The sequence below is a fragment of the Halichoerus grypus genome, chromosome 8 (genome assembly GCF_964656455.1).
Source record: "Halichoerus grypus chromosome 8, mHalGry1.hap1.1, whole genome shotgun sequence".
Lineage (NCBI taxonomy): Eukaryota > Metazoa > Chordata > Mammalia > Carnivora > Phocidae > Halichoerus > Halichoerus grypus.
In genome coordinates, this window is record NC_135719.1 from 94,939,243 (window position 1) to 95,049,905 (window position 110,663).

General features: G+C 37.5%; 2 protein-coding genes across 7 annotated transcripts; one reads left to right on the forward strand and one right to left on the reverse strand.

Annotated features, from left to right (window-relative positions):
• Positions 1 to 13,596: 13,596 nt before the first annotated feature.
• Positions 13,597 to 85,559, reverse strand: SEC23A (SEC23 homolog A, COPII component). Of its 4 annotated transcripts, XM_078053600.1 has the most exons (21): positions 84,383 to 85,559; positions 83,997 to 84,189; positions 67,223 to 67,464; positions 65,500 to 65,557; positions 65,213 to 65,299; positions 63,873 to 64,109; positions 60,707 to 60,786; positions 59,371 to 59,515; positions 57,057 to 57,215; positions 55,833 to 55,948; positions 52,362 to 52,485; positions 49,314 to 49,394; positions 47,448 to 47,537; positions 46,153 to 46,259; positions 40,698 to 40,851; positions 32,480 to 32,557; positions 30,103 to 30,264; positions 28,058 to 28,144; positions 26,080 to 26,235; positions 24,166 to 24,231; positions 13,597 to 14,991 (listed from the first exon to the last, which is right to left on the reverse strand). In XM_078053600.1, exons 3-21 carry the CDS (start codon positions 67,441 to 67,443, stop codon positions 14,902 to 14,904), a joined length of 2,298 nt encoding a protein of 765 aa, XP_077909726.1. In that variant the 5' UTR covers positions 67,444 to 67,464; positions 83,997 to 84,189; positions 84,383 to 85,559; the 3' UTR covers positions 13,597 to 14,901. The 4 variants fall into 4 exon arrangements, with proteins under 4 accessions (XP_077909726.1, XP_077909727.1, XP_077909725.1 ...); XM_078053601.1 differs by lacking the exons at positions 83,997 to 84,189; positions 84,383 to 85,559 and adding an exon at positions 77,217 to 77,361; XM_078053599.1 differs by lacking the exons at positions 83,997 to 84,189; positions 84,383 to 85,559 and adding an exon at positions 73,314 to 73,539.
• A 46-nt stretch (positions 85,560 to 85,605) lies between these two features.
• On the forward strand, positions 85,606 to 106,752 carry GEMIN2 (gem nuclear organelle associated protein 2). 3 transcript variants are annotated; one of them, XM_036109078.2, is made up of 10 exons: positions 85,608 to 85,797; positions 86,181 to 86,265; positions 87,655 to 87,744; positions 88,583 to 88,642; positions 91,579 to 91,692; positions 93,349 to 93,393; positions 94,535 to 94,603; positions 99,279 to 99,389; positions 101,318 to 101,376; positions 106,313 to 106,752. In XM_036109078.2, exons 1-10 carry the CDS (start codon positions 85,628 to 85,630, stop codon positions 106,350 to 106,352), a joined length of 843 nt encoding a protein of 280 aa, XP_035964971.1. In that variant the 5' UTR covers positions 85,608 to 85,627; the 3' UTR covers positions 106,353 to 106,752. The 3 variants fall into 3 exon arrangements, with proteins under 3 accessions (XP_035964975.1, XP_035964973.1, XP_035964971.1); XM_036109082.2 differs by lacking the exon at positions 99,279 to 99,389 and having other exon boundaries at positions 85,606 to 85,797; XM_036109080.2 differs by lacking the exon at positions 88,583 to 88,642 and having other exon boundaries at positions 85,606 to 85,797.
• The last annotated feature ends 3,911 nt before the right edge of the window (positions 106,753 to 110,663 follow it).

Consider the following 110,663-nt stretch of genomic DNA (forward strand, 5'->3'; position numbering starts at 1 on the left):
GAGATACCTCCGGGCACAGGCTGCCTCTCTCCTCTCCCTCCCATGTCCACTACCCTCCTCCAAGCATCACCCGTCTTGCCTACATGACCACAAGTCCTTCCCATGTGCCCCCCTGTTGATTACATCCAGCCTTACCACCCTTCAGACTTTTCTGCTCTGAAGATACATTGCCTTTCAGGATCTGACCCCCGTCTGTCTCACCAGTTTTATCTACTGTATTTTCCCAGGTATTAATTGGGAGCAGAAATTACACAATTGAAATGACCCCCTACACTCTTGCCAGAGAATTTCTTGTTAGAGTTTCTTGCAGGTCCCAACATTCTCTTTGCTACACGTCTGACATAACACCGGGGCCTGGGAATGTGCTGTACACTCTCAGTGGGCGTGACAATGCTGAGGGCAGCGACAGTGGGGGAAACGGACTATATCGCCATTAAAAATAAGGAAATCGGGGCACCTGGGTAGCTCAATCAATTAAGAGTGCTGGCTCAGGTCATGATCCCAGGGTCCTGGGACTGTCCTGCATCGGCTCCCTGCTCAGTGGCAAGCCTGCTTCTCCTTCTGCCCCTTCCCACAACCCCACCCCTGCTCCTGCACGCCGGTGCACTCTCTCTCTCTCTCTCTCTCTCTCTCTCTCTCCCCCTCACGCACGCGCAAAAATTAACAAATAAAATCTTAAAAAAAAAAATGAAATTAGGAGCCTCAGAAGAGAGGGAGAGGAAAGTAGGAGATGGGTAGTAGTAAAAGAGGGAGATTTAGGACATGGGTGTGAAGCCTTGTGTCTCAACCCAGCATCAAAGTGCTCGGCGGAGGGTTAAGTAGTAGAGACCCAGGTAAGTATAAATCCCCAGTCAGAAGAGGCTTGAGTCTGTTGCTGCCTGGAGTTCTATTCTACAGGTGACTATAGTAAAGTAGATAGCGGTGTGGAGAAGGCCTGAGAGAACAGAGCTTCACCCCTGCTCAGGTGTACCTGGGTACAGGCAGTGAGCTGGAAAGAGTCACAGGAGGTTTCAAACCCCTTAATGAAAGGTGTGGAAGGTACCTGAAAATCAGCACACTGAGCAAGAGGTCATCTCAGCTTAGAGCGGCGATGGCCCGCACCCAGTGGCCAGTGTGGACCGGCTGACTTTGGGAAGGCCAGGAGGACCAGTGTGAGCAGGTGTGGGAGCCTGATCAGCAAGGGGTCACAGCCGGACTTTCCCGGAGCATCACCAGGAGAAACAGGCCAGAAGTTACAGAAGTGACGCACAGTGAGGAAAAGGCTGATGGCCAAAGACCAAATGGGACTGCCTTCCAGCCAGAAGTCGGTGAGGACCAAATGACCCTTTGTGGCTTGTAAACTTGCCCCCGTACACAGAGGCCAAGGAGAGACTGAAAAAGGAGGCAGGCCACTCCAGATTGGGAAGTCCAGGGATGGAACCCTGCATCAGGCTCCCTGCTCAGCGGGGAGTCTGTTTTCCCTCTCCCTCTGCCCCTAAGAAGCAAGGGAACTTACGAGGCTCGTCTTCCGTGGCCGCAAGCGGAGTAGATCTCTGCACCCACTCACCAGAATCTTAAGTTTCTACAACTGCCTTAACTGGGTTCAGGTAACACCAATCAAGGCTGTGTTACAGGGCCTAAAGAGGGAATGGCGGGCGGAATCTACATTACAAGGACAAGGAGGGGATGAGGAGCCGTCAATTGCCTGGGGCCAGCTCACAGGTCAACTGGAGGTCATGACCTCTCAATGACCTCCACCAACACACTTCCCTTATCTCAGGACCACTACAAGCTCCACAGGAATTTTAATCACCCTCAGGGAACAGAGCAAAAAAGGAGCTTGGATTCTGGAGAAAACTATCTGGACTTAATCTTTAGTCTACCACTAAATAGCATGTGATCTTGAGTAAGTTGTTTAACCACTCTGTGCCTTAGTTTCCTCATTGGCAAACTGGGAATTATAATAGTGCCTGTCTTAGAGGTTATCCTTAGCACATAGAACACTGCCTGGGGGGGGGCGCCTGGGTGGCTCAGTTGTTAAGCGTCTGCCTTCGGCTCGGGTCATGATCCTAGGGTCCTGGGATCGAGCCCCGCATCGGGCTCCCTGCTCTGCGGGAGGCCTGCTTCTCCCTCTCCCACTCCCCCTGCTTGTGTTCCCTCTCTCGCTGTCTCTCTCTCTGTCAAATAAATAAATAAATAAATCTTTAAAAAAAAAAAAAAAAAAAAAAAAAAAAAAAAAAAAAAAAAAAAACACTGCCTGGGGGGCGTCTGGGGGGCTCAGTCAGTTAAGCCTCTGCCTTAGGATCAGGTCGGGTTCTCAGGGTCCTGGGATCGAGCCCCACAGGGCTCTGCCCTCCTTCTCCCCCTCCCCTGGCTCGTGCACACTCATGCACACTCCCACAGTCTCTCTCTCAAATAAATAAAATCTTTAAAAAAAAAACCCACTGCCTGGCACTTATTAAATGCCCTGCAAGTGTTGGCTGTCATCATTGTCATGGGAGGCCTGACTGCACATTACAAGCACTCAATCGTTTAATCCTCACACAACACTATGAGGTAGGTACTATGATTTTAGAAGGATGTGAAACAAAACTTGTCAGGAGACGGGGCACCTGGGTGGCTCAGTGGTAAGCACCGACTCTTGATTTCCACTCAGGTCATGATCTCAGGGTGGTGACATCGAGCCCTGCATTGCGCTCCGCACTCAGTATGGAGTCTGCTTAAGATTCTCTTTTCCTCTCCCTCTGCGCTCCCCCCGCCCCCAGGCACTCTCTCTAAAAATAAACAAATCTTTAAAAAAAAAAAAAAAGTGGTCACATCTAGAGATGCTAGGATGGTGCGTGACCTCAAAATCCCAACCCAGCCTCTCTTACTGTACCACAATTGCTGCTTTTAAAAGAATTGATTTACAGAACAAATAAAAAATTTCATGTATTTATAATTTTCTTCTGAGAACTCAGATTTTGAAAGCTTGTCTTGCATGATGTGGAATTAAAGTCACACTCTTCAATTTTGTACCCTTTCAACAAACTATGTTTTACTTTTGGGGTCCAATTATTTCAGACAGGTGTCGGGATTAGGTTTCAAAAAACAAATACTAAAGCATGGGTGTTGATAGAAAAAATGTCACATAAAAATTAGAAAAGTTCAGAATTTAAATTGGAGGAGAAAGATATTAAAACAGGATTTGAGTTTCCAGTTATGTAATAGCTACTGACCCCCTGAGGTGAAAAAGTGTTAGGCCTTCAAGTTGTAGTCACCTCCACTGAAATTTATTTTAGCATTTTCTAACCTGTTTCTCTGAAATGCTTTCCTTGCTATTTTTATTATATTATTATTTATTTCTTCCTTTAGTGATTCTCTCCTTTGTTCACTGAAGGCTTAATATAAAAATTCAGAGTGAATTAAAATGTTCACTCAATTCAAGAGCTAGTTCAGCAATTCCACAAATAAGTAGAAAGTGAAAATAATAGAGAAATATAATGACGCATTCCTCAACAGAAAAAAAAGAGCACAGAATAATTTTTGTCTCTTGTCAAGTTTTTTTTTTAAAGATTTTACTTATTTTAGAGAGAAAGAGAGAGTGCAAGCAGGGGGAGGGGGAGGAGCAGAGGGAGAGAATGTCTCAAGCAGACTCCCAGCTGAGTGCGGAGCCCACCACAGGACTTGATCTCACGACCCGAAGATCATGACCTGAGGCGAAACCAAGAGTCAAGATGCTTAACCGACTGAGCCACCCAGGGAACCCTATTTCTTGACAAGTCTTGTTTCACATCCTTCTAAAATTTAATAGTAAAGAATTGGCTAGAAATACAAGTTTATTAATTTTGTGAAATCACCGGATTCAGAAACAAATGACAAATATATTCTACTGTATGAGTCATCTAACACATAGCAAATCTTTCATTGATAGGATGAATGATTAAATATGCCTTCCTCTCTGCAGATTATCTGACTGGTAGGTTAGTTCTATTTCTAACTTTTTAGAATCATCAGCAACTAATATTTTTAGCACAAAGCACTGCTCTATAAATCATTTGTATCTCTAGTCTCTGAACACTTATCTAACCTACATGCTATTGCATATAAAGTGATTGAATGGTAATATCTCTGAGCTATTTTTTTAGCTACAACTGTCAAGAAACACTTACTGATGCTACACAACGTGTCCTCGAGTTGTGAAAAAGTGTCCATTTTTAGTCCTGACTCCAGGCAGGGAGGGACTCTCGTCACCAAACACACTTTCCATGGCTCCAGCCCACAAAGAATCCCCACCCAGCAGGACAGACCCAGCAGGCGGAGAAGAACATAACCACACAACATTCTACAGAAAGCTGGTGCGTTGTGTCCACCATTCTCATTAATAAGAAAAGCAGGCAGATGGCCTTGTCCAGCGTTTTAGAGGCAAGCATAGCCTTTCATAAGAATTGGCTGGTGAAGATTCAGCTCCTAAGGTTTACCTTGAGCAGTTTCTAAGGAAATCCTGTAACTAGGAATAAAGGTTCTACAGTCAGAACTATGTATCACGAAACAGACTGCAGAGGAAGAGTTGAGTGGGTGGGACCCAGGAGAAAATCTGGGCAAAGAATGTGTCAGAAAACATAATTATTTCCAAGACATGCTGATTAAGAGAAGAACCAGAGACTGACCATGGGATTCTGTGTGTGTGTACCGTTCACACTCTTCTGATGGATAAATATACGGCAAGTGGCTTGGACTAAGATGTCAAGATAACATGGACAGCAGGTTCCAGAGTGAGTTGTAAGGCCATCAGGCAGAAATATAAATGAGGTGATGCATATTTCCCACCTAGCATAGGACCTGGTCACTAGTGAGTGGGGCTATGTCTATGACTTGGAGTGATCTTTAAGTTTATTCGGTGAGTCACCCCAAAATGATCACCCTGCTACAGTGTCCGTCGAGTAGCTGAGGGGTGGGAAACTACACACATTGAACACCTTCAAAGGGACAGTCAGAGACAAAATACAATAGCTTTCATAATTATGGCTCACGAGCCTCCTCATTCAATATACTAGTTACAAAGATGTGGAGTGAATCATATGTAACTCCCATTACTCATTGATATTAAGGCTTCTGTTGTCAGAAAGCTGTAAGTTAGTAATCCTGCTGGGTAGTGTTAGAAAGACACCTGAATCCACTGCCTGGACAGATAAAACACTGCATCTCCTGGGACTGTGTCCAAATGTGGCACACTCTGGCTTCGTCTGATCAGTTTCATGAGTACTGAATCCCTATTCTTTGCAATATCAGGTCAAAAGGTAAATCATCATGGCCACTGTGATCTTTATTTCACCAATAAGTTTAGTTCTTCTCAGATAATGGGGATTTGCTGTAAGGGCACATTTGGGAATCAGGGTGAAAGGATTCTAAAAATAGCCATTCTACAGGATTCAAGGCAAAATAGGAACCATTTCCCAGCCAGAGTTCATGAATCTTCACCCTAATGTTCCACCACCAGTGTGCTTCTTCCACTTCTTGTTTCTCCTCTATCATTTTTCCTCTCATTACAGAACGGCTGCTATTCTCTGGAGTTTCCTATTCAACTTTTAGAGGAGAACGTAATTGGTCTAGTTAGTTACCATTATCCTTACAGGGGAAAGTTTTTCACACCAACTCATTTCATAGCTCACAAGCCAGTCTGTGGATTAAGTGCCTTTAGAAAATTTGATCCCATCTCTTTGCTTAGGAAAGAGACTGGGGCTGGTTGCTCAGCTCAGCAGAGGGCTGCAAGTGGGAGCGCATCTTCAATGTAGCACGTGTGATGATTGACATGCCTCATATGCTACAGTAAGGATTTGGTTTTCTTCCTCTGTAGTGGTAACTTTAGGTTTTCTTTATACAAATGGATTTTATCTATGACAGAAACAGAGCCTTATATAACCCATATCACAGCTACATCATTATTAAACATATTTTGTGATTATTATTCTTAATAAATGAAAGTATTCTTTGGACATGGTTAAATGTAACTGTTTGACAATCACAGCCTCATCATCTACTTAATCATAAGAAATCCCATCATTCCACAGAACTATTATTGTGTGGAAGGTCCTGCAGAAAGCTGGAGATTTTTTTTCAATGTAGTTAGCTTCCTTCATTAGATACAGTCAGATTCTTAAGTTTTACAGACAGCTAATGATATCGACTTAAAACTGCAAGGTGCAGATGGAGAAGCAGATGTAGCTGTCACCGGTATAGGCTGAGTAAGCACAGTGGGCGCCGTGAATGTTCCTGCCAGGGGACCGGCAATAATAAAACATTAGTTCCCTGAAACGGTGCTGGACTTTAGACTCCAAATGGAAGCTAATCATTAGAGTCATTTACAACAAGCCATGTCAAGAGTGTGTATGACACTCAGTAAGTAAACATAATTGAAAAGGTTCACTATAAATATATAAGCAGATGAGAAGACACAACACACACAAATCAGTAGTCTGTTGGTCTAAAGTCTGCTCAGTCAAATTTATTTTTCTAACTCCAGGAAGATCCGTGTCTACCCTAATCCATATGGGGATCTAAGCAACTAATAAACATACTTAATGAAGAACATTTCAGAATATGCCTTGGCAGTCTATTTCATGGTCTTAAAAAAATGGGACGTTTCTTCTTAAAATAATTAAAGGCAGCTGTTAATTAAGCCATTTCATAGTTTATTACTCAGGATCTTATTTTTTCAAAACACCTGTTAAAATACAGAACTTAATTCTGGGTATTATCAAAACCCAGGATTCAATGAAAACATTCTCTTTGGTCACATGATATTGTACTACTATTAATATTTCAGTAACTTGATAGCCTTTTTAATAGAAATACTTCCTTGCTGAAAAAGATATATTGGATAAATCAGTTGGCTTAATGTTCTCATTAAAAACAGAATTTTAGAATTAAACACTGCAAGAGACCATACATGATGGCATAATCCGTGCTCAACAGAGGAAGACTGTCTAACTGTGCTCCCTACATACCTTGTTAGCACTTAGTAAATAATTAATAAAAGCACCTTCATCTAATCTCATAGCTTCAGCTATCAATTCTAGGCTTATGGTTCCCAAACCTGAGTCTCCTGATTCCAGAATGCACATTTCCGACTGACTGTTGGACTTCTTTGTGTGGAAGTCCCAACACATGGTGAAAATGTTGCTTTTAGCAGAACTTGCTATTTAAATTGTGGTCCAGAAAGCACCACTGGTATCCTGGGGAACTTTGTTTGAAATGCAAAATCTCAAACTCCGTTTCAGACCTACTTTAAAATCTGCATTTAAGGGGCGCCTGGGTGGCTCAGTCATCAGGGTCCTGGGATCGAGCCCTGCATAGGGCTCCCTGCTCGGCGGAGAGCCTGCTTCTCCCTCTCCCTCTGCCCCTCCCCCTGCTTGTGTTCCCTCTCTCGATGTCTCTCTCTCCATCAAATAAATAAATAAATAAATAAAATCTTAAAAAAAAAAATCTGCATTTAATGATCTTCTGTAGGTGATTCCTATGTATGTTCAAGTTTGAGAAGTACTGCCCTAGGATTCGTCTCTGTTGAATTTTACCTCTTCACCAATGTTTTCCAAACACGCAAAATATTTGACCTCTCACAAGGATTTTATGAAGATTAATTTTTAAACCTTTGCAGATTAAGTTATTTTTAAACTGCCTTGAAGACAGGAACTATCTGCTCTAACGCACTAAATAAAGTGAAATGCGATCCCTCACTTCGGAGGTTCTTTAATCAGTATACTTATCACTTCAAAATGACATCCTTACTGTAACTCAAAAGTAATCTCCAGATTTGTTTCTCTTAGAAAAATCTCTAACCCCTACAAAAATTGTTGATTTTATGGATCTCCCTACTTTGCCAAAACAAACAGAACAGGTTAAACATATACATAAGGATCATTCTGTGGCTGCTTCACCCTGGTAAGGCAGCTGAGCGAGACCTTGACACAGATCAGAAAACAGCCCTTTCCCCAGGAGAGCAAGCCACATTTCCTATAGGAAACAGACTCACGCCACTTGTCTCTGCAATGCACTTTTCTCTACCTAAATACTCTGGTTATTGCTGTTGGAAAACACACAGTGCTCTGTTAGAAAGTGAGTGCACCATGTCCTGCTTAGAAGCGTTTTTCTAAATTGGCAAACACCTTCTGCATTATGGGCTGCCCGCTCTCTTTTAATGACAGTATCAGAGAGCGCCAGATGGCTTTGGAGGTCAATGATTATCATCCCTCAGAATGTGTTGTGTAAAACAGATTTAAATGTTCTCCATCAAATTCCGGTCAAGGCTTATTCCGGTATGTGGCATGTTATTCCTTCCCAATTCACTAACATTATCTTTTCTCTAAGTGTTAAGTCATCTGTAGCATTCAGCAATTTGCAGCTATCTTGTTTTACTTGTCACTGAAAGTGCTCTGTATACAGAGGTCAGATGACCAACCATCTGGGATATTGACAGGGAATTCTTGAATTGGATAAAGAGATAGGGCTTGACCTCAATGGACTCTTTGAACTCCAAGATTCCACAATTTCTCTAGTTTGAAACTACTTCTACATTCCTGAGTAGTAAATGTATGATTGTAACATCTAATCTTCCCTGAAATTCACTGGAGGAAAAATTTTAGATGGCTTGGTGATTAAACAACTAAACAATTATGCTTCTTAATTGGACTGAACAAAAATTTTTAAATGATTATTATGACTTCCATTTAAAAAAACACTATTTTACTATTCAGAAGATGAGTTGATACTCAATTTCCTTCTTAGCTTTAGAAATGGGTTTAAGACTTTTAAGCTCTTCTTGGGGCGCCTGGGTGGCTCAGTCGTTAAAGTGTCTGCCTTCGGTTCGGGTTGTGATCCCAGGGTCCTGGGATCGAGCCCCGCGTTGGGATCCCTGCTCAGCGGGAAGCCTGCTTCTCCCTCTCCCTCTGCTGCTCCCCCTGCTTGTGTTCCCTCTTTCGCTGTGTCTCTGTCAAATAAATAAATAAAATCTTAAAAACAAAAAAAACAAAAAAAAAGACTTTTAAGCTCTTCTCTTTTTTGTTTTATGGAACATCTCCATTGATTTTTGTTTTGTTTTCTATCTCATTAAAAATCTGATTTTATCATTATTTCTTCTTTCTTTAGATTTGTTGTTCTTTTTTATTTTCTTGAGTTGAATGCAAAGTTTATTTCCAATCTTTTTTCTCCAGCTGCATTTAAAATACTACATATCCCTCTAATAACCCTTTTTCTCATACCACAAGTTTTGATACATAGCACTTTTACTGTTCAGTTCTAAATATTTTAAAATCTTCATTGAAATTTCTTATTTAATTCATGAGTAAATCAAACCTTATTGTTTAGTTTCCAAACACAGTGGTATAAAAAGGACAGAGCAGTTTTATCATTCTATGCCAGCAATTACAGATGTCAGTGACAAAATACTCCCACCTGAAAAAAGACTTTTATTGGTCTAAAATCTAAAAACTTGGAAGAAAAAATATAAAAATCTGTACAATTGCTATGGCTACTGCTGAGTTTTAATGTTTGTAACCTTCCGATTAGCACATTCTTATTACTTATCCTTTAATAAACATTATACTGTATGCAACTTAATTCAGAGGACTCCCAGTTAGATATATGAGTCCAGTCCCAACATACATAGACACCCTTCAACTTGGAGGGTAAGTTAGTAACACATTTTAATTCATTTCAGCTCCCTAGGTGGAGGTGGGGAGAGTTTGTTTCTTCAATACCCATGGTACTAAATTTAAACAGTAGGTTCAAGTAAACCACACTAGCCTAGTAATCACAAAGATGAGGAAACAATTCTCTCAATCCAAACTTGGGAGTTTCTGTTTGTGGATAATGTTAAAACAGCAAAAACGAAGTGTGAACTTTGAAGTGTAATTTTTCCAAGTGCACATTTTTAGTGCCTACATGGAATCTTTTACTGAATTTGAATATCTTTACAAGTAAAATTTGTCTTTATTAACTGCTGTTTGTTTTAAAACTAAAAGACTAACCAAGAAAATAAACCATTAAATCAGTGGCAAAATTTAGAGATTTTTCTTGGTGTAAAGATTCAGATGAGGTTAGTCAAAACTCAAAGTAGTTACTAGCAGTCTAAATCAGGCTTGAACAATGTATAGTGAGACACTAAGCTTTAGATCAGCACATAGAAACTACAGAGAAGGCAATTAAATATGCAATAACAAAATGTAAGAAAAAAGACATATACACTGAAGAATCAAAGTCAAATAACACCTGTAAACGTAACAGAAGACGTTTGTCTTGCATGGCCAAAATTAAAACAGCAGTATTCAAATGCCTTGATCTATAACTGAACATTTGTTCGAAACCAATGGATCTAATGCCAATGTGCACCATCATTCAACCATTTGCGCTCATTTTTGCAAAAGAAGAAAAACTTTGGAGGGTTTTACCAAACGTAATAGGAATTTATCTTGAATTTTGTAGCTTATATATTACAGTGGAAATCTTTCTACCAAGAACTTTTTTTTTTTAAGATTTATTTGACAGATAGATAGAGAGTGTAAGTAGGCAGAGAGGCAGGCAGAGGGAGAAGGAGAAGCAGGCTCTCCGCTGAGCAGGGAGCCAGACGTGGGGCTCGATCCCAGGACCCCAGGATCATGACCTGAGCCGAAGGCAGACGCTTAACTGACTGAGCCACCCAGGCACCCCTCTACCAAGAAGCTTTTTGAAAGCTGCTAGCATCAATTCTGAATAAACAGTTTTAAGAATTTAGGAATTTATGAAATTTGTAAAAATGGTTTTTTTATGACTATCAAACTTTGAGAGCTTTCTTATTTGTGTATCTTTTGCTTCAAATGAAAAAAAAACTTGAAATTAATAATGTGTTCTTCACGATCAACTATGAAAAAAGACTGACGAGTCTGACTATACTTAGTAAAGCATGGATACGTGAAAAGATCAATTTTTATGAAGACTTAAGACAAATTTACAGAAGGCTCAAAATACTATATATGATTTTGTTCATTACAGTGAAAGACCATTAAGTAGATATTTTCAATTTTCATAAAATACACTAAAAAGCATTAATCCATTATTTTTTCTTCTTTATATCTCTTATTTACCATGCTCTCCTTTTGCTGCCTTTTTCACCTTTCTTGCCTTTTGACTGATCAGCTTGCTTTTATTGCTTCTTTTCCTCCATTGGTTTGGAAGTTATATATTCGGGTTTGAAAGTTTTATATCCTGGTTTGATCTTTGTTATCCTTAACTTTTAAAAATACATGGCTAGGGACGCCTGCGTGGCTCAGCCGGTTAAGCATCTGCCTTCGGCTCAGGTCATGATCCCAGGGTCCTGGGATCGAGCCCTGCATCAGACTCCCTGCTCAGCGGGAAGCCTGCTTCTCCCTCTCTCACTCCCTTTGCTTGTGTTCCTTCTCTCACTGTGTCTCTGTCAAATAAATAAATAAAATCTTAAAAATCTGAATTTATTTAGTGACTGCATTATTCCATATCTAGTATTGCATACCAATTATTATATTCACCAGATAATACATTAAGCCTAGACAGTTTGTTTCTCTATTAAAAGGAAGAATGAACATAAGGAAAATGTTTTAATTTCATAAGGTAAACTATTAAAAAGCAAACAAGAGAAACATCTGAATTACTTGATAAAATGCTCAAGATGAATATAAATCAAACACAAAAAAGTACAAAAAGTATGCATGTGTGTATATTGGAAAAATGAAAACAAAAATGTAAATATAGGCATTAGAAAGCAAATAATCAGGGCACCTGGGTGGCTCAGTCATTAAGCGTCTGCCTTCGGCTCAGGTCATAATCCCAGGGTCCTGGGATCGAGCCCCGCATTGGGCTCCCTGCTCGGCGGGAAGCCTGCTTCTCCCTCTCCCCTCCCCCTGCTTGTGTTCCCTCTCTCGATGTGTCTCTCTCTGTCAAAAAAATAAATAAATATTTAAAAAAAAAATTTTTTTTAGAAAGCAAATAATCCTAATTTGTTGGTAGTGTTTGAAAAGTAACTGAATAATTATTTTCATTTAAAATAAACCAAGGGCAGTAAGCCACAGCATTTAATTTGTAACAGCCAGTGAAGAATGCATTTGCTTTTGTCACTGTATAAATCCCAAATACCACACCTAAGACTAATGCTTAGGTAGAACTAGAGACCCCTCTCCAATACTGTACCTTTTCAACTGTGTCTTTTGTGCTAATTTTCTAAGAGATACCTGGGATCCAATTGATGTGTAGTATCCAATGTTACCAGGTCAAAGTGTTTGGAGTTTATTATGAGGGCAAAGGGAAGGACATAATCAAATTTGTATTTCAGTGAATTGAAGAGAGGGCTGGAGGAGACTGGGGAAAGCACCAATCACATGAGATATGATGAAGGCAGAAGAGCAGTAAAATGGAAAACAGCAAATAGAATAGGGAGATATGAAAGAGGCCAACCTGGTAGAATTTGGTTACTAAAGATGTTGTGGAGAATAAGAACTGAAAATGATTCATTGGTTTCTGGCCTGGCCTAGACAATAAGCACATTCATCAGGTGCAGTCCATGGGCTAGGGAATATAAGAGGGAAGTTTATCAAGTGGGGCCCTGGATAGAGAAAATGTCAGCTCACTTTTGGAATCAGCCAATAAAAGAGTAAGTTTATCTTGTTACAACAAAATATAAGTGTACAAAGATGACGTCTAAAGTTTGTTTTTAGAGATGAGGCCACTAGGGATAGTAGGTTCAATAGTGAATTACAAAATAGTTGTGGACATACCAAAGCTTCTCAGTGCTGCTAACAATTTAACAAATATTCTTTATCTACTCTAAATTTCATTAAAAGGGTTAAACAGTCTTCTTCAATAATCTATTTTTTTATTTAAAGATTTTATTTATTTGCCAGAGAGAGCACACACAAGCAGGGGGAGCGGCAGGCAGAGGGAGAAGCAGGCTCCCCCACTGAGCAAGGAGCCCGATGTGGGACTCGATCCCAGGACCCTGGGATCATGACCTGAGCCAAAGGCATACACTCAACTGACTGAGCCACCCAGGCGCCCCTCAATAATCTATTTAAATAGATAGCAATTTAATAATAGCTAAATTATACACAAACAGATCCCAGGTGCTTTCTTTCAACCCTAAATGGGGGTATGATGATATTTTTGTTCCTCCTTATCCCTTAAATACAGAGGTACTTTAGCACCTTCAGCTGTAATTGATTTAGAAGTAAAGGACAGTTCTGTGGTAAGTACTCACTTATCACTCAAGAATAACAATGCATTCTTAAAGAGCGTAAATTAAGGGGCCACGCAAATTAAACATGTATCATCATCACAGGGGCTTAATTCAATTCAAAATATGTTAACTCCAAAACACAGTTTCCTTATAGCAAAAACAACTACTTTGGGGAAGATGAAAATGCTCTAAAATTGATTACACAACTCTGAATATTCTAAAAACCACTGAGCTATACACTTTAAATGGGTGAACTGTGTGGTATGTGAATTATATCCCAATAAAGCTGCCATTTTTAAAAAAATGAACACTTTTTCATCTGCTCATAGCAGATTATATAACTGCTCTAATTTTACATTAGGCTTCTCAGGCTTTACTAGACTTCAAAATAAGCAGGAAAACACAGAAAAAGTATATTTTATTGGTATTTAGGCCTAGCACAGTTCAATTCAAATGGAACAGAGCAATTTATTTAACTGAATATAACATATAAACAATTTTTTTTTAAGTTTCTGTTTTATCATATGATTGTGTTCATGCAAGTACAATCATCAAACTGTCCTTCTAAGCATTTATCATAGCACCACCTTTTATTTGCAGTACTTGATATAAATTTCATTGTCAAACATCTGGCTTTAGCAATGTAAACATTTGCTACAAGTAAACTTTAAAAGGTAAAAGTGAATGATACTAATGAATAAATCAAAATAAAACTGAGCATCACCACATGATATCATTCAACAAAATATTATATAATACTGTTTCAATAAGAACTTAATACATTTCACAAAATGGAAGCAAAAATAAAAAGTAATATGTAAACTCCCAAAATAGTGTTAAAATACTGAAGGATATATGTAAAATTTACCTCAAAAAACAAGGGGAAACAGCATAACCATGCAGTAAAAATCAATTTTGGTTTAGTAGTGACAACAGTTATTTTACTGCAGACTTCCTAAAATACATTATGACAAAATGGTTTATTTTCTATCACCCTTTTAAAAAAAAATTATCATGTCTAATCACGTAAGTTGGGTACTTTATGGGAATTTCACATTTTTTGTCTGTTATGGAACTGCTACCTCAGAAACTTTTCATCTCGAAACTATTTTTCCAAATGACCAAAAACATTAAATTATCTTTGTGAAAATTACCTTATATAAAGTCAAAGAATTCCTAAGCAAATCATCATAAAAATAAATCTGCCTTAACAGAATAAGTACAGAAAAAGTATACGCATAAGTGCTTGAAAATCACGGATATATTTCAATGAACAGGCAAAAATGTTCACATTTATCATTACTGTTGATGATTTTGTTCACTTTCTGGTTAAAATCAAGAAACAAGTTTTCAAAAAGTTAGCAAGGACATTCAGTGCCACTTTGGATTTTTCTGCAATATACAAACAAGTTACATCTCTGTAGTACAAGGCCAACTCTATTTTTACTCTTTAACATAATTAAGTTATAAAGACCTCAGATTTCTAAAACCAGTCATAATACTGTGGCAAACTAAATAAATTTGTTCTTATTGCTCTTATATTCCAGCTTAATCTACAAATGTGAACATTTTTCCACATGTTGTCTCAAACCATACTAATACAAAGAGTCTAGAGAGATACCTGTTAGTTTCCACAGATAAACTGAAAAAGGAAAAAAATGAAATTGAAATATTTCATCTTAAGTGTCCTTAATATGTTTAGCACTTCAAGCAGCACTTGACACAGCAAGTTTCTTCAAGTGATCCATAAACACTTGTAAACTAACATCATCTGTGAGAATAGGTGCTCCAGATTCCTAGAGGAAAAGAAAGATATTTGCTATGATTAAAACATAGAGTAATACCTTAAAATGTATAAGCAAATGTTTAAAACAGACAAGGAATCATTGTAAGCAGAATAATGCCTATGCTCCTGTTGTAAAATAAAGAATCCGACTGGCCTTTATCCCTGGTTCCTCAGAGGGAGACTCTACATCCTTGGAATTTCCTAATAATGTCTTTGTTATTCATAAACCCCTCAGATCACAGCTGAGTTCATGCTTTGAGATGAGATGAATCAGGATGGGGGCCAGTCACCAGAAAGATCAACATGTGATTAGAGGACTGGGGACTTAAGACAGCCTGACCTTGGGGCGCCTGGGTGGCTCAGTCGTTAAGTGTCTGCCTTCAGCTCAGGTCATGATCCCAGGGTCCTGGGATCGAGCCCCGCATCAGGCTCTCTGCTCAGCGGGAAGCCTGCTTCTCCCTCTCCCACTCCCCTGCTTGTGTTCCTTCTCTCTCTTTGTCTCTCTCTGTCAAATAAATAAATAAAATCTTTAAAAAAAAAAAAAAAAAGACAGCCTGACCTCTAGGGAGGGGAAGTGAGGTCAAGGGAGGGAAAAGAAGAAGAAGGGAGCTGGAGATTCAATCAATCAGGCGTGGTAGTAAAGAAACAAACTCTGGATACCAAAGCTCAGTGGAGCTTGCTAACAAATTTATCAATATGCTAGGAAGGTGACACATTCTGATTCCACGGGGAAAGAACACAGAAGCTCTCTCTGAAACCCTCCTAGACCTCACTCTGTGGGGTCTCTTTGCTGGTCCTTATTTGCAATCTTTATAATAAAACTGTGATCATAAATACAGTGCTTTCCCGAGTTCTGTGAGTTGTTCTAGGGAGCTGTCAAACCTGAGGTGGGGGTGGGGGGTGGGGGGAATACCCCCCCACACACCCACACAGATTTGTAGCTAGTTGGTCAGAGGTGCAGGATCCTGCTTACAGCCGGCACCTGAAGTTGGGGGCAGGCTTGCTGTGAACCATGTCCTTTAACTGGTGGAGTCTGCACTACCCCAAGTGGTCAGGATCAGATTTGCACTGCAGAATCAGAATAGCTACATACCCAACTTAATCTTTACAGTAGTGAAGTGTTCATTTGTCTTGAATATATTGGCGCTTTATCACTACTAAGGAATAAATAAATGGCTTGGTGAGATTATTGCTGCCTGACTACTAAATAAAACTGAAATTGCACATATTTGGGGGTGCCTAGGTGGCTCAGGAGCATTTGACTCTTGGTTTCTGCTCAGGTCATGGTCTCGGGATCCTGGTATTGAGCCCCATGTCTGGCCCTGTGCTCAGTGAGGAATCTGCTTAAGAGATTCTCTCTCTCTCCCTCTCCCTTCCCTACTGCTGTTTCCCCTGATTGTGCTCTAATAAATAAATGAAATTTAAAAAAAAAGAAATTGCACATATTTTAACAGACATGCCAGCTGGAAAGAAGTACATTTACAGTATTTTTAAAATAAACTATGTTTACTGTTTTCATTCAAGTCATTTTAATTGATCTCCATGGGTTCTAATTAACAAGAGTTAAGGAAAATTCCTAACTTCTATTTTAATAAAAACTGTGTTGACAGAATGACTTTCACTAATCCAAACCACTAAGAGTGAAATTCTATTGCAGCAAGAAAAAGGTTTTCTGAAAGATTTTATATCTGGACTTTTAAATTTTTCACCCGATACTCAAGTTCTCATTTATAAGTAAATATAAAAAACCTGAAACAAAGAAGTAAAGTAATTTTTAGAGATCAGCAAGTGGGTAACAAATAGGAGATGGGAATTTATAGCTCTTGTGAATTCTGGTCTGGCATTACCACAGACAGGCCGCAACCTCTCCTGAATAAAGGAAAATCAATTTTATTATGTGTTTTCATATGTTAATTATAAAAACTTGAAAAACTTGACAATGAAGGGAGACAACAGCACTGGGAATAAGAGCTTGGAGTTCGGAGCCAGACTGCATGGGCTCAATTCCTCGCTCAGCCACTTACAACTTGCATGATTTTGAGGAACATACATTACTTAACCTCTCTGTGTCTTAGTTTCCTCATTTGTAAAATAAGGATAACAACAGGACCTATTTCATATGGTTGTTATAATGATTAAATGAGTTCAACTGTGTAAGGAAACCAGAACAATACCTGACACATAGCAGGAAGACAACATGTTTGAGCTATATTATTACCTCTTTTGAAAAATCTATTATTTTATAACACTGAAGTATTTTTCCTTATTGTACATTCATAGTTAACACAGAGAGAAGCAAAGGCCTCAAAGATATGACTTAGACTAATAATAACCTGGTAACTCTTGCTTTTTTTCTTTCTGTAACTATTCCTGATTTTCTTTCAATTTACACGTTTTCCACCTCAATTCACCCAATCCCAGATCTATTTCTCCCGATCAAGACAAAATACGCATCAATTTTCTAATTTATATACTGTAGAGATCTTATTTGAAATTATATGCTCAACTCAGTCTTATCAAAAATTTGCAGCTGATTGATCTTAATTTTTCAACGGCACCCTTTTTCTCCTTAAAATATATCCACGATTAGGCAGAAAGAGCCAAGCTTTCTATCACTGAGCGTAGGAAGCACGACAGCAGTGGGGAAGCAGTGTTGCAGTGGTGCCCTCTTCAGGCCATCCATGGATAAAACTTACCGCTGGTACTTGATCGCTGACAAAAAGAAAACTAAAATGTAAGATTGTATAATTTTTAGTAAAATGCTTGGCTACCAAGTTAACTCCCTAAACTGCAATCACTGGTTTAGCTTAATGATTAAAAATTCAGATTCTCCAGTCAGGGTGGTCTAGGGTCAAATCCAGACCCTGCCACAGTTTAGCTATGTGATCTTGGATAAGTTACTTAAGCTGTTTAAACCTAATTTCCTCTTCTGAAAAATAGAGTTAATAGTAACCACCTCATAAGAGTGTTTTAATGATTAAATAGGAGTGCATAAGAAGCTCAGCACAGGAACTAAAACAGTATAGATTCAGTTTATCAGTTATTATCTATAAAAATATTAACATAATTTCTCTTACAAAAAGCATAGGTCAGAAAGACCTTAGGGCTCTCGTTTATGCCTCTAATGCCTCTACTTCCAGGTCATAATAATTAAACTTCAAAGTTTAAAACAGGTTTTCTTTCCTATTTAAAATATCTTTGGGGCCCCCAGGTGACTCAGTCAGGCATCCAACTCTTGATTTCAGCTCAGGTCATGATCTCAAGGGTCATGGGATCAAGCATCGGGCTCCACACTCAGCAGGGAGTCTGCTTGAAATTCTCTCTCCCTCTCTCTAAAATAAATAAATCTTTAAAAATAAAATATCTTAAGGAGAGACTTATTTTTCCCCATTGATAACAAGGAAAAATAATAACTAATATTTACTGAGTCTTACTGTGCATATCAAGCACATATTATTAAACTCTGTAACAAAGAAGAAAAGGCAAAGATAAGTAACTTATAGTTTTCAACTACCAGCCCAGAATGATGCCTCTCCATGTTTAACAGCTCAAGTTCTTTATAAGCATACAGACTGTATCTCCATGTTGTAATTTTTTTTTTCTTAAGTAGGCTCCAAACCCAGTATGGGGCTTGAACTCACAACCCTGAGATCAAGAGTCACAAGCTCTACTGACTGAGCCAACCAGGCGCCCCCATGTTGTAATTTAAAGCCAGAAAAGCAAGAAGCAAGTTTTATTTCCATGAACTAAACTACACTTTTTTTTTTTTTTTAAGATTTTATTTATTTGACAGAGAGAGACAGCCAGAGAGGGAACACAAACAGGGGAAGTGGGAGAGGGAGAAGCAGGCTTCCCGCCGAGCAGGGAGCCCGATGCGGGGCTCGATCCCAGGACCCTGGGACCATGACCTGAGCCGAAGGCAGACGCTTAACAACTGAGCCACCCAGGCGCCCCTAAACTACACTTTTTAATGTAGAAATTCAGCCACAAAGATGTATTTTATTTGGTCTGCATTAATGTGAGCTCACAACGTTTTGTTAAATAAATTATGTAAATGGCAACGATCAGCTAGAGGGGAGGAACAGTTACCCCCTTTAGAAAAGGATTTCTGTATTCTTCCCACAAACCCTAGTCCACCAGAGCCCCAGGTATTGCCTCTTCACACAGAGAGCATCAGATTTTCTTAAAAGAGCTTCACTCATTTGTTACTCACCTGGCCCCTAAGGGCATTTGATAGGGGACCCCTGATGAATACTATTTTAAAGCATCCTTTAAGCTCCTCTTCTCCATAATGACTAATCACCATTTCCATGAACTTTATTAATTGGTCCTACTTTCCTATCTTCTTTCAATTTTCTTTTCTTTTTTTTTTTTAAAGATTTTATTTATTTATTTGAGACAGAGAGAATGAGAGAGAGAGAGAGAGCACATGAGATGGGGGAGGGTCAGAGGGAGAAGCAGGCTCCCTGCCGAGCAGGGAGCCCGATGCGGGACTCGATCCCGGGACTCCAGGATCATGACCTGAGCCGAAGGCAGTCGCTTAACCAACTGAGCCACCCAGGCGCCCCAATTTTCTTTTCTTAAGTAAGTTTCTCTTAAGTTGTGAGATCCAGAACTAAATCCAATACTCAGATGACTCAAGCAAAATGGAAAGGCTGATTCATTGTACATTCTTTTTTCCAAACTTCCACGTCACAGTAGTATACTTGACTTTTCGTTTCACAGCAAGTGGAATGGTGAGGGTGATACTGATAATGCATATGTATATGCATTATATGGGCATAAATTTTTTTCTCTCACATGCTATACCCCCTTCCACACTTTCCAAGAGTAAGCTCCTTTCCTTACCATAAAAACCTTACCTTTCAGGAGTTTTAGACCATGGATTCAATTTATTTATCTATATCATAAAGGCTCCTTAACTCTTAAATACCTCCACAAAGCTCCCATACTCTAAACTCTGTTCTCCTGCCCAAATCTATTATACTCAATACATGCTATGTTTAAGGTACTGTGGAAAGTCAAAAATTAAAATGACATAGTCATTCCTCATAAGGGCCATCAGAAATGGATGAAAAAAAGGAATGAAGGGGCAGGGATGTTATACCAAACGAGTCATGCAATCATAAAAAAAGTTTCATGGAAGACACCTGGGTGGCTCAATCAGCTAAGCATCTGCCTTCGGCTCAGGTCATGATCCCAGGGTCCTGGGATCGAGTCCTGCATCGGGCTCCCTGCTCAGCAGGGAGTCTGCTTCTCCCTCTCCCTCTACCCCTCCCACCTGCTCATGCTGTCTCTCTCAAATAAATAAATAAAATCTTAAAAAAAAAAGAAAGAAAAAGAGAAAGTTTCATGGAGTCAGTGAACTTTGAACCCAGCCTTAAGGGATGGCTACCATATGGTGACATGGGGGACTACTAGGGACAAGTCATAAAGATGGTAACGTGCTTACTGTATTCAAAGTGAAATAAGAAATCTAGTAGGCTAAAAAGGCAAAACAGTAGCTAAAAGTGGGAAAACTTTGGATTATGCAACAAAGGACCCTCAAAAGCAATATAAGGAGTTTATATGTAATTCCAAAGGAGGTTATTAAAGATTAAATTTTTTTTTTTAAAGATTTTATTTATTTATCTGAGAGAGAGCATGGGAGCACGTGAGCCAGGGGAGGGGCAGAGGGAGAGAGAGAATCTCTAGCAGATCCTGCGCTGAGCGCAGAGCCTGATACAGGGCCTGATCTCATGACTCTGAGATCATGACCTGAGCCGAAACCAAGAGTTGGACACTTAAACGACTGAGCCACCCAGGTGCCCCAGAAATTAACTTAGAACTGCTTCAGGGAGATGACTCTGGCCATTGCCAAAATGGAAGAAACAGGGCTGAAGCACTGACAATCTATGTGAATAGTAACAAGGGCTTGACCTCAGTTAGTGACAGGGAAAGGAGGGAATGGATAGGGGCAAGAGATCAAATAATTTGTGAATAATTAGGGGCAGAAGGGAGAAAATAAAATGCAAATGACTAAAGTTCCAAGCCTTGGGAATTGAGAGAATGGTGGGGCCCTCTGTAAAAATAGGAAAGTCAAGCAGAACAAGATGGTATAAATGAGAGTAAGTTCAAGTTGGGACATGTTGCTTATGAAATGTCTACAGGAAGCTCCAGTGATGTGTAACAGACAGTTATGGAAATTCCAGGCTATAGCTCAAAGTGAAGTCAAACCAAAGGTGGAGATTTGCAAGTTAGCCTCGGATGAAAGCTGAAGCCACAGGGGTGTAATCACCCAGAAAAACAATATATACAGAGAAATCAGGGCAAAATTTTGAGACACCTCTATATTTAAAGGGAAGGGGCCTTAATCCTAATTACTACATCTGCTACCCAGCCTGGACCTCACAGTCATTTAACATTGCTCTAAATCATTGCACTCCCTTTAATGTGTCCATCTTTCTTATCTCCAGTGCTAAATTACCCCCAAAGTCTTTTTCATCTCTGATGCAATGCCTGAACTACAATGCATGGTTAAAGAACATAATGGAAGCAAGCTCTAGAAATTGTTAGTAAATAAAATGGGCCCTCACTGCTATAAAAGCCTTTTGTTCACCTGCTGTTGCTTTCTTATATTCCTTATAGCTGTTTTTAAATCTTTTCTGTTTTCTATTCCTTTAACCCCAGCATGTCTCACTCTTAGTGAATAATCCACTACTACTGAAAAGTAACAGGTAATTACCCAATATGAGCATTGTTCTCAACATCTTTCTCTGTCATTACCCTTCCTACCATTTGCTTCTGCAGAAGGAAATGTCCTGCCTCCTTAACAATGCTTCAACTCCATACAGTGCTGTGATCACACTGTCTGCTTTTGAGGATCTTAAACATCTATACTCTGTTCTTTTATCAGCATCTTGCACTTGGTCTACAAATAAGTTCTGTATCCTTATCCTAATAAGAATCATCCTTCTATCCTACTACCCGAACTCAGACTAAATTTGCAAAAGAACCATTAACACTTACAACCTCCACTTCTTCACCACCCACTAATTCCTTACAATCTATCTTGTACTCAACGACTATTTAAAACTGCTTACCAGGGCCACAAATGACCTCCTAGTCTTCAAATCCATCTACCTTTTTTAAGTCTTCATCCTCCTTCAAAGGTCTGCAGCATCTCATAATTTGTTAACCCCCTTTCTTCTTTCTATAAAGCCCTCCCTCACCTATTATGACATAGTATGGTATTCTTTTCATTTTCCTTCCACCTCTCTATTACAAAATACTCCTACCACTTGTACTTCCTCAAGGGTTTATCTCATCCTCCTTTTACCTCTCAACTCTCTCCCTGAACAAGTATTCACTGTGATGACTTTAAGTATCACTTGTCCATGATCAACTTTCACATTCTTGCCCTGATCATCAAACCCAAATTTCTAATAGCCTGCTCAATCTGGCCATCTAGATGTTATCTCAAATTCAGTGTGCCTAAAATCAAACATTTTCTCTCTGCCTTCCCACTTACTGGCACATTTCTCCTAGTTACCCAGGCTCAAAATCCTACATTACCTTGTTCTCCCTCAACTATTTATTTTTTAAAAATTCAAACATATAGAAAAGTTGAGAAAAAAGTACAATGAACACCCACATACTCTATACGTAAATTCACTGATTAGTATTTTGCCACATTTGCTTTATGTTTCTATACGTTTCCTTTTCTTTCTTTTGTTGAATCATTTCTATAAGTTGAAGACATCATGATATTTTACCCCCTTTAGGATACATCTCCCAAGGTTACAGACAATCTCCTATATAACCACAACAGTAGTATCACAATCAAGAAATTTAATATTATACTAGTAGCTGATACACAGTCCATACTCAAATTTCACAAATTATCCCAATTATGTTCTTTATTATTGTTTTCTCTAATCCAGAATCCAATCAAAATTCACATTTTGCATTTAGCTGTCTTGCCCTAGAGTAACTTTTACTTTCCTGCAACTTCTAATCAAATCTCACTGGTTCCACATTTAAAATATCACCAAAATCTATTTCTTTTTGCCATCTTGCCTTCATTCCCCCTCACTTGGATTACTTCAAAATACAGTTTCAACTTACAGACTGCTCTCAATTAATCTTAAGAGTCAACTATATTATCTAAGACTCAAATTTGCCCCTGTCCAAAAACCTTCAGTAACATTTTATTACTTACTAAATAAAGACTCAGCTCCTCGGCATTCAACCTAGCATTTAAGATCCTCTACAATTTAGCCACACAATACATTTCCAGTTTATTGTTCTATTCATCCTATGTGTGTACCTTACTTGGTCCACACTGTCCTCTACCTGGAATTCCTCACACAATTTCTACTTCTTGAAATTGTAACCATTCTAAAAGGAAATGTTCCCTTTTCTGAGCTCTCTTCTGATTACACGCTGTCTCCTGCTGCCACCATGCACTCTCTTCCCCTCTTCCTCTTCTAACTCCTGTAATATTTTGTATCTTTCTAAAAAGAACATATCTCATATTGACTTATTACTTAGTTATCTTATCTCTAATGCTAGACTACCAGCTCTTTACAAGCAGAGATAATCAAAGTGATGAATCACTAAATTCTACTTCTGAAACCAATATTACACTATATGTTAACTAACTAGAATTTAAATAAAAACTGAAACAAACAAACAAAAAAGGCAGGGATGATCACTATGTACCCAAAAGTACCAACACAGAGTCCTGTAATTGGATACTTGATAAATGTTGATATACTGTACCAAGAGGTAGGACTTCTAAGAAATCAAAATATATTAACAATGATTTCCAGGCCTCCTGCCTCTCTTGTTCAACTACAATCCCTGACCTCTTCCAACTTATTATGTGTAGCCTTTTATAGTTCACATCCTAGCAGTAAGCTTAAATCATCACTTCCTATCTTATATTATGCACTATATTGCTTTTTGTCTCAAGGGTGTAGTCCTAAACTAGGAATATGAAGGAATTCTACCTATTTGATATGATCACCTTTTATTTTCTATGGTGCCACCAAATGCTAATTCTATTTTCTACTCATTTTTTCATTACTTTTCCAATAGAAATCATTAGCAAATACACAGGGAAAAAATGTAGCTCTCACTAAAATAACAAACTATAAATACACAAAAGAAATAATTTCCAAGATCCACTATTTACACTTACCTGTCCCCAGGCATACATATTATTATGAGTCTGGGAAGGGTTGACTTTTGAAAGCAGGAAACGGGCCTTAAAAGCAAAGAAGAAATAACATTATTCATCAAAAATAGATTTAGTCAATATGAGCTGAACAAACACATTATGCGATCTAAAATCAACTTTATTTAATATGTTCTGATAAAATTAATTTTATTAAGAGGCAACTTTAAAAAAAAATAAATTTTGGAAATATGTGGGCCACTACAATTACAAATAAATGCACCCTCTTCTCTCCAAATCATACATTCATAACAACAAATTAAACTGCTGAATCCAAAACTCAGCATATAAAATTTATGTGTGTAACAAGTACAAGATTAGTGTGAAATTTACTAAACCCTTGGTCTGAAACGTCATCAGAGATCTGAAGTACCAAAAAGTACCCTATACATTCTTTTACTTTAAACAATGACTCTCAAACTTTCTTAACCTGTAGGCTATTCCATAAGACAACTTACCCAACATTTTAACCATCTCTCCACTAAGCTTTATCATCATGAAAACCAGAATAAAAGAGGAAAATAGCACTACACATGATGAGACATCAATGAGAGAACTAGGCATAAATTATTATTTCATACTGAAAAACACAGGCAGTCATATCTTTTGAAATTTAGTATCACACAAAATCTTTTTCTAATCCATGAGTAAGCAGTTTAACACAAGAGCATTGGCTCTAGAGTCAGAACACCTAGATGTGAATGCCCGCTTCTTCATTTACTGTGTTTCCTTGGCCACAAGTAACCTAAGTCTCAGTCTTATTATCTGTAAAATGGAGATAACAATAGGACTGTTATGAGGATCAAATGAGACAAGGTGTTAAAGTACTAACAGCTTTGCAAATTCTCAATACATGGTACCTCTTATAAATATAATAAAACCCTAAAAATAACTACTATCATTTATGAATAATAGTTACTAATATTTACTACCTATTTTATAATACCGTGCTAGGCACTAGGGAAACAACAATAAATGAAGCAAGGTACCTGCCTTTAGTAAGTGAAACAAACTTATGATAACCTATAATTAAATTTATTATAGCTCTAATACAATTACAAGGGAGAAGTAAAAACTATTTTAAGAGTCTATAATAAGGGGCTCAGTCGTTAAGCGTCTGCCTTCAGCTCAGGTCATGATCCCAGGGTCATGGGATCGAGCCCCGCATCAGGCTCCCTGCTCTGCAGGAAGCCTGCTTCTCCCTCTCCCACTCCCCCCTGCTTGTGTTCCCTCTCTCGCTGTGCCTCACTCTGTCAAATAAATAAATAAATAAATAGTCTTTAAAAAAAAAAGAGTCTATGTTAAGGGGTCTTAAACCTAGCCTTCTGAAAGGTCCTGAAGGGCCATGTATATATGTACATGTACTTTATTTAATCTTCATAATTCTAAAATCCACAAGGCCTTTTGTAATATAATGCTTTCCTATTATATGACATTTTCTAGAAAACCGAAATGACAGAATGAGGAAAACAGAAAAAATTATGTTACCGCAAACTTCATATTCCCAGACTTCTTCATTAAATAAACAGATTTAACAAAATTATACTAAAAAAGCTACACTAAAATTTTTTCCAAGTTGTTCTTCTTGCCCCACTAAAGCTGATGTGCCACCATAACATCATCCTGGCTCTGTTATTAAATCTGAGCTGGTGGCAGAAGGTGGGAGAAACTGCTAGCTTTAAGCAACTGGCCAATAATCACTGCTTTGCTCCCAATGCTAAGGTAAAAAGCAAGCATATTGTCCCTTGTGACCTTCTACCCGCATCCTTCCTCTTTCACTTGCCTTGTGAAACAGTCTTTTCAAATTAAAAGTCAGAAGGCAAATAGGAACAACTCATTACAATCAATACTAACAACAAACAAATTAACTATACTTACCTGGCTACCTCCATGTTCAGTGTCAATGTATCTTGGCATTGGAAATCTGGAGTGAAGAATCTCCTGTGCATCATCCACAGGGGCTTGTAGAAGATGGCGGAAATTTTCATATTCTGGCATGTCCTGGTATCCTGACTTGCGCCACTGTGCAATGGTCTAATTTTAAAACAATTAAAGGAATTATTACTTTTAATTTCTTGCCTATCCAAAAACTTTAGGAGGTTTTTTCAAAGGAATTAATCTTCAGAAAATAAGAAAATTATAAATCATTATTTATCAGTTTTTAAATCAAGAACACTAATTTTGAGGCGCCTGGGTGGCTCAGTCGTCAAGTGTCTGCCTTTGGCTCAGGTCATGATCCCAGAGTCCTGGGATCGAGCCCCGCATGAGGCTCCCTGCTCAGCAGGAAGCCTGCTTCTCCCTACCCTGCTCCCCCTGCTTGTGTTCCCTCTCTCATTGTGTCTCTCTCTGTCAAATAAATAAATAAAATCTTTAAAAAAAAAAGAAGAACACTAATTTTGGCATTCTTGAGTAAAGAGATGCAAAATTAGAATATTTCTTCTCCTTTAAAAGTAAAAAGAAATAATAAACCAGAAAAATTTTCAAACACTACATTTATATTATTAGCTAAAATCTATCTACTTAAGTTTATGACAAACAAGAGGGATTTTTGTTAACAGATTTCCCAGAGACGTCAAAATTAACCACCTACTATTATAAGATTTTTATCAATGGAGTTATGTTCTGGCAAGATATATAAACATAAAAACTTTAGTAATGATAGCAATAAAATTATAAAGATAATAAACCTGTAGAAGAGCATTTGAATCAATTCTTTTATTAAGGTAAGTGGCTCCAAAAACCATGTAATTAAATCATCCAAAAATTTAAACTTGGCTTGGTTTCTAACTTAACTGCATCAGTCAGTATATACTCTATATGGCTTTACAGCTCTGTATTTAACAGAGAAACAGTCATGTGCATTTCAGACTTCTCCTTTCAGCACATTAACAAACTAGTTTTTAAAAAATCACACACAAAAAAAGCAGCAAAATACCTCACTCTGTCATGTAATAGGCATTATCCTTAAAAATTAAAGGACATTAGTACTGGTATCAATTAAAAATAATAATCAATAAATCTTTTCAAAGGCCTAGATAATATTACTTAAAAGGATATTTTGAGTACACCTCTACAATTACAGTGCAAATCTAAAATCATTTACAATTAAAACAATTGGAAAAATAAATCTGCACAAGTTACTAGAATCCTAGACTATAAATCTGAGTGTGGGTCTGTGAAAAAAAGAATCTCTGTATCTTTCAAGGCATCCAGAACACAGTGCTTTCTTATACAGAGGAAACATTTAATTACTGGCTGAATGAATAAATGCAGGAATGAACAGAGTTCTGCTAAATACCTGATTAAAGCTTAATAGCTACTAAAATATTCTGCTCTTTTCAATCATGTACCATTCCAATTAAGTAAAGGTATAAATTTTAATTTTAATTCACTTATCCATTAAAATGAGTTTTCAGATCATGTGGAATATTTTTTAAATACTTTAAATGCATTAAATGGAATACTTTTTAAATGATTACCATGAAGTAATGAAAGGGAGAGCCTGCCTACTTGACAAAAGCTTTTCCCTTCTCGATGTCTCTGGTAAAACCCAAAAGTATGGCATGCCTATGTATACATCAATGCTCTTACTTTCACAACATTACGCTTTGTGTAAAATCCATTTATCCAATCGTACATGGACAAATGGACAAAACAAGCACAGGCAGGTCAAGTGCAAATGAAGTCTAAAAACCAGTGGCAAGAAGAATCATATTTTATACCTATTTTATAAAAATGGAAATAAAAGTTTATCAGAGAGGAAAGAGTAGTCATATAGTAAAGAAGGGACAGCTTCCATGAATAAAAACACTCTGTTGCACACACGTGCATAGCGTTAAATGCAATGGAATCTTACCTCACCATGATAAATCAAAATCTGGAAGAATGTGTCCATGAGAAGAATGCGATCCGCAAGAATGCTGCTGCTATCAAGAAGAACCGGCTAACAGAAGAAAACAATGAGAAAGGAGGAAGATGGAAAAAGAAATTACTTAAAGTTACAAAATAGATCTTTCCAGGATATCTTTAAAATTTTAAATTTGTATCTTATAACTTAAAAACATCTTGCTATCATGAATTCTTGCAGTACATTTTAATTTTCTGAGAACTCATATAAACGGAGGTAACAACTGAAAAACAGATTAGGGCCAAGAGGAAATCAGCGTTAACTCCTAAGCCTGATGATGGACCCGTGAGTGAGAGGGGAAAGGCTTGGGAAAGAGCAAATTTGGAGATGGAAAAATAGTTCTGAGTAGGAAATGTAAGGGAGTGGCCAGAACTAATGACATAAATTTGGATATCACATGCATGAAGATGGTAATTAAAGCTATGTGATTGTACTGCATCACAGTACATATCTACACCACAGGGAGGGAAGATAGAGCAAAAGCCAGAGACTGGGCCCCAGAGCATGCCAACACTTCAAAGATCTGAAAAGGAGAAGTCAGCAAAAGGAAACTGAGAAGGAACAGGCAGTGATTAGGAGGAAAACCTAGAGGTTTTGCAGGTGTCAGAGAAGTTTAAACAAAAGGTTTTCGAGGAGAGTCCTCATTAGGTAAATAAATGCTGTCGAGAGTTCTGGCAAGACGTAGGACATTGGTAGCCTGGTAAGAGTTGTTTCAGTGTAATGGTAAGGACAAGAATCTGAATAATGGAGGTTGAGAAGAGAATGTGAGGTGAGATCATCATAGAGACAATAGGTAATTTTCTGAGTTTAGCTGCAACTGAGACCAGAGAAATGAATAGCAATTAGAGAAAATGTGAAGTCAAGGGTGGTTTTGTCTGTTGGTTTTTAACATGAATGTGACTCAGGTTTCTATGTTAATGAGAATGATCCAGAGGAAGAGCAAGTGATGATGGAGGAAAGAGAGTCACTCCAACAGCAGAGCCTTAAGTAAATGAAGCTAATGGGATTCGTGGATTAAATGGAAAGGTTGGAATTTAACAGGAGCAGACAATAGGGATTGTGGGATTCCAAATTTCTTCTAAACACTAATCTACATATTCCAGATATCTACAATTTACATGTATTACTCTGAAATGAGAAAAAAAAATCTCTAAAGCTTTGTTTCCCGATTCAAAGAACTATAAAACCAAATACATAGCTAGACCATCACATTAACAATATGTATTTTCTAGAAAAGTAGACACTATGACAAATTAAAAACAATTATAGTAACAAAATGTTTTATATACTATTTTTTACGAAACAATGAATAAAGGCATCACCAGAGATCATTAATCAGGAGATATTATAAATATTCTCTTTATGCTGACCATTCTTAAATATTACTTTCAAATACAGTCATTCCATACTTGTAAGTGGTAAAACAGACAATTTTAACTACAAAACAGAAAAACTGTTTATTTAACAATTGGTTAAAGTAAGTGGGACAGTTTGCTAAGAAATCTAAATGGATGACTTTATTACCACCTTTCTAAATATACATCTTTATAATTAACTATCTTATGTTCAAAAAAAGCTACAGGAGAATAAGATGATATTTAAGCAAGAGGTTTTCTTTAGACAGAATGTCCTAATTATCAGACAGTATACTCTGGAATAAGCTACAGGTTCTAGAATCATCATTACTTCTGGATACTGTTAAAGACAAAAGGATAATCATAAGCCCTAGAGGATTTGATCAACCAAATAACTACACAAATTCATCTTAAAAGTCTCTTCCACCTCAGTTTTTATATTTTTTTAAATGATTTCCTAGTGCAACCTAGCATATAGTAAGCACTCAAATATTTTTAAGTGAATATATGGATAACATAACTTCTTGAACTAAATTCCTGTATTTAGTAACTATATTCCAAGAAAAACTTAATTGTTTTCACTTTTTAATGACACACATCACAGTAACAAAACCAATTTTTGTTTTCTGCCTCTCTTACCTCTGGGGGTCCACTAAAAGAATACGCATACAGAATAGGCTGAATCATGATTAGGGACTGGGTCAAATCTTGACGCATAAAATGGTGACGATAATATGAACTCTCATCAGGACTATTGTTAAAAACTTGTAAGAAAGGAGATCTTCTTAAATGAAACATAAACTACAAGAAAAAAAATGTGAGATAGCTTTTACTGATTTTACTTCAACAGGAGTTTACTATTACAAAAGCATTTAATTAGAACTATTAAGACAATAAAAACAAGTTATAAGGACCTTCTAAATTGTATTCACGATCTTTATCAGTTACTTGAAAATATAATTTAACAACAATAAAAAAAATTAAAATAAAAGAGATGACTCAAAAGGAAAACAAGAATAGGGAAAAAAAAAGTCCTTGCTCAGATCTAAGTTATTCAGAGGCTGATGCTACATGGTGCATTATCAGCATTCTTTGTTTTTATTCCTCATCTCTCTGGCCACATCTTTGAACTTTTTTACTACTATTCCTTTCCACCACCAAAAGACTCCAAGAGAACATAAAAATAGACTAACAGATTTTCTACTTTTTGAGAGCTCCCAAAAGTTGCACTGGGAAGGATCTGCATTGATTTAAAAAAAAAAAGACTTATATACACCTACTTGTTTTTTAATATTTAAGTTCTTCCTCATCCCTAAGAAACATTCTTTAGACCGTTTCATTCTTTCTTTCTCCTTTCACTTTCCTTCCACCCACTCCTCATATGAAAGAGATCAAAAAGGGGAAGAGTCTGGCCTGAATAAAGGACAGCTACATTGTGCTTTGATACAATCAAAGGGTCTCAGATACAATCAAAAGAATCAGCTCTCCAAAGAGCTCTCATTTGTCTTTCAGTTACTTCTCTCCACTGCCCTCCACCCTCAGGGCTCAAGTGCCTACATGATGCTCCTGCCTGGGACTCATTCCACAGGTCTCTCCCAGCACAGGCTGCTCAGTGACACTCTCATTCCTTCTCTGTTCTCAGTGATCAGAATTCACTAAGAGGCTCTCTCATCCCTTACCACTTCAGCCATTCCTGTTTACTCACAGCAATGTGTAATTGGTAAATTTGGGGGTAGATTTTCCAGAAATAAAAACCTTCCCTAAATTTAGTCTATGTTACCTTTTAGAAGAGCATCAGGCTTTGTAAGCCCAAAGAAAAAAATTATTTCTGGGTCCTCTGTGATTTCCAATAGAGGGGAAAAGATGAGAGGCCCAGATCTCTCGGGAGATCTATCACCTATCAAAAGCCTAAAAAGAAGGCTTGGAGTTGGGAGAGAAGAGAAAGAAAGGAAAGTGTTCGGCATTCAGTCAAATACTGAGGCTAATGCCCACATTCTCTTTCCTATTAGTTTCTGCTAATATGAGGCCTAAGAAAGGGTTTTGCCTGCCTTAAGACAAAGAGACTCTGCCCTTTCCTAGTTCTCCAAAACTGCAACCAGAGGTTTAGGGACATCTCCCTGTATAAACATGAAGTTTCTACACTACAGATCAATAAAAAATAAGAGTAGTTCTCAAAACAAAGTTGAAGCTTTGAGCGAGGTGTTCATGGGCAAAAATTTGAATTTCCACATCTCAATATAATCATCCTTCCAGGCTAAGCTAAAATTGCCACCTCTTCTATAAAGATGTATCACACTATTCACTTGGAATGATTCCTTTAAGTTTTGTTTAAATTTTGTATATCTCACATAGCATTTCTCCCTTTCTGTTCTGTGTTATATATATTTCAGATCTCACCCTTCAGACTGAAAGCTCCTTGAAAGTGAGATCTGTGTCAGTCATCTTTATTCTCCTAAAGTTCCCTGCATAAGGACCTCAGCTGAATAAATGTTCTGTTACTCATCATATAAACAACCTAGACTTTAAAAAATATCTATCAAAATGAGACAGGTAGATTCTACAACCCAAGTGAAAAAAGTTCTGAAAGATAAATCAAATTAGCTTCTTTTCTATTTATCTGGTATATCCCCATAAATTTGTTCTCAGGTAAAACAGTACCATGCTGTAAGACTAGTTGACTGGTCAAGTTACTTCCTTTCGGTACTACTATAATTAGATCCCTTATATCAGATGGAAAGCAAATCTACCTCACACCTAATTCTACTCCAGAGTAGGGTTCCAGTGTAAATTTATTTCACCACAGATGACTGTTTTGAAGGCCATCATAAAAATATTATAATACACTTTTCAATGACTATTCAAGCACAATATTAATTTCTTAGCTATCCCAAAACTTAAAACATTACCAAAAGAATAACCCAATACAACAGGTCCTATATTCTTACACAACAGAAAAAGTGAGACCCAATGCTACTGTCAACAGTAAGAAAAGAACATGGACTTTTATTCTACTCACCTGTGGATAAAGGGAGAAAGTTTCTGAAAATCTGAAGGAACTTGGATCATCTTTGTGATACTCTCCAAATTTCTGACACTAAATAAAATAAAATGTTAGTAATATATTGCCTGGCATACAGCTAAACCTCTTGCCTATACATACCCTATTTTTTTAAAGTTATTACTCTTGGGGTACCTGGGTGGCTCAGTTAGTTAAGCATCTGCCTTCGGCTGAGGAAATGATCCCAAGGGTCCTGGGATTGAGCCCCTAGTCAGGCTCTCTGCTCAGCTGGGAGTCTATTTCTCTCTCTCCTTCTGCCTCTCCCCCTGCTAGTGCTCTCTCTCTCTCTCTCGCAAATAAACTAAAAATCCTAAAAAAAAAAAAAAGCTATTACTCTTTAGAAGGCAGATACTTGATATGGGATAAAATTGGAATTTACTTACAGACTTACCAAGAGAAGGATTATACCCAAAAAAATATATTTGAATTTGAGAAGCAAACAATACATTGCTCCGGCGCAACAACTCATCTTCAATGTTTGGATTTTTTTAAACTAAGCATATCTGATAAAGAATTCTTAGATAATGGCCAAAAGAGCTCAATATGTGCTCCTTAAGACTCTGCCGAAAAAGGACAACAGCGTACTGACAGGAAGATGCAACTTTCAAAATACCATAGGGGTTATAAAAGCAAGTTAATGATATAAAAGTCTACAATAGAAACAATGCCAAAAAAGAAAGAAGAGCCGAAGAAAAGAAAATCTGAGACAAACAGGTAAACTGGTAAACAAAGAAGAAACACAAAGGCAGAAATAAGAAGGAAATAAAGTAAATGGAGGCACATACACTGGCAAGCGAGAAGTAAGCCCTCCATGATGATGTGACAAAAGGCAACTAAATAACTGAGATAATCCATATGAGAAAGTGCTCAGCAAAATGACTAACACTAAGCCCTCAACAAACATTAACTTCCTCTCCTTGTTCTTCCACAGTCTCTGATCTGAAAATTTTTTTATAGTACTAATGTAACTGGTCCATATCCTGGCAATGTTCAGCACAGTTCTCATATATGATCAAGGGCACAAATAACAAGTAAAAACTAGCAAAGATTCACTGCTATAGTTAGTGCAGTTGCTTTTGCTTCCTGGAATGTTCAACTATATGATTTATTTATGCAACTATGTATAGAGCACATAGAAAGGCATAATTGGTTTGATCACATTTTTGGCTTCGAGGAAAAATCATTTCAGAACTACTGTCACGCAAGAAAAGCTATGGTTGTAGAGCTAATCCTCAGAAAATAGATCTTGGTATCTGGAAATAAGAGTATTGTTGTCTTTAATGCCCCTTAATAATACTTCACTGATGACCTTATAGACTAAGAGAGCAATGTTCACTGTACAATATGATAGCCACTAGCTAAATGCAGCAATTTAAATAAATTGAAATTAAATAAAATTCCAGTTCCTCAATTGCACTAGCCATATTTCAAGTACTCAACAGCTGTATGTGGGCAGTAAATACTTCTGTAACGGACAGTGCAGATTATAGAACATTTTCACCATTTGCAGAAAGCTCTCCTGAATTGTTGATCTGTATATCAGATACACTTGAAATCTAAAATGTCAAATACACTGAAAAGATTCTGTGAGCAAAACCAGTAGTCACACATTATTCAGAACTATTGATCACATTACAATATACACATTTTAAATTGTGCCTGGAATTCTGTTAAAGCATTAGGAAAATCTGATGTTATGGTTAATGAGGGTAATAAAAACAGTATTGACTTTTTTTTTTTTCAAGATTTTATTTATTTATTTAACAGAGAGAGACACAGCGAGAGAGCGAACACAAGCAGGGGGAGTGGGAGAGGGAGAAGCAGGCTTCCCGCCGAGGAGGGAGCCCGATGCAGGGCTCTATCCCAGGACCCTGGGATCATGATCTGAGCCGAAGGCAGACACTTAAAGACTGAGCCACCCAGGCGCCCCAACATTATTGACTTTTATGCTTGGGTAACCAGGGATGTCCAAAAGGCTAATTTTTAGAGTGGGACATATTTGATACTTATGTCCAAAATTTTTACTTGTATTATGAACATTTATTTTCATATCACTAAATAATCATTTCATTTTTAATGGCTGAAGAGCTTTCCACTATATTAAAATATATACCATAACAATCTTATCCAATCCTTCATTATTAGCATTTATATTTATCCTGTTATATCTCTAGAATAAATTCTTAGAGGTAGGATTTCTAGGTAAAAGGCAGTTTTTAAGCTTCTGATATGTCATCAACTGCCTTCTATATATAAGGTTATACAGATGTTTATAAAAGTTGTACAGTTCATACTCCAAACCTACAAGCTATGAAGCTGTCCATTTCCCTGAATACTAACCAACTTTTAAGCATTATTGTGTTTTTCTAATTCTTATTAGTTTGACAGATAAAAATTGTTATCTTGTTCTATTTTCTAACTTTGATTATAAATAAGATTGATAATTTTTTCGTATGTTTACTGGTCATTTGCATTCCTTCTTTTGCTAATTCCTCGTTCCTGATCTTTACTCATTTTTTACCCAAATCTTACTGATTTGTAAGAGGATATATATATGAAAATTTCCACATTCTGTTATACGTATAAGAATATGTCATAGATATAAGTCATACATACAAGTTGGCATTAAATTTTGATAATAGTATTTTTACCACACAGATTTTATTTTTTTAAGATTTTATTTATTTGAGAGGAGAGAGGGAGAGGGCACAAGCTGGGAAGAAGGGCAGAGGGAGAAGGAGAAACAGACTCCCTGCTGAGCAGGGAGCCCAACACAGGGCTCCATCCCAGGACCCTGGGATCATGACCCAAGCCAAAGGCAGACGCTTAACTGACAGAGCCACCCAGGCACCCTTACCACACAGATTTTTAATTTCATTTTAATGTAATAAAACCTTTTATTTATTTTTTTTAAGATTTATTTATTTATTTTAGAGAGAGAGAGCAGGAGCAGAGGAAGAGGGAAAGAATCTGAAGCAGACTCCCTGCTGATCTCGGAGCCCAACGTGGGGCTGGATCCCACAACCCTGAGATCATGATCTGAGCCAAAATCAAGAGTTGGATATTTAACCAACTGAGACACCCAGGTGCCCCTGTAATAAGATTTTTTAATATTTTTATTTAACGGTTCCTGCTTTTTATTTTGTGTTAAAAATCCTTCTGCATCAGGGGCACCTGGGTGGCTCAGTCATTTAAGCATCGGCTCAGGTCATGATCTCAGGGTTGTGAGATCGAGCCCTGCATCAGGCCCCATACTGGGTGTGGAGCCTGCTTAAGATTCTCTCTCTCCCTCTGTCCCTCCCGCCTTCCCTCCTAAAAAAAAAAAAAAAAAAAAACCTTCTGCATCCAGATGTTAAATATGTATTAACCTAATTTTTCGATAAATATAGCCAAACTTTATCACAGATAACAATATAAAATTTGCAAAGCTTCTTAAAAACAAACATACATTTCTAATCTTTGAGTTACCTTTTTTTTCAAAGATTTTATTTATTTGTCAGACAGAGAGGGACAGCGCACAAGCAGGGGGAGCAGAGACAGAGGGAGAAGCAGGCTCCCCACTGAGCAAGGAGCCCGATGTGGGACTCCATCCCAGGACCCTGGGATCATGACCTGAGCCAACTGAGCCACCCAAGCATCTCACTTTGAGATACTTCTTAAAATTTTTTTTGAACACTTATCAAGTGCCCTGCATTAATTACTGGAATCATGAGGAATAGTCCTTATTTACAACCTAACCAAAACACTAATACAGATGGAAAAAAAAACCAGATTGAAGAATAAAGAAGGTATATCAAAGATCCATGGTTTGAGTTATTTAGAAGTAATAAGATCGGGCAGATAAGGCAACAATAATTTTCTTGAGGAAAATAACAACACTTAACAAGAAATCTAGTTCTGTCTTTAATTCAGTAACTATTTACACATAAAGGCAGACACATAAAAGGCCCTAATGGTCAAAGCCTAACCTCTCTAAGAAAATGGTAATGACAAACGTGGTCATCTTTAAAAACAGCACAACAGGGGCTCCTGGGTGGCTCAGTCAGTTAAGCTTCCAACTCTTGATTTTGGCTCAGGTCATGATCTCAGGGTTGTGAGATTAAGCCCCCTATCAGGGTCTGTGCTGGACGTGGAGCCTGCTGAAGATTCTCCCTCTGCTCCTCCACCCCTGCTCTCTCTTCAAAAAAACACAAAAAAACAAAAAACAGCACAACTAAAGTGTGTGGTCCCACTGGTATAACAAGAAAAAAGCTGGCTGGGGTAGGATTTGCTAGGAAAGTCCCAAGGGTCTCCTGGGCCAAGTCTAATCAAATGAACTGTTTATCCACCGTAGCTAGCAGCACAGCTAAAGGGAAAATACAATTTGTGGTTAGTGGGTAAACCAATGGTGAAAGAGGAAAAAAAAAAAAATCAAGTATCAAGTTTAAGTTGTAAAAAGGGTATCATTCAACAGAAAAGGTCAGAAGTCAAAAAAGTAAGGAACAAATCCATAAAGGTGGGCACAAGATGGACCCAAACAAGAGGTCTGGATGTAGGTGACAAATCAAATGTTGATACCAGTATCTTAAGTGATTATGACCAAGGGGAGCAAGCGCTTACATTAAAAATGTCAGAAGCAAATGTGGCACAGTACCAATCTGGCCATACAGTGCCCATTATCTACAAAACATTTTTTAAAAAGATGTTTGGGTTTTTTAAAAGATTTCTTTATTTATCTTAGAGAGAGACAGAGACAGAGCATGAGCGGGAGAGGCAGAGGGACAGGGAAAGAGAATTTCAAGCAGACTCCACACCGAGCAGGGAGCCCAATGCGGGGCTCAATCTCACGATCCTGAGATCACAATCTGAGCCAAAACCAAGAGTCGGCCACCTAGGTGCCCCCAAAAGATATTTATTTTTAACGAAAATTAGTCTGAGGCATCAAGAAAAAAGAAAACAATTATATTCACTATGCCATATTGAAGAAGTTTGTTAGTATAATTTCCTAGATTTTTCTTCATTAGGAAAAAACTTAGAAAAGTATAGTACCTAAAAGGTATTATTAACCCCTTCTCTATCTGTGTTGTTATCACTGTTATAGCTGAAACTTCAGCAGTACAGAATCAATACAAAAAATGAATCTTAGAACAGCCTCTGTAACAAAGCCTCATTGGTCGTCACCTTGAGTTTCACTTCAACTGTATGCCAATTTGATTCAATCAATTAAAAGAATGTAAAGATACATTCTCACCACTTTTACCATAGATCAGGGTCTCTTAGTCACTATGGGTTCTGTAAGAGACTGTGTTGTTGTTTTTTTTATTTGTTTTTTGAACTTTGCATACCACATGATGCCAGCCACAGTGATAGACGGTTTCCAAGTTACCTGTTAGCAATTTCTCTTAGCCACCTTTCAGTCCCATGTGTCAGTATGCAGTAGGACTATGCTCATTTGGAGAACTCCATTCTCAGTTTTTGACGTATGATAAGGGAGGCCACCAGAACCGGTGAAAGCTATTTTGCACAGAAAGCAGGGCACTAGTCTGGTAATGTCAACCTCTCCCTCAAATTACCTCCACCAACTTCCTCTTACACACATTTGCCGACTGACTTATAGGAATAGACAAGCTATATTGGTGTGGCAGAAGATAAGAGTAAAATTTTCATCATGCCATGACTCATCTATTCTCTATCCCCAGAAGCCTTGTGCTGCTATTGTAATGCTATAAAATTGCAGAATGTGTAGAAGTAAATTATATTGTAGGTTTTGTAATTTTGTACTTTTTGTAACTGTTTCATTTAGTTCTTTACAAGGCCATTCTGTTTTATGTATTAATAGTGTTTGTGTTTTACAAGCATGTCAAACAATATGGCAAATTTGAAGTTCAGGTGTGAGAGAGAGAGAGAGATTCAAACAGAAGCCCACAGAAAATTCTGAAGAATTACAATCTTCTGAGTCATTTCACTACACTTAGGCAATAAGGGACACAGAAAAGATCAATCTTTACAAATGAAACCTACTTATCAATGGCTTTTATGCAGGCTGATAACCCAAGTTGTACTATTTAGTTTTGTGTCACATGTGACAGTAATGCAGTAATATGCAGTAATAGTTCTAGCAAAACAGCAAAAGCACTTTACTACAAACCACAGCCATTTGGCAAATAAAGGTGCTGATTACTTTAAACACCTTCTTCTCAAAACAACAAAGTGTTTATTAAAACAAAGTCACATTCATTGAAAAGGCTCAGGAAGCAAGCTATTTCAGATTACTAACTTCTCACCCAGAAAAGGAAAAGTCACAGAACTAGTAATAGAACCTAATAATACCAATATATAAAATTATAGTAAGTAAAATGCTAGGATAAGATGCAGTCTGAGCGGTGTCTGGGTGGCTCAGTTGGTTAAGCTTCTGACTCTTGGTTTTGGCTCAAGTCATGATCTCATGGCTCATGAATTCGAGCCCCATGTGGGGCTCCGTGCTCAGTGGGGAGTCTGCTTAAGACTCTCTCTCACTCTGTCCCTCCCCCCACTCACGCACACACTCTCTAAAATAAATAAATCTTAAAAAAAATGCAGTCTGAGAAACTGAAAAGGTTCCATTTTAAAACAATATAATAAGTGAATGCATTGATAACATGTCACATGATGCTAAAGAGGTTTATGCAATCAGCTGAAAAATAACAGCTTCTCTATTCAGGTTGATGAGCCAACAGATTGCACTAATGTCATGTCAAACTGCTAAATGGTAGTGCGATTCAAGAAAATGTTTCTGCTGTCCCAAACTAGAAAAGGTCAAAATATATTTAATAGTTTATCGTCCTATCTAGAAACAATGGTTCATCTTGGAGGAACTGGGCTGGCATTTGTACCGATGGTGTTCAATCAGTGGCTGACTCTATGAGAGGTTTTATGCCTCCTCTTGAAAAAGACATGCTGATGTTATAACACTGCTTTCACCACAGAGAGGTTAGTATAAAAACACCTTTGAAGGTAAAGTGAAAAAAAAAAAAAAAACAAGTCCTGGATGATACTAAAAAAAGACTAGTTCACTCAAGAATGTTTTAAAAACTACATGAAAATCTAAACAAAGTGCAAAATCTGTTACAAACAGAAATCTAATAGCTTAGCAGAGAGAGTTCTCAACAGGGTGTTTGACTAAAATAATAAGCCAGAGTTTGCTGAGTAAAAATGTAGCATTAAGAATAAAATTTAATTGGGGCACTTCATTTTGAGGGGTGTCTGGGTGGCTCAGTCAGTTAAATGTCTGCCTTCCGCTCAGGTCATGATCCCAGAGTCCTGGGATCAAGCCCCGCATCAGGCTCCCTGCTCAGTGGATAGTCTGTTTCTCCCTCTCCCTCTGCCTCTGTGTGCTCGTGCTCTCTCCCCTCTTTCTCAAATAAATAAATAAATCTAAAAAAAAAAAAAAAAGAATAGAACTTAACTAAGCATTGTGGGTCAAAATATAAGTACTGGGTTCCTGCTATATTAAAAACCCAAGTATAGGGCGCCTGGGTGGCTCAGTCGTTAAGCATCTGCCTTCGGCTCAGGTCATGATCCCAGGGTCCTGGGATCGAGCCGCACATCGGGCTCCCTGCTTGGCGGGAAGCCTGCTTCTCCCATTCCCACTCCCCCTGCTTGTGTTCCCTCTCTCGCTATGTCTCTGTCAAATAAATAAATAAAATCTTAAAAAAAAAAAAACCCAAGTATATCAGCATTATCAATAATTTTACTAACACACATTTTGCTAATAGATCCAGATAATCAAGACTTACCTATATTTTTGTATGTTGATGTATATAATTTTTATATCACAATTAACTCCCCTTAAATAATAAAACCATGGCAATGAAGAAAAAATATGCAAAAAAAAAAAAACTAAAAAAATTTACAATTTAGGATTAAATTTGGAACAATGTGATACCAGCCCCCAAAAAAGAAAAGAAAAAAAAAAAAAGAATAGGTTACTTAGGTGTCACTCTTTCTTTTAAGGAAAAAAGGTATTTTAGTTTACTGGAAGAGATAAATGTACTTACTATTCATTACTATGCCTTTCTCAGCAACTTGAATAGGAATCTCTCATACAGTCTTTCAGTTAATTGTCAAGTATGTTGAAAGAGATACTTAACAAAAGCAACAAATACTTACAACGAACAAAAGCATATAGATTGAGAAAAGTGCAATGTTTACTTCTTACCAGTCGAATGAGCTGTCTGTCTAGCCATCTAAGCACATCTGGTCCTTCCTCTGTTTCTGCTCTATAGATTGCCAGCCGGGCCATAAGAATGGCAGCTGCCTCCTGGTCAAAAGACGCAGCAATGTTTTGGATTTGAGTTTGAGCATCTGCCCAGCTAAAGGCAAGAAGAAAGCATAAAGATGCTGCTGAATTACTCAAGTCACAGTATCACAGTTGGCCACCACACAGATTAAAATTAAAGTGATGCAGAAAATTACATCAATATTTGAAAATTCCAACATTATCTAGAAAACCAGCATTTTTAAAATCACTAATAGCAGTTTCAGTATAGCATTATTTTTCAGAAAAATATATCCAAACCTAATAAAGTCCTCTAAAATAATTGTAAAGACAGATCTCCAAACATACTCCTTAAAACATTAAGATTTTTACAAGTAAAAAAACAGCACAGGTATATGTGTATGTATGCATGTGCACACAGATACACAAGTCTCTGCATCAGACTTTCAAATTTTATTTCTTCAATCTTCTAAAGGCAGAAACATGAAAATACAACAAAAATAAAAGTTTTCCCCCCAGCCTAAATAATTCTCATTTACCAACCTGGAAAATGAACAAAATTACCAAAAAATGTTTTCTCATTTGGTCTTTAATTCAATTATTAATGATAAAAATTATATAATTAAAGTCTCTTTGTATTCTTTTCTCTCTATGCTAATATACTGACTACAACTAATCAAAAGTTAGTAAGTGAAAATTTTAGTTTAAGGGACTAATTTGCTATTATGTATAAAACAGCCATCATTTATTAAATTCACATGTTCTATAAATCCAATCAAGTCAAACTGATCCTGGGTAGACACAGCGAGAGTTTTTGTTTGTTAGTTTAATGTTTCACAAAGTTTTGTAATACTTCAGCTGATCCTAATTCTAAAGTACCTCACTTTAAGCAAGTCTGGCAATACTTAAGGACTTTTGAAAAGCTACACCACTTTTGCATGACTCAAAGATGTAAGAAGTAATCCCAAGAAAATTTAGACAGTAACATTTTGAAAAATTCTTCTCCCTTCTTCCTCTATTTTTAATTTTTTTCAAATAGATAATTTTTTAATATTTTCCAGACGACTAACAACCGTTAAGTAGCTCAGTCTAGTGAAATAGACAAGAGGCAGAAAAGAATGAGAATGAGTAGAAGAATAAGAACTAGTAATTTTGAAATTGTTTTTTAATGTAACTTAAACAATGAGTGGTTATACTAATAGTTTAAGTATTAAATTTTAATTTAAAAAACTCAAAGAACTCAAAATAAAATTATCAAAATCAATATTTTCCCAACTTAGATGACCATAATATTCACTTGCTTCAAACTGAAACATAAAGGTGACATTTTAATTACACTGACAAGTAAACACATGCATATTTACTAATTAAAACTTATTTAGTTATAACTTAAAAATTGTGCCCTTAAAATCAAGTTTTAAGAGTTTACTCACATGGTTCAATCTGTCTTCTGCATTTCCAATATCCCCATCTCACTGTAATTCTTACAACTAGTTTCAAATCAAACTTATTTTATTTTTTTAAAGAAATATATGGGTTTTCTTTAAAGATTTATTTATTTATTTGGCAGAGAGAGAGAGCACAAGCACCCAGTACTAAACAAAACAAGTGCCCTCCTTAATGCCCATCACCCATCTAGCCCATTCCCTGCCCACCTCTCCTCCAGCAACCCTATTGTACTTTATAGTTAAGAATGTGTTTTAGGGGTGCCTGGGTGGCTCAGTCAGTTAAACATCAGACTCTTGATTTCAGCTCACGTCTTGATCTCAGGGTCATGAGTTCAAGCCTTGCCATGGAACCTACTTAAAAAAAAAAGAGTCTGGTTTATGGTTTGCCTTTTTTTCATGCTCATCTGTTTCATTTCTTAAATTCCACGTGTGAGTGAAATCATATGGTATTTGTCTTTCTCTGACTTATTTCATTTAGCATAATACATTCTAGCTCTATCCACATCATTGCAAATGGCAATATTTCATTCTTTTGGATGATATTCAACCATCCAAAACAATGAAATATTTATATATATATATATATATATTTTTTTTTTTTTTTTTTTTTTTTTTTTTCACCTCTTCTTTATCCATTCATCAGTCAATGGACATTTGGGCTCTTTCAATAGTTTGGCTATTGTTGATAATGCTGCTATAAACACTGGGATGCATGTGCCCCTTTGAATCAGTACTTTTGTATCCTTTGGGTAAATACCTAGTAGTGCAATTGCTGGGTCATACAGCAGTCTTATTTTTAACTTTTTGAGGAACCTCTATACTGTTTTCCAGAGTGGCTATACCCGTTTGCATTCCCACCAACAGTTTAAGAAGGTTCCCCTTTCTCAACATCCTCGCCAACATTTGTTGTTTCCTGTGTCGTTAATTTTAACCATTCTGGCAGGTGTAAGGTGATAATCTCATTGTGGTTTTGATTTGTATTTCCCTGATGATGAGTGATATTGAGCATCTTTTCATGTGTCTGTTAGTCATCTGTATGTCTTCTTTAGAAAAAATATCTATTCATGTCATGTCTTCTGCCCATTTCTTAACTGGATTATTACCTAACTTTTAAAAACTTTTCACTTTAAGAATATTTTAAACAGGGGAACCTGGGTGGCTCAATCAGTTAAGCAGCCAGCTCTTGATTTCAGCTCAAGTCATGATCTCAGGGTCCTGGCACTGGGCCCTGAGTTGGGCTCTGAGCTAAGTGGGAAGTCTGCTTGAGGATTCTCTCTCTCTCTTCCCCTCCCCCTGCTCATGTACATGCTCACTCTCTCAAATAAATAAATAAAATCTTTAAAAAAAAAAAAAAGTTATTTTTTTTTTTTTTGAAGATTTTATTTATTTATTTGACAGAGAGAGACAGCGAGAGAGGGAACACAAGCAGAGGGACTGGTAGAGGGAGAAGCAGGCTTCCCACGGAGCAGGGAGCCCGATGCGGGGCTCGATCCCAGGACCCTGGGATCACGACCTGAGCCGAAGGCAGACACCCAACAAACGAGCCACCCAGGCGCCCCCCCCCAAAAATGTTATTTTAAACATAAAAGCTATGACTGGAGGGGTGCCTGGGAGGTTGGTTAAGCATCTTAACTCTTGGTTTCGGCTCAGGTCATGATCTCAGGATTGTGAGATGGAGCCCTGCGTCCAGCTCCACACTCAGCACAGAGTCTGCTTGAGAGTCTCCCTCTCCCTCTGCCCCTCCTGCTCATTCTGTCTCTTTCTCTCAAATAAACAAATGAATCTTAAAAAAAAAAAAAAAAAAAAGCTATGACTAGAATAAACTCTTATATATCCATCATCTAGATTTATCAGTTGTTAGCATTTTAACACATTTGCTTTATCATTCTCACTTCTTTCATACACAAACGTACTTTTTCCTTTGCCAAACTTCTTAAGTTAGAGATATTATGACCCTCTCCCTTGAAAACTTCAATGTGTATCTCTTAAGAACAAGAAAATCATCTTATATTCTTATATAGCCTTAATTATCAAATTCATGAAATTAAACATTGATATAACATTATCCTATATATAAACCATATTCAAATTTCTCCAATTGTCTCCATAGCGTCCTCTACAGCAAAATTTCTCCTGACACAGGATTTAACCCAGAATCACATATCGGTTTTAGTCATAACATTTCTTCAGTCTCCTTTAATCTGGACTGGTTACTAATGCTTTGCTTGACTTCCAAGACATTTTTGACAAGTCTAAGTCAGTAGCTTTATAAAATATCCCTCAACTTGGTATGTCCAGTGGTTTCTGTAAGTAAATGTTTTGAATGTCCAATTTAAGTTGCACATGCATGTGCTCACGCATACACGTGTGAATGTATGAGTGTTGAGGGGGCATAAATAAACTGACATGTTTGCCAAGAATCAAAATGTCCAAGTTCCTGATCTGAAATATGAACAAATCCAGGTGAATGCTCAGTTGGTTGGCATTTTTAGTTCAAATGAGTAATGTATTCCCTTGACATTGGTCCAGGATTTTAAGTCAAAGCAAGGTAATAGAGCAGGACAGTAAATCTATGTACAATCCTTTGCTAAGCAATAGACCACCCAACCAATACTCAGTTCAAGCATAAGGCTAATGTCTATCACTCACCAAAACAACCTCATGGTTTTCAGGAATGAAGTTTAAATACAGTTCAATAAAATGAGAGCTCCGATGCCTTCTGTGTCCATTTTCTAGCCCATGCTTAAATCAGGTAAGTTTATACTAATCAACTCTCTCTTTTGCCTTATTCAGGAAATATGTCATATAGATACGAATAAGAAAGGGCATCTGGTATGCCCTAATACTCCCTTGTGGAAACTGTAACTACCTCAAGAAATGTAGGACATGACTTTGTTACATAAAATGATACTTTATAATATTAACTGTTAAGAGACTTTCACCTTTTGTGGTCTCAGCCAGTGCTATGCAAAGTGTGGTATGCAAACCCAGTGCCAGTTCGCCATGAGGTAAGAAGAGAAACTGAGAATAAATGTTTAGAAATTTTTAAGCGATTTAACAAAATAATTTTTTGTCTAATAAATCTAATAATAAAAATAGGGACTTGTATTTTGAATTTTTTAAGTTTCTAGTAATTCATTTTTATCGTATTTAATAAAAGTATTAGTCTCCAAAAAATTGGAAGGAAAAAAACAACTGTCCCTTCACTTCAGAGTTTTGAGGACTGGTCTATTCCACATCATATAGCAGACCAAGTATGTTAAAGTCCTTTGCATTCCATAGCCTGCCCCAAAAGTACTTAATCCACAAATGAGACAATGAATAAAGATTTGGTAAATGAATTAAATGACTAATAAAAACCTGAAAAAAATACATAATAATAAAAGTAGCTAAGAACTTTATCATCAGGAGCGCTTGGGTGGCTCAGTCCGTTAAGCATCTACTTTAGGCTCAGGTCATGATCCCAGGGTCCTGGGATCAAGCCCCGCATCGGGCTCCCTGCTCAGCGGGAAGCCTGCTTCTCCCTCTCCCACCTCCCCTGCTTGTGCTCTCTCTCTATCAAATAAATAAATAAAATCTTTCAAACAAACAACAAAAAAGAACTTTATCATCAATTGAAAAGTAATGCTATTATTATGTTATATGTATATACATATTATATTGCCTATTATAGGATAATGTTTATTAGTTTTTCTCCTCTCAGAGGAATATGGTAAATAAAAGAATATTTTGAAGAATGTGTGTTAGGAGTCATTTTTTAAATTACTTTACAGTTCCTAACAATGAATATTTTAGCCAATAAGCTGGATTAGAAAGAAATAAAATGCTATTAGTCATAAATGTTCACTTTCTAGTTATAGATGTTGCTCAAAACAGAAACCCAGTTTGGAAACATGACCCAGAATAGTTTTAATATGCAAATTAAATCTCTAACAAATACAACTTACTTCCTAGCGATGGTGGTCACTCGGATGCGTCTCTGCCCACTTGAATGCTGATACTGAGTCACAAACTGGATTGCACCACGCCCTCCTTGAGGAATTGGAGCATTATGCTATATAAAAACAAGAGTAAAATCTAAGCAAAACCTATTACAGTGTTATCATACAGTTTCCCTAGCATTAATGAAATTCATTCTAAAATCGATTAGAAGGATGTTTGTTTCCAATGCATACCAAACAATTGTGATTTGCCACATAAAAGAGAAATGTATCTGGGAAAGAGGAAAAATGATGAAGCATAAGAGAAGTGAGTCCAGCTAGGATATCAATTTCAAGTAATATATAATCAGAGGGATGTGAAAGAACAAAACGAAGAGAGAAGTGTAAAGAAATTAACAGATACAGCAAAGGCCTAAGTAAAGCAATTTCGCCAAATAGTAGCTGGATAAAGAGAAACTGAACAAGTCCTTCTCCCCTCAGTATATGAGATGAAAACAGAACTTTTAGGAAGATAATCACATGACGAACAGATGACTAATGGAAAACTATTAATGAGAAGAGCCCAAGAGTAATTTATAATAATGATCCTCAGAAAGAAATAGCAAGTGGTAAATACGAGAAACTTTCTTCATGACCTTTGACAATAAGCGTTCTTGCTTTATTTATTTATTTATTTGGTCAGTAAGAGCCACTATTTTTTCCACAAATTTTGATGGATAAACAAAAAAATTCCTGTACCTGTCTTAGAAAAGCTGACCATTAATATTTTGTGGTTCATTTTATGCCTAATTAACTACTGGTATATAAGTCACTAATTTGTACATTATATCATTCTTTAATATAACTTCCTCCTATACCAGAAAAAAAACTTTTCAAATATTAGAATCTTTACCTTCCAATCATTTTCTATAAATTTTGATATATTAAACTTTCTTGTAGGGGTTTCATATATTGTTATATACCTTGTCGCAACTAGGAGGAGCTCGATGCCTAATTACAAAAATGCATAGCTAGTACAGAATTTAAGATCTTATTTATGCTTCAATTTTATATTAAGACAGAAAAAATAAAAAGAAAACTGAGACAAAAAGCTGGGTTGCCCAATGTTAGGCATTTGCAGGTTTCCCTAACATCTCTTTCTATTATAGTTTATCCTCTCACCAAGGAGTTTAGTCTTGCGAAACAGAAAATGACAAACAAAAATTCCAAAACAGATTAAGCTTCAAGTAATAATTACTACTGGAAAAAAATATGAAATATATATGGCCTAAATTGAGTACTTCTAATACAAAAAGTCATACCTGATTGACAACCTCAAAATATATAGCTAAGGTTGTAGTGGGGCTGAGTCCACATATCTTCCATTGACAAGTGCCACCTGTTCCTATTTCCTGTAAAAATAACACACAGCATGTGTGAAAGCTAGAGAACACAATTTTTTAAAAGATTTTGCTTTTAAGTAATCTCTATACCCAAGGTGGGGCTCGAACTCACAACCCCAGGATCAACAGTAGCATGCTCCACTGACTGAGCCAGCCAGGCACCCCCAATCTATTACTATAATATATATTAAGGTAAAAAGGGGAGGAAAAAACTGCAGTAAGAAAAACTGTTTCACATTTCTAACTAACTTAATGAATGTTAAAAGCTTAAGATTTTTAAAAGTCATATAAATGTTATTAAAATTAAGCAATTCTTACACAATAGAATTATAATTCAAATTCTTGCTAAGTATTGATACAAGTTCTTCATATTGTAGACTTTAAAAGTATACATATTTATTTTTTTATTTTTAAAGATTTTTATTTATTTATTTGACAGAGAGAGAGAGAGAGCACAAGCAGGGGGAGTGGCAGGCAGAGGGAGAAGCAGGCTCCCCGATGAGTAAGAAGCCCGATGTGGGACTCCATCCCAGGACCCTGGGATCATTATCTAAGCTGAAGGCAGATGCTTAACGACTGAGCCACCCAGGCACCCCTAAAAGTATACGTCATTTAATGATTAAAAAAAATACACCATTTAATGACATAATTACAACACTATTCTTCTAACCAACTATTTGATCTGTGTAAAGAGATATTGATTTAACACATAATATATGCACATATGAATATAGGTTCTCCAGATCAGAATTCCATAATGTAAGCAGTCTGATTCCCAAAAACACTTCTTAGATATGAATTTTTACCATGCAAACTGCTTAAAATTAATTTTTAAACTCTGTATTTTTATTTATTTATTTTTTTTTAAGATTTTATTTATTTGACAGAGAGAGACACAGCGAGAGAGGGAACACAAGCAGGGGGAGTGGGAAAGGGAGAAGCAGGCTTCCCGCTGAGCAGGGAGCCCGATGTGGGGCTTGATCCCAGGACCCTGGGATCATGACCTGAGCTGAAGGCAGACGCTTAATGACTGAGCCACCCAGGTGCCCCAAACTCTGTATTTTTAGAGAGGATTACTCAGTTTGTTATCTGTCCCATCATCCTCTCTACAGCTATATAATTCCACCATTTTAAAGTGTATTATATGACCACTAGATGGGATAACAAAAAAGAAAGGAACTGAAACTAAAATCTGGCTAATTTGGTTGCTTTGTTGGAAATCCTACTAACAAAAAAAATTTCAGATTTGACTTTCAGAAGTTTCCAAATTTCTAAATCAGTTTTTGGGTTTTTTTAGACATGCTGGGGCAAGGAATAACTTAGGCATAAAAAATGAGATTGGTGACAGTACAAAAGGTTGAAATTTAGGGGTAGATGTTAAAAGGGGTATGCAAAAGGAGTGACCACAAATAGATTATACCAATGGAAACTGAACCACATTCTACTGAAAACTTAGCCCACACAATAATTTTGAAAGGAATGCTATAGGCTGCCACTCCAGGTCTCTTGTTGGTCTGCCCTTTGAATTAACTATATTTTCTTTTTTTTTTTTTTTTAAAGATTTTATTTATTTATTTCACAGAGAGAGACACAGCGAGAGAGGGAACACAAGCAGGGGGAGTGGGAGAGGGAGAAGCAGGCTTCCCGCAGAGCGGGGAGCCCGACGCGGGACTCGATCCCAGGACCCTGAGATCATGACCTGAGCCGAAGGCAGACGCTTAACGACTGAGCCACCCAGGCGCCCCGAATTAACTATATTTTCTTTTTAGAGTAAAGGTGACTTACATTTTCAGATACACAAGGTCCTTTGGAATTGAGAGACACACAGGGTCCAATAGCTCCTGAAATCTTTATTTCCCTTGAGGTCTGCAAAATAAGAATACAGTGAAAACTTCAGTGTAGTCAAAGATAAGTTCAAACACATTCAACTGTAAGTATATAAGAATAGACATTTTTTTCTCCATATTTAAAACTCAAAAGTCAATGAAAACATGCTAATGTTAGAAATAATGAATCACTGGGCACTTCTAGGTTGGTAACTCCCAAATTTAAAATCTAGTCCTAGGTGCCTGGGTGGCTCAGATGGTTAAGCGTCTTCCTTTGGCTCAGGTCATGATCCCGGGGTCCTGGGATCTAGTCCCGCATTGGGCTCCCTGCTCAGTGGGCAGCCTGCTTCTCCCTCTGCCTCTCTGTCTCTCATGAATAAATAAATAAAATCTTTAAAAAATATATATATAGCTCACTATAACTTTAAAAAAATTTAAAAAAATAAAATAAAAAATAAAATAAAATCTAGTCCTGACCTAACTTTAATACTCTATTTCCAACTGCCCATAGGAGGTCTCCATTTGGAAATCTCACCCTCAATGCAAAATAAAACCATACCAAAAATTCATACATCCTATTATAGGAGAAGGGAAGGAAAAACAAAATAAGGGAAATCAGAGAGGGAGACAAACCATAAGAGACTCTTAACTATAGGAAACAAATTGAGGGTTGCTGTAGGGGAGGTGTGTGGGAGGATGGGGTAACTGGGTAATGGGCATTAAGGAGGGCACGTGATGTGATGAACACTAGGTGTTACATGCAACTGATCTCTGAAATTAACAATACACTATACGTTAATTGGATTAAAATTTTAAAAAAAATTCATACATCCTAATCCAAAGCCTTAAACACTATCTTCTGTTTTTCCTCCCTTAGAAAATCTGTCACCAAGATTGGTTTCTTTCCAATCTCTACTGACACCAAAATTTAAGCTATTATTACTTTCTATCAAAAAAATTAGGGGGCGCCTGGGTGGCTCAGTGTGTTGAGCGTCTGCCTTTAGCTCAGATCATGATCCCAGGGTTCTGGGATCCAGTCCCACATCGGGCTCCCTGTCAGCAGGAAGCCTGCTTCTCCCTCTCCCTCTGCCACTCCCCTCTGCTTGTGTTCGCTCTTTCTGTCAAATAAATAAATAAATATAAAATCTTTAAAAAAAAAAAAAAATTAGAAAGCCTAATTCACTTTTCTTGAGATTCTTTTTCCTGACAAACTGAATACCATTGTCAGACAAATTTTACCCGAAACACTGTTCTTCATTAATTTACAATGGCTTCTTCTGCCTAGACATGCATCTCCAAACTACAACCAACCACATTATTAAAACTATTTCCCTTACACTGCAATAAAAACCATTCACTCTCAGTGGGAAGTTTCCCCAAATATACCATGCTGATTCTCACTTCTTTACTTCTCCTCACATGGGATCCTAACTAAAATATGTTCTCCTCAACCAACTTAAATTTTGCCATCTTTCAAAACCACTATAAGTCACTATAAAACCACTTATCATGAAGAATAAATTGTAACCTGCATACATTCATGTTTCTTCCCTAAACCTTTACATGACTTTTATAATGTTATTACACTCTATCACAAGTGTTAATCTTATCTTTCTTTCAAAACTAAGTTCCTTTTTTTTTTTTTTAAAGTAGGCTTCATGCCCAATGTGCGGCTTGAATTCATGACCCTGAGATCAAGAGCTGCATGCTCTATGGACTGAGCCAACCAGGTACCCCAAGGCTAAGTTTCTTCTTAAGAAAACCTGTGCCTTATATATCCCTTGAGATCTCTATAATTTCCTTGCTTAATGCTGGACGTAGAGCAAGCATTCAATAAAATAAAAAGATTAACAAGAAATATTTAATGGAAATTCAAAATCAACATGTTTGTAATACACCTGTAACTAACACTAAGCCTTTGGGTTTTTTGTTTTGTTTAAAGATTTATTTATTTATTTTAGAGAAAGAGAGAGAGCAGAGAGGGGAGAGACAGAGGGAGATGGCGAGAGAGAATCTCAAGCAAACTCCCCTCTGAGCCTTGAGCCCGACGCAGGGCTCGATCCCACCACCTGAGCTGAAACCAAGAGTCGGATGCCCAACCGACTGTGCCACCCAGGTGCCCCCAACCCTTTAGATTTTTAAAATCCAAATTTGAAGTGAATGATAGAAGTGAGTAATATCAGGGGCACCTGGGTGGCTCAGTTAGTTAAGCGACTGCCTTCGGCTCAGGTCACAATCTCAGGGTCCTGGGATCCAGCCCCGCATCGGGCTCCCTGCTCAGCAGGAAGCCTGCTTCTCCCTCTCCCACTCCCCCTGCTTGTGTTCCCTCTCTCACTATCTCTCTCTCTCTGTCAAATAAATAAATAAAATCTTAAAAAAAAAAAAAAGTAGTATCGACAACCTACCAACCATAAAACAATTACTGATTATCCAAATGGTACAGAACAGGTTTCTCCTAAGTTAGAAACTAATTCCTACAATTAACAAAATCTAGCATTAACAATAGCAAACACAACACTAAAAAGATAAAGCACACTTAAAAAGAGTTAAATGAAATTTTACCTATATAGTATCTTCTTTTCTAACAATTATTTGGAAATGTTCAAGTAATATTTCATGTACATTTAATGATGACACATTTTTCTGGTAAAATCTCTAATTCTGGTTTTCAATATAAAACAACCACTACTTTTAAAGCTTATATTGAATTTAATTAATGACTTTTTTTTTAAGATTTTATTTATTTATTTGACAGAGAGAGACAGCGAGAGAGGGAACACAAGAAGGGGGAGCTGGAGAGGGAGAAGCAGGCTTCCTGCTGAGCAGGGAAGCCGATGTGGGGCTCGATCCCAGGATGCTGGGATCATGACCTGAGCTGAAGGCAGACGCTTAACGACTGAGCCACCCAGGTGCCCCTGATTAATTGATTTATAATATTTTAAAATCACGGTCAAGCATATAAATTTCTCTTGATAACATACCATACATGTCAAATTTTGGCTCTTACCTTTATTTCTAATGTACCACCAAAGCCCATTTTAAACTGTCCATGCATATCTTTGGTAAAGACTCTTTGAAAAGTCTGCTTGAATAAGGAAGTGTTGAAAGAGTCACCCATTACCATGTATCCTCTGCATGGAAAGAAAAATAATGTATGTGACACAAGTACTGGGTCCATGTGTTAAAACCAGAAAAGTAAATTACCTTTCAATACTACCAACAAATTTTAAAGATACTTTCCAAAATGTGCTATATTACTATTAACTTTAAAAACTCAAATACATGAGACTATCTTCACCCCACAAATTATCTCAATCCTGAGGGTATCTGAGTGCCCCTAACATTTGCATTTGTCCTTGGTAATTTACTAACGTTATTTTATAAATAGACAATACAGCCACGCATTACAAAATTCAAAAGGTACAAAATGGTAATCTTAAAAACAAATATATACCTGTGTATGTATATATTTGCATATACTGTCTCTGCGTATATCACATCAAACTTAACAGGATCACACCCAGTGAATGAGAAAAGGAGACTGAAGGACCATTTTCACTTTAAGCACTTATGTACTGCTTGATTTTTTTCAGTAAGCATATACCTATTTTACTTTTTTTTAAGTTTAAAAAAACATTAATGGTCAAATAAAAACAATTCTGAGATGCCATTTTATTCTAATAGATCAGCAAAACTCACAGTTTGACAACATATTCTGTTGATGAGGCTGTGGAAACAGATGGGAGTGCAAAATGATGCGACCTGAATGCAGGGGAATTTGACAATATCTAACACAATTACCTATGTGTTTTCTCTTTAATCTAGCCAACCCACTATTGGGAATCTATCCCAAAAATATTCTGGAAAACAAAAACAAAAAGCAGAATATATGCACAAGGGTATTCACTACTTCTAGTAATAAAAGATTGGAAACAATCCAGATAACAATCCAGATGATCATCTATTAGAGACTAGTTCAATAAAATATGGCACATCCACCCAATGAGGTAATATACTGCTATAGACCACTTTCTAGGGTATAAGTGAAAATGCAAAGTGGGTAAAGTTATGTAGAATTTTCTGCTGCTCATACAAAAAGGAGATACATACACCCATACACTCACATGCATACAAATATTTACATATATTTGCTCATATTTTTAAAATATTTTAGGTACCTTTTATTTTTATTTATTTATTTATTTATTTTTAAAGATTTTATTTATTTGACAGAGATAGAGAGAGGGAGAGCACAAGCAGGTGGAGTGGCAGGCAGAGGGAGAGGGAGAAGCAGGCTCCCCGCTGAGGAAGGAGCCCGATGTGGGACTTGATCCCAGGACCCTGGGATCATGACCTGAGCTGAAGGCAGCCGCTTAACCGACTGAGCCACCCAGGCGCCCCTTTAGGTAGCTTTTAAACAAAATACAATCAAAAATTAAAATAGGCAAAAAAATAAACCTGATATGGCATAATTAATGGTAATTTTATTTTTGATACTGTGAAACTCTTGATTTATGTTGTCTCTGATGCTATTATATATCTTTTTTTTAAAGATTTTATTTATTTAGTTGAGAGAGAGCAAGCTAGGGGAGAGGCAGATCGAGAGGGAGAAACAGACTCCCCTCTGAGCAGGGAGCCTGACATGAGGCTCGGATCCCAGGACCCTGGGATCATGACCCAAGCCGAAGGCAGACACTTAATTGACCGAGCCACACAGGTGCCCCTATATTTTTGTAAATGTTGTTTTCTGTTTGTCACCAGTATACAAATATAGTTGAATTTTGTACACTAACCTTGATCTAGAAGTCTTGACAACTTAACATATTAATTCCAACAGTAGCATATAAATTCTTTCAGACTTTCTACTTTTACAAACATGTCATCTATGATGATCTATGTGATCACTAAACCTGGTAATGCATACTACATTAAAGACAACTTACACCACCCCACTTATCTGTTCCCTTTTACAGCAAACCTCTATGAAAGAGTTGTCTATACCCTTACTACTCAGTGTGGCCCTTGGCCCAGCAACATTAGCATCACCAAGGATCTTGTCTGAAAAGCAGAATTCCAAGTCCCATCCTATGCACAGTAAATCCAGAACCTGTACTTTATAACAAGATACCCAGCTGATCTGCATATGTGAAAGTTTGAAAAGTTGTAATCTATACCAGCTGTTTCCAATCCCCCCTTCCTATTCTTCTTCTAGGTCACTTTAAGTCAACATTCACTGCTCTTAGGAAGGTCACCGATGACCTTTGCAGTGTTAAATTGCAAAATCTTACAATCTCATCCATTTTCACTATTTAAAAAAAAAAAAAACCACACCAATATTCTGACAGCTCCCACATTTTTATCCCCAGCCCAAACCTATCTCCTGCACTCTATGTTGTAATATCCAACTGCCTACTCAACACCTCCTCATGGATGTCAAATGGCATCTTAAACCACACATGTTCAGAACTGAACTCCTAGTCTTCTCTCCAAATACTCTTCTTTCCACAGGCTTACCCATTTCAATAAAGGGCAATCCTTCCAGTAGACTTCCTTTGGTTTTCCCAAATCCCAGATCCAATCTATCAGAAAATCTTCTACCTTCTAAATACACCCAAAACCCAACCACTTCTCAGCCACCACTTCGTATTCCTGTATCCCTATACAGACTCTATGTAGACAACTGATGTCAGATGGTCCCTTTAAAACATTACATCAGACCATATCACTCCTCCACCGAAAACTCTCCAACGACTTCCCATCTCACTCAAAGTAAAATCCAAAGCCCTTACAATAGTCAAAAGACCCTCACAATCTGTCCTTCTCACTCACCCCACTCCAGCTACAAATCCAACACCCTATGATGAAAAAAATCTCAACTAAGGACAGAAAATTCTTCAACCTGATAAAGGCATCTACAAAAACCCACAGCTAACATCACACTTAATGGTGAAAAATGAAATGGTTTCCCCCTAAGATCAAGAACAGGCAAATCTATAGACAGAGAGTAGATTAGTGGTCTAGGCTGAGAGACGGGGAGAGGGAGAAGAAGGAAGCAGGAAAGGGGAATGACTGCTAATGGGTACAGAGTTACTTTCTGGGGTAATGTTAATGTTCTAAAACGAAATTTGGTGATGGTCACTTGACCTGTGAATATACCAAAAACAAAACATTAAACTGTAAGCTTTAAATGGGAAATTTTATCATGTGCGAATTATATCTCAAAAAGCTACTACAATAATAAAACAATGAATGCATGATATCAAGACAAGCTTTTCAAACAGAACTTGTGCCTTTATAACTGAATTTTAGAAAAAATTTAAAGTGAGCTTTACTGAAAGGAGTATCAAAAACTGTTAACAGTTGTCCTGGAGCGGTAGGGCGACGACTGTTTTTCTTAAACTGCCATTATTGGCTTATATTTGTAAACTGTAATTATCAGTCTATAATTGCAAAAACTGTAAAAACTATAAATACATACCCAGTAAGGTTGGGACAACATTTCATCTCCAGGAGACCTGTCTGATCTAATGCACATGCATAGATATCAATAACATGACCAGTCGTAGCAGCTCGATTAGCCAATGCTTCAAAATGCTATAAAAGATTTTTTTAAATCAAATCAAATCAAAGTAATGTGCAAACGTAACCATCCTATAAATCATTTTTCCCATAAAGAGATCAAAATAACCTAAAAAATACTAAAAGAATAATCATAATAATTTAAATGTGATTATGTTCTAATTTAATTTTCTATAATAAAAAATTTCTCCTTTTACAGTAACTTCTATAAGCCTGACACTTGCACATTTTGAAAGCATTCTTTCTAAATATACTCCTAAATGAAGCTAACCTTGGAGAAAAGGCATATCAAACATCTTGCTCTTCATACATGAACATAGTAGAACAACACAGAACTGTTTTTCCTGAGTAAATCCACATCCAGGTAACAAAAACATCAAATATAGAAAAATAGTAATAAAAGCTATTAGATAAACAAATAAAAAAATACTTTTTGAAGCTCTAAGAAAAATTCCAAACTCAAAAGGGAAGTTAGGTAGCAGGAAAAAAGCATCCAGTAATAGTGATGAAAATTATGTTATTAATTACACTTTTAAATATATATAATGACTACCAAAAAGAAATGAGAGATAATATAGCACAACTAAACTAAAATTGTGAACTCCAGAGAATCTTTTTTTTTTTTTTTTAAAGGGACATTAACAGCAGAACCAATTCAAGGGAGTCAATAGTCAAAAGTGAGAATGTACTGCCGCGAACCCAAATAAAATTGAAATAACATGAACAGAAAACAACTCACAAGAAAATGATGGACTATCCTTGCTATGAACAATATATGTATCTACAAGACAGCCTCTTGGAAACAAAAAATTGGAAAATGCAAGAAATTTTTCCAAAGCAGGAAAGATATTCTTTTAAATGAATATTTAAAAAGCACACAGAACTTCTCTCTGGAATAAAGAGATACCTTTAAAGAGATACCTATTGGTGCTATTAAGCCTTTAAATATTTAAAACCAGAAAAATTACCAAGAAAAAAAAAAAACTATTTCTCCAATTCTGAATAGTAGTTACAATATCAGACTTCACAATATCAGATTTCTTATCATCAAGTATTTGTATTCTTCCTCTTCCATCAAATGAATTTGTCTACTAAAGCAAAAAGGCTTAAAAACCAAAATTACCTTAGTTCCCTTTTTAACATATTTGGCATTGTCTTTTTCAATGTCATGCCATGATCTTATAGGTGTCTTCAATTCATCTCCAACCACCATTCCAGGCCCCTGAGTGGCTGGACCGCCAATGAACATCATGATACGAGCACCAGTGTTGGGAAAAGTACACTGTCAGAAAAAAGTAACTTGTCAAAAGAGTTTAAAGGAAAATACAAGGATACACATTTCTTTTTTTTTAAAGATTTTATTTATTTATTTGACAGAGACAGATGAAGCGAGAGAAGGAACACAAGCAGGGGGAGTGGGAGAGAGAGAAGCAGGCTTCCCGCCGAGCAGGGAGCCCGATGCGGGGCTCGATCCCAGGACCCTGGAATCATGACCTGAGCCGAAGGCAGACGCTTAATGACTGAGCCACCCAGGCGTCCCCAAGGATACACATTTCTAAAGGTAAATTTTGATATATTCTTTCTAGAAACAGGAAAACACACATTTTCCAAGAAATAACCAAATGTTTAAAATGAAATTTAAAAACAAGGTATTTGTTTGAATAAATCTCTTTTGAAATCCTATACTAAATAAGAGTACTTTCCTAACTTTAAAATAATCTATAAACCTGATCCCTATAAACAAGGACGCTTCTCCTGCTTAGCTAATCCTAGACTGGGAGAAGTAGAAAAGAGTGAATAGAGCGCATCTTCTGTCTTTTTGTTGTCGTTGTTTATCTTTTATTTTTATGTCTAAAACACAAGCATATGTTTCTAGTTCAAGATGATGGACTGAGTACTCCAATCTACTTCTCCTTTCTCCCAACGTATCAGCGATATGAGAAAAAAATGGTATTATTTTTTTAAATAAATAAATAAATAAGAGTGCTATCAGTACACCAGAAATTTTGAGGAATCCAAACACAGTGGATTACAAAAGTTATGTCATTTATTTCTTTTCTGAAGCTATAACATAATATGAAAAATGTGCTCTGAATTTTTGTCCAGTAACTATGGAAATTGCAAATAAAAGCATTTCTAATACGACTACATAAATTTTTCTAATTATGGAACAAAGTAGAATAACTATACACATAGAGAAGGAGATGTAAACTCCATAATGATATTAATAAATAAATAAATTGAAAGTTTGATGAGGAACGGGATATTTGCATGGATTCAAAGATCCTCACCATCTAATGTTTATTAATTACAAAAGGAGGGGAAATAAGAGTAATTCTACAGTGGAGAAACCTGCAGACACAATCTTAGTAAGTGATCATGGTGATTATATCACCTTGAATGAGGCAAATGAAAATCATGGGCCACCTGATAGGGTGTAATGAGAATAGCATTATTTGTGATATTCCTGCCAATGATGCAAGACCTGAATCTAAGTGTGAGGACACATCAAAACAAACCTAATTTGAAAGAGTCTATGAGATAACTGGCCTGAATCTTCTAAAGCATCAAGGTCATGAAAGTAAAAGAAAAGCTGAGGAACTGTTCCTGACTGAAGGAGACTAAACAGACATACCACTAAATATACATCTCTGAACTAAATCTTTTCAGTAAAAGAAATTATTGAAATAACCAGCAAAACTTGAATGAGGTCTGAAAATTAGGTGGTAGTAATGTATCCTTGTTAATACTCTGATTTTAATAATTGTATTGTGGTTATGTAAGAAAATATCCTGATTTATAGGAAATGCAAATCAAGTATTCAAGGGGTTGGGAATGTACCAGCAACTTAAATAGTTCAAGAGGAAAAAAGTTCTTGGGGCGCCTGGGTGGCTTGGTCATTAAGCGTCTGCCTTCGGCTCTGGTCATGATCCCAGGGTACTGGGATGGAGCCCCACATCAGGCTCCTGGCTCAGCCAGGAGCCTGCTTCTCCCTCTCCCGTTGCCTCTGCTTGTGTTCCCTCTCTCCCTGTCTCTCTCTCTGTGTCAAATAAATAAGTAAGTAAATAAATAAATAAAGGAATAAAGTTCTTTACAACTTTTCTGTAAATTTGACAGCGTTTCACATTTTTAAAATGCGTTTTTTAAAACTCTCTTTTCTAATTATAAAGCTTAAGATATGTGTAGTGTAAAATTTTCCAATTCTACTTAAAAGAAAAATTCCCCTTATCCTACCACTGCTAATACTTGGATGAACGCCCTTCCAGGGGCCTCTCTGTACACAAAAGGATATACTGCAAGTCAAACTTTAAATATAATTATATACTTGCTGTCCTAATGACCTGATTTTTTCACTCAACATTATCTTGTACATATCACTGATACACACACACACACGCATACACATTTACATTCTAAAACAAAGCTATTGTCACTACCTCAAGTAGTCCCACAGCTATGGAAAGTGCCACTCCAGAGGAACGCAAAGGTCTCTTTCCCTGTGGTACAGGCCAAGGGTCTCGCTGCAGTTCTCCCAGAAGATCTGTGAGATTCATGTCTATTTTCTGTACTGGCTGTAAGAATCTGCAAAACAATATTAAATAAAAAGTCATTTATAAATGTTTGTGGGTGGGGCGCCTGGGTTGCTCAGTCGTTAAGCGTCTGCCTTTGGCTCAGGTCATAATCCCAGCATCCTGGGATTGAGCCCCGCATCAGGCTCCCTGCTTGGCGGGAAGCCTGCTTCTCCCTCTCCCACTCCCCCTGCTTGTGTTCCCTCTCTCGCTGTCTCTGTCAGATAAATAAATAAAATCTTTAAAAAAAAAAAAAGAAATGTTTGTGGGTAAGAGCTTAAGAAACAAACTGTTTACTAATAGAGAAAAGTATGGGGCGCCTGGGTGGTGCAGTTGGTTAAGCATCTACCTGCAGCTCAGATCATGATCCTGGGGTCCTGAGATGGAGTCCCACATTGGGCTCCCTGCTGAGCTGGGAGCCTACTTCTCCCTCTCCCTCTGCTCCTCCCTGCTGCTTACCTGCTCATTCTTTCTCTCATAAATAAGTAAAATCTTTAAAAAAAAAAAGAAAGAAACCGAGAAAAAGTAACTTGAATACATAGCAGACCAATGGTTCTCTAACTTTTGTGTACATCAGAATTGGTGGGAGGGCTTATTTTAACAGATTGCTGGCTGCAGAGCTTTGTTTCAGTAGGTCTGGGGTAGGGCCCAAGAATTTGCATTTCAGACAAGTTCCTAGGTGATGCTATCTACTGGTCCAGAACCACAGTCTGAGTACAACTGCTATAAGGGAAACATTCACACCAAGTATTACTTCAGGATTGCATCTTTTATTTACCAGTCTAAGTTTTAAGGCTACTGAAATAATTATGAGACTCAATTTTAGTTAATACTACCTCTGATTAGTAAGTTTGGGGGGGGGGGAAACTACCTCTAAGGCTAAGAAGGAAAAATGAAAAAGTTCTGAGGCCCTATTTTTGCTTGGCTGCCTTCAACCACAAAAGTTTTTATGAACTTAAAAATAGAAGATCAGGAATACATCAAAACTTAAGTCACTCCTTAACATTGCAATGATGAGAAAGCAACCATTTTGGTGACATGATTCTGCCTCAGCTCTTTAGAAGGTATACTAATGCAATGTATTTATATTCCTAAAAATATTTAACAACATAGTATCACTGAATGTCTATTTTCAAGTTAAGGGGGGGATGCTTAAAAGAGCTGCACAAATTGTAAAATTCTCTTAGCCATATTTAATTATTACCTGTTGGAAGGAGGTGGCTGCTGTACCTGAGGACCACGTGTTGCTTGAGTAACGGGTACTTTAGAGAGTCCGAGCATTTCCTGTAAAGAGATGATTTCCGTGAGATCCATTCAATTACTCCTACAAAGATGTATCAACCTCTTACCATGTGCAAGGTGCTGTGCTAGGTATTAGGAACATAAAAATAAAGAACATAAAGTCTCTTTCCTCAGAAAGCAAAAGGTCCAGTTGGGGAGACGGTCAGGTAAACTATAACAATACAATGAAATAATCACCATAAGAGAGCAAAGTACAAGATGCTGTAGAAGCAAAGAGGGGTACTAGCTCAGAAATACTTCATTTCTAATTAATAGTCAAAAAGTTACTGTGTAACTTGAATGTCTGTATTTCTTAACTTATATTCATCCACCCCTTTGAGCAACTATATTTCAAGTATCTGCTATGTGCCACGCATCTAATGGTAAAAAAAAATACACAGTCCCTGACCTTATGAAATTAAAATCTGGTGAAACAAACAGCAGATAATAAAAATCATTAGCTAAAAAAAGTATAAAATTGCAGTTGTAATAAATGTTATAAAGGAGAGGTACATGGAATCATATAAAAGGGGTTATAAGGGGTGCCTGGGTGGCTCAGTCATTAAGAGCCTGCCTTCAGCTTGGGTCGTGATCCCAGGGTCCTGGGATCGAGCTCCGCATCGGGCTCCCTGCTCGGCGGGGAGCCCGCTTCTCCCTCTCCCACTTCCCCTGCTTGTGTTCCCTCTCTTGCTGTGTGTGTGTGTCTCTGTCAAATAATTAAAATCTTAATAAATAAATAAATAAATAAAGGGGTTATAAGGTTCATATACCTTGTATGTTTATATTTCTTAATTTTTGACTTACTGCCTAACCAAACTGCCAGTTTTGTTTTGAATTTTAAATGTGTACAAAATTCCTCTCTAGACACATAAAAATATTTTACTATTCTTTTTTTTTTCTTTAAAGATTTTATTTATTTATTTGACAGAGAGACAGCGAGAGAGGGAACACAAGCAGGGGGAGTGGGAGAGGGAGAAGCAGGCTTCCTGCAGAGCAGGGAGCCCGATGCTGGGCTCGATCCCAGGACCCCGGGACCACGACCTGAGCCGAAGGCAGATGCTCAACGACTGAGCCACCCAGGCGCCCCTTAAAGTTTTCTTGAATTTAGAAATGCTTCGTCATGAAGTGATAGAGTAAAAGTAGGTAACAGAAAATCAGAAAGTCTAAATATTTGGAAAGAAAAAAATACTGAACTAATCCTACAGTATTTCCTATACTCCTAGCAGGAAAAACAACTTTTTACTAAGAACTTACTATGTGTTAGATTCTGTGCTAAACTCTTTATATATACTCTTTCTTCACACAACAAAATGAAGTAGATTTCTTAGTCCCTGCTTTATAAATGAAAACTGACACTCAGAAAGGCTACATAACTTGCCAAGGTTACACAACTAGTTAAGTGGCAAAGCAAGATATTAATGCAGGTTTTGCCACAAAGCCCTGTAACAGTTTACACTATTCTGAGTATTCTCACATTATTTCACTTACTACTAATAATAGGCTTGTAAAATAGGGATTTATCCCTTTCCACAGAGGATAAGAAAACAAGCAAAGAGATCAACCCAAGATTGCACAACTGGAAGAGTTTAATACTATTTGGGGAGCAAAGACCAAGCTCTTTTCGATGAAATGGATAGAGAAGGAAAATAAAAACATTTTAATGAAGAAGAAAATTTAGTCTGTAGGCATGTACTGCCTGCTACAAAAAAGGAGGTATTTTATGTGGTACATATGTATTATATAAGTAAAATGTACTCTACAATCACAGGTAACAAACAACTTTAAATAAATTTACACTTTAAAAATAACAGCAAACACTTACAGGCACAAACCATTTAATTTTCATGACCACACTATAAGGTAGATACTATTATTACCTCTCTTCTACAAATGAAAAAAATTAAGGCACAGAAAGACTAAAACTTGCCCACTTTCTCTCCTGTCTCATAGAAACAAATGATCCTCCTCTATTCCCTACCATGTCTTCTGAAACCTCACCTCACTCTTGTTTTCACTCACCCTCTTTAGTCTCTCTTTCCCTCCTGTGTATAAACACATTCAAGTGTCCCTCCTAAAGTAAACCTGTTAACTCAGTTCTCTCTCTCAAATTCCCACACTATTGCCTTCCTTACCTTCAACAAACCTCTTGAAAGAACGCAGACTCTAATTTTCTTCACTTCCTCAAATCTTATTCATGATCTTATTCACTGTTCATTATCCTCCCCATCCAAAGCTGCAAATTCCTCCACTATTTTCTATCACAATTAACTGTAGCACCACTATCCTGTCTGCCAAGCTTCAAATTAGAATCATTTAAAATCATTCTCAAAATCTTTTCTTTTTCATTCTGGGCTACCTGGATGCTCCGAAGTCTGACTTCATGTCTGTGTGCTTTATACGAGGCTTACCTATCATCTTCTAGGCTAACTATTCTTAACTGGGGGTTGTAGCAGAATCACTTAAAAAGTTTTTCAAAATACTTACATGAACAGTCTTGCCCTCTCAACAACCTCCCAATACAAGCACATGTTCACTTACTCTCTCAGGGTCTAGCAAAATCTCTAAGCAAAAAAAAATATATTGAAAATATACCCAGATGATCCTAGTAAGCTACACATGACTCCCTGTCTTGGAAAAGCTTCAATTTGCCCCCAAAATAAAAATGTCCTAGGGTATGAAAAACTATATACTCTTGGTTCATACATTAATAACTCTCAAGCTTTAAAATACTCCCCTTGCCAAACATAATAAAAGTGCTTACATCCTAAATGAGATATCAAGAAACAAAAGTTAATATTCATTCTATGGTTGCTTTCCCTCAGTCTTCAGCATGACTTCCATAAGCCTTTCAAATCTCTAGCAAAACACCTTCAGTTTCACCATTAAAAGTCAGGGGTCTTCAATCTGTATAACAATTTAAGGCAAATGAAAGAAAACTGATACCAACACTAAATTTAAAGCCTTTGTTAGAATGTAATTAATCATTCATCATAAAAATATTTTCTACAAACTTATATCAGAACGCATTTATAGACATTTACGGAGTGGTGCCCACAAATAAGATTCAAACTACCATTCTTGTTGTTTACCTGCAGTTGTTTGGCAGACAGATCTTTTGTTCCTCTGAACACGTAGCTTTTTGAAATGCCCTCACATCCAAGTTCATGAACCTGTACCATTCTCCCAAAAGTAATAAGTCCAACCAAAGCTGTAGGTGGTAAAAGACTTAATGACATCTGCATAGATTCTTTGAGAGCTTGTAAATCTTCATCTTCCATGCAAGTATCAACCACATAGAGGAATATCAAAGGCATCTGAGGACCACGCTTTTAAAAAATGTTGCAATAAGAAAATAATGTTAATGCATTAATACTCAGCACAATATACAAGAACAATTAGTAGAAGACTAATTAAATAATTTACAGTACAGTCATACAATGAAAGCTTAAGTCATTTCAGAAATGAAACAAGTTACATATGAACAGAGAGATATGTAAGACATACCAAGAGAAAAATTAAATTTAAAAACATTTATAGTTTCAAAAGCTTTTGATTTGTTTAATTGTGTGAGGCTTCATTTTCTATAACAAGTATTTATTTCTCTTAAAAAAACAGTAGCTATAAAGCTTAAAAACACGGTAATTTTTGGGGCGCCTGGGTGGCTCAGTCATTAAGCATCTGCCTTCGGCTCAGGTCGTGATCCTAGGGTCCTGGGATCGAGCCCCACATTGGGCTCCCTGCTCCGCGGGGAAGCCTGCTTCTCCCTCTCCTACTCCCCCTGCTTGTGTTCCCTCTCTCACTGTCTCTGTCAAATAAATAAATAAAATCTTTAAAAAAAAAAAAAAAGGTAATTTTTATAAAATAATTACCTAAACCTGAATCAGACTGCAAAAGAACTGGAAACTAGGTAGGCTGGACAAATTCCTTACTGGCTCAAGTGAACCATATTCTGCTTTCTCTACAACATTCATAAAGAATATTATCACTTTAATACTTAAATATGTAAACAACTATTTAAAGTCATTCAGAAAGGGAAGAAAAATGACTTTCTTAACAAGGACCAATGCAAGAGTAACTTTATTAATTAGACTTGGGGAAATATCATCAGGTTCTAGCATCATATTAATAGACAAGTACTTCTGAACTAACCTCCCAGCTACATAACAACATTGACACTGTACTGTTTATTGATCTACTCAGCATAGCAAATCATCACATCACCCAATATCCTGGCCACCCATTAAATAACTACAACAGAGAAATTACCTTGTTCAAACTGACTAGGACAGTTCTTACCTCTTAAATGCTCCATCAATTCAATGTGAGAATCAAGAATGATGCCCTTTAAGTCATCTCAACAATTATTTTGGTATAAAGTAAATTACTAGATATTTAAAACTTTGTTAAGGATTTACTCTTATGTTCTTACCAGAACTACATATTCAATGCTAGAAAACTGAGGTAAAAGCTCAGCAGGTTGATTCAGTTCAGATATACCAGCATAAGTAGGTGGAAACTGTGGAGAAAAAAAACAAAAAATTGTAACAAATTATTTACCAGAAAGAGTAATGAAATTCTAAACTGCAAATAATTTTCTGCATTTAGTTATTAAAAAGTATTTTTCATATGAAAAATTTCATCTTTTTTAAATATGCATTTTTCTACATATTTAGACCAGTACCAAAGCATTAACATCTGCATTGGGGGTTTTCTTACCTGATTCCTTTGATAACAAAAGTTGCAAGCCCAGAGTTTTGCTCGATAATCCACCTGACTGTTTTAAGAAAAGATAAAAAAGAGCTCATGTTTCAGTTCAATTGTACAATGAACCTAATTTTAATAAAATTAATTTCTTTCTGAAACATGAACACATTCAAATTAACAGTTAAAGTGATCTTTAAAGGTAATTACTTTTAAATGTTGCCAATATCTAATTCTTACTTTTAGCATATACAAGTTCACCTAAATGAACATAACTTTTAATATATAGGAAATATCAATAAAATTAAGATAATCCTTTTTTCTTCAAATGATTTAGTAACTTCTATACTCAGATCTAGAAAACATTTATTTAATTCAAAAATATATTTACTGAATGCTTAATTTGTACCAGCTATTACTCCAGGTACTGGTGATACAGCAGTAAACAAGAGATCAAAGGTCCCTGTTATCATGGAGCTCATAATCTAGAACAGAAAGACATATAATAGAAAAGTAGATGCATAAACACAGAAGATACTTTCAGATAGAGATAATAAGAGATTAAAGATAACAAAGCAGGGTGTGAGAATGTGTTTGGGAGGGCTACTTTAAAAGAAAGCCTTCTTAAATAAACAACTGAAATGTGATCTAAATGAAAAGGAACCAGGCAATCCAGGCAGAGCAATCCAGGCAGAATATATAGCTATTGCACAAGTTTCAAGGTAGGAATAAATCTGGATGCTCAAGGATCAGAAAGAGGGTAAGGTATAATGTAGATAACAATAAGGAAAATGGGTAATATAAGATGAAGGCAGAAATATACAAAGGCTAGGTGATATAGGTTTTTTTAAGTCTTGACAAGCAGTTTGGATTTTTCATTGCAAGTATAGTAAGGACACTAATGAAGGATTTTAATAATCTGATATGCATTTGTAACACTCTAGCTTCTGGATAAATAATAAACTGCTGAAAGACAAGAATGGAAACAGGGTGGCCATTTAGGAGGATAATTAAATTGTCCAGAAAAAAAGATGGTGTATCTTGAAGTAGAGTGTACTAGCAGAATCAGTAGTACAGAATATAAGAGACAGAATCAGTAATGTTCTGGAGGCAGAATCAGAGTTGCTAGTGGACTGGGTGGGGAGAGAAGGTAGAAAGAGGAATAAAAGATGATTCTTGATATTCTGGTTTATGCGTTAAGAAATTAACATTTTCAGGGTGCCTGGGTGGCTCAGTCGTTAAGCGTCTGCCTTCGGCTCAGGTCATGATCCCAGGGTCCTGGGACAGAGCCCCACATCAGGCTCCCTGCTCCGCGGGAAGCCTGCTTCTCCCTCTCCCACTCCCCCTGCTTGTGTTCCCTCTCTTGCTGTCTCTCTCTCTGTCAAATAAATAAATAAAATCTTAAAAAAAAAAAAAAGAAATTAACATTTTCAAATACCATACCACTCAATTATGACTTTTCTAATGACAAGATGGGTCTAATGACACACAGCCAGCACCAGTATCTAGAGATACTAGTGAGAGGATCTAACAGTTCATATAGTGACAATTTTACCTTTGGTCTCTTATCAACTCATTACAACTAGAATATCCTTCAATTTTACAGCTCTTTGGATTTGAGTATCCTAATTTGAAAAATTATAACAAAAACAAAGACATTCTATATAAATGAGCAAGAAAGAAACTATAATTTTAAATAGTATTGCCATGTAAGTTTTTTTCAATATATTTTAATTACCATAAAGGATTCAGAACTGCACGGCAAGTGGTCCTACTACACAGAACAGGTTCATACTGAATAGGTGGTAAATCAGGTCTCTCCTTCAGTGGTGTAAATAGGGCTGCTACTGGAACGACCATTCTTGTAGCTTCCAGTCGACTTGATGGCCAAACATTCCAACTAAATCGGACTCCATCTCGTTCTTCATTTTGTTGGATGAATTCCAAATACGTTGTCATAGTAGAGCCTGACGGTTATTTCTGTGACAAATTAAAGATGTTTAAAAATCTTTTTTTTCTTTACAGATTTTATTCTTTTATTTGACAGAGAGAGAGCTCAAGCAGGGAGAGTGGCAGAGGGAGAGGGAGAAGCAGGCTCCCTGCTCAGCAGGGAGCCCGACATGGGGCTCGATCCCAGGACCCTGGGATGATGACCTGAGCCGAAGGCAGACACTTGACGGACTGAGCCACCCAGGCACCCCTAAAAATCCTCTTAAGGAAAACTAAAATAAGTATGTTTTCCCCCACTTACAGCAATATTAATCCATGAGAAATCATAGCCAAATAAAAGTATTTATCTCGGAAAAAAAAATTCGCAGCAACAATAACCTTACTTATAACAAAATAACGAATGACTCTACAGAACCCAGTGCTCATTAGGCCCAGTAAGAGGGTTTTTTTTGGTTTTGTTTTGTTTTTAAGATTTTATTTATTTATTTGACAGAGAGAGAATGTGCACAAGCAGGCGGAGCGGCAGGCAGAGGGAGAAGGAGAAGCAGGCTCCCCGCTGAGCAGGGAGCCCAATGCTGGGGGCGGGGGGGAGGCTCCATCCCAAGACTCCGGAATCATGACCTGAGCCAAAGACAGACGCTTAACCGACTAAGCCACCCAAGCGCCCCCCCAGTAAGAGGTATTTTATCCTTTTTATTCGTTTTTAAAATAAAAAAAACTACAGCAAAAGAAATAGTAAAATAGGTATCCTATTTATTTAAGGGTGTATAGGAAAGAAAGTCAAAGATGGGGAAAAATTTAGATCCCACATTTTCCGTATCAGCCCTCTAAGTTACATTATTCTAATGAACAGATTATCAAAAACATTAAATTCTAAAGCTCATATGGTTTTCTAACCAGAAGATGACAAGTTTCCACAAAACCTGCTAGAAGAGAATGCTTAAAAGCGCTTAACAAAAACATTTTTCTAAAACTGGGTACTTCTATTTTAGATAATTTTTTTTATTGTGCAAATACAGGACCATTTGTGGCACAATAAATAAAATGCTTGCTAAGTGGTGTTCTGTATGATTTATATGCCATTTGACTTCTTTTGCAGAAACTTAATTCAGAATATTTTTAACATTCCAACATTCCAACTTATGAGAACATTTTAAACTCTAATTTGAGACATACAATTTCAATATAATCACTTAAATTTATTAGCAGGGGGAGGAGGACGCTGCTCTCATTAGGGCGCAGTATCAAGAGACATCTCCATCTTGTTACTCTCTTACTGCCTATCTAGAAAGCCAGCTTTCCTACCTCGGCAACAGTTCTATCTCACATTTTCAAACTGCAACAGTGATTAGTGAAGGAAGGAAACTGTAAAATTTAAAGTTCTGAGAAATAGAGAGTTTAAAGTGCTATGTGTCTGGCCAAAAGATTTGTAGGAGAGATGAAAGATATCAACAACTGAAGAATTATGAAGGTAGGGTGCCAAAAGAGCCAACAGGGATGCTGAAGTTGCTAAGAATGACTACAGGATGAGGAACTGATTCTAAAATGTAACTGAGGGAAGAAAAGGTATTATTTGAAAAAAGCATACTGAATATAATAATTTTAATTTTAGAAACATTTCAAATAGATCTTGTTAATAAAAATTACAGAAAGCGAAGCTTAACAAATCTAGGTATTTCTCTTCCTTAACAGCTAAGAATTTTTTTTTCTTTAAAAGAAATAAGAATGTTATATATTAAATACATCTCAGTTAAAAAAATAAAAGAAAAATTAAACACTGTATTTCCTATCAGAATCTCAGAGACAACTAGAGAATTGTGTGCTAATCAAAAGCAAACACAGATTTTTCAAAGGTTGATAAGGGATAAAGAGGAATCCTAAGATAACCAAACTTGTTTAGAAAAGATGATCTTCACGGTAAATACAGAAGCCAGATTCAAGAAGGATAGTATGAGTTTTCAAGAAAAAGTGGGTGTTGAAAAATAACGATAAAACAAATGTCTGGAATAGTCAGAGGACAGTTAGATGCCAACCTCAGTTTTAAACGAGAAACAGCTTCCTCTGGGAGAGAAATCCAGGTTTAGCAACAGCTTCCATGCTACAGATGTGAATATAAACTCCAGACTGGGGCGACTGGGTGGCTCAGTCGTTAGGCGTCTGCCTTCGGCTCCGGTCATGATCCCAGGGTCCCGAATCGAGCCCCGCAACGAGCCCAGCATTGAGCCCTGCATCAGGATCCCTGCTCAGCGGGAAGCCTGCTTCTCCCTCTCCCCCTGCTTGTGTTCCCTCTCTAGCTGTCTCTCTCTCTCTGCCAAAAAATGGATAAAATCTTTAAATAAATAAATAAACAAACATACAAACTCCAGCACTATGCAATCCCTCCCATTATTTCTACAGAACAAAAAGCAAATGAAGTTTTCTATTTTTGCATGTATAATCGAATCTATGTAATCTAAAATGTATTATCAAAAAAATTTTTTGTTAGAATTTTAAAAAATAATAAAATACATCACCAAAAAGCATTAAAATACCTATTAAAATACTAGACCAATCAAGGCTTTTCATCTGAACCACAAAAACACAAAAGATGTTTTGACTATTTTCTCAATTCTCCAAAAACGGTACATAACTAGTACTTAGATATTTGGCATACACTTTGTCAATTGATGAAGTGAATCTGTCACCTGGAAAATAACTGACAGTAGTTATTAAGAAAGATAAAAGTTGAGCTTTCAAGCAAATATAAAAAAAATTTTTTTAAAGGTATTATTTATTTATTTGACAGAGAAAGACAGAGAGAGTGTACAAGCAGGGGGAGCAGCAGACAGAGGAAGATGGACAAGCAGGCTCCCCGCTGAGCAGAGAGTCTGATGGGGCTCTATCTCAGGGTCCTGGGATCGTGACCTGAGCTGAAGGCAGACACTTAACCCACTCAGCCACCCAGGCACCCTACAAATATCAAAATTTTTGAAAACCTGTGTCCAGGACCCTGAGCTTCACAGCTGGCTAGTATGTAAAGATTTTTCTGATAAGATTGGTGCTGATATTAATGTGAATTTTCTATTGCTATAATGAAACATGTCAACATTTAGAAAATATACTTTATTCAGTGAAGCAAAATCTCCCAAATGATCAATTCATGATATTACAAAATCATGCATGGATATAGATCCATTCAAAATGCAGGACAGACCAATGAATTTTAACGCAATAGAATACAAAAAGTACATTTCTAAGATTTCAGACTTCACACTGTTATTAACCCTTGATTTCTGGGGCGCCTGGGTGGCTCAGTCGTTAAGCGTCTGCCTTCGGCTCAGGTCATGATCCCGGGGTCCTGGGATCCAGCCCCGCATCGGGCTCCCTGCTCAGCAGGAAGCCTGCTTCTCCCTCTCCCACTCCCCCTGCTTGTGTTCCCTCTCTCGCTGTGTCTCTCTCTGTCAAATAAATAAATAAAATCTTTAGAAAAAACAACAACAACAACCCCTTGATTTCTGAATTAAAACTGTCAAGTTGTGGTGTAGTACCAAAGAAGAATATGCACAATTATATGGAAAAGCTATTAAAATATTCCTTTTTCCAACTACATATCTATGTGAGGCCAGACTTCTTTCATACAGTTCAAGCAAAATAACATATCACAATAGACTGAATGCAGAAGTAGATATGAAAATCCACCTGTTTTCTATTAAGGCAGGGGTGGGTTTTCGGGGTTTTTTTGGGGGGGGAATCCTCAATAATGTTTAAGAGTCCAAAGAGATCCTAAGAACCAAGGTCTTGGGGCACCTGGGTGGTTCAGTCGGTTAGGCGTCTGCCTTCGGCTCAGGTCATGATCCCAGAGTCCTGGGATCAAGTCCTGTATCGGGCTCCTTGCTCAGCGGGGAGCCTGCTTCTCCCTCTCCCTCTGCCTGCGGCTCCCCCTGCCTGTGCTCTCTGTCAAATAAATAAAATCCTTTAATTAAAAAAAAAAAGACAAAAGAACCAAGGTCTTAGGACATTAGGGCTTAATTCAATCAGAGAGCCTAGGAGACAAAGGCTCTGAGACTTAGCATAAAGACATTTACAGACAATAGTCAGGTTTAAGTTTTTACAAGTAACAAGGCTGGACTGTAACATCCTTCCTTTTAATATGACATACTAAGTATCACCTGTGTGATATTTGAGCACAATTACCCTCCTTTTCCTCTCTGCTCTAATATCGTATTTGTTCACTAAATCACATCTATTTTATTTTGTACATTCTCACTTTCCATCACTATTTTGAAAAAGTCCCAGCTATTTCTTCTTAACTGGTCCCATTACATGGCCATGCACAACACCTGCCTGACTTCCCTCACCTTTCCAAGGTAGGAATTGCTCGATTTTAAAACTAATTCTAGTACAAACCTTTCCATGCTGGGCCTCATATCCAACAATGGCATATCTGAAATAAATTCCTTTTACAAACTAGCTTTTTATAAAATGCATTATTTGATCAGCACTCTGTCCCCTAATCTTATGTTAAAACCAAATAAATATGATTCAGACACTGTATTAGGATGGAGATTTAAAATACTACTCATAGGGCACCTGGGTGGCTCAGATGGTTAAGCGTCTGCCTTCGGCTCAGGTCATGATCCCAGGGTCCTGGGATCGAGTCCCACATCGGGCTCCCTGCTCCTTGGGAGCCTGTTTCTCCCCCTGCTTCTCTCTCTCTCTCTGTCTCTCATGAATAAATAAATAAAATCTTTAAAAAAAAAAAAAAAAAAAAAAAAAAAAAAAAAAAATAAAATACTACTCATAATATTTTTTTAAAGTGGTACAAAACACAAAGACTACGCTACAGAAATGTCTCATTTCCCAGCACAACTTATAATCAGTAGGACTTACTTTAGTTAAATAATTTCTCATGGTATAACTAAAAGCAAAGAAGCAAAGCAAAGCATTATGTCTCTTTAACCTAGCATATCAAATACATGCCCACAGTATTTTTAAAAGCTTTTCCTATTCAATAATAATCGGGAGTTTGCAATATTCCAATTTTAGCACTTTTATAGATCCTAAGTGAAAAATATCCTAAATTGCAAGTAAAATATGAGTTTCTTCCGATCAGATGTATTTAACAACTAAGTGTGCCTCTCTACTTTTCAGTTGTAAAATCCTCAATGAAGTATTTTCAACTGCTTTCCATGCCTAGCTTTATGATCTTGAACAATTCACGTGAATTCAACATACACCAGAGATTATATGTACTTTGTGCTTTTCCTTTCCCACCAAATTGGGAAAACGCTAGCACAACAGAAAAGACTGGTCCGATTTGAAAACTGCACTCTACTTGTAATCGAGGCCTAAGGCGTTAAGCTTGACCTGGCACTTAATTCTCCTTATCCCCTTTGACTCCCAAGGCCGAACTACCGGTGACGAAGTCACCTGGGTTCAAAGTCTAGGGCACTTCAGATTAGGCAAGGTATGAACCAAGAAGCCCAAGGGTCCAGAAGCGGTGATAAGCTGGGGTGAGGAAGGCAGGTCGCCCGGAAGGCAGGGGTGGGTGCTCGGCGAGATGCTGAACTGCCGTTTTTGACCCGACTCCCACCTTTCGCACCTTATCCAGGGAAGCTTGGTGAGGGGCCCGGACTCCCAGGCCCCGGAAGAACGAAGCAGAGTGGTGGGTGAGACAGCGAAGGGGTGAGGATTCAAAGGTGCCTCCGCCGGCCGGTCGCTGCCGCCGGCACGCCCGCCTGCTCCGGAGCACCAAGAGGGCAGAGCGGGCACCCCCCCAGAGACCCCGGCCCACCCGCCTGCCGGCCCACGGCCGCACAGCTTCCCCTCCCCCGCTTTCCGCTGAGCGCCCGCGGCCCCTCCGGCAGCCGGGAGGAGGCAGCCCCGAAGTCAGTCCTTACCACAGTGCCCCCAAACAAGATCCGCGCCGGTCGCAGCCACCGCCTTGCAAAATCGGTCCTTTCCGCCGACCTGAGCAACCGTGGCACTGCAATCAGGGCCGGCGCCGCCCCGCCCCCGGCCTCCGCGCAGAACACCGCTGGGCCAACATGGCTGGTGCCGCCTCTGCCACGTCAAGGGGTGGAGGGGCGGGGCGACCGCGCCAGGGAACCGAAGGGGAGAGTGCGGGACCCGGCGGAGTAGAGCGGGGATAGGGCACGAGGAGGAGAGAGGGGAGGGGAAGGGGCGTGGACGGAGCCGGGGCGGGGCTACCGGATGAGGGAACTAATGGGGAGGGTGCGGCACCCGGGCGGAGCCGTGGGGGGTGGGGACGAGGAGGAGAAAGGGAGGGAAGGGGCGGTGACGGAGCCTGGGGGGCGGGGCAACCGAGCCAAACCTTGCTGGGGACCACCGGAGGGGAGAGGGACCCCAGCGGAACTGGAGCGCCTTAACCCTTTCTCGGCAGCCTCGGCAGATCCCACTCCCTGAGGGCCGCAGGTGAGAGTGGGAACTTCTGTCGCCATTCAGACTCCTCAAATCGCAGGAGGGGGCGTCCGTAGGACATCCTCTCCTGTAGGGCCCTGATTGATTCCTAGAACCACAAAACCACATCTCTCCTAAAAAAACAAAGTGAAAAGTTCGTTTTTTCACCTAGTGCAACAAATATTCACTGAACACTACTATGTGCCAGGTACAGTAGCAATGCTGGTGATATGACATAGGCAAAACAGGCCAAAATCCCTGGCCTGTACGTTGGATTTTTGTATTCCTAGACAGTCCACCTCTTTCCTCCTACACTGCATCTGCCATCCCTCCTCCTCACCACTACAATCTCTGGCTGATTAATCTTAATGCGTTTTCTGCTTCTCTTTCCAAGGAAAGAGCTGAGCGAAATGGGAGAGAGAAACAGGTTGGAAAGACATTAGAGCTTGGTGGTCTGGAGCACCCCATCCTTAAGTGAGGGGTTGCTCATGGAATTAATTCCATATATGACAACACCTAAAATCCTGTCAGGCTTAGCCTTATAAGCATTTTTAAGGAGTAGGAAAAAAGATCCAACCCTTGTTCTTCATTATAGTTGAGAAATAAGATGCACACCAATCATATATTTTCTGCCTATAATGTGTATGCTAAGGTTGTTTTGTAAGGTAGAAGAGGATGCTTTTGCTTGTCAAATTTAAATACAATCCTGAAGAGGAAATGGGAATCAAACACAAAAATTCAGTGTAGGCCTGCAAATAAAGTGAGCTCTGGATACTATCTTAATGAGGATTCTTGACTGAAAGCACAGCAAGTAAAGAGCTGTGGGCAATGGTAAAAAAGGTGGAATAAGGACATTCACAAAAAAGAAGCAAGATCCAAGAATGAGTAGGGTAAATAGACATAGATGAGAGGATCCATGGGAAATCTGGAATTCAGTGAGGAATAAACCAAAGTGTAGCACCTTTGATAATTTCATTCATTTCGTGGTCCCCAGAAATGCCTCTTTGCCTTGCAGCTCAATGAAACCTAAGAAGTCATAAATCCCTTGTTCTTAGCTGAACAAAGGCCTTTGTTCCCTATTACAATGAAATAGATGTTAGGATGGGAAATAAATTTATTTATATCTGTCTTCATGTACTTTAAGATGAATGAGTTATAGCATCAAGATCTACTGGACCCAACTTTAGTTTTTGGGGGTTTCTTTTTTTTGGAGTTCTGTGTGTAAGAATCCATATTTCATGACTTTTATTCTTTCTTAGAGGTCTTCCAAAGAACAGAGAAAATAATTTTTAAAAATAGAATAAAACTTAATCTATTTGTAATTGCCTTATCGGTCCACTGGACTCTTATAAATCTAGAATATATCATGGGACCTTACTGATCTTATTTTTCTATATCTGGAAATATTCTGCTAATTCATCATCCATGGAATTATTTACCCATCAATTATTCAAGCTCTTTAAAAAAAACTAAAATAGGGGCGCCTGGATAGCTCAGTCTGTTAACCATCTGCCTTTGGCTCAGGTCATGATCCCAGAGTCCTGGGATCAAGCCCTGAATCCAATCCCGCTCCCTGCTCAGCAGGAAGCCAGTTTCTCCCTCTTGCCTCCCCTACTTGTGCTCGCTCTCTCTTCCTCTCTGTCAAATAAATAAATAAATAATCTTTTAAAAAATTTTAATTAAATTAAAAAGACTAAAATAATAAGAAAATGGAAGAACAATAGAATTACCAAAGATGATACAGTAGTGAAGTAGGTCATATTGCATTTTCTTCTTGTAATGCTCAAAGTACTGCAGCATTTTTCAAGATTTTTGTACCATGCTTTTAGTTTTCAATAAATATAAGTAAGAATTCAGAATTTGGAAGATGAATGCAGAGATACCGAGAACAGCAATCTAGATCCTGATAATGATAGTGAAATCTTAAACTGTGAATCTTTATTTTTTTTTAAGATCTTATTTATTTGAGAGAGAGAGCATGGAGGGGGGCAGGGGCAGAGGGAGAAGCAGACTCCCTGCTGAGCCGGGAGCCCAACGTGGGGCTCGATCCCGGGACCCTCGGATCATGACCTGAGCTGAAGGTAGACACTTAACCAACTGAACCACCCAGGCGCCCCAAACTGTGAATCTTTAGATTACTATCTCCTAGAATTTCTCAAACTCAAGTATCAATGAGTTAATTTTATTTCTTTTTTTGTTTGTTAGTTTTTTCAATTTTTATTTAAATTTTATTTTATTTTTTTAAAGATTTTATTTATTTATTTGACAGAGAGAGAGGCAGTGAGAGAGGGAACACAAGCAGGGGGAGTGGGAGAGGGAGAAGCAGGCCTCCCGCTGAGCAGGGAGCCTGATGGGGGCTCGATCCCAGGACCCTGGGATCACGACCCGAGCCGAAGGCAGACACCTAATGACTGAGCCACCCAGGTGCCCCTTAAATTTTAGTTAATTAACATACAGTGCAATATCGGTTTCAGGAGTAAAATTCACTGATTCATCACTTACGTACAACACCCAGTGCCCATCACCCATCTAGCCTATCCCCCCACACACCTCCCTCCATCAACCCTATGTTCTCTATCCTTAAGAGTCTCTTTTAACTGACTGAGCCACCCAGGTGCCCCTATATTATATCTTTGTAAATGTTGTTTTCTCTATGTTTGCCACCAGTATACAAAAATATAGTTGAATTTTGTATATTGACCTTGATCTAGAAGTCTTGACAACTTAACATATTAATTCCAACAGTAGTATATAAATTCTTTCAGACTTTCTACTTTTATAAACATGTCATCTATGATGATCTATGTGATCACTAAACCTGGTAATGCATACTACATTAAAGACAACTTACACCACCCCACTTATCTGTTCCCTTTTACCCAGGCGCCCTGAAATATGTTATTTTTATCCAGTTATTTATTCAAAAGGAATAACTTGATATGTGCTCTTAGCAAAATGAGACTGTCCTGATTATTCTTGCAAAATATTGTATAATCAAGTTATTCATGACAGTATTCTTTTATGATGTTTATATGGATAAATTTACTTGATATGATTCTTAAGTAGACAAATGCTAATAATGGTAGTCGTGTATACTAAGATGATAGGAAGGAAATAGATACCCTAGAAATTAAAAATTCTTCGGGTTGGGTACCTGGGTGGCTCAGTCAATTGAGTAGTCTGACTCTTAATTTCAGCTCAGGTTGTGACTGTGGGGTCATGGGAGCAAGCCGTATTGGGCTCCCCACTCAGCAGGGAGTCAGCTTGAGGATTCTCTCACTCCCTCTCCCTTTGCCCCTCCCCCCTCACTTGCATGCTTGCTCTCTCTCTCCTTCTCTGTCTCTCATAAATAAATAAAATCTTTTAAAAAATTTTAGGGGTACCTGGGTGGTTCAGTTGGTTTAGCGTCTGCCTTCGGCTCAAGTCATGATCCCAGAGTCCTGGGATTGAGCCCCGCATTGGGCTCCCTGCTCAGCAGGGAGTCTGCTTCTCCCTCTGCCTCTGCCCCTTCCCCTGCTTGCGCACGCTCTCTCTGTCTGTCAAAATAAATAAATAAAATCTTTTTTAAAATAAACAAATAATTTTAAAAATTAAAAAAAAATTAATTCTTTGGGTTGCTTATTTATAAAACTAAAAATACAAAAGTTTTGCAATTAGGGAGCAAAAATGATGGCTGTCCTCTTTTCAACAAAATTATGAGCCTTTAAAGGTCTCAAAAAACTCTTCAGGTCCTGTGTTTTGGTGATACAAATGCACGAAGAACCAGAAGTAACAATTAGCTAGGATATAGTAATGAAGCATTTGAAATCTGCAATCATTGTTTACAAGATGGGTATGTTCCAGACTCATGCATCACAGTTGCATTCAGAGGACATTGCCCATTTTGGATATGTCTTCAAAACCAGGAAAATACGGAATAAAAATTGGTATTTGCTATATTTAGATAGTTACTTAAATTTCCAGTAAAGTTGTTTTCCATTATGCCTTTACTCTTTTTATAACAGCTTACTTTTTATAACAACTTTGAATATCCCTTTACTCTAATTTGTATAAATAACTCATGAAATGATATAAAAATATAAAAATTAAAGAGTCCATTGGACTTAGATTATAAATGGTGAAGACGATTTTTCTTGGTATACTTAAAGTTAAGAGGTTTTGATTTGAGGAAGAGAAGAATAGAGAGAGAATGGAAAATATCTTGAGCTCCTGGGAAAGGAGAATTAGACTAGGAATTGGAGAAAGGAAAGACTCTCCTAAAACAACCTTCTCTGGCTTTCTAACTTAATCTATAGACATCCCTGGCCCAAGGCATTTGAGATTAATCTGTGAATCTGAAGGATATTTGGGGTTTTGCTTTTTGTTTTTTTAAAGATTTTATTTATTTGACAGAGAGGTGGGGTAGGGAGAGCACAAGCAAGGGGAGCAGCAGGCAGAGGGAGAGGGAGAAACAGGCTCCTAGCCTGATGCGGGGCTCGATCCCAGGACCCCGTTCTCATGACCTGAGTCCAGGTCAGACACTTAACCGACTGAGCCACCCAGGTGCCCCTAAAGGATATTTGTTAAACATTTACCAACATGCAACTGATTATAATTGTTTACTTTCATTACACCACCCTGTACAGATCCTGGCACAAAATAATTGTTCCTTAAATGTTCATGAATGTGTAGCAGCTCTTTCTGCCCACAGGTCCTGTCCCCATGCTTTAATAAAACCACCATTTTGCACACACACCAGAAAAAAATGTTCATGAATGTGCATGAAAACCTAAACAATCATAAATTATTATTATTATTATTGGGACACCTAGGTGACACAGTCGGTTAAGCATCTGACTACTGATTTCAGGTCAGGTCATGATCTCAGGGTCTTAAGATCAAGTCCTGGGGCGCCTGGGTGGCTCAGTCATTAAGCACCTGCCTTCAGCTTGGGTCGTGATCCCAGGGTCCTGGGATCAAGCTCCACATCAGGCTCTCTGCTCAGCGGGAAGCCTGCTTCTCCCTCTCCCACTGCCCCTGCTTGTGTTCCCTCTCTCGCTGTCTCTATCTCTGTCAAATAAATAAATAAAATCTTAAAAAAAAAAAAAAAAAAAAGATCAAGTCCTGCATGGGGCTCTGCACTCAGCGGGGAGTCAGCTTGAGATTCTCTCTCTCCCTCTCTCTCAGCCCCTCCCTGTCCCTCTCTCTAAAATAAATAAATCTTTAAAAAGAGAAAGAGAAAAAGAGGGAGAGGTTCTAGAGTCCAATAAAGTCTGGAAGCACCAGTTAAATTATGTAAAATAGGTCTCTTGACTTGTCAGGGGTTTTAGTATGCTAATATTCATTGTGAATGTTTAAGCACAGCATTTAAATACATTTCCCAAAGATATTTGACCTTGGAACTTTTTTTCCAGGGACTATCTGGGATCAAGTATTATAAATACCCTATGACTTTGTTTTCAGTCATTAATTACCTTAAATACTAGTTAATGTGTAACAACCAGTATTTTCCTGTGTACTTCTAAACCCACAGATATTTCTCAACTGAAGATTCCAGAACTTTGAACAGTGTCAAGGGAAGTGTAATGTAAACTGCTTGGAATTTTATATGGTCACCACCAGATGGAGCTTTCCCCAGTACTTTTTTTTTTTTTTTTTTTTGGTTTAACCCATTTTCTAGCATAAATCAAGTGCCTACAGTTTTTTCTAACATGAATTCTCTTCCATTTGTTCAGATGGTGACATTACATGGCACCCACCAACTATTTTTGTAGTACTCACTAGAAAAAGCAATACTCAGATTGTTCTAACTTTGAATTTTCAGCATCAACAGTGTGTCAAGTCCATGTATATAGGATATCATGTGTCTGGGGCTCTAGTCTGCACACACAACTACTACAGTCACAGTAAATATAGTAATAATAAATAAGGCTCATTTATAAATTACACATGAGAGTTATAGAACTCTAAATTCAAATAGACCTTACTGATCATTTGGTCTAATCCCTATACAGGACAATGAATTAAAGATAAGAGAGGTTAAAAAGCATATCCAGGATCAAGGTGCTGATGCCCATTTAAAACCTGTAACACTGAGTTTTCATTTCATGCATGTCTTTTCCCCTTTAAAGGCTGACAAGACTTGCCTTTAAACTTTCTAGCTCTTGCTCCAACAGCAAGTGTTTCTATTCCACAGAGTGCCCCACCAGTATTATACTCCAACATCACTTCATCCTGCCACTCTATCAACTCCAGGATGATTACTAAGAGTTTATTTAATCAAACTAAACAAATGAAATCCTTTGATCTACTCTTAAACCACTTATAGTAACCCAAAGAAACAAATCATAGTTACATACCAACAGATTTTTTTCTTTTTATATACACAGGGTTTTTGTTTTATTTTATTCTTTTAAGTAGCCTCCATGCTCAACATGGGGCTCGAACTCACAACCCTGGGATCAAGAGTAGCATGCTCTACCACCCGTACCAGCGAGGTGCCCCTTCTTTTTATCTTTTATTTGATTTGTAAAGAACATAAGAATTCTTAAAACTCATGTAGCAAAGAAGGGAACTTCTCTACTTTAAAAGGAAGGAACTAGATTTGTGTTTTTACTTTAAAAGAGGAGTAAAGTTTTTGTTTTGTTTCATTTTCTATAATTTTTTTTAAAGATTTTATTTATTTATTTGACAGAGAGAGACAGAGCGAGAGAGGGAACACAAGCAGGGGGAGTGGGAGAGGGAGAACCAGGCTTCCCGCTGAGGAGGAAGTCCTATGCAGGGCTCGATCCCAGGAGCTGGGATCATGACCTGAGCTGAAGGCAGGCACTTAACGACTGAGCCACCCAGGCGCCCCTCATTTTCTATAAATAAACTAGTCCTTGCCTTGATTTTCTGATATCAAGTCAGCTTTGTAGTCTTCTTTGTGCATCTGGACTCCAGTGTTGGAGGACAGCATTCTCAAGGAGACAGAGAGATGGAGACATAGAGACAGATTAAAGAGACTGCTCGTGCTCAGAGGGTATGCACTAAGATTAGAAATCTGGGTGCCTGGGTGGCTCAGTCAGTTAAGTGTCTGCCCTCGGCTCAGGTCATGATCTTGGGGTCCTGGGATCGAGCCCTGCACAGGGCTCCCTGATCAGCGGGGAGTCTACCTCTCCCTCTACTCCTCCCCACCGTTTGTGCTCTCTCTCTCTCTCAAATAAATAAATAAAATCTTTAAAAAAAAAAAAGACTAGAATCTCCTTGTATCTATCTTTTCATTGCCTCTCTCTACTCTATGACCAGTAGGTCGTAAAGGCTCTATTTAGCTACTTATCTTCATTGAGCTGTATCTTGTGAAGCATAGTGATTTACTTATGGCTCATTACGTCTGACCACCCAGGACAGAATCTCAACTACATCCACTTTCTAGCTGTGTAACCTAGGTATTTCCCATAACTTCTTCTGAGCCACAGTTTCTTCATCTGAAAGTGAAGATATAGTAACCTACCACTTAGGATAATAACACATTGTAAGGATTAAATGAAATAATCTATATAAAATGTTTAGCCCTGAGAAAGAAAAGCAGCTTCTAAGAGCCTGAAATTGGGCCGGGGTCTATCAACTGTGCCTAGCTGTTATTAGGAGCTGTCCTGGCACTCACAGCAAGGCCACATGGTTCTCCTGTTGAATATAAACCATTTCACAGCACACCAACATCAGACAAGGCCACTTAGTGTCCCAGAAGGATCAAGACAAAAACAAGACAACTCTGTATTAGTGTCTGAACTCAGACAAATGAAGAAGTTTGTCCAAGCCACAAAATGACCAAATACCTCCCTAACCTATTTTGAGTGACTGCTCCTTCTTTACCAATTATATCATGAGCTTCCTTTTTTCCTTCCACCTTCTATATAAGTATTAAGATACCTAATCACAGAATTTGTACTCAGATGAGCTAGAGAAAGAACTGAGCTGCTAGATGTCAAAGTAGGCAATTAAAGCAACAATGAGCCAAAACGGAATTAACGGTGAAGCCTCTAATCACTTACTATGATTGTACGAGCAAGAGTCTGTTCCATTACCCTATGGAACCAATTCTCCCACTGTCTGAGGGCCAAGTGGATCAGTGCAAACTTGGGGGTCATCTCACTGTTGAGGGAGTCCCTAACAAGTGTTTTCTGCAGATTTATGGAACTAGGCCATTGTGAAGGGTGGGGAAGAAAGGAATGGAAAAGTAGGAATGGAAAAGTACTGGGTACTGAGAGAGTGGGTCAGTTTCCCGATAAGGAGACCTCCAAATGGGGACACCTGGCTAGGAATGCAACTACACATAAGAGCATGGCCAGCCAGGAGGGGCCGAGTCTGACGGCAACTCCCTTCAGAGCCTGCAATGCACTGGCTGTGCACCAAGTGTGGTATGGGGAGGGCAGTTTTCCCCTGTGAAGCCTGCCAGGTAAAGCCTTTTTAACTGCTATGGTCAGGCATGAAAAATCACCCACAGGTGTTTTTGATTTGTTTTGTTTCGTTTCATAGTTTTAGATTTTTTTTAAGATTTTATTTACTTGACAGAGAGAGAGAGAGAGAGGGAGAGAGCATGAGCTAGGGGGAGCACGCAGAGGGAGAGGGAGAAGCAGACTCCCCACTGAGCAGGAAGCCTGATGTGGGGCTCCATCCAGGAACCTGTGATCATGACCTGAGCCGAAGGCAACCACTTAACAACTGAGTCACCTAGGTGCCCCTACCCATAGGTTTTTAACCAGCAGTCAGACTCAGAATATCCCCGATTCCTGACATCCCCAAATCACCAAGGCCCAAATCCTATGATAAATAAGTTAGTCTTAGCATCCTTTTACTGAGACATACCCTAGTCTCAATAATCACGTGACTACAGGAGTGTTCTGGTAGTCTATGGTTGGAGGGCATTGACAGCCCCCAGCACACAGTAAGAAGGTGCCCCATACATAACTATGTACAGCTACATATCTCACAACCCTGTCTAGCACCATTCACTCCCTATTTTCTATGTATCAGCCATATTGACCTCCTTCCAATTTTTCCAACATGACCTATTTCTTCTAGTAATAAGGCCCTGAACAAACCCTTTCCTCTACCTGCTGAGACTGAATATACAAATGGACAATGGCCAGACCATATATATATAAATAGGACTCTGACCTACCATCTGCAGTAACCATCCCAGGAAATCAACCTATTATTCTACAGTAACCAGCCAGGAAAAGCAGCCTAGAAGTCAAACTTGTAGGAAGTCATACTGCTATCTCTAGAAACAATCCAGAAAGCCAAACAAAAACTTCATAATAATTGTCCCATGATAGCCAGGACTTGATTAACAATTGACAGCTTTCCTAATATTTTTCCCTGCTTCCAATTTAGGACCAACCAACCAAAGAAAGCAAATATGCACCCCTAACCAATTTCATAGGATGTCCCTCTTCTAGGTAGAATATGGGGTCAGAGCATGCCACTCCCAAATATGCCACCCTTGGCATATTATTTTGAGTTAAAGGCACTTAAAAAAAAAAGCATATACAAGAAGGGTCCTCTAACCTTCCTTTTTTTCCCTGAAAGCAGGAAATAAAACTCTCATGTGAAAGGTACCCTCCCTATACCAGTAGGATTTTCCTATCACCAGAGATGGGAAGTTGAAGCTGAGATAAATGTGTACAGACAAACCTTATTAAACTAAACCCTTATGTTCCTAGTTACTTTCCCACAATTAACTACCCCAGCCCAAATCCCTTTGTTACATTATCAAAATTCACTACTCTTTGTACAACCTATTATATCAGCTTTCAGTCCTACCTTACTGGGGTCTTGATTTTTCTTGTGACGGGTCCCATGTACATGTAAGAAATACTAAATAAAATTTATATGCTTTTCTCCTGTTATGTCTCCTGACATAAGTCTTATGCCAGTTTAATTATTAGGCCCAGCCAGAGACTCTAAGAGGGTGGAGGAGCAATTTCACCTCTCCTACAGTAGCCCACCTATAGCTTTCCAACTAGGGCATATCGAAGCCTTCCCTTTTTTTCCAGTATAAAGCTTTCTTACTCCACTGCAGTTGCAGAAAGCAACCCTTATAAATTTTTAATTTACTTTCCTCTTTCCTGAATGAATTTATTGCTATGTATTTAAAATTTTAGAATCATTTCAAATCATTTGTGTACTTTATTACTCACCTCTTCTTTTGGAAAATAATTATTGTCAAGGACAACCTGTCTTCCGTTCTGCTGTTCTTCTCCTTTCTTTCTTCATCTATGTGTAGTTCTGCCATGCACTTATACATGAAATCCAGTGTCAAGCATGGTTCCTTTGGAGGTTGGTCTCCTAGGTAATTACCTGTTCTTTTATCCAAAAAATGGGTGGGAATTGCTAACAAATTAGTTCCCCCCAAAAAAAGAAAATTGTAAGAAAATCCAGAAATGAAGTCATCACTTACATTTTCTAATTTTTTCTTGATTATTACCAAAATGTTTGGGGACAAGAGTCTCCATATTTCTCTTCAAATTTGTTTCTTCCAAAATCAGTAAAAAAATAAATAAAATAAAAAATTTTAAATGCTCACCTCCATAAGTGTAGTTACCATCTGTCACCAAAGTTATTACAAAATCAGTAACATTTTAAACCAAATAACCTTCCAGTTTGCCGCCAAGCAGTGTGTTTATGAGTCTCCCAATTGTTTAGTTACTGTTCATAAGCACAAATTTCTTTAGCTCTTAACCCAAGTACTTGTTCTCACTTTATCTTCAAATGAGAGAGTTACATTCTGGTATTGAAATCAACTGCTTGCAAGCTAAAGGCAGTGCTTTAAAAAAAAAAAAAAGCCTTCAAAATAAACATAATCTTAGAAAATAAAAGTCAATTGTATTCACTTAGAGCTTGTTTAGAAAGAATAAAATATAATACTTCCACTGTTTCTTGGAATTTGTCACCCAGCACAAGTTACTTAATCCATTTCTGACTTGTTTCCTCACCTGTGAAATGGAGATAATAGTACCTGCCTCACAAGATTGGCCCTAAGATTAATCATGGTAACTTTTGGGTACTGGCATTAGCTTTATCCTTTCACTACTCATATTTAAACAAAGTGGTCTCTCCAAAAAAAACAGAAGAAAGTAATGGCTACGCAAGGTCTAATATTCATTTCCGGAAAGTATAAAGTGATCTTTCAAGTAGCCAAGCGCAAGAAATTTCTCTGGAAAATTTATTTTTCATTCATTTGGCATCAGATAAATCTGGTTTGGAAATGGCTCTTCCCCTTCGGAAGAAAGTCACAGCTGTGACAGTCTTTCCATCGATTCCCTCCCGTATAAAACCGGGATAATACCACTTACTTCAAAAGGTTGGTTTAAAAATTAAACGAGGAAATAACACGTGACGTGTCTACCAGGGTTTAAGAATCCAGAGCTTGCTTAAATAAATAAATAAATAAATAAATAAATAAATAAAATTGATTTCTTGTAGACAATTTAAAAAAAGAATCTAGAGTTCAATAAATGGTAATTACAATAACACTGCTCGTTAATTCAAAAAATATTCAAGGATCCCTCACTACTGCAGATGCATAAAGGTTAATAACCCTGTCTTTACCCTCGCCGTTTAAGAGAGAACGAAGGGAAACACACAGAAACACTTCAGAACCACTTCTGCAAAGAACTAAATTCACTGTCTTCTTACACCACCGGACCCTTAACCTTGGGACAATCAGCAGGCTTCCTCAAGTGCAATTACGCCCCCTAAGCCCTGCCTCCCTCAACTCCGCGCCTAAGGTGCCTACCTCTGCGCCTGCGCCGTGACCTAGCTTTGGCGCATGCGCTGGGTGGGACTGGCCGGATTAAAAACCATGGCGTGGATGCCAGTGGAGTCTGCAGTAGAAGAGTTGATGCCCAGGCTGTTGCCAGTGGAGCCCTGCGACTTGACAGAAAGTTTTGATCCCTCCGTACCACCGAGGACGCCTCAGGAATACCTGAGGCGGGTCCAGTGAGTGATTTGGCCCTGTGCGGGTGGGCTGGTCGTCCGCTCTGCCCCTGGGCACAGCTCAACCCCCTCAGTGTGATAAAGCCCCGCCTCTGTTTCCCTTCCCAATCTCACGCGGGGTAGGGTCGAATCAAGATCACTTGATTACATCTTTACCTGGGCGAGTTTTTATGAGCTTAATTATGTTTACCTGTGTCAAGATGTGTACTTTTAGATTTCCTTGCTTTAAATCCAGTTAATTTCGGAAATACGTTGTTTAGTACGTCAATTGCAATTCTGAACTTTTCTCATTTCGTAAAGAACCGTAGAAATGGATCGCTCGTTTTACTACACATGAACAAAGCACAGCCGTAATCACATTTCTTGCATTTATTACTTATTTGTAGGATCGAAGCAGCTCAATGTCCAGATGTTGTGGTAGCTCAAATTGACCCAAAGAAGTTGAAAAGGAAGCAAAGTGTGAATGTTTCTGTGAGTTTTATTACCCATTAGGGGATTCTCCCCTTTCCCTCTCCCCCGCCCAAATGGAAAGATCAAGGCTTTTCCTATGGTATCCCACAGTATCTTTATGATATATGTAAGATTTGACTACTCCCTGTGACATTAGACATTAGCTTGTACTTTTCTCCCAAAAAGACAGTTGGCATTTACTGCCTCCAGAGAGGTTTTCAGTAACCCTGGCATTCGTGGAGACTCATCATACTTTAGGGCAGTCCTAAAAGACTCTTTAAATAGGTTACTTACCTTATCATTTATATTTAGGGAACCTTTTTCCATTTGTCTCCATAATTATTCTTGGGCTGGTGTTTAATGTTATTTAGTGTAGTTTGCATGTTCTGAATTTGGGTTTTTTTTTTTTTTAAGAAGAGAAACTCAGGTACCTTACGTTTTTCTACCTACTTGCACACCTTGAACATTTTTGTTCATTTATTTATCCAGCATATTTTTTATTAAGCGACTAGGTTGTGCCAGGCACTGAGAATACAAGAGAGAATGAGACACAAAAATCCCCACCCTTGTAGAGCTTACATTCTCCTGAGGAAGACAGAGAGTAAACAAGCAAACTAAGTAATTATATATTGTGACTACTGATATGAAGAAAATTATCATGTATAATGACCAATAAGTAACAAGGTAGAGTTGTCGCAGAAGGTCTCTCTAAGGTAGTGCTATTTAACCTAAGGTCAAAGGAGAGCAGCAGTTTTTAAATTGTGATAGGTCCTTTTCCTTTTATGTTCCAAGTAATTTCTTTATCTGATGTTTATTAGGATATTTTAATTCAGATACTATAATGTTTCATGTAATTTTTTTTCAGAAATTTTTAGTTGATGGACAAGAATGTCTTATATACCTAGCTTTTGAAAAGTACACTTTTATTTCAAGGCAGTCTGTCATCAATTTTGAACTGTTTTGCTGTCTTAGGAAGCTAAAGTAGGCTTTGTAAAGTCAAGGGTCTTAGATTATTTGAGTACATTCTGCCCATACCAAAATTCTTTATTTGGGATATATCTCTTTGTTTCAAACAGTTTCTTTATTATAGAAAGGTAGGACTAACTTATATCTTCAGAGCTCATATAATTTAAATTTCTTAGTTTAGAAACTCCCCAACTATGAACCATTCCAGATTGCTCTTATTGAAGTGACTCTACAAGGATCTTTTCCTAATGTTTAAACTTGGACAGAAATAATGAAGTGAAAGCCCTACTTTTTTGCATCTGCAAGAAGTATAGTTTCTTTCTTATATAACCTTAATCATTTACTTTATTAATCTTCATCTTGATTCTGCTTTTACTTTGCAGAGGCATGAGATTCTAATTATAACACTAACATTGATTCTAATATTTATGAACTGATCTCCAGCTTTCAGGATGCCAACCTGCTCCTGAAGGATATTCTCCCACACTTCAGTGGCAACAACAACAAGTGGCACAGTTTTCATCTGTTCGACAGGTTAAGTGTACTTTAATTATTTAATCAAATTAAACCCCTTCTACCAGAGAAAGACCTATGGTTTCACTCATATGTGGAATATAATAAACAGTGCAGAGGATCATAGGGGAAGGAGGGAAAACTGAATGGGAAGTCATCAGAGAGGGAGACAAACCATGGGATACTCTTAACTATAGGAAACAAACTGAGGGTTGCTGGAGGAGAGGTGGGTGGGGGATGGGGTAATTGGGTGATGGGCTTTAAAGAGGGCATGTGATGTGATGAGCACTGGGTGTTATATGCAACTGATAAATTATTGAACTCTACATCGGAAACTAATGATGTAATATATGTTGGCTAATTGAATTTTAAATTAGACGACTTCCTGCCTTCCTCCCTCAAGATTTATTTCTGTTCTTAGACTGTAGCTAGAAAAATAAGATTCATTTTTCTTTTTTTTTTAGATTTATTTACTTGAGAAAGAGAGCGCACACGCATGCAGGCAGGCATGTGAGTGGGGGGAGGAGCAGAGGGAGAGAATCTTCGGGCAGATTCCCCAATGGCAATGAGTGTGGAGCCCGAAGAGGGGCTTGATCCCATGACCCAGGAGATCATGCATGACCAGAGCCAAAACTGAGTCAGTCGCTTAACCGACTGAGCCACCCAGGCGCCCCAAGATTCGTTATTCTGAAGGATAAAGTTAAAATATTTATAAATCAATTACCAGATTATAATCATTAGACATAATACAGTTTGAAACATGTTTTCCAAGTTTCAGGATTGTTAGGATGTTTCATAATTGATTTCTTTTCAGTTATCCATTCTCTGAAGATCACTTGCCTAACTTTTCTTCCTTTAGAGTGTGATCAGACATAGAAGTCACTGGAAATCACAACAGTTAGACAGTAACGTGACCATGGTATGTAAGTTTCTTTGGTTAAGTTGTACAGTGTGTACCTATTTGAAATAGTCCGTATTTACTGCCAGTCTTTAAAGATTCACTTGCTTAGTTTATATTATTTTTGTTCTTTTTCATTGACCATTAATAGAAACAATTCTGTTGTATTAGTAGCCTTAAAAGTATAGAATCAGTAATGCAAGTTGTTATTTTTATGACAGTTTTAGTCCATAGCGTCTTGAGAGACTTTGAATAGGTAATTGTTCAGCCTCTACAATTTCTTTAAGTTTTTTTTTTGTTTTTTTTTTAAGATTTTATTTATTTGACGGAGAGAGAGATAGTGAGAGCGGGAACACAAGCAGAGGGAGTGGGAGAGGGAGAAGCAGGCTTCCCGCCAAGCAGGGAGTCCGATGTGGGACTCCATCCCAGGACCCTGGGATCATGACCTGAGCCAAAGGCAGACGCTTAACGACTGAGCCACCCAGGCACCCCAGCCTCTACAAATTTTTAAGGGTTCTTCGAGACATTGCCTTTTTAGAAAATAAATGCATTTTCAGTATTTACAGAAAGATTGAATAAAGGCTTATTGGATTTTCCTGGTGAGGTAATGGTGCCAATACCAGAGACATTTTAGTAAAGCCTGTTGTGCATATTAGAAAGTAGTATTTTCTGTGCTTTATCAGCTTAGATATAATTTTCAACTTCAGGAGATATGTCATATCTGGACTACTGAATAAAAAAGGGAGTTGGAGAAGGGATGGATACATTGCTTCAGGACAAGACTTTTAACTTTTTAGGGAGTCTCATATTCTTCCTGAGAATCATACAAAAGCTATTTATCTTCAGAGGAAAAAATTGTGTGCACCAGGGCACACAGTTTTGCTCCCAGTTTCAGGTAGTTCATAGATTTCAGAGTTTAGAAGCTTCCTCTAGGCAGTGTTTCATAATATCTTTTACATTGTAATACCTTGAGATAAATGGAGGAGGCTGCTTGCATAGCCCTAGACTATGAGCTGAAAGCTGAGAAATTAAGTATATGGACTCTACTTGCTTCTCCATACCAATTGAAAGCTCTGCTCTAGGAAATGTGTGAAACGAACTAACATCACTTGCCCAAGATCATTTAACTCATAAAAGGTATAGCTGAGATTCAAACCAAAGTTTGGCTGTAAAGCTTTTTGCTGTGCTGTGAGGCCTCCTGGGAAAAGGGGGTAGGGGGACGGGGTAGGTAAGTAGACGTATTTTTTTCTTGCTCAGTATAAGGACTTTTGGGTACATGCTTACTAATTCAAAAAGAAGCTGCATCAGTAACATTATGACAATATAATTTTGTCAGAAATGTAAATGACCAAACATAATTGATTGAATAAATCATGATCCATCAAAACAGTGAAATATTAATAGCATGTTCATCATGGCAAAAGTAAATGTTATGTAAATAATAAAATGAAAAATTTTTAAAGTAAAGCACTCTGACATTTTATTTAAAGTAACTAGATAAATATAAACATTTATTTATTGACTTATTCAATCATTTATTAAGCACCTATCTTTAATAATCAGGGTATTCAGGCCGCCTGGGTGGCTCATTCATTAAGCGTCTGCCTTCAGCTCAGGTCATGATCCCAGGGTGCTGGGATCGAGCCCCGCATCGGGTTCCCTGCTCAGCGGGAAGCCTGCTTCTCCCTCTCTCCCCTGCTTGTGTTCCTGCTCTTGCTATCTCTCTCTCTGTGTCAAATAAATAAATAAAATCTTTAAAAAAAAAAAATAATAATCAGGGTATTCAGTGTTACCCGAAATAGAAATAGTCTCTGACCTAATGGAGTAAAGGGGAGGGGCAGATACAGTGTTCTAGTACAATAGGTTTTAACCTTTCAGGGGTCTTTTGTTTGTCCTGAGAATCTAATGAAAGCTATTTATCCTCGGGGAGAAACTACACCTATGCAAAGTAGTGTGTAAGGTGTTGTGTACAATTAAAAATTGTTTTGTCAATGTTTCTTCCCACTGGTCTGCATTTGGTAGTGTAGAATAAATCTATTCTTTCTTTGATTGGACTGCCCTTCCAAGTATGTGAAGCATTTAATTCTGTCTCTTTCCCTGGTATAAACATCCTTCATTCTTGTGTTTTTAGTGCATTTTTCCCACACCAGTTTCCATCTTTATCACCCTCTTGAACAAACCCTTATTTGTCAGTGTCCAAACTAAACACATCCCACATAATGTGTAACACTTGAGCACTGTATTAATTTGCTAGGGCTGCCATAATAAAACACCACAGACTGGGTGTTTTAGCAAACAATAATTTATTTTCTCACAGTTCTCTAGGCTAAAAGTCTAAGATCAAGGTATTAGCAGGTTTGGTTCCTCTTGAGTCCTCTTTGGCTTGCACGTGGCCATCTGGCTATGTCCTCACATGGTCTTTCCTATGTGCACAAGCATCTCTAGTGCCTCTTGTTATGTCTACATTTCCTCTCTCTTTTTTTTTTTTTTAATTTATTTATTTTAGAGAGTGTGTGCACATATGGGGGGGCGGTGGGGAGGGGCAGAGGGAGACGGGGAAAGAGTCTCAAGCAGACTCCACACTGAGTATGGAGCCCGACGAGGGGCCCGAGATCACCACTAGAACATAAACCAAGAGTTGGACGTTTAACTGACTGCACCACCCAGGTGCCCCTAAATTTCCTCTTCTTATAAGGACATCGGTTAGATGATGAAAGGCCACCCTAAAAGCCTGGTTTTAACATAATCCATTATAAAGGCCTTGTCCAAATACAGTCACATTCTAAGATACTGGAGGGTAGGGCTTCAACATAGAAATTTTGGGGGGACAAATTCAGCCCATAACAGGCACCATATCTTTCTGTTGAAGTGGTAGGAATATAGAGGACTTCTTTTTTACTATTCCATTAAAAAAAACAAAACATAGAAATAAGTACATTTTTTTTTTTTTCTTTTAGCCAAAATCTGAAGATGAAGAAGGCTGGAAAAAATTTTGTCTGGGTGAAAGGTTATGTGCTGAAGGGGCTGTTGGACCAGCTACTAGTGAAGGTCCTGGAATCGATTATGTGCAAGTAGGTGATCTGTGGATAAATAAAAAGGGTTCTACTTTTGGTGCATGATTTAATGCAAAGATTCTGCAAACTACAACCTAGGCCAAATCTAGTCTGCAGGCTGTTTTTGTACAGCCCATGAGCTAAGAGTTTTTTTTTTATAATACTAAGTTACTGAGACAGTGTGTGGCCTGCAAAGCCTAAAATGCTTACTGTCTGGCTCTTTACAGAAAATGTTTGCCAACCTATGACCTAGTTAATTGGCTCTTTAACTTAAAAATGTGCAGCCCAGTTTCCGAAACAATGTACTGTGACTTTTCTTAGGTGGGCTTTATATCTCTTAGGTTTTAGCTATGTGTTAACTTCGTGAGTTAGATAGGAGTCAGGGTTTGTTTGTTTGTTTTTTTAATGATTAAGCATGGGTTACGACTTGTGAGTAGTCAGGGAAACAAAGGAAAACATGACACAATTAGGTGCTTAAAAATGCTTAGTAGATTTCATATTCTGGAATGAAGTTTTAAAGGTATATTTAAATTTCCCATGGCTTTATTCTAATCATAAATTATGTGGCCAACTGGTTCTTGGCCCCACAAGGTGTGTGTTTTTCCCATTTAAAAGTAATTGATCCGAGAAATGTAGAAGCTCTAAAAATTGGGACACCTGGGTGGCTCAGTAGGTTGAGCATCCAACTCTTGATTTCGGCTCAGGTCTTGATCTCAGGGTCATGAGTTCAAGCCCCACATTGGGATCCACACTGGAGACTACTTTAAAAAAAAACAAACAAACACCAAAAGTCACTAAAAGACCAAGAACCCAATTAAAACAGAAAAGGCAAAAGAAATAAATAACTCACAGAAAGAAAAATATGAATTGCTGTTATATGAGAAGATGCCATATTCACTCACAATAGAAATATAACTCATAACTCCACTGAGCTGCTATTTTTGATAACATTGGCAAAGGAAATTTGATACGCTGTATTAACAAGGGCTGGGAAAATAGGCACTTTTACACATGGTGGTGGGGTATAAATAGATTCAGATCTGGAAGTGAACTAATTTGGCCCTGTTTCTTACACAATCTGTTTTTCTTTTGGATAATATCCCTAATGGATGTTACATTTCAAAATGTGTTTTAATTTGACAAAAAATTAAGACTTATTTAGCTTGTTACTACAAAATATATACAAGGAAAATACACCATGTGGAAGAACCATAAGGAAGCAGAGTTAATGCACATCCTCTTAACTTCCTCTAAAGTCAGTGCTATTTTCATAATGAAGGCTCCCAGCATTAACCTTCAAAATACTTTTTTAATTGAATTAGATTAGGTTTGAAAAACAATTACTCTTAGTACCCTTAATTCCTGAAAATGTTAGCTTTAGCTGAAGATTTTGAAAAAGTGTGTGCAGCATGTTAATCGTACTATCAGTTTAAGAAATTTCATATTTTAATTACTAAAGTCATTATTTTTAAATTTATATATTCAAATTGCAAAACATTTTTTGAGGCATTACCAACATAATAGTTGATGGAATGTTTTATTATGATGGGTAATGAAGGAATTTCCTGTTATTCTTTGTTTTTAAAAAGTGTGGTAAGAAATTCACCAGTTTGAAAACAATGAATCACCCTTTATAATTCCATTTAGTAAATTTCAGTCTCATTTTTCTTTCAGATTGGTTTTCCTCCCTTGCTTAGTATTGTTAGCAGAATGAATCAGGTAAAATCCATCTAATAATAAGGATGTATGTATTTTGTTGTTTTCAATGTGTATGAGAGTATATGAAAACATTTATTGAATACTTACAATATATAAGGCCCTGTCCTAACCTCTTTAACGGTTCTTATTTAATCCCCAATACAACCCTATATGGAGAATTATTATTAATACCCAATTTTTATAGATTGGGAAACAAAATTCAAAGTTAAGTGACTTGCAGGTGGTTTTTCAGCAAGTTCCAATGGCAACACTGGGATTTAACCCCTGTTTGATCTAATTCCAGAGCTCATGCTAAAACATGTTGCTAAACTCTTCAATTGTATACATTTCAGTTTTAAGTCTTAGATTCTGGGGTTTGAAGTAAAACTAAGGTTAGATTATTATTTCTAGTTCCAGATGTCCTGCACATCCCATTAAGAATGAAATACATAATTTCTTGGATCAAAAGCTTCTTTACTCTCTTAGGATGAAGAACTCTGTTACCATTTAAAGAGCAAATGAAAAATTGGATTGTTTTGCCTTCACATTTGCCACCCATTTGCATTGGGTGCCCTTGGAAAATAAATTTTTTTAAGTGTCGTGCTCTGTTGTAAATCATATACTGGTCTCACTTACTTGATCATTTGCATTAAAATACTGTAGTAGTTATACTAAATTCAATGAGTGATTTTTGTTAACTGTCCAACTATGCTTGAAGAAACAAGAGAATATTTTCAACAGTTTAATAAATTCTATCTATATAACTTAAAAAACAGATCTTTCTCCAGCTAACTTTCTCCTTATATTTTGACTTTGACTTAATGAAAATAACTTGAAGGTATTTATGCAAAGGTTTTTTAAGAGCATGTGGAATTTTTCAAGTATTTATAAACTAAATTAGTAGTTACAAACTAAATCCTGGGGTTTAAACCAAGGTATTGATACTTGAAAGTATATAAAAATATGTGTCTAAAAAGCCTCTTCTGAGTGAGCCACCTAACCAGATTACTAAATACAGTCAGTTTTCTCTGGAAGTCTAAAGAATGGGACTATTTTAGATATCAGAGTTGCTTTCTAACCAAACTTAATGAAACCCATGTTGAACTTGTCTTTGTTTTATTACTAATACATTTCTTCCACCTTCCCTTTCCCCTTTTTTTAGGCAACAGTAACTAGTGTCTTGGAATATCTGAGTAATTGGTTTGGAGAAAGAGACTTTACTCCAGAATTGGTAATATCGCATCTTTTTATTTTCATAATGCAGACAAAATTGTATAGACTTATTTTATATATGAGATATGGCTCTAAGATATTTATGTATATGTGTGTATTATACTTGTACATATAACTGTGTACAATGCAAACTATGCTTGGTTGCAGTGAAATAAGGAACTTACAGGAGAATGCAAATCAACATTAAACTTCCTTCATTGAGAAAGATTTGCCTTGGAAAAAGTCAATTAAAGAGCTTATTTATATCCGGGAGAAGCAACTTATCTTACTGCAGTCCAATAACAAATAGATCACCAACTGACATCCAGTTTGGACATCCCATTTTGAGTAGCACTGGCTTAAAGAAATTTGAAATGCATTTTCTTTTTTTGTTCGTTTGTTTGTGTGTGTGTGTGTTGTTTTGTTTGTTTGTTTTTTAAGTAGGCTCCATGCCCAACGTGGAGCCCAACATGGGGCTTGAACTCATGACCCTGAGATCAGTCAAGGCCTTAGATGAAATCAAGAGTCAGATGCTCAACCTACTGAGCCACCCAGGTGCCCCAGAAACAGTGACTTTAAACATTAATTTTTTCCCCCTAAATGTACATATTATATAGTAGAGATTTAAAAGAATAAAATACAAAAACAAAAAATGAAAATCTAGTGGTAAAGAATATGATCATTATACTTATATAAAAGACTTACCGAAGCTACTTAGATGAATGGCAGGCTTAAAAACTTGTACATTGTATTGCAGTGTTGGTTTATCTGTTTCTCCCAGCAGACTATAAGTTTCTGGCGGGCAAAGATTATATCTTATGCTTTGACAGGGAGCTTTGGAGCTTCAGGTACACTCTTTTGCAAATATCCTTAACTATAAAAAATACATGTTTCTAAAAATTAAATCTAACTTGATAATAAAATTTCTTACTAGGGGATTAAGCAGATTATTTATATAATGTCCACCAAACTGACCCATTTTTAAAGGTGAAAATGAGCTGTGAATATAAAACTATAAAGTAGAGGGGTAGTGCAGCACAGTTGTTAAGAGTATAGCTGGATTGCTGGGGTGTGAATCTTCGTTCCACCAGTAAGGATATGTGTCATCTTAAGCAAGTACTGAATCTTTATGTACTCTAGTTTCCTTTTCTGTAAAATGCAAATAACAGCTCATAGGTTATTGGAGGATTCAAGGAATTACTGTATACAAAGTTCTTAGAGTAATGCCTGGCACACAGTGCTTGCTATTATTACTGGTATTTGATATTCTTTTGTAAATTGGATTTCAAGACCATGGTTAAGCATCCAACTCTTGAGCTCAGCTCAGGTCTTGATCTCAGGGTTGTGAGTTCGAGCTTTGAATTGGGCTTCATGCCCAGCATGGAACCTACCTAATAAATAAATAAATAAAAATAAATAAATAGAGAAAGATAAAATCATGGTTTCTGATTCAGTGGTCAAACATGTCTTTTACATAGTGTAATTAATATACTATTCTGGGTTTTTTAGCTTAGATTACATATATATATTTCTATATGATAATGTAATTCATATAATTTCCATTGTCTTAATGTCTCATAGTTTACTTTGATTCTCTCATTATTGACCATCTGGGTTCTTATAATCATGACTAAATTAAAACATTTATACTAATTTCATTTTAATTATCATTTTCTCAGGATATTGCTAGGGTATAATTATTGGATCAAGATTTCATAAGCTTTTGTTACATTCTGCTACATTGCTTTCCAAAAGGAATGAACCAGTTAATAATGCCATTGGCAAAGGATCCTTATTTTTCCCTGCAATTCCAGTTTAAGTTGAACCATGTGCATTTGCCATTTTTGTAGGTTAAAAAATTTGATGATCAGTAATTCCATATGGTTCCATCTAACATTTTATAATTTCTGTTTATTTTCAAATTTAGTGAATTTATAGTAGCACTTCAAAGTAAATGTAATTTGTATTTCCTTGAATGTCAGTGAAACTGAATATTTTTCCATCATGGGTATATTAGGTATACCTTTAATAGATAACTTTGTTCATATTCATATTACTTATTCATTGGAATCTGGATATTGAACTTTAAATTCATATCCATTCTTTCTCTCTGATAGTGACGTTTTAGCACTATTACCTGACCTGTTTTCCTTCTCTTCCTTTAATCTTTATTTTTTCAACTCTTTGTTGTAAGATTTTTTTTTTTAAACTTCAAAAGATTACCCACTGAAGAGGGTGATAAGTTTGACTTTTCCTGTTAATTAGAGCATACAACTGATTTACTAAATTTTAACTTAATTAATCCTTTGCTTCTAACCTGGAGTCAATCTGTCTCTTAAATCAACGGTGTTCAATTTCACTATCCAATTAACCGTACTATCAGAACTCTACTATTGAGAATATCAGTGTATAAAAACCGGTATCACAAAGTTTGCTTATCATAAACTAGCAAAAGGAAAATGGATCTCTTTTTTTAAATGTCTTTACTTGGGATTACTTTAATTTTTTCTTGAGAAATAAATACAGCCTTATTTTTCATCCAAATGTGAGGTATGAAGGAATATCTTCAGCTATCTTATTTTGGGTTTTGTTTTTACATTTAGTATTGCCACAGTGAGCTCACTGACTTTGAGAAAAGGCACCTCTCAGTATAAATACATCTTAGACAATCAGTAGAGGTTTAAGCACCATTTCAATACCTGAATACCAGTTATATATGGTAAATGTAGCCCTCAGAATTTGAGCCAAGTTTAAATGTATAATAGCTTTTTTGATATAGAAGAGAATTCCACTTATTATTTATAAAAGAAACCTGGATGTGAATCTTTTGTTTCAGAAAAAGTCTTATTGATTTGGGGTAGCTTGAGGAGCTAATTTTTTTTATTCCATTAATTGCTATGTAAACATTGTTTAATATTCTTTAGGTTTCTCCAAAGTGATGTGTTGCTCAGAATAAACTCAGTCATATAACACTGCTGGTGGAAATATAATTTCATATAACTTTTCTGGGGTACAATTTATTGATTATATCTCAGAAACATTTATGAACATACATACCCTTGGATACCGCCATTTTATTTCTAGGAATTTAGCCAAAAAATCAATCAGAGATGGTCTAAAATTTATGTTCAAGGATATTTATCACACTATTTTTTATATAACAGCAACAAATTAAACCTAAGTGCTCAACAATAGGAAGTTGGTTAAGTAAATTATGGTGCATCCAAAATGGAACACTCATTCCACAGATATTTTAATTTAAACTCCTATTGTGTTCCAACTCTAGTCTGGGCCCTAGGAGTGTAATATCTAATTTTATACTCTCACAGAGTTTGGGGAAAGAAAGAATAAACCAGCAGTGACAGGAAAGTATAAGTGTTTGGTTAAAGAGTATAAGTGCTGTGTTGAGATTCATAATGTTCCCTCCCAAATCCCATTTAACAACATGGGGGATATTTATTATGTATTGCAAGTAAAAAAGATGGCTACAAAATGTTATTACCACATTATTAATGTTAATACGATAATGGAACTTCATTTTTTTTTAAAGTTGTACATATAAATACGAAAAAGATAAAAATTAGCATTTTTAAAATTAGAAACTATCTGGATGGTGGGGTTGCAGGTGTGTTTTTTACTTTGCGCTTTTTGTATTCAGTTTTTCAGCATTGAGTATTTCTTCGTTTTGTAATTGAAAAAAATTTCATTTTAAAAGAGGACTGGGGGGATGCCTGGGTGGCTCAGTCTTTAAGCGTCTGCCTTTGGCTCAGGTCGATTGAGCCCCGCATCGGGCTCCCTGTGCTGTGGGAAGCCTGCTTCTCCCTCTCCCACTCCCCCTGCTTGTGTTCCCTCTCTCGCTGTGTCTGTCTCTGTCAAATAAATGAATAAAATCTTGAGAAAAAATAAAGTAAATAAAAGAGGATGGGGATGGGGCGCCTGGGTAGCTCAGTTGGTTAAGCATCTGACTCTTGATCTCAGCTCAGGTCTTGATCTCAGAGTCGTGAGTTCAAGCCGTGCATTGGGCTCCATGCTGGGCATGGAGCCTGCTTTTTAAAAAAAAAAAAAAAAAAAAAGATGGGGATAGATTTAGTTTGCCGTGGTACTTATAGAAGTATCAAAACATTTTTTATAATTTTTTTAAGATTTATTTTTTTAAGTAATCTCTATATCTAGCATGGGGGTTACCCGAGATCACCATCCCGAGATCAAGAGTCGCATGCTCCACTGACTGAGCCAGCCATGTGCCCCTCAAAACATGATTTCATCTAGAGTATAGTTCCTTTGTATAGACACAGGGGGCAAAGTTATAAAGTTATAAAATGACTTGTATATCTGTCTATAAAGGGCAAAGGAAAAATATGTGTCTTAATTTTTGCAAGGATTTATGCACATCTTAATGTAGTTTTCTACCTATAAATTGGGACTTCAATTATAGTAAGAATCTCTGACATGAACTCTTTGGAACTAAGGGTATTTTGAAGTGTTCAGTATTCTGTGTCTGTAGTAAGAAGATACAGAAAATATCAGCTGGCTGTCTAGATGATCCCTTGTTATCTATATCCAAATATAATACAGTTAATGTTACATTAATTTATTCATAGCAAATAACCAGATACAACTTTGGACATTTTAAAAAATAAGTTAAACTTATGGTACAGTATTTGCTACTTACTACTTTTTAAAATCCTATTTAGGGAAGGTGGCTTTATGCTTTATTGGCTTGTCTTGAAAAACCTTTATTACCTGAGGCTCATTCACTGATTCGGCAGCTTGCAAGAAGGTGCTCTGAAGTAAGGCTCTTAGTGGTAAGTTACAACTTGCTGTTTCAAATTGAGAGCGCTCATTGATTTATATGGTGATAAAAAAGGATGCCACTGAAATAGGAAAATGTGGAATATTTTATTAGTCAAGATTAGATTTGGCCACATAATTTTAAAAAGCCCCAAATAACAGTAGCTTAAATGAAATGGACATGTTTTTCTCAGATAAAGGAAGTCTACAGGTGGACAGAGCAAATCTAATATGGCAGTAACCCTGCTTTTGAGTTCTGCCTCATGTAGCTTCCGTTGTCAAGCTCACCTCATGGTCCAAGGTGGCTGCTGGAGTCAGCCATTATATTCGGTTATAGGAACTAGAAAGAGAAGGCTGTCCTCTAACAAAGCTTCCCAGAGGTTCCACAAGCATAACTGGCTATATATAGAACTCATTTAGCCAGAATTTAGTCACATGGCCATAAGGAACTATGGGAAATGTTTACTTTTAGCTGGGGGACAGTGTGCTTAGGTAAAAATGAGCTTCCTTTGCTAAAGAGTAAGGGAAAACAAGAAGCTAGAGTGGTCAACTAACAGTCTCTGGCAGGATGATTGTTTCGAATTTCTCCAATCAGACGCTTCATTAACTCATGCCTGCAGCATTACAATATAAATTTTATGCCAGATTAAGTCCACATGTGATTTTTTTTCTTTCATCCCTTTCTCTTCCACAAAATGTATACTCCTCTGTTGACTACTCAAAAATATTTTTGTTAAACATCCATGATATGGCCCAAATTAGCTTCTATGGCTTGTACTCCAAGCAAAATGTACTTGCTACTTGGTAAATATTTCCCACGTTTTGTTCCTAGACTTTATTTCCTCTACAGAAGTGCCTTTTCACTCTTCCAATCTGCATCTAAATACCATTTACTTTTCACAATCTGGCTTATATTCAACCACTTTCTGTGACACTCTCCCTGATTCTAACAATTAAAAAGAATTTCTGCATTCTCTGATTTTTCAGTATACTTCATATTTTTTTATGGGCACTTAACACATTTTTCCTTTCATTAAAGTTAATGTGGATATTTCATTTTCTCTGCTATTAGCAGGTAGTATGTTTTATTCAGGTTTGTTCCATGTAGTGCTTGACACATAGAGTTGAGTACACTAACATTATGGAATTGTGTCCCAAGTTTGAATTAACATGTGACATGTCTGTTATAACATTACTCGATAGGTTATTGTAACTATATCTTGAAATGTATAAAAATAAACTTCACACTCTGTAACACCACTTTATAAAATACATAGTTCAGCAATTACCTCCATCGTAATTGAGAACCCTGATGATCTGGAGTATTTTCTGGTATGTCTTAGGCTAGAAGCCAGGATTTCATTCCTCAATTCTAAGCTCTTTAAAATATTTTTATATAGTTTGTTTTCACTACTGTCCAGTTAGGACATTGGGTTTTTTTTTTTTTTATTGCTCCTCTGCTTGGAACCAGGAAAAATCTCTCTCCCAAGTTATTCTCCTTTGAACCTTCAACTCTTTATTTCTTGTCCCTGTTAAGGACCTTTCTTTAAAAGATCATGTCAGGGGCCACCTGGGTGGCTCAGTCTGTTAAGCGTCTGCCTTTGGCTCAGGTCATGATCCCGGGGTCCTGGGATCGAGTCCTGCATCGGGCTCCTTGCTCAGCAGGGAGGCTGCTTCTCCCTTGTCTGCTGCTCCCCCTGCTTTGCTCTCTCTCTCATTCTCTCTCTCTGACAAATAAATAAATCTTTAAAAAAGATCATGTCAGATGTTTCTCAAGGGTTGTTAACTATAGTTTTCTCCTTTTTCTTTGAGGTTTTCTACTTCCATGTGATTATTACTATTATCTAATAAAATTTTCATATTTTGCATCTTAAAAGGAAATTTTTTCAAAAATATTAAGGAGAACACTACATTTTTCTGATTTTTTTTTTTTTTTCTTTAGGACAGCAAAGATGATGAGCGGGTTCCTGCTTTGAATTTATTAATCTGCCTGGTTAGCAGGTAAGTAATCCTTGATTCCTTGCTTTGTAATAGTGTTATTAATGGAAAATACTGTTTTCATTTTCAAGCAGAGGAAATTGAGGTGTGAGGAAACAATATTTTATGTATCACAATTCCCTGTATTTTGAGTTTTCTCTATAAGTAACGCCGTGTAGATCTGTATACATTATAGCTCTATTATTTCCTAAGGGCAAACTCCTAGAAATAAGTTGAAGGCCATGCATGTACTTTTAAAACTGAGATATTTATTAATAGTTTGCCTTCCAGAAAGTCATACCTTTCTGTGTTCCCATGAAAGTGTCAGACTGCCCATCTTCTATTCAACATTTTCGGTTGATATAAATATTTCCATTCTAATAACAAAAAGATACGAATTATTTTTATTTGCATTTGTTTAATTACCAGTGAGGGTAAAAAATACTTCATTTTGTTGCAATTTTTTTTAATTGCCTGTGTTCTTTATTCATTTTCAGTTAGGACATATTTTTATTTAGTATGTGTTTGATTTTATTTCTTACATTGAAATTCCACATTGAAAATGTTCTCATATTCTGAAGTCGTGTGTATGAGTATGTGTGTATTATATTTACACATATGCATGCACACATATTTATTTTAGGTCTCTTTCTGGGCTTGATATTTTTGTACATTGGTCAGTGTTTTTAATCTAATGCCAATAACTTTTTAAAGCTTTATATTATATTTAAATAGAAGGTAAATGATCTGTGTCCATTATCCTTCCTCAAACAAGACACTTTTTCAGAGTACACACATGTTCAACATATAGTTTCTAAATTTATAATAATTATGCTGCTGGTGAAACTTAATACTTAACTAGGCACTTTGTTCCAAGCATTTTTCTTAGTGCTTCATAATAGAAACTCATTTAATCCTTAGAAGGTAGGTGCTATGATCAGTTACATTTGAGGAAACCATGGCACAGAGATAAAATAAGTTTCCTGCCATCACAAAGCTAGTAAATTGTAGGGCTAGGATCCAAAACCAGGCACCTTTGCTTCAGAGCTAGGTTCTGGACTATGCCCGTATCAAACTACCTCATCTCTTGGTAATAAGGATTAAATGAGAGCCCTAGGTGCTATGTATACTGGGTCTTTAATCCTTGCAACTCAGAGTTTTTTCTTTTACTTTCACAGATGAAGACACAGGTTCAGAAACACTAAGTAATTAAGGTTCAGTAAACTAGTACTGAATGGAACCAGACTTAAACATATCATCTGACTACTAATCCACTGATAGTTTATAATGTGCAATTATGAGAAAAGAAATATCCAAGTAATTGGTCATGGTTATTTTTTTTCCTGAGAACATTACGTAAAAATGGAAGATAAGTTCTAGGCTAGAAAATTTTCTTAGACTATAGGCTTCACTTAAGAAAACTTGCAGAAGAGGGGTGCCTGGGTGGCTCATTTGGCGTTGACTCTTGATTTCGGCTCAGGTAATGATCTCAGGGTCATGAGATGGAGCCCATGTTGGCATGGAGCCTGCTTAAGATTCCATTTCCCTCTGCCCCACACAGCGGGCCCTCTCTAAAAAAAAAGAAAAGCAGACTTAAAGAGGATTCTAGAAAGTTTGAAAAAAGATAACATAGACCTTGACTCTTTGCAGTAGCCATTTCAATATAAGTATCAAATATTGTTTTAAGTCTGTTGTGGTTTTTTGTTTTTTGTTTTTTTTTTTTTGGTCTTGTCTGTCTTATAGGTTTAAAGCAAAAACTGCTAATTGATAGAAATACCTACTCAAATGGGATCTAATAGCCATATGTTAGCCACCTTAATTATTTTATCAGTGAAAAATGTTTTAAGCTTCTTCTTACGGAGATTTTCAAGTACATACGAATGTAGTAGAATAATATGCCCCCCCCCCCACCCCAAGCAATCCACCCAAGTTCAACATTTATTAACTTCACCAGAATGTTTCATCTGTCTCATCTTTTTTGTTAGTGTATTTTAAACAAATCTCAGACAGGTCATTTCTCCTGTTTTAGTGTATCTGAGTGATTAGGACCTTTTAAAAACATGACTCTAATACTGGTATCACGAACCTAATAAATTTAATAACTCCACAATATTATCTGATGCCCAGTTTATGTTTCATATTCCTTAATTGTCCCCAAAATGTCTTCTTACATTTGAATTGTTCAAATTGGGATTCAACCCTTTCCCTTTCTACACTAGCCAGGGAGGGGTCCGACCACATGCTGTTGTTCTGCATTCCCATGGTAACTTAAAGAGAAACTTTCACATGTCCAGAGCCCTTGATATCCTGCAAATGAAGGAGGAGGATGTCCTCAAATTCCTTGCAGGAGGAACCCACTTAGGTAGCACCAACCTTGACTTGCAAATGGAATAGTACATCTACAGAAGGAAAAGTGATAGTATCTACATCATAAATCAGAAGAGAAGGGCGCCTGGGTGGCTCAGTTGGTTAAGCATCCAACTCTTGATCTCAGCTTAGGTCTTGATCTTGGGGTCGTGAGTTCAAGCCCCATGTTGGGCTCCATGCTGGGCATGGAGCCTACTTTAAAAAAAACAATCTGGAGAGAACCTGGGAGATGCTTCTGCTGGCAGCTCGTGCCATTGTTGCCATTGAAAACCCAGCTGATGTCAGTGTCCTGTCATCCAGAAATACTAGCCAGCGAGCTGTGCTGAACTTTGCTGCTGCTACTGAAGCCACTCCCTACTGCTGGCCGCCTCACCTCTGGAACCTTCACTAACCAGATCCAGGCAGCCTTCCTGGAGCCAAGACTTCTGGTGGTTACTGATCCTAGGACTGACACAGCCTGTCACAGAGGTGTCTTATGTTAACCTGCCTACCATCGCTCTGTGTAACGCAGACTCTGCTCTGTGCTATATGGACATTGCCATCCCTTATAACAAGGGAGCTCACTCAGTTGGTCTGATGTGGCGGATCCTGGCCCGGGAAGTTCTTTGCATGCTTGGCACCATTTCCCATGAACACCCATGTGAAGTCATGCCTGATCTCTACTACTACAGAGATCCTGAAGACATTGAAAAGGAAGAGCAGGCTGCTGCTGAAAAGGCTGTGACCAAGGAAGACTTTCAGGGTGAATGGACTGCTCCAGCTCCTGAGTTCACTGCCTCAACCTGAAGTCACAGACTGGTCACAGCCAGTTCCCTACTGAATGAAAACTGGAGTGCTCAGCCTGCCACTGAAGACTAGCCTGCAGCTTCCACTGCTTAGGTCACTGAATGTATAGGAACAACCACTGAGCAGTCTTAAGCTGCTCTTCCAAAAAGTCAAACAAAATGGAAATAAGGTTGATGGAAAATAAACAGTTGCTTAAAAAAAAAAACCTGAAAAACAAAACAAAAACCCAAATCGGGATCCAAGTTAAATGCACTCATTGCTTTTGTTTGATATGTCTCGAGTCTCCCCATCAATTTCCTGGGTTTATCTCTTTGCCATTTATTTATTGAAAAAAACAGTCCTTTGACTTGTAAAATTTCCCATGTTTTGGTTTTGACAGCTGTATCTTATCTTCATGATAGTGTTTAATGTGTTCATTTATCCCCCATATTTTCTATAAGCTGGTAGGTTGGTTTAAAGGTTTGATTATTATATATAGTGTGTTTTTTTTGTTGTTTGGCAAGACTCCATAAGTGCTGTTGTGCACATCAGGAGGCACATAATGTCTGGTTGTTCCACTTTTAGTGTGATGAAGTTGATCACTTCATTCAGGTGAAGGGATATTGCAGTCATTATCTTTGTTGATGCTCAAATTGTTCCGTCTTTGGCCAGTGGGAACCCATTAGGTCAATTCCTGTGCTTTTTGTTCTATATAACCCTGGTGGTCTTTTATAGCTTGCTTGCTTTCAGGTATGTCAAGATGGTTCAAATGTATCTTAAGACATTTCTGGCCCCAGATCTGGAATCAGTCTTTATTCCCAGGACTGCTGGGTCCTCTTTTAAAGTAGAAAATGTTAAGAGTCCACAATTTCGACATTAGGGAAGCTAGCTGTTATTAGGTTGGTCATTGCCTTTAGGCCTTTTCAATGACCAGAGGTAGGAAGTATGTATTTTTTAGAAAGAGAAAAATGAAATCGTGACTTCAAATTGAAATTTCAGTTGATTTAAGATTACATGATTTTTCTTTAAGCTATGTTTCTTTTCTCCTTTGCTGAAAATTCTGGTTTCTAACATTAACAATTATTGGCTTTATCCAACAATATGCACATAATAGTTTCAGAATAAATATACTAACAGTGTTACTGATAGTACAACTGTTGAAATCAGTTTAAGAGTTCTTTGCAGTTCTTTTTGTCTCTGGTATATCTCACTAGGGATATACACCAGAACATCACGTTTAAGAAATTATTCCCTTCTGTGTGGTTATGCCAGCAATCTGATAAATGAGAAGATTCATTTGGTTGGGTTTGGTGATTTTCTTTTTTACTTAATCTTGTTTTATAATTACATAAAATATTTACATTGTTCCAAAGTTAAAATTTTAATTCAAGGTACATTTGAAGTATTTTAGAACCCCCCTTTATCCTCTCTAGCCTTTCTCCCTTCTGTAGTTTTCCATTTTATTAATTTTTGGTTTATCCTTCCATTCACTCTTTCTTTCTAAAAGTATAAGCAAGTATATATAAATATAGCTGCATTCCTACACATCCTTACAAAAGGTAGCATACTAAACATACTGTTCTGTACCTTGTTTTTTTCACTTAATAAATCCTAGAAGTCACACTATATAGCAGTGTATTTTCCTCATTTTTTAATAAAAAAGGCTTTTATAAAAAGCCTCGAGGAGTCTTCTACTGTGCAGATGTACCATAGTTTATTTAATGAGTGCCCTTATTGATGGATGTTTGGGTTATTTGTGGTGTTTTGCTATTACAAGTAGTGCTGCTATTAATATTTTTAAACATACATGAAATTCTTTTTTTACTAGGTATTTTGACCAACGTGATTTAGCTGATGAACCATCTTGATGTAGCTGGCCTCTCAGGGATAGAAGATACTTGTGATGAAGGCAGCCTGAGTCTGAGGATGTACAGGGGCAACTCAAGTGAGAACTGAATTACATCTTCAACATTATTTGAAGGGTCTTCATCTTAACCTGTGCATCTCAAGTTGACATTTAGAAGATAAATTGTATTGATTTGAGAATCTAAAGTATTCTTTGGAAAATCCCAACCAGCCAGTTTTTGATGAACAGTTAAAACAGTTTTCTGTAATTACATGTTTTTAAAACAAATTGAGTGCCATTTATTGATGAAGCATCCTGTACAGAAACTGTATGATGAAATTTTAGAGATCCTTGGTGCTTTTTCATTGTTTCTTAACATATACACATAAACTCTTACTGAAAATGTGTTTTGGTTATTAAAATCTTGACTCTTTTTAAGATTTTATTTTTAGAGAGAGAGCACAAGCAGGCGGAGTGGCAGAGGGAGAGGGAGAAGTGAACTCTCCACTGAGCAGGGAGCCTGATGCGGGGCTCGATCGCAGGACCTTGGGATCATGACCTGAGCCATAGGCAGTCACTTAACTGACTGAGCCACCCAGGCGCCCCTTCTTTGACTCTTGAACAAAACAAAAGACAATGGATAAATATCCTTAGTATTAGAATTAAGATAATTGGTTAAATGGCAAATGTTTTTATAGTCAGCAACAAAACTAATCAAATGTTTTCCCTTTAAACTCAATACTTTTCAACTGCTTTATTACATAAAACTTTCTTAAATCATTTTGTATAATACCCTAATAAGTCATCTGTTTTGTCTGTCAGATCTCTTGCTCATATCATTTAAAATTTATCTATTTCTTTATCAGGTAGGAATGTTTTCTACTTTAACAGAAGATCCCAGTAGCAGTGGTTTTTCAGTAGGGATTTATTTTTCTCACACAACCAGAAGTTAAGAGGAGCTGGCTACTGGCATTGGGTCGATGACTCCACAATACCAATGTATCTGAGAGTCTTGTGGCCTTTCCCTTAAGGGTAACAAGATGGCCACTGCAGTTCAAGGCAAGTGTCTGTATTCAAGACCGAAAAAGGTGGAAGGACTCAGAGCCTTCCATATCTTTTATCGTAAAAGGAAAACTCCCCAGAAATTCACAGCAGATATGTGTTCATTTGTTGGCCACAAGTGTATAACATGATCACCTCTAGCTCTGAGGAAGGTGGAGAAATGAAATTGTAAGCCTTTCCAGTCTTTCCAGTAGGAGGAAGAAAAGGTAAAGGGGGGGGTGGAGAGAAAAGGGGACTGGAAATATCTGTGGATCTGGGGCACCTGAGTGGTTCAGTCGGTTGGGCATCTGCCTTTGGCTCAGGTCATGATCCCCAGGTCCTGGGACTGACAAGAAGTCTGCTGCTCCCTCTCCTACCCGCCCCCCCCGCCCCCCACCCCGTGCACATGCATGCTCTTTCTCACTCTCAAATCTTTTTTTTTAAAAGATTTTATTTACTTAAAAAAAGATTTTATTTACTTATTTGACATGGGGGTGGGGGGACAGCAAGCATAAGCAGGGGGAGCAACAGGTTCCCCGCTGAGCAAGGAGCTGGATTTGGGACTTGATCCTGGGACTCCGGGATCATGACCTGAGCCGAAGGCAGACGCTTAACTAACTGAGCCACCCAGGCGCCCCCAAACAGACTGATTCTGATGACATCTCCAGTCCTAAGTCCTCTTATGAGGTTGGGTTGCTAGACCTGAGAGATCAAGCTGTGTCATTAGTTAGTAGAAGCCACTGAATAAACAGTTTATGTATGCAGTATACAGTATAGTTCATACAGTATAGTTTTTGTTTTTTTAGAGGGAGGGGGTGGAGCAGAGGGAGAGAATCTTAAGCAGGTTCCACGGCCAGTGTGGAGCTTGATGTAGGGCTCGATCTCACAACCCTGAGCCAAAGTCAAGAGTTGGACACCTAACCAACTGAGCCACCCCATCACCCCCATACAGTATAGTTTTCTACTTTTGAAAAATACATCTGCTCTTTAAAAAAGGTATGCTATTCATTAAGGGTCCTTGATGACTATAATTAAGATGAAATCATGCAAAAGGATACTGAAATCGAAGCTACTTTCTAATTGCAATAGGCTTATAAGCCAGGATATTCTGTGTGATGTTTTTATTCTTTATTTCCATATATACACACAACAGACACTGTGCTATTTACATAGATCATCTCAATGTTTACACCAATCTTATGATTTTATCCCTCTTAACAGGTTTTTTTTTTTAAAGATTTTGTTTATTTGAGAGAGAATGAGAGAGCATAAAAGCAGTGGGGAGGGGAAGAGGCAGAGGAAAAAAGCAGACTCCCCGCTGAGCAGGGAGCCGGACTCAGGGCTCGATCCCAGGACTCTAGGATCATGACCTGAGCCGAAGGCAGATGTTAACTGACTGAGCCACCCAGGTGCCCCTCATTAACAGGTTTTTAACCTGGAGTCCATGAACTTGAATGGGAAAAAAATTACATCTCTACTTTTACTATCCTCCTGTTACTTCGCATTTCCTTCAGTTACAAATATAGGCAACAAACCATAGCAGCATTCATTGATAACTGTGACTCTGTTAGAAGTCCTAAATGTCTTCATATTAAATTGTAGTTGCAGATGTTTTAGAATATTCGCACAGTAGTTCAAAATATGGTAGCTATTAAACCTACCTCTAGATCATGTGTGATTGCAGACTTCCTGTCTATAGCTTCTGGTACCAAATAACCATAGGCCTGGAAGCCAACACCCGACATTGTAGGTGTATGTTCTCACATTGGTGACATCGGTATTTGCATTACTTTCCACCATTCCCTATGTATGATTGATCTATAAATGGAAGGAACTGAGCCACAAGACCACCCCACAGGTTCTTAGGCAAGCTAAACAACAGCTGTCATACTCATCTTTATTAAAAAATTAACTTGCCTATATATATATACATATATATATATATTTTTTAGGTTTAAATATTCTCTCACCCAATGTGAGGTTCAAACTCACGACCCATGGGCACAGTGGCGCATGCCTGTAGTCCCAGCTACTCGGGAGGCTGAAGCAGGAGGACCGCTTGAGCCCAGGAGTTCTGGGCTGTAGTGCGCTATGCCGATCAGGTGTCCGCACTAAGTTTGGCATCAATATGGTGACCTCCCAGGAGCAGGGGTCCACCAGGTTGTCTATGGAGGGGTGAACCAGCCCAGTATGGAAACAGAGCAGATCAAACTCATGACCCAGACATCAACAAGAGTCATAAGCTCTTCCACCTGAGCCAGCCAGGTACCCCTCGCCTGTATTTTATTTTTATTCATTTATTTTTTTGGCTCTTTGCCTATATTTTAAATATACTGCCTTGCTTAAAGTATGTATCAAATTTTAAAAATATTTTGATAACGTATCAGTATAATTGTTTTCCCTTGTAGTCTTATGTATTTTATTTGTGCATTAAAAACATTGTGAGGAGTTCATAAACATCAACACACTACCAAATAGGAGTCCATGGCCCCCAAAAGGTTAAAAAAAAGAAACAGAATCCTATACCATGAGAAAATGAGTTTTCACCACTGTCCTATCCCATCCCAGGTATGGGTCCTGAGAGTTTTCTCCAACATTTCTCCCAAGAACTCCTGCTGCAAAGAAGGGGTTATTATCCAAAAGCGGCAGTTTGGATGAGGCTCGATACAACTTTGTGCGAGAATGGAGAAGTATTCCTTCTGCTAGGTGGTCTATAGCTGATGACCCACAGAGTCCCCCTTTTGAAAGAGAAAACAATGGCTTACCTGGTTCCTTGGGCACAAGTGGCTTAAATACTTGATCTGTATCACTGGCTTGTCTTTCATGTAGTAAACAATCTCTTCTCTGTGGCACTGAGCAACTTGATGTACAATAAATCCCCTCTGCAGATGACACTGTAATGCCTTTCTCCCAAACCCAAGGCCTCTACTAGGTGGCCTCCCTGACTTCCGCTAGCTTTAGGCCTGTACTCTGCCCCCCACCAAACTCTCAGCTGAGCTCACCCTGTGAAACCTAGGACTCAAAAAAACATAGCTTGAAAATCACTGATTTATCATGATTTCTCACCTCAAATAGAAATATCTTTATTGTGGCAAATGATTATTTTAAAACCCAAATAATAAAAAGCTAAAAGTCAAAAATCTCTATCCACTGTACAATTTACTTGTAACTTTCCAGTCTAATACTCAGAATCATGTATATTTATACATTGTATGTGCTGTATCCTGTAACAAACTTTCGTCTCTTAACGTCAATTAATAGCATTCCATGTACATAAATACATGTAGATTTC

Excerpts from the sequence above, each read along its gene's own strand:
- SEC23A (XM_078053600.1), bottom strand. The coding sequence starts at position 67,443 with ATGACAACGTATTTGGAATTCATCCAACAAAATGAAGAACGAGATGGA. Across the intron at positions 52,486-55,832 it reads TGTTGTCCCAACCTTACTGG|AGGATACATGGTAATGGGTG; the intron begins GTATGTATTTAT and ends CTTTCCATGCAG. Across the intron at positions 30,265-32,479 it reads CTTTCTCCCTTTATCCACAG|TTTATGTTTCATTTAAGAAG; the intron begins GTGAGTAGAATA and ends TTTTTCTTGTAG.
- GEMIN2 (XM_036109078.2), top strand. The coding sequence starts at position 85,628 with ATGCGCTGGGTGGGACTGGCCGGATTAAAAACCATGGCGTGGATGCCA. Across the intron at positions 93,394-94,534 it reads TTGTTAGCAGAATGAATCAG|GCAACAGTAACTAGTGTCTT; the intron begins GTAAAATCCATC and ends CCCTTTTTTTAG. Across the intron at positions 101,377-106,312 it reads TTAATCTGCCTGGTTAGCAG|GTATTTTGACCAACGTGATT; the intron begins GTAAGTAATCCT and ends TTTTTTTACTAG.